The 117,008-nt window shown below is 37.3% G+C and overlaps 5 protein-coding genes across 13 annotated transcripts; 2 read left to right on the forward strand and 3 right to left on the reverse strand.

The window, feature by feature from the left end:
• The first annotated feature begins 6,963 nt into the window (after positions 1–6,963).
• On the forward strand, positions 6,964–17,206 carry LOC104593095 (dual specificity protein phosphatase 1-like). 7 transcript variants are annotated; one of them, XR_016084682.1, is made up of 7 exons: positions 6,964–7,316; positions 9,163–9,344; positions 9,646–9,790; positions 11,631–11,751; positions 14,189–14,273; positions 15,194–15,339; positions 16,832–17,206. XR_016084682.1 is itself a non-coding variant. In XM_088902255.1 (7 exons), exons 3-7 carry the CDS (start codon positions 9,237–9,239, stop codon positions 16,840–16,842), a joined length of 531 nt encoding a protein of 176 aa, XP_088758381.1. In that variant the 5' UTR covers positions 6,966–7,116; positions 7,231–7,316; positions 9,173–9,236; the 3' UTR covers positions 16,843–17,206. The 7 variants fall into 7 exon arrangements, 6 of the variants coding, with proteins under 6 accessions (XP_088758381.1, XP_088758380.1, XP_019052540.1 ...); XM_088902255.1 differs by lacking the exon at positions 14,189–14,273 and having other exon boundaries at positions 6,966–7,116; positions 7,231–7,316; positions 9,173–9,344; XM_088902254.1 differs by lacking the exon at positions 14,189–14,273 and having other exon boundaries at positions 6,966–7,116; positions 7,231–7,316; positions 9,176–9,344.
• A 7,463-nt stretch (positions 17,207–24,669) lies between these two features.
• LOC104593097 (DEAD-box ATP-dependent RNA helicase 20-like) lies at positions 24,670–29,447 on the reverse strand. 2 transcript variants are annotated; one of them, XR_734525.3, is made up of 10 exons: positions 29,244–29,447; positions 28,295–29,148; positions 27,990–28,169; positions 27,740–27,901; positions 27,489–27,643; positions 26,670–26,762; positions 26,489–26,574; positions 25,519–26,409; positions 25,126–25,359; positions 24,670–25,022 (listed from the first exon to the last, which is right to left on the reverse strand). XR_734525.3 is itself a non-coding variant. In XM_010252781.3 (10 exons), the coding sequence occupies exons 1-10, from the start codon at positions 29,300–29,302 to the stop codon at positions 24,913–24,915; spliced, it is 2,160 nt and encodes a 719-aa protein (XP_010251083.1). In that variant the 5' UTR covers positions 29,303–29,447; the 3' UTR covers positions 24,670–24,912. The 2 variants fall into 2 exon arrangements, 1 of the variants encoding a protein (XP_010251083.1); XM_010252781.3 differs by having other exon boundaries at positions 26,183–26,409.
• A 3,414-nt stretch (positions 29,448–32,861) lies between these two features.
• On the reverse strand, positions 32,862–60,846 carry ABCB26 (transporter associated with antigen processing protein 1). Of its 2 annotated transcripts, XR_734526.3 has the most exons (19): positions 59,833–60,844; positions 59,198–59,325; positions 57,251–57,293; positions 56,608–56,652; positions 56,365–56,487; positions 56,168–56,271; positions 55,413–55,467; positions 55,254–55,324; positions 55,012–55,114; positions 46,418–46,628; positions 44,901–44,974; positions 36,359–36,415; positions 36,207–36,281; positions 34,879–34,953; positions 34,512–34,793; positions 34,367–34,431; positions 34,233–34,293; positions 33,529–33,729; positions 32,862–33,000 (listed from the first exon to the last, which is right to left on the reverse strand). XR_734526.3 is itself a non-coding variant. In XM_010252783.3 (18 exons), the coding sequence occupies exons 1-18, from the start codon at positions 60,280–60,282 to the stop codon at positions 33,649–33,651; spliced, it is 2,103 nt and encodes a 700-aa protein (XP_010251085.1). In that variant the 5' UTR covers positions 60,283–60,846; the 3' UTR covers positions 33,295–33,648. The 2 variants fall into 2 exon arrangements, 1 of the variants encoding a protein (XP_010251085.1); XM_010252783.3 differs by lacking the exon at positions 32,862–33,000 and having other exon boundaries at positions 33,295–33,729; positions 59,833–60,846.
• Positions 60,847–74,102: 13,256 nt separating this feature from the next.
• Positions 74,103–74,843, forward strand: LOC104593099 (large ribosomal subunit protein uL15x). The gene has a single exon (XM_010252784.3). The coding sequence runs from the start codon at positions 74,146–74,148 to the stop codon at positions 74,584–74,586; it is 441 nt and encodes a 146-aa protein (XP_010251086.1). The 5' UTR covers positions 74,103–74,145; the 3' UTR covers positions 74,587–74,843.
• Positions 74,844–81,731: 6,888 nt separating this feature from the next.
• On the reverse strand, positions 81,732–93,203 carry LOC104593100 (protein DETOXIFICATION 29-like). Its single transcript, XM_010252785.3, has 10 exons — positions 93,051–93,203; positions 92,906–92,963; positions 85,736–86,224; positions 85,099–85,640; positions 84,147–84,233; positions 82,987–83,043; positions 82,648–82,886; positions 82,418–82,536; positions 82,237–82,323; positions 81,732–82,147 (listed from the first exon to the last, which is right to left on the reverse strand). The coding sequence occupies exons 3-10, from the start codon at positions 86,138–86,140 to the stop codon at positions 82,079–82,081; spliced, it is 1,605 nt and encodes a 534-aa protein (XP_010251087.1). The 5' UTR covers positions 86,141–86,224; positions 92,906–92,963; positions 93,051–93,203; the 3' UTR covers positions 81,732–82,078.
• Positions 93,204–117,008: the final 23,805 nt, after the last annotated feature.

A 117,008-nucleotide genomic window follows, 5' to 3' on the forward strand; every position in this document is an offset into this window, starting at 1 on the left:
AAAATTTCACTCTAAAGGCATGGTTCTCTCAAGTGAAAATTTTCTCACTTCTAAGAATCGCAATTCTAGCAATAAGGCTGCGTTTGGAAGCGATGTAAAATTTATATCAGTTTGATTTTATAGGTGTTTGGAAGGAGCGTATAATTATTATGGTCGATGTAAAACTCCACTCTATTTCAGTTTTGTGTGTGTTTGGATGGATTTGAAATTTTATGTCAATAATCAATGTAAAACCTCATCAAGCATAAAGTTTTGAATCAATAATCTATGTAAAAACTATATTGATTTCATCAATATAAAATTTTACATTCTTCCATCAAATGCGTTTTTCAAAAAGCAACAGTCACTTTCACGATTCAGTATAGTTTTACACCAATAACATTTTACACTGATTCTAAACGCAGCCTAAGCAATTTTTGCTATGTCCCATATCAAATAACTAATACATGTGCAATACTATCCATTAGCAAGTGTGGGTAGTTGTGTCATTTTACACCAAATATTGGTTCTGTTGGAAACCCTCTCCAAAATCTTTCTTCTCGGACTCCAACGGCTCCTTATGTGCACGGCTTGAGCTCTGCTAAGTTAATGGCTTCTTCTTCAACAAAACTTTTTCCTTACAAATAGACTAACATCTGTGAACTTCTCAACGCCTCAAGTTTGTTCTTCATTAACCTACGTGAAACTTTCATCGTCCCTCTCTTTAACTATTCACAGGTATGCAGCTATGTTTTGGTTTTTATATATAGGCTGTCTTTGGAAATAATGCAAATATGTAGAGCGTAAAATGTTCGTATGAATTGCAAAATTGAGTTAGCTTTGCACTGACAAAATTACCTTTTTACCAAATAGACTTTTAGCTGTAATGGATGCAAAGAATAATTTCAATAAAGCATATGATATTTTTTATCAAAAGCCCACTTAAATGCAAATTTACTTTTTCTTTTTTGATATACTTTACATATTATTATCAATATAAATATGCATTGGTCTTTCATTTGTCAATGCATAAATATAATGTTGCCAAACACAGGCAAAAGTGAATAAGAGTGCAAATTTACCCTGAACCGGAATTTATACTCCATTTACAACTTTTCCAAACGCAGCCATGATATTCTATGTGGAATCTGTTAGGACAAACTTCTAACGTCGTTCTCTTGGGAAGAAATCCCAGATGTAGAATCAGATCTGCAATAACGATTTTAGTTTTTATGCTATAATCAGTTTCTTTTAATTTTATGTTACAAGTCTGTTATTTTTTTCATTGTTTTTTCCTCCCGAACTATGTTTTATCATTCATATATATATGAGCTATATGTGGAAACGTGTATATATTAGGATTGAAGCTATGTTTCATCTAAACATCATTGTGAGACTATAAATAAATACATACACATGTAAACCATTAGAACGAGTGCATTAGTGAAATAGTTAAAGGTCCAAATCAATGGTTCAGGTCTACTTGGTGGGAACAGAAAAAGGGTTGGAATTTAATTAATAAATCGGAAATAACAAGTTAAAAATAACCTCCATGAATAGATGCTTGAGTTATGAAGAAGAAATGCAATGGATACCTTGGTAGAAGTTATTGGCATTTAGTGAGGGGTGTGTGTGTGTTTTTTTGGGTCCTTTCTGTTAACTTTATTTTATATAGATATTACGAAGTGGCAACTGAAATTCTGCTTCTTCATGAGACTAAACTATAAGTCTATAACTTTTTTATTAGAGGTATAAATCACAATTATAATATGAGGTACATTCTGCATTGTTTTTAATGTACTTGTCCCAACTGCTAATCCTTTGTGTTTTTAAGGTCTCGTTTGCTTTTTGGTAAGTTAGTTATCTGGGTAAATACAATTATTTTGGTAAGTTTTTATTGGGAAACACTTACCCGGGTAAATGCATTTACCCATGTTCTTTAATTTCTCATGTAAATAAGGCAATGACCATTTTAGCCATAAAAATCCATAATTAAAAATGGCATTTTTGTTCCATTCAAGTATTGGCAACTTTCCCCCTAGGTGGAAAAGTTATTTACCAGGTAAGTGATACCCAGGAAAATAAACTTTCCCTATTCCCCACATAAATATGAAAAAAGAACATAGAATTCTTGGTTAATGGGAACCAAAATCCCATTGACCAACTTTCCCCCCTCTCAAAATCCTAAAAAAGAACACCCCCTAAAATGGAACTATTGCCAGTGATGAGAAACCTTTTGGCAAGCTTTGTTCCTTTCTTTCAGACTTTGAAAGTATGCAACAGGCCAATCTTATCACCGTAAAAAGCCAAATTCCAATATTATGCATGAATTGATCTCCTTTTTGTATATGTATTTGAAAATGATTTAAACGCAATAGAATATAATATAACTCCATTTAAACTTATATGTATTAGAATTGATATGGTTTTGTCTATCAATCGGTTGGAGAATGTATTAAAAGAAATTGGTTGCTACCAAACGTAATTTTGTTTTCGAGAAACAGAAATCAAACGATTGTGCCAAACAAAATTAGTGGTTCTTATGATGAAAATTCTCATAATCCATTATTTTTTTAGATGATTCTAAGAATGAGAGCGCACATAATTGATGCCAAATGGGGCTTTAGTTGTCCACTTACACTTCAAATAAAGCATGGGTCATTCTCTAGTTTGCTTTTTATACATAAAAATAAAAGAAATGACTTAAATATTAATTAATTGTTAATCATTATAACAATTTTTAATATTATTTCTTTATTGAATTTCAAAAATGTAATAATTAATTATTATAGTAATTAGTATTAGTTATAAAATAACTTTTAATTAAATATAATTTATTAATTATTAGTTGTTAATTAATTACTAACTTATATTAATTAGTAGTAATTAATAAATAATAATAATAATTATTATTATTAATTATTAGTTAACAATAATCAATAATTATTATAATCGCTACTATTACATATTAAGTAATTATTAATCATTACAGTAGTTTTTAATATTATTTATTTAGTTAATTAGAAAATAAATAATAATTTTAATTAATTATTATAATAATTAGTGTTAGTTATAAATTAAATTTTAATTATTCATTATTAGTTGTTGATTAATTATTAACTATTATATGAATTAGTATTAATTAATAATTGATCATTATGAATTAATAATTATTAACAATTATTAATCCTTATAATAATTTTTTTTATTATTTGTTATTGCATTACATGGAGAAACAAAAATTCTCATACATGGGGTTAAAATGAACATTGACAATTTTCATAATTCATAATTCATAATTCAAAATTCATAACAGCATTCTCTACATTTATGCTATGTTTGGTTTGAAGGAAAAGGTAGGAAAATGAAAGGAAATGTAGGAAAACCTTTACAAACCTTGTATAGACTTCCCTACTTTTCCTTTCCTTTCCCTATATTTTCCTTCAAACCAAACATGGCCTTAGAGTTTAGAGGAAAGAAAATTTCACAACCTCTTAGTGTAATTATTGCACTTTTATATGTCACGTCAAAGCAAATGAATAGGCCCTTAATCATCTTGTTTATATCTGATTCAAACCAATTTAATTTGAATTGTGGTTGGATATCGAATGGCATTAAAAGAATTACCAAATAAATAAAGTAAAAAAAATTATCATAGTATATTATATATAATAAATATATTATATATTGAAAATAGTTGTGAGAAATTACTCATTGTTAAAAAATTGTCCTTCAAACCAACTTTAACAATACTAGTATATGTGTACATGTTTTGTATGTGACAAATTTTGTGACGATGATAGTATATAATATGCTTTTAAAATTTTCTACAATTTTTTAATATTTCTATGTCTATAAAAATTACTTTTATTGTCATGTTTGTTATGGTTATTTCTGTATAATTTATATTTTTTGCATCCTTTTATGTTTTTATGTTTTTATGTTTTAAAAATTTTATTATTTTATTATAAGTTAATGAGTTGACACATTTGGCTTGAAATGTTGAATTGGTCCACCACCAAATAGGAAAAAAATTCCACCTTTGGGTTAGTTTTAAATTTTGTATTTATATCATCGATAACAAATTAAATACAGTTTATGTTTATCTTGCTTAATTTTTAATAATGACTAATATAAAATGCTAAATCCCTGTCCACATGTTCTCTACAAAGTTTTCTATCATTTTCATATTTTTTTATTTTTTTATTTTTACTATTTGATTATAAAATCAATGGTTGACACATATGACCCAAAAAAAGGTTGAATTGTTGACCCACCACCAAGAAAACAATTTCAGTTTTGGGTTGATTTTAAATTTTATATCTTATTTCCAACATCAATAAAGAAACTATTATTTATCACACCTATTTTTCTTTGATATGATTAATATATAAAACATTAGAGATGTGTCCAGTTTTTTATATTTGTTATTTATCTATATTTAAAAAGTTTTTATTTAATTATGACATCATGGATTAACCCACTTGACTCAGATGGTTGAATTGCTTACTTTGTCACCGTGATGGAAAAATAGTTCCACCTTTTAGTAGATTTAAAAAAAAAAAACATATGTATTTTATATGTCAAAAGTATTTGATGTAGATCCAATTGATATAAATTATTTATTTATTTTCTTGTGAAAAAATAATATCTTAAATATAAGATTTAATAACATAATAGAAGCTAATACTCTAATATAAGACTTAATGAGAAGAAATTGAATGAGTAGAAATGTAATATTTCAAATTACATTTTGTGCCCCCACAATCAAAGAGGGACCAAATTCAAAAATAAGGGATATTCTAGCCAATAATAGGATTCGGTAGATGTTAATGGATGTTAATACTTTAAATATGGGACTTGATGAAAGGGATTTGAAGAAGGAGAAAAGTGGTCTTTCATACTTTTATGGATAATATAGATATATACAGTATAATTATTGTCTTCATTTTTTTTTTTTTATATTGAGTGTACAAGGAATGCCACTGTCACCTACCCTCCACTTCCTCCCTTCCCCCTTACTGTCTCCTTTAACTCTCTCTCATCCATCCCTTTCCCCACTAGTCATCCCATTAAGTCAAGTGGCAAGCCTCCCCTCTCCTCTCCTTTATTTAAGCCCCACCCGTTGATCATGACTCATATGGAAATCGGTCCAAAAAAAGAGTCCATATCTGCTCCTTACACCGTCCTCACACAGCTTAGGAGAGGAGTGCCACGCATCTTTGACTCGTGCCTAAAGAACACATGTGCAACCGGCAAATTCATCCCATTGGCACCTCAAAACCCCCAAATTCAACTTCCCGCCTGACCAAATTACAATTTCAAGATATATGCATCCCTTGCCTCGCTATTTTCGCGAATAAACCCTTTTTTTTTGCCTCAAATTACAATTTTTAACATTTTTATAAATAAAAAAATAAAACTGAATTGAAAAACATATATTAAATATAAAATAATACATATAACATATTTATACATTATTTATACACACATACATATATATATATATATACATATATGTATGTATATAAATATATATACTTAATACATATATTTGCTGATGTAGCATGATCTGAATCGTTTAACCTGGCCAGTTGAACTAGTGCCCTGCAACCTGGAGACAAATGCCTCACATGCACATCTCAACGTGCACTAGGAACATTTCTTGAAGCTGTCAATAAGATATGTTCCCAACACACGATTGAAATATGCTATGGGGCACCCTTTGTGGGGAGTAGATGTGAATTCAAATGTTTCCAATACAAGCTTTAGTGTCCTTTGGGTAGGGGTGGATTTGAGTCGAGCCAAATAGTACGCTTGCCAAGGTAGTACAAGGCTCGAACTCGAGCCCGGTTCGAGCTAGAACCTTGAGCTCGAGTTCAGCTTGAGTAAAATACTTGTAAGTTTGAGCTCGATTTGAGAAAAAATGTTTTATAAAAATAAAAAATTATATATAAAAATATTTTTTTATTTGATATTTAACAAATTAAGAATTATAATATTTTCATTACATATTATTTTTTCTCTCTCTCTCTGTATATATATATATATATATATAAATTTGGCTCGACTTATTTATTAATCGAACATGTAAATTTGGCTCAAACTCGGCTCAAAGCTTGGTTGAAACCGAGCTGAGCCGAGCTCAAGTAACTCATGAAGAGTTCGGCTCGTGGCCACCCCTACCTCTAGGTAGATCTTATAAGTAGGAGATCCAACTTGGATAAGATGAGACCGGATTTGCTCCTCACATAGGGCGCCTCACATCAACCTCACACACAGGGGTGGAGCCGGGGGGTGGCAAAGGGGTGCCATGGCCCCCTTATGCCTTGAAAATTCCTATAGTAGCCATTTAAATTTCACATATGTTTTGCCCCTCCTATCCATATTTCTTATCTTTTGACCCCCCTATCCATGTTTATTACACTTTAACCCCCACTAATTAAAAATCCTAACTTCGTCCCAGCTCACACACACATCCTACACCATGCATTGGAAACATGTTCCCAATGCACAGTGGATGTGCCTATGAGGTGCCCATGCGATAAGATATGGAATTTACAAAACCCACACCGTTGCGATGCCTATATGAGGAGGACTTTGATGACCATGTCCTCAAAGTGAGGCCGTTTATGGAATTCAGATGACACTTTGATGACCATGTCCTCCTATATAATAAAAATTATAGAGGAGGACTTCGATGACCATTGTTACAAAATCCTCATATTGAATCTCAAGTGAGGCCGTTTATTCCATATTTACAAAACCCACATTTGGTTGGGTTTTATTTTAAACATTTTTTACTTTTTATATCAGATTAATACTCATGCATTTGATTTCAATAAACACTAGGCATCGGGACTGAGGAGTTTGCCCCCGCAAGGAGGCGCCCCCACAACGCTTCACAGCACATCACAATCGTGTATTGAGAACATGAATATTTCATGACAAGTAAGAAAGATGATGGGAGATGTTTCCAATAGACGGTTGGGATGTGCTGTGAACTCCTACGTCAGAGGTTGGAAGGTTGTAGTTCTTCGGGTTTGACTTTGACCTGCGCCTCCAATTTTGGAGGGACACCGAATGATGACCATGTCAACTATGGGGTGATCGGCCGGGAGCTTCCTCGTCGAATTGGTTACCATTGCAACTTTAGCCTATGCTAATTGAGATTCGAGGCACTTCATACTATTTTGCATTTGAATTGTGAATAAAAATGCCTTGGCATCCTGATGCTTTACCGCTTTCCAGTTATCACGCAGAGGCCGACTGATTCTCACGAAACCAAGGGTCTGCCGATGATGAGATACCATCTTCCATGGGGACAAGCGAGTTAGGTCAGTTAAAACTATGAAGCGCTCCATCTATTTCTTGTTATTTTTTGACAAATATGTTATAATTATGGAAGCGTGTCTTCTTGTTCATCATTAATTGGCTCACCAGATCCTTTCCTGCATGAGTTGTTTTCTTTTTTCTTAGCTATTTCCCCCCTTTATGGCACATAGATTGCAAATTATTTTCCTACAGAGAAAAAAAGAAGTAGATAGGTGGGGATCATGCCGTTTTAGAACCAGTTAAGAACATCATTCCATTGATTTCAATTATCAAAGTTGCTGGCATGAACTCGACAAATGATTGATTTGAAAACAGGTCAGTGGCCCTTGATGGGGGTGTGCAAGAGACTCCATAAAGAAATAAGTGGTTCCATACCTGAGAGGCATGCATACTGACAAGATAAAAGAGGGTGATTAATCCCCCCTACTCTAAAGGCAAAGGATGTACATATGAGGGATGATGCCATGATTTCCACCTCCTTTGAACCATCTCCTGTATGATCATCTCTATTGCAGCCTCTCAACAATAAGCTTTAACTTTTGGAGGTGAAGACCAACTCGTATGGTGACAGACAAGAAATACTTGAGAGATGATGGATTCAACTAGTAAAATAATTTGAAAAAGAACTCATACGAGAAAAGACGCCTTGCATTCGGACTCTGAATTTTTCTCTCTCTCCATTAGAGCAAAAGAAAGTATCCCTTAGATCATTCAAAAGACTCGAAATATCATTCGACTAATTATTCCTCAATCCCTCTTTGACCCAAATCCTATGAAAGACCCCCAATTCTCAGGAAACCATGTGAGCAATATACTTATTTTCATCCTTAAAAGCACTTAATATTGATAAAAAAAAAGTTGGAGCTAAAAATTGAAGGGAATAGATAGTCTTGAAATTAAAATTGCCCACGAGATAATTATTACATTGAAGATCCTTTTACCCTGAGGATGTTAGTTCTCAGTATAGCAAGGAGATGTTGGTTAATGTAAATAAAGACAATACTTTCAAGGATAAATTGAGTAGCTGCACCTTCATTCAATTGTATTATACACTAAATCAATCGTATGACAAAGAAATTGCACCTTCATTCAATTGTGCATGATATAATACCTTTTTTACACAATTTGCTGTGTTTAATGTCCCCAAAAGTGCTGGCATTTTGTGTGTGTGTGTGTAATTCATCACTATGATCCACTGTAAGTATAAAAATGCTCCATTGGAATTTCAGTATAGAGCCATTAGAAATTGCAAGATCCTACTGATTACATATATGTATATCATATATTTCTATATATAGTAATATAGTTAGAGCATTGTCAGTTGTTTAAGGCTCCTTTCCTTTCTTGGTAGGCAATATATATAAGAAATAAGAACTAAGAAGATCAGAGCTGTTTATTTGACTCGAGTGAAGAGAAATAACAAGTATTCGAGTAATGCAAAAACATGCAGCTAGGATAACTAGACAATCTAACTCATTTATTTGAGTGCAAGTGGTTCCAGTTGTGAATTCAGCTAGTTATTTTGTATTAGACCAATGAATTTAGTACTTGATTTGCAATTTTCTAGTTCTACAAATAATCTCCAGTTTCAACTGTGGGTTATAGTTCTGGTTGTTAATACTACTTGTAAATTGTATTTCATCCTTTTTTGTCCCGTTGTTTCTTTTATCAGTTTCCAACAAACAGTCATTGGAACAAGCAAACCAAGTATTTTGACAAAGCTGCTGCACGTCATAAGAAAATGAAATTGAAAGTTAATATTACTTATCGTTCCTATAACATGTATTTGTATGTTGCAGTTTGGTTCTGTTTTATCATGCTAACTGATATTGACAAGTTCTAAGTTAGGTCATGGTAGCAGCATGCAATTCCTGAGGCCTTTGTGCGTACGTTAACGGAAGGAAGATTTTTTAATACTAGCAATGGATCATTTTGAACAAGTTTATAGAAATCAAATATCAGCACTTGCTCGATTAGTGTGTGCAGTAAAATGTGTAAAGGATGACACTGTTCCATGCAGAATTGAAGAGGTATGTAGTATGTTTTGATAGGTAACAGGTAATTGCAGTAATATACATATAATCTTTACAGTGACATGTATAAGATGAGTAGTGCTCATGTCACCATCTCTAAGTTAGAAATATTTCCATTTGGCTGCTATAACTGCTATAGATATCCCGTCTAGTCACTTCTGACTTAATTTAACTTGGATAGTATTGTTCATTTCTCAGTTCTTTGAATTCTCTGGTAACTGTTGCATTAGTCTTGTTCGGATTGGTTTTATTTATAATGAATGGTGAACCTCTTATTTTTTCTTTTGAATTATCTCAGGGCCTCTTCTTGGGATCTCTTGGAGCTGCATCTAACAAGAATGTGTTGAAAGGTTTGAATGTCACTCACATCTTAACTGTTGCCAACTTACCAGCGCAGAGCTCTCTATTACTTACAAGTGATTTCATGTGTAAGACGGTTGAAGGTAGGCAAGTTTCTTGAAATTTTGATCCCTCATATATATATATATATATATATATATATTTTGTTTATTTGGACCAGAATATTCTTGCTGATCAATTATGATTGATGTGAAAAAATAGGAACCTCTCATCTACTGGATTACCTCCATTATAAAACTCTAGAGACTTTATTCCTTTTGAGTTTGACCTATTATTCTTCAGATCTAGTTTCTATTCAATTGATACATTCCTTGGTTTTGAGCATTGATGCATGACAAAATAAACTAACACGAGTACAACCAAATGGGAAACAAAGAGAGAATTTTTCATTGATAATTCATATAATGCAATGCTAAAATAAAGAAGACAAAAACAAGAAGCAAAGAGATAACTAGGGAAACCACTTAACTGAGGGATGAGGACTCCCTCAGTTCAAATCTATGATCCCAGATATCTGTACAAGGGTGACATGTCATCCAGATACTTCAATTGTGTTTCCAATACCGTATCCAGCCATGTCCTTTCTGTATCCAGGTAACATGGATTCAAATATATATGGGGGCTCAATCAACCCATTGAGAAGACTAACTCAACTCTCAAGGAGACCAAAGCACTATTTTCCCTTCTTGCTACCAGGAGGTCACAAGTGCTTAATGAAGCTCAAACTCAAATCATAAATGCTTTGTTGCTCCATACTAGGAGTATTTATAATGTAGTGGTCAATGGAGGACCGATTCATTACCTAGAGGAGAAGGTCAAATTTCATTATTGTCCTCAAAAGAAAAATGTGATCTCATTCTTCTTAGCTAACCATTACTTTGTACACAATCATGGTTCCCTATTTCTCATTCTGTTATGATTCCATATGTTTAATATTTCAAGGTTTGCTTATTGACATGCATCAAGCATGTTGCTTGAAATACTATCAGTATCCATAATCCAGTGGCAATAAGCACAACTTTTTCTGAAAAAAAAGGGTTTTTGTGGTGGTGTCATTGTAGAAATAATTTGGGCCCCTTAAAACAAGAGGTAGGGTAGGGAAAGGGGTGCAACAAGATTATGGGGCAGTCAGTAGATGAGGAGAAGCTTTTGCTAAATAGTGTGGTGGCCTGGAGTTTTGGTCTTTCTACGATTGGTGGAGCTGCCTTTTGGTTGGGTAGTTCTTTGATCTTGTGAAAGAGATTTTGAAGGTGTTCTGGCTTTTTGAATAAAGGATCTTTCATGTAGGCGTACTTGACAGTTTGGCTCTTGGATTTATCTCATTCTTCTTTTTTGTGCTCTTCTTTTTAGCTTGTATACCTTCTGTATACAATTTTTCATTTAAATATTTTTCTATAAATCGAGGAAAAGAAAGCACAAAGATTCACAATGATGAAAAAATTTTAAATCCTGAATGATCATTTACCATATGGAAGACTCATAAAAAAGAATTTACCATATGGAAGGATCTGGCATGACATTAATCTATCTTTCATGTCCAAGTATTTTATCTTCTTCCCAATTTACTAAATTATATTAGCCTAGACATGCTGTTTAGAAGACTTACTTCAAATCCCTTTTTTGCACATTTTGTTATATTAGTATCCGGCATGCCATCCTCAGACCTTTTTTTTTAAAGAATGAAAAGTAAATTTTATTGAAATCATAAAAGCTTTAGATCCTCCACAGGAGATGAGGGTTCCCATGTTTTGCCAATGAGTGCATTACAATGAACTTATTTTGTCTTATTAGTTAAATTTTCTTTTGAGTTGGTTCCATTTTTCTTTTCAGGTGGATCGCTTATGTGCTTGTACTTTTTCTCTCATTATAAGTATGTGGTGGAACATTATAAAGTCTTAATTTGCTCTCTGTAATCTTTTGTAGTGGCTGATAAAGAAGATATGGATATAGTGCAACATTTTGATGAGTGTTTCAATTTCATTGATGAGGCAAAAAGGGTGGGTGGAGGTGTGCTCATTCATTGTTTTATGGGGAGATCTAGAAGGTGAATTATTATTTTTCTGTCTGCTTTATTTCCTTACAACAATGGTAATGAGAATGCCAGAATTTATCCCATACTGGATCAATTGTGATGCAACTCAGTTTGATAAGCCTTTTCACATGAAACAATTACCACTTACAACCACATGCATGTGTAGAAGGTGACTAAATTATCCATTCACTGCTAACACCATACAAGAAGAATGCTTTCAGACATTAGCAAAAACGAGGAAAAGGGGAGATAATAGAGGAAGATCATAACAAGTTAGTAGTGAACATATAAAGCAAGAGGAGTAAACTTTTTTATATAGATGACTAGCTATTCGACCCACTTTGTATCTGAGATTTCAAGACAAAAAGGTGGGAACGAATTCAGAAAACTGAATTTTCAATTTTATTCATGATTTTTCAATGTTACACCATTTTACAAATAGAAATCTCCCAATTATCTATCAAAATACCATTGCAACCTAGGACCAGAGGAATTTGCACTACTAGTCATATGGTTATCTATGCATGATATGGATGAAGGTTTACCAAAGAGAAAAACTTAACACTGGAAGTGCATGTATGCATTGTCAAGAAAGTGGTTTAGGTTGGGCACTTGGATATTATTTATTTGTACATTTACTTATTTTTTATGAGTAACAGTGGCATTTGGATATTATTTCTCTGGAATGATAAACCCTGAATCTTGTATATTCTTGGCACTTTGGGGCTTCTGAATGATGAGAAATTTTACAGCCCTAGTTTTGAATGGGATGATTTCATTTGGAGATCTTCTTTCAGATTCTCCTAAAATTCTTCAGTGTTAGATCGGCAGATCTCCTCATCACACTCAAGAGTCTCTCCAGATGGATTTATTATAAGTTTTTCTTTTGGATGTCAAACTTTCCTAAGCATATCCCAACTGGGGCCATAAAAAACTAAAAATATAAATAGTTTCAACTCACCAACTATTGTGGGACTAAAGATTTGAAGAAGGTTAAAATCCAAACGAGCAAATTTGTGCACTTGAAAGAGCAGTCTTGTAAATTCAACTGCTATACCTTGATATAAGCAAAAAGGAAACTAAGTTGAACCATTACTTGTCAAAGAAAGAAGAAACTACATCAAACTGACTCTATAACCTGAAGTAATATATATGAAAAATTTCCTATCTAAATTTCCTTTTTCTTTTATTTTGTATTGTGTATAAGATATTTTTAGTATTATATATATAATGTTCGTATTTAGTATATAATAAAAGTTGAACTTGTTTTGCGAATGGGCCATTTTTTAAATAACTTCCATTTACCCAAACAATAACCACTTGTGGGATTTCCTAAGCAGCAGCCAACAAAGTTCAGCTTCACATAACCTGGCCTAGTGAAACAGGATTCGTGTAGCCAACCCTGTTTAGTTGGTATAAGAATTAGAAGACGATAGTAATTTTTATTTTGATCAATAATGAACATATGGACAACTGAACATTAGCAGGCTAAAGGCTCATTCCATGACGATGTTTTCCATGCAACTATTGTTCTTAAAATTATCATGGCTCTACTTATTAGATCGATCAGCATACAACAAAAAGAAGTTTCAGAGAGCGCACCTTCTTCAGTTAAACTATACCAGGCTTGGGAAGACCTGAATTGCATCGAAGGCACCCAAATAGTGAGACTCATCATTATAACAAAACATAGTGTTAAAAGCAGGTGGAGGGGCATCTCTTCACCCACTCGAACTCCATCTTGGCTGGAAAGTTATTGGAAATGAGATGATTAATCATTAAGATCATATTTAATTAATCCTTTATAGGAATTAATCCTTTAATACCTACGTGAGGGAAAGCACACATCATTTTAACTAGAGGGTACCTCTTGTCTCTAGGGGTACTCATAAAAAACCGAACTGGAAAATGTGATTAACTGAAGTTCTGTACTTTTGAAAAATAGGACTGGTTCAGTTTTCGGTTAACCTAAAAAACCGGTGGTTAACGAAACTGACTGGTATATATTATATATTTGTAATATTTAAAATATAATATATTATAAATATACACATTACAATTCAATATATTTATAATTATATATATATATATTATAAACCAAAAAACCAAAGAACCAAACCAGTCAAAAACCAAAACTGGTCAACCGTTTGATTTGGTTCAGTTTTGGTTAAGGGACTTTCAAAAACCAGTAGTACTGGTTTGGTTTCAAAAAATAGCCCACAGTTCGGTTAATCAAACTGTGAACGCCCCTACTTGTCTCTATCATCCATGACTATTTTTCATTCTTTTAAATGGAGAAGATTTTGGAGTCTTTTATCACTTGTTAAATTCTTTAAACATGCAAACTCCATAGGAATTTGTAACTTACCATGAGGTTGATAGGTCCATATTTGTTTATTCTAATCCTCTGCTACATGCTACATTCCTCGATGTGCATGCTGATTTCCAGTCAACCAGGTTGTATTTCTTCTTGTTCTCCATACTGTACGAAAGGACTTAGCCTGTATCTTCTTCCATTTCAAAACAATTCTTCAGTTAAGTTGTTATTCATGAATATAAGTTAATTCTTTTATTTATGTATTCATTTATTTATTTGCATTGATTTACTAGATGTGTTATTTTTATGTTACTATTTTGTGGATATCATTAAATTTCTAATAGATATCATACATCTTATAGAATTAAAAAATTGAAGATGCTATTATAATGTTTAGAAGGGGCAAAAATGTATTTCATACAATCAATGCATGCAACATTTAAAGAATATATTTTTCAGCTATTATATTCAATAATACTTATAAATAATATTTATATTGGAAAGGCGTTGTAATTAAGTTGGCAACTTCTCATATCATTTTCTGTCTCTACCATAATGTTGAATATTTATTCCAAGTTCTTATATCTTGGCTATTCACTTTTGGACCTTTTAATTATATCTTGTGTATTAGTGACTTGTCAATAAACATGAGTGCTGTTCTTATAGGTAGCTGAAGATATGTATGCATTGCTTTTTTTTTAAAGTTATTTAAACATTGAAACATTTGCCCTAATGCATGTGTAAGTCTTCGTTTTTTCTTAAAATTTCTGTTTATTTCTTAAATTTTCTCTGTGATCAGTCATTTTCATGATTCCATCCACATCACAGGATAACTTCTTAACTTGGAACTTACAGATAACTTCCCTGGTTACTGAAAGTTCAATGGCAATCATGTTAAACTTATTTTCTGTCAATAAAATAAGTCCTAGCTTGATATAATCCTTGATATCCCTTATTTGAGTACAGATATTCAACATCTGAAATCAAGTAGAAAAGACTACAGATATGTATGTTATCTCACAAAAAAGACTAGAGTGAATTTTTAAAATTCTTTTCTGGTAACTGATAGTTTACATTACATGTTGTTGTAGGTTTTAACTTTAGTTAGATAATGATTTTCTTGTGTTTTTCTTGTAGTGTCACAGTTGTTGTAGCTTATTTGATGAAAAAGCATCACATGTGTCTATCCCAAGCTTTGGATTATGTTAAGAGTAAAAGGCCACAAGCAGCCCCTAATCCTGGTTTTATGCTGCAATTACTGAACTTTGAAAAATCTCTCAGAGGTATACTATTCTTAACAGCAGAGTTTAGTTTAAGTTTGATTTCTTCCAGCTGTTTTTACTTATTTAAAGTGTGTTTGATATCTCAAATTCATCAATGCCAAATTCAGATATGTATTTCATTCTTGCTTTGGAAAATCTCCAATGTCTGAAGTTCTTCAATCAATATTTTCTTCGTCATCTGATTCGATTTCTACTTTCATGTATAAGCTTTTATAGTTTAAAGCCCTATTTTGTTATTACAATCCTGCATGCTAGCTGTATCAATATAGAAAAGGACAAGGAATGTTCTACCAAAGTTATGGGCTTGTATACATTGCTTTAGTAATAACAATGCCCTTGTGGTCATTCAACTTAGATAAATGAAATTCATAAGAGAATAGAAAGGACATAGGGATTTTTTTTGGGGTGGGTGGGTTAAAATTGTTAGCATATATAATAACAAAGGAAGGGGGAGTTAACAATACAAGGCTGTCACTGTATACCGAACAAATATGATTTTCTTTTTAAGAACTCTATGACACTAAAATTCCTCCTCATGTTCACATGTTCAGTAATATTACCTTTGGGTAACACATTTCATTTGCCTTGATTTCAATTTGATATTTCCTGCATTTTTTTGTACTACTAAAAATATGTGTTGTAGGAATTTTTATTAAATTGTTATTTATGCATTTTCAAAAGAAAAAAAATGTTGTTTATATGAATGCCACTAAATTCTTAAAATCTGTATATATCCTTAAAGCATGTTTCTCTTCAAAGTGTAAGGGAAATATTCCTTAGGATTTCCAGTTGTGCTTAATCAGCCTAGTTGACTAGGAAAAGCTACATGATAATGAGGTTCCAATGTTAGTTCAATTGGGGCTGATTAAGCACAGTTGGAAACCCTAGGAAAAGTTAGGTTACTTTCTTTCCATTCATCCTTCTTGTACATGAGACACTTATTCGCCACATAGTCTTCTTCTACAAGATCCATTGCTAAATTTGTGCCAAGTGAAGCCAACCATCCCCCTATTACAGGAGGCAGCCCTAGGTCATGTTTCTCTTAGAATATTGAGAAAATTTGATTAGGATTTCTATTTGGTTTTATAGACTTGGTTTGGCTTTAAGCCAATACAAAGTTTTATTTTCTCATCTATTATACCTTATCAATATTTCTAGTTTTTTTTTTCATTTATTTAATGTGATTACTTATTGAGAGGAGCACCCTAAAGTTAGTGATGCTTTGTCAATTATTCTAAGGTTATTGAAATTGATATTAGAAGCTCTTTTAGTTTCTTAACTCACAATTATGCAAAACAATTAGAACATCAGGTTTTACAATATCAAATGCCACCAAATAAACACTTCTGCTTCAAGTGATCTTTTAATTTGGTTTCCTGTTTTCAGTAGATACAACTGCTGTGATTTTTTTTCCCTCTTAGACAGTTTGGTATTGGACTATAATTATGTATTGTATGCACTAAGAAGTTTGGATGATCTTGGTATCCTACAGGTGAGAGCTAAGGTGGTTGCACAGAGGGGGTTCAATATGTTTGCCTCCATAACTCCTTTTGTACAGAGTTCAGCACAATATGTCTCTCTCTCTCTCTCTCATTTGGAAAAAGATTTGGACCACTGTTTTTCAAAGATCGGACATGTAAGTAGAAGATCGGATGCGTCCAAAATGAATAGCATTGTGATTACTATGGTTATTTGGTTGCGAATTAGATTACCAGAGTTGTAATTCTGATATGACTTGTAAACCACCCAGCTTAAACGCAACAGATTTTCTCTTCAATTCATGTTGGATTCAGGTTTGGAATTGTATGACCAATACATTTTTTAATGATACCAAGCACCAACCCTATTGAAACCATTGTTTTTAAAATGGATGCGAAACCTGAATCGCTTTGTCCACTGGTTTGTTTGTCTTGGTCAAACGGTTTGACTGTATAGTCCAAATAGTCATCCATTGATGTATTTAAAACAAAAAAAAAAAACAACTAAAATAAAAAATGACCCAAAAACATTCTTTGGGTTGAACGGTTTAGCGGTTCACTGTCCGATTTAACAGTTTTTGGAAATTCCGGGCCAGATGCAAAGTGGAACCAAATAGATGGCTGACAGTTTGATTACCCGGGTCAAAAACGATTTTAAAACCATGGTTGAAACGTGAAACCATCCATTTTTTTTTTCAGGTATTGGGTTGGCCACTCCGGATCCCAACCAATTCGATTCCAGTTGAAATTAGCTTTGCCATTTCAAGAGCATGGCCTGAACCTGGATGCCTAAAAGCTTGCACCAATTGGGACAAGCTGATATAAAAACAATCTTGCCTGGTGATGTTGGTAATGACTAATGACTAAGGGAATGGGATGATGATTGATGACTAGTTGGATACCATGAATGAAAATGGAGAAGCATGAAAACACCTAGTAACATGGAGCTGAAGGAGCACCAATATAGTAGGTTTGCAGGAGAGAAAATATATATTTCACTTGTGCAAGTTCCCCAATTCTTCATTCCTATTTATAGCTGCATGAGGAATTTGTATGTTGGGAACATCTTTGAATAGATTTGGCCTGCCATTTATCCTCACTTTTAGTAGGTAATCACTTTTACTTCTAAACCTGCCATTTATCCTCACTTTTAGTTGGGCTCCAATCACGATGAAACTGGTGTCTCATAGAGTGGGGATTAAAGCCTTAATTTTCTTAACCACTCTTGCCAAATCCTCTACTCTTAACGTTCATAAACATTGAATAGATTTGGCCCAACAAATGTGTACATGTGAAAGTGTGTAAAAGACTTGTTTGGTAAAACATTTTATTTATATGAAAATAAAATATAATATAATAAAAAAGAAGTGATATTGTGTATCATATTATACAAAAAGTGTAAGCAATTAGTTCATTGATGTGTGGCTATATCCAGTGGCCACGGTTTGTCCAACACACCAAGGCTAGATCAACGAGGGCGATAGGCCACTCAATCCAACAAAGCAAAGAAATAATAATAATGATTTTTCATTTAGGTACATTTTAGTAGTTATTACCTTCATGAGTATTTTTCACTTTCTTTGTTGTTGTTATCCGATTGCCTGTAAATTGCCAAATTTAGGCGAACTTTCTTTTTGGCGAAGAACCAATTCTCTCACCGGGAAGAGAGACATTCTTAGGCAATGGGTGAGATTAATCAAATTACTAGGCAATGGGTGAACACAATATCTAATTGTAAATTGTCAAAATTTGCGCTCAGAAACTCCAATGAGATCGTCTTTCACGACTCGCGAAAGCGCAGCATAAGCATTTAATGGGGCAGTACTGGGAGTCCAAAAGTATAGCTCCCCAGAATATTCTCCCGCACTGTGGTCTGTGGTGTGTATATAAATACATGACGAAAATGTGGCTGAAGAGAGAACAGCCGATATCGTGAACGAAAACATGTCCCACCCACATAACTGTGGAGAGGAACAGGAGGAAGCAAATGAACGAGCATCTCAAGGTCTTACGTTCTTTGACCCCAAGGTAACATCTCTCTCTCTCTCATTGCTTTCTCTCAAGCTTTGATTTTTTTTTTTTTCCTTATTACGTCTATGAAGGGAGACCAATTAAGCATCCATTATAGGTAGAGTAATAGACTTTCATCAGGGAGTTGCACCAAGTTCTACAGTATTTGGAGTCAAAGAAACAAAGAAAGAGCCTCTAAGTCCCAGTCGTACCCCTAGCCCAAGGTCATTGCTATTCACTCCGCCACCTGACAGCCCTTCTGAGTTTGAAAATATAAAAGAGCTTGCAGCGTTTGTTGGCAAGAGATCTGAATTGGTTTTGTCATACTCAATATCTCCATTATAGGCCATTCTTTATAACTCTTAATAGCTTTTTTATGCACTTTTTGTAGAATATCATACTATGTATTGTGAAGAGAAATTAAAACGGAAACTATGAGAGAAAGAATACACAAATTAACATAGTTTGACGTATTAAGCCTGCATCCATGGAGGCTTTTGTGTTAATGAGACTTTTAGTTTGAATGCTTAATTTCTTTTATACTTGAAATTTTAATTAATAACATTAATATATCTAACCTTTTACTAATAAATGTTGAGCATATGTATCTTGTGATAATTAGTTTTAATTTGGAACCCTTTCTCCCTGTGGAACAGATTGGAGGACCTCGCTGTGGAGCAAAAACAAAAAACTTCATTAATTGGAACTTATCTTCAACTGTAACCAATAGTGTTAAGACTTAAGACAACTTTCTTATTTTCTCTCTGTTTGTAAATGTGAAGATGAATACACACTCCTTCGACCCTCGGCCCATCCTAATTCCTAAACCTGGTTAGAACAAATCAGTTGACATCTATTAATTATGACAACGGTTTCAGATCGAACAAATCAGTTGAAAATGGGTACAACCATAAATGTTTTCTCAGAAGAATGAACAAATGAGTTCTTTATTAATTAAGCTCTCGATATGCACAGGGATAGCTAGCTAGTATAGGTGTCCGTAATGTGCATGGGAAGGTGTCAATAGACCAAAATCAATTTGGAAGGATTGGACGGACCAATTCGATTCAAAATATTTATTGGATTGGATTGGATCTGGTTGGGTTAAACCAATATCTGGTCGGTGTCAATGGACGAGGTTTGGGTTGAAATCAATCTAAATTAAATTGAATTTGAACAAATTGAACAATCCAAACATTGAATTGGACTCGTCCAAATTATTCATCGGATTGGATTGGACCTGGTTAATTTTAATGGACCTACATTGGACTGAATCGGATTGGACCAAATCCAGTCCAATCGACAACCCCTATTCCCAAGTGTCTCCAGCCTGGAGTTGGTGATTACCATTTACCCATGCTCCGTGTCAGGCTTTAGTTATCCACACCGATCAGAGGCCATGCAAGGAGCTAGCTAGCCACCTCCTGATGGCTGATGCATGTGCAGGGCTCCATGTGGACTACCCAGAACAAGAGCTAACTGATGAGTGCTAATTTAATAAATAATGGGCGTCGTCGATCGGAACCCCGCTTTTATTCTTATACTATTTTAATTACATCGATATCGATCGGTTTTCGTTTTCTATTTTGCTAATTGCTCGGTCGATCATCGCTTGTGAGTTGTGAGTTGTGAGCGAGGCAGAGGGGCTCATCTGCTCATGGAAAGGAATGGAGAAGGCGCATTCGCTTCCGTTTCCGGGGACCAAGGATTTGGTAGCATGAGAAATAAACCGGAAAGCGTCGAGAGTAAGAGCGGGGAGCCAACCATGAACTATGCCTATATGGGTGGAGGTGGAGAAGAAGAAAAGGAGGAAGAGAGAGAGCCACAGAAGAAGATTAAGGAAGGTGATGGAATCAAACGACTGCCTCACCAACAAGTGCCTCAGCCTGGGGATTTCTCAACAGAGGAACTTGAGAAACTTTGAACTTTTTACCATGTTTCTTTCTCTTCTCTCACTAGCAGTAGATTTGTGTAATGTATAAATATATAATTGCATCTTTCTTTTGCCTTTGTATTTGTAGAACCAGCAGCATATATGGGATTCATGAGAACCCATTCAGCCGCTCAGCGTTTAAAAGCCAGTATTTAGGGTGTAAACTCATGGAATATATAATTCAAATGGGAGCACCACTGAATTCGACAAATTCATGTAAAAGTTAAGCACGGTCGATGCTAGTCGCGCCAATGACTCAGTTAATGTTCCATATGTGATTTGGCTAATTTTATCCCAATTTCAATTTTTTTTTCTTTTCTTTCTTTAATTTTCCTCAGGCTTGTTTCATCCAGTTTCACTTAGAACCTTGCATGGTGTTTGGTTCTGTTGTTTTTTATTTGAAAAATGGCGTCAGTTCATCATTTGTATAGCCATTTATTAAAAATGTTATTTGGTAAAATATTTATTAAATAAATTAGGCAACCTACAAATGCAATCGCTATAAGGCTGCAACTTGGGCCGGGTTGGCTTGAACCCAACCCAAAAAGGTTGGGTTGGGTCGGTTGATGTTCGGGTTAGGGTTGAAATTTATGAACCCGACTTTACTTCGAGTTGGGTTAGGGTTGACCCCTTACCTGACCCAACCCGAACTTGACTCTATAGTACATGTTATATATAAATATATGTTATATATATAATATATAGCATACATTGATTTGTTTAGATGCATGATATTTGTATAGCCCCCATCACATAGTATCATGTATTTCTTTTAAGATAATCACTTCACTTAATTCTAATCAGAAAGACTAAAACCTTAATAACATTATTTTGTGTTTTTTGAAAATTTTATTCTTCATCTCTTCTATGTTGTTTGCCGTCCAAGAAAGATCTATTGTAAGTCATAACTCATAATAAATTATAGTCATTTCTAACACTTGTTTTTCTAAATTTTGTACTAAAAAAATAACGTCAACAAACAAATACTAATGAAACATAGGATCAATATATGTATTGAAAATTGAGTTAAGATCTAAAACTAAGAAGGTTGGGTTGAAGGAATTTAGTTAGGGTTGGGTTGAAGGTCAGGTTGAGTTAGGGTTAGGGTTGGGGTTTAGAACTTAGGGTTGGGCTAAGGTTGGCCTAAATCCGACCTAACCCTGCCCGACTTGCAATCCTAAACCGCTGTGACCATTCGATTCGAGGAGAAAAAACGGAAAGGAAAGAGGAAAAGGAGGAAGGAGGGAAGAATAAGAAAAAGAGGGAAAGGAAAGAAAGGAGGAAGGAGGGAAGAAGAGGAGAAAGATCGACATTTACCGGCGAACCGCTTATTTGTGTGTGGTCTTAATGATCTGAGATTTAAGAACCGCTACATCACAATCTTTTCTTTTCTTTTATTTTTTTTGCTTCATGGGGTTACAAAACAGGGGGTAGCCCATCCCCTTTCCCTTAATCCCCAACCCCTGGTGGCAGCGGGATTTGATCCTAGGTCTCTACTCTGACGAGTTAGTGAACCTATCAACTGCATCACAATCTCTTCTACGTCTTTAATAAACCATTCGGGTCAGTGGTTTTCTAACTAAGTCAACAGTTTTTGGCCTAGGCGAAATGAATTTAGTTGCTTGGACGATTTTCAGGTTGAATCACTGGGTCAGTGGTTTTCTAATTAAATCAATCATTTTTGGCCTAGGACTGGGTTAAGGGTGAAACGGAATTAGTTATTTGAACAACTTTTAGGTTGAATAGTCCTATTGTCTTGATTGTTTGGGTTAATGATGGTTCAAAAACATTAAGATTAACATTTGTTTCAGTTTGTGTGAAAATTATGTTTGGGGAAGTTTTATTTTAATGTCGCCTCTATCTACTATTCTACTTAAGCATTTATTTACTATTCAACTTGTGTGGTGTTTAATGGGCACCTAAGTATTAAACAATAGCAAAAAATATTTATCAATTATTTTTCTTATTTTTCAAGATAAATTTCATACAAAACATTTTTTTTCAATAAATGGCAAGAGCTTCAAACATTGCTTTGGGTTCATAAAATAGTGTTGAGCTGTTGTTATTAACTCTATATATAAAGTAGATACTTGTCTTGAATAAGGTTCAAAATATCGATACGCTCGATACGTCGGTAGGGGCATATCGAGCAAATTGATACTGTTTTTTTTTTACTTTTTTTTTAATTTTTTTTTTCTGAAACCAGTTCAAGGGGCCGGTTTAGGGCTCCTCCACCTCCCTAAACCGGTAAGACCACCTATACACCCACTATAGGGGTGTATTGAAGGGGTCCCGGAATAATACGTATCAGCCAATACGCGTCAATACTTTGAACCTTGATCTTGAATTTGATAATTTTGGTTTATCGAATACATTTTTTTTTGTTTTATAAGATAAATTCCATATAAAACATTTCATTGCTTTGGGCTCATAAGATTGTATTGGATTGTTATTCACTTTGTATATAAAGTAGATACTTGCCTTGAATTTGATCATATATTCACTTTGTATATAAAGTAGATACTTGCCTTGAATTTGATCATATATTCACTTTGTATATAAAGTAGATACTTGCCTTGAATTTGATCTTCTATATATGAAGAAGATACTTGTCTTAATTTTGGTTTATCAAACACTTTTTTTTTTGTTTTATAAGATAAATCCCAGACAAAACATTTTTTCAATAAAAGGTCACGGTACCAAATATTACCTTTGTTTCACAAGCTTGTGTTGAGTTGTTATTTATTCTATATATAAAATAGATATTTGCCTGAATTTTGATTAACCAATATATGAAGCATATAGTTGCTTTAGTTTTGATGTAAGTTATAAAAGTTAAATTTAATTATATAATATTTATTTTTTTAAGGTATAAATATAGTGTTCTTTATCTTTTAGTTATTACACATGCCATTACACTAGTTTTTTCAATAAATTCAATTCTTAAATTAGACTATAATGGATGGTTATTGAGAAATTCAATAAATTCAATTCTGATTACTTATGTCTAGCCTGACCCAAGCCCAACTCAAATTATGTTAGGGTAAGGTCGAAAATGATAAGCTGTCTTAGTCTGACCCAAAGCCCAACTCAAATTATGTTAAGGTCGAAACTGGTAAGCTTGGTTTCTCTATTGGGAGTAGAACTGGTCCATCTGATTCCCCTAATTAGGATTATCAATGGGTCAGGTCTGGGTGGTTAATTAGGACAAAATATAGACCTAGTCCGTCGTGTAGAAGGTGCTAGGCTTGTAAAAGGCTGAACAACCTTTGTACTCCATTGTTTTGCTGTTACGGTGGATATCTGCTGCTACTCATGTGGATGAACAATACCGAACCACGTTAAATCTTTGTTTGCCCTTGCTTTTGCTTTTGTTTTCGTTTTTTCAATTTGCCAATTGTTTCGGATCTTGGTTTTGCCATAACAATCTTTAACAAATTCTAGCATCATGGAATGTGTCCATTGTAGCGTAAGGCCTTTGAAATACCAAAAAAAAAAAGGGTAACACCCCATAATTCCAATGTATTTTCCACAAACGCTCATTTACCTTTTATCCTCTTGTGATTTAGAGCTATATATACATGATGAACAGGATCAGTGACTCAGATGGAATGCTTGGCATGGGCCAAATTTTTTCCTTAAAATTTTGTTAGAATTTGCATTAAACATATCAAAAAGTAAAGCCTTGTCATCATCATGGGAGTGGACATGTCACATACCAGTCATACCTATAGCCAATGGAGTACCGGGAGGACAGAACGTCAGAACCCAGCTTAGCCCGAGGCTGACGTGGGGCCCCAAATGACCATTTTTACAGACGTTCTAATAAGGGGTATGAAATCTCATAAGAAAAGCACAACTGCAGTAGGAGGTTACAATGGTTGGTAAAGCTAAACATGCATAAGCCTATATCCACACCCTCATCGAGGAAATGAATTCATTGCTATTTTCATCGACATTTTACAGCAGCAGATTTACCATCTAAAAACAGGTATATTGTCACTGTTAATGTGATTCTTAAATGATTTCAAAGATTCAACACCACTAGTCAATACTGAGACCTACCAACATAACAAGCGTAAGAAATAGAACTCACACGAGCCTTTAGGCAACAATAAAAGAAAAATATGGGGCCATGCAGAAGAATAGGCGCTACCATGGCTTCCTTGTACCAAGTGGTATAGTGTTGGATCCAGAAATCAAAGCTCGATTGCTAAAACCACCACCTCCCCGTCCCCTTGAGCGGAAGTTTCCCCCTGGACCTGTCAAAGCACAGGAATAAATTATACATGAAAATCATTTCAATTCAACCAAATACCCACCCATCACTTAAACATGTAATGGAGAAAATGGTTAGAAACATACCTCCACCATGTGAACCACTTGACCGGGCCATTGCAGCCAATGCTGGATTAACGACCTGTCCACAATCTTGTAGGATCTTAATAAGATCTCTGGCAAACCTTGCATTTGCATGAGTAAAGAAAGTAAAAGCATTCCCTCTAGCACCTGCACGACCTGTTCGTCCGATCCTGTGAACATAATCTTCAAGGCTTGATGGGAAATCATAATTGATCACACATTTTATATCTTTTACATCTGCAGGGATTAGAAATAATGTTAGTTCACAAAGAGCAGCATATAACTGTAAAGCAAATTTCCCAAAAAAGGGCAAAATTGCTACTACCCCCTTATCCCTGCACCCCCTAGCTCCAGATCACATACGAGATTACACATTCAACAAGTAAATGTGCCCACCTTTGACCTGCAGGGATAAGGACCAGAACCACCATCCAGTTCCATTGAAAGAATAAGCTTGTCTGAGTCGACTGGGCTGCCACAACAACCAACTCCATAACCGTGGATAGGCGGTGATAACTTCCAACCATGTTACTTAGACACTTTAATTGTAAGTGCAATGCCTTTATTGGACACGTCCAGTAAATATGGATATGGATGAAAGATTTTCAATGTTTTCCCTGGGCATGCATAAGTAGAAATGTATGCTGACATCCCCATGAATGAGATACATACATGTGAAACCTGTACTTCCCAAAAATCTATAAACCATAATAGTCATATCAGTGAGCCTTAGCTCTGTGTCCATGTAACATGAGCTGCAACTATGAGGTACCCAAGCAGAGGCATTTTTATGGGACATTAATCTCTCTGAATCCAATAGGTAAAAAATCCCTTGGTGAAGCCAACTATGATGCTCCCAGATGGAAATTGTAAGAACATCTTTACAATCTTATAGAATGGCTGCACCTCCTCAACCCCGCCAAACCACGAATTATTCTTGGGAAGCTGGACAGCAGCCCGCCGACCCGCCAATATTTTTTTTTTGATAAATGCCGACCCGCCAATATTCAGCATAGAAGAAATAAATAGATATAAGACTCCTAACACACAGTGATCCTACCAAGACCACGTGCCGCAACATCAGTGGCAGTCATTATAGGACTTCTGCCACTTTTGAACTCAGCTAGAACCCAGTCCCTTTCAGCCTGGTTTTTATCACCATGGATGGATAGAGCCGGCCATCCATCCATCCTCAGCTGCCTTGTGACCTGGTCACATCCTTTTTTGGTCTCCAGGAATATTAGAACCCGACTTCCATCCATCATTTCTGTCAGCAGCTTGGTCAGCCTGAAAACACACAAAAGCATATCAAGATTAACAAAATTTAGGACACCATACTTTAATTTAGCTTAGTTGCAGAATGCACCTTTTATACTTTTCCAAATCTGTCATAACTTCAACAACCTGGTTTATAGATTGGTTGGCTTTCAAATCTGACGATCCAATGATCACCTATAAAAGACAATTAATTTTAGAACAATTAGGCATGGTAGTATACAAGGATGTGTATGCACACATTCACCAAAAATAGGGTGCATATAATGTACCTTGTAGGGATTATGTAAGAACTGTCTTGCCAAAGTCTCAACTTCTCTTGGCCATGTGGCACTCCAGTACAATGTCTGTCTATCGGGTCGAATCTACAAGTAAAGCAACTTTTTCCACTTAGGCCAATATTTAAAGAGATCCGAATACATAAATACTAGGGATCACATTAAAATAAAAAATATAGTAATGAGATGTAATATTAATATAATAAACATTAGAAGCTGGAGATCATGACATGCTACATTTACCATCGCTTAATTGTAGCATCAATAATTTCCTCTAGCCAGAAGAAGTAGAAACTAGAAAGCTCATGGTCAGACAAATGAAGAAATGTAAGTTGATCTTCCTATAGGTATCAATTACCCAGATAGACACTCTGTGGCTGAGCATGACCTTCATCAGCACTAAAAGAATGTATATTACCTCACTCTCAGCAAGCATATGCACCCAACTTGTTTGGAATGCCACCCAGAATACATTTCATGAAGAAAATTAACAAACAAATAACAGTCATGTTCCAATTTTTAATAATCTAAACAGCTCATGTCATATGGCTGACATTTACATACATCACTGTGCTGCATGTAAGTCAACATGAGTAAGTTCATTGAGAACCTTAAGAATAACAGATATAAGTTCTGGATATGCTGAAGAGACTATGAAGCAGGTGAAAAAACAAAAACAAAAATACAAATTTCTCTCAGATAATTTAGTAGATAGGGAAATTTTCTTTTTTGTTCTTTACTTTAGTTGGGAGTTGGGAGATATAGTAATGTAATGACATGAATAAAAATGCACAAAAAAATAATAATTCATACTTGGGAAACAATTTTCCTGATCTGTGGTTCAAATCCCATGTCTAACATACGATCAGCCTCATCCAACACAAGATATGTCACTCTCCGCAAGTTTGTATGGCAAGCTTCCAACATGTCAATCAATCTACCAGGTGTAGCAATGACTATCTCAACCCCTGGAATAAATGCAGCAATGAGATCTACCAATCAGAGCTTTCTAAAAGGTCTAAAGAGTGGAATTAAATATTTCAGTTGAGCAACCACAAAACGACCTCTTTTAAGATCACGAATCTGTGGTCCCTTGGGGGCACCACCGTAGATGCAAGTGCTTCTGATATTGGAACGTGATCCAAATTTCCCAGCTTCTTCCTGAATTTGAACAGCCAATTCCCTAGTAGGTGCTAGAACCAGTACAATTGGGCCCTCACCTTGAACTGAAAAATAAAGTGTTAAATAATAAATTCCAAGAGTGCGAGATAGATGGCAGTGTTGTATAAATTCCAAGGAGTATACGATGCTAACCCAATCGAGGTTGTGCACTAACATGTACCAAAGCGGGCAGCAGATACGCCAACGTTTTCCCAGAACCAGTCTCGGCAATACCAATCAAATCTCTGCCTTTTAAAGCCATTGGCCACCCTTGAGATTGAATTGGTGTTGGTTCCACAAAACCCAATTTAGCTATCGCATCCATACAGTAATCTGTTGAAGAAAATAAAAACAATAAGCTAACACAAACTCGTTTGCTTAGGAGAATCGAAGAAGAGAAATACGAAATGGAGGGAGTAGTATTTGTTTATGAAACTTAGTAATCCCACAAAAATTACCTGGAAAGTTGGCCTCCTGAAATAATCTGATGGGCTTCGGTATATCGTATCCCTCAACTGTAATCTCGCGCCTCTTGCGGTAAATAGCAGTTTCCTGTTCCGTCATTGCCTCCACAGAAGAGCTCTCTATGTAAAAGTTCTTCTCAAAAGGGACCAAGTTTCCAAAGTCCTGCTTAGGAAGAGCGATGCTGTCCAACTCCCCTCTAGACCTTCCAATGTCTTTACCTCCCCTACCACCTCCACCACGGCCTCCATCATAACTTCTTGGACCACCACCACGGCCTCCACCGGCTCTACCTCCCCTGCGACCCGCGTCAAACCCTCTAGCATCACCACGACCAACTTCACGACCCCTTCCACCACCACGTCCCCCTCCTATCCTACCGCCACGGTCACCATTGGGCATCCTACCGCCACGGTCACCATTGGGCATCCTACCGCCACGGTCACCATTGGGCATCCTACCGCCACGGTCTCCATTGGATGTCCTATCACCACGATCTCCTCCGAACCCCCGACCACCTCCACCTCTACCACCACCAGCAGTAGCGCCTCTACCGCCAGTGCCAACGCCAAAACTACTTCCTCGTCCTGCACTAAAGCCCCTTCCTCCACCACCACCTCGACCAATGTCAAACCCTCTCCCACCGGCTGGTTGAAAGGGAGCAATCCCATTAAAATTACCTGCTCCAGTTGGGGCTGGAGCACCGAAGCCTCCGGCTCCCCTTCCTCCAGCGAACGCTCCAGGAGGTCCTCCGAAAGCAACGGGTCCACCTCGGCCAAAGTGCGGGGCGGCGCCACCTGCTCCACTCATCAAAGACGGTGCTGCCGGTTGCTGTGGCGCCATAAAATCACTGCAATAGACGGAAAATTGAATTTTTAAGGCACGGAAGAACAAATACAAAGAAGCTGTGACGTGACATATTGAATGGAGGGTAGGAGCCCTTACCTTCTCCTTTCACGATAGGAGTTTGGATCAGAGTATCTGAGGTCTATCGAATGCATCATTGAAACTCTAAACGAAGCCCTGTACTCTCCCCCTGTGTATTCGTTTGGGTACTGGCGGAGATTTTTTGATTCTCAATCTCTCTTCTCCCCTGACAAAGAAAACAAGAAGCCCTAGATTTGGACTTTGTATAATAGCCGACGGACTCGACGGTGGGAGGTCCCTTTTGTTCCCTTCGGTCTTCGGTGAAGGTGAATATCTGCTGAATGGGTATGGGTACTGGGTACTTGGGTAGGTTTCCCAATAATAAGAGCCAAGACTCAAGAGGACTGAGGACATGTCGCTTATTATTTATCAGTACTTTTTCCTCTACTTTTCAAAATAAAATTATGTATTCCTCCCGGGGTATTGACGAAATAGTGAAATACTAATACCTGCTTAGGAATTTCGGATGAAATTACAGGTCCTCGTAGCCGTAGGGCTGTCAATGGGTCGATTATACCCGACTGCCCGAACCAAACCAATTGATTTCATAATTTTGTTCAGAATCAGATTAATAATGATTGGGTCGGTTCGAGTTCTTTGTCTGTTCCGATCTGAATATATTATTAAATATATATATATAAGGCTTTTTATTTTTATAATTTTTGTTGTATTTAATATTTGAAATGATAAATTTAATAGAGAATATTAGTTAAAAATGTCTGTCCAATTTATTATTACATAAATAATTTTAAGATTGTATTATCATTTTTATTAAGATTATATTATCAAACTTTAAATTTTAATACACGGACCTTTAACCAAAATGATATTAGGTGTCATAGCATCCTTTCTCTAAAACAGAATAGACATATAGGGGACCCAGATGCGACAACGGAGCAGGTCCATATCCACCACAGACTTCAATGAAATTCCCCCTTCAGGTGGGGTTTTTCTCTACATATGTTGGTCGGATCATGGAGTGGACTGCAAGAGGAATTAAGGCACAACATTTCATATAATTCACATCGTCTGTCCCTTGGTGTAGAAAAAATTATTTGGGAGAATGACACTTCAGCCCAGGTTAGAATTCTTAGGCCCAAAGTACAATTGGGCTCTGCTCAGAATTTTTATAAGTTTTTTCCGAAAAAAATCTGCAATGGAATTTAGCCTATTTTCTCATTTTTAAAATTAAAGTGATTTTTTTAAATGATATGGCAGATAAAGGTGTCAATGGACTCGTTGGATTGGATTTCATCCAGTCCAAAATCAATTTGGACGGACCAATAAGACATATTGGATTGGACTAATCCGGTCCAAAATATTTAATAGATTAGATTGGACCCGATCCATTTGTAATAAATTTATATTGAATTAAGCAAATATTTGGTCTATTGGTATAAGATAAGAATATAGGTGTCAATGGACCGGATTTGATTTAAAATCAATATAAATCAACCTGATCCCTTTATGATGGACTCACATTGAACTGAATATATTGGACCAAATCCAATCCAATTGAAACCCCTGGTGGCATATTGTTATTGATTAGAGACATAAAATTGAGTACCGACTAATAGAGCTGTCAATCGGTGGTATCCCAGTTCCCTCCGGATTATTAATCGGCACAAAATGATAGATCCAGAACACTGTCCAGTTTATTTATCGGGACAAATAAGTTCTGACCAAATGGACTCAATTATATTGAAATCTTATAATTAACAGCTTAGAAGTTCTGACCAAATGGACTCAATTATATTGAAATCTTATAATTAACAACTTAGAAGTTCTGACCAAATGGACTCAATTATATTGAAATCTTATAATTAATAACTTAAGAAATTTTGATATTTGATAATATAATCTTAATAAAAATGACATTAGTAACTTATTTATATGTTAAAAAATCAAATATTTTTAATTAAAACTATCCTATATATTATCTATCAAATTTATTCTTTTAGATATAAAATATAATAAAATATAGGATAAATTAATAGGGTATGTGATAAAGACTTTCATGTACTTTGTTTTGCGACAAAGATCCCCTTATACTATGACCATGAGACAAATACCCCCTTCGTTAATTCTTCGTTTAAATCTACCGTTTTAATCCCCATAATACCCTTATAATAAATATTCGAAGGGAGCAAAGTACTGTTTATCTTCTCCAACCTCGAACAGCAGCGGCGGCAAAGATGGGTCATCATCGTGGCAAATGGTTTGCCATCCGTCGTCGATGAGCACCAGCCCCGGCGGGCAACCGCCCTCCACCAGATCCTTCACCCCCTCCCACACTCCATCAGGATGTCCTTTAAGATAAAAGGCGTCCCAGGTGCACCAACCAAACTTGTCTACTATTCCTGGAAGAGTCTTCTCGTCCAGGAGTCTGAAGGTTCCTAGGTGAACCCTCACCACCTTCATTGCGTCTTTAACAAGACTATATGGATCATCTCCGACATGCATGTACAGTGAGCTCCTGAAGCTTGAGCTTGTCACTTGTGTCGACCCGCTCGCTACACAAATGTTCAAGTTGTCGTCGGCGCCTGGGTGGAGAGAAGCACGGAATGACCCTTCATTCCTTCAATGAGGGGAAGCAGCAGAACATAAGGACGGTCGAAGTCCGACTTGTCCAGAATCATGATCTGGGTCTCGTGTTCGACGTCGCTGCCTTTGTCTCCCACCCAATGCGTCGTCCACCAGACTTTGAATTTAAAGATGCTCATGAACTTAATTCCCCTGATCTTGCCTAGAGAGACGACGAGCCTATTCTTCGTTTCTTAGGCATCAAAACCCACATAACAACCGACCGTGTTTGTTGCCTTGTCCGTAGATGGAGTCGCTACAATATCCAAAGGGACACCGGTTAGGTAACCAACGATGACTCCACTAGGGGCCATGGGATGTGGAGATCCAAGTTAGTACAACACGCACCCAAAAAAGAATGAAGAGATGAAATAGGTGTATATAAACAGAAAACAAAGAGCCGAGTCCGATCAAGATCAACGCATGCAAGGAAAGACCCAGGAATACCGCCTTAAATAGACTAACCAAAAGGGGGAATCTGGATGAGATCACGGGGAAGATGAACAGTGCTTTATCTCCTCAGAGACTGTCAGTACCTAACCAAAAGGGGGAATCTGGATGCGACAAAGAAGGGGCATTGTATCTCGTAAATCTATGAGGAGATCACGGAGATTGCAACAAGTGGGTTTTGAGCAGTTGGTCAATACCTAGTTCTCATAAAATACAACAAGAACTTCAGTTTCCGCAGAGAAATAAAAAGCAGACGATGACTAGAGGGGGATTTAAGGAGACAATCTACAGTCTTTTTTGCAGGAATTCATGAATACTCTGCTTTTTCACAAACAAATTTGGATTCAAGAAAGGATATTGCAAGCAGAAAATTTTTGGAAAAAAAAATGGAATTTTATAGAAGAAAGCTGAGAGGTAAGCGTTTACAGAGAATGGTTAGGACTAAGGGCCAAGGGAAGAAGAGCCGATTGTCCAGAAATATATATACATGGAGGTCGAATTTTACAGAAAAATTAATATCCATTTTTTCTAAACATAAAAGAAAAATACAATCTACATCAGTCAGAACTCAAAAGAAGCCTGGAAGAAATTCCCGGATGTGGTGGTGGCCAAAGCCGACAATGCCCCTTCTTTGTCGCTGCTGCAATATCCTTTCTTGTCTTTGTCTAACGGAAGGAGTCTTTGTCTCACGGTCATAATACAGGAGGGTCTTTCTCACAGACCGAGGTCTTTATAATTTACCCTAAAATATATAAATAAATTGGAAAACCATTCTATAATTCGTTCTGGTCTGAATCAGTTCAAAACAGGCAAAAAACAAAACGGACACAATTATTAATTTGGACAAAATCACAGAACCCCTAGTGACAATTGACGGAATGAGTGAACTACGACAGTTTAATCAGTTATCTGACGACTGACGAATTCACGAATCACGATAACGTTTTCAGATATTAAAGCCATGGACTGCTTTGACAGGAAATAAAACCATTTATTAGCCTCAAAATGAGAAACAGAAGGGGCACTCGGATCCTTATTTGCAGCTGCACATAGTTTATAACTTTACTTTTACAGGTATATGGCCAGCAGCCTCCACCCCACTCACAGAAAAAATAAATAAATGAATAAAAAGTTTATAATTTTGAAAGCTGAAACATATTTCATATTTGGAAATTATTGCTAAAAATGTCGTTAATTGTGGGTGGATCCAACCTTAAAAGCTGACCCCATATAATTAATGATGATCTATCCTTAAAGCTGTGAAACGAACCTGCAATTCAGCATTCTACTGCACGATCATTTGAAGGCATCAACCTTTCCTTCGCTTACTCGAGTTTTGTCCTTAAAAACCGTAAAACAAAGTTGCAGTTACATCATCCTATTGCATGGATCATTCAAAGGCATCAACCTGTCTTTTTGTTAAACGTGCGTATAAGCCATCTTTGCGAAGAAGCTCCATGTGGTTGCCAATCTGCAGATGCACAGAAATTATTGTTGGACTCCAATACTTAAAACATGAATGAACATGTTGTCCCAACAAAGCTTTCAAATACGTTTTGAATATTCTATTCCTTCATTTTAATTTGTTACTACCATAAACTTTTGGAACATTAAAAGTTTCCTCTAGATCTTTTGAGAAAATTTCTAATCAGTAGAAGTATGGACTTATCATTCGTCCACAAAGTTTTCAATTATAACTGAACTTGATGGTGGAACCATGGTTTTACTTAAGTCAATTATAACAGCTAATGATGGCATTCCTATAAATGTAGGACCATCAACAATTATAGTGGTATGAAGTTTACTGAATAATTTGCTTAGTCAAATATAAAACATACCACCATTAATTAGTGTAAAAGGGATGGGGCAAAGTATCCATTGTTAAAGCCTAATATTTTAAATTGTTTGGATACCAACTTCATAAAATAATCACAAACCTAAATAAAATAACCCTACAAACTCTAAAAGTCTCACCTGAACAATTTTACCACCATCCATAACAATTATTCTATCAGCAGATTGTATTGTAGATAACCTGCAAGATGTGTTTAATCAAGTTAAGATTTTTGAAGACATAGGGAAGGAAGACATTGTGAGAAAAATCTTACCTATGTGCAATGATAATGACAGTCCTCTTTGCCTTGGAGTCATTTCTGACAGCATGAATAACTCCCTGAGGATAAAGAATGATGCAAATATCAAATCATCAAAAATGAACCAACAATTGGTATTTTACGATGATAATATATTTACCTTAACATAATGTTCACTCTCTGCATCTAATGCACTGGTAGCCTCATCAAGGATTAAAATGGCTGGATCTCTAAGAATGGCCCTTGCAATGGCAATCCGTTGCTTTTGTCCACCACTGAGTAGATCATCATCAATGAGGGTTTTGTAACCATTGGGAAGAGATAAGATGAAGTCATGGGCATATGCCTGCTTAGCAGCCCATTCAATATCTTCCTGACTAACGTTTCTGGTGCATCCGTATCTTATATTTGAATTGACATCCATTCGGAAAAGACGAGGTTCCTGTGTTTTAAAAAGAAATTTTACAATAATGTTTTCTTCTAAGTTAATTTCATTAAAAGTGAAATAATGATGTATCTCTAAGAACCTGTCCCACGTATCCAATTCTTTCTCTCAACCATTTGATGTCCAACTCTTTAAGACAAAAGCCATCAATTAGTATCTGCGTTTAAATGGAGAATTAAAAACATAAGATTGAACTACCAAACATTCTATGCCCCCAAAAAATACCAACATAAAATATTTATGATCTTGGAATGTAGTTCTTCATATGGATGCATGTGTGCACTTGGGAACCAAGTATGAAGCCCAATCCAGCAGGCCTACCATGCAAGAGTCTAAAGAGAGCATTCTAGAGTATTTTGTATTTTGTCTTTTTTTATTTTACTTACTGTCCAAACCGGGGTTTCCCTCAAGGGAATCCAAGCAAACTAATGTATAGTTAATGACAGATCTCAGATTTAGGTCTTCAAAGTGTTCTCATTTTGGATAGAGTTTTCCCTCGAATGGTGGTGAAACTCCATTATTTCCATTGGGTTAGACTCCAATGTCCAATCCCAAGGTTAGAACGGGATAATGAGACTTCACGCAATAACCGATCCTTATTTCTTTGCCTTCCTTCTTTCCTCTCTCCCCCTTTTCTTCTTTCTTCTTTGTTTACCACCTTGGAGACAGTCCTATATAAAATACTTTTGCTCTTGTGCTGACTGTGCTGCAATTGGCCTTTAGAACCTTGTAATTGCATCCAGTCTCTTGGGGGCCAAAGCCTTATTCCTTATCTTAAGGAAGTAGCTATTAATACCTTATTTATTTAAATAAGGTAATGATTTTAGGACAAACATGATTGGTCAATAAGAAGTGATACAAGATCATTATACATGAAGTTTAGATCTGCCATAAGGTAGAACAACATAAGGAGTCACAAAAAACGGTTCTAACCTTGTGCAATTTAATCATATGTCCAACTTACACTAATCACACTAAAAGGTTGAGTCTATAACTGGTAAGCATTATCTCATCTCCTCTTTGGAAGCATAAAGTTACAAACTATTTGATGGGTATCTGTGTCAAGAAGGGTGTACATCAAAAACATAAGAAGAACAACAGAATTCTTCAAAGCAGCTTGAAGTTCCTCTGTTCACATTTAATATTGGAGCATATATAGGGTCTGTGGTGCCAGATTAGTTGTTTATCTCATATATATAAGTATATATTATGCAGGTCATTTTTTGGGCCCTCTAGGAATCAAAACTCATTTATCTTCTCTCCCTTATGTAATAATTTGTTCATTATTATCACATTTTCTTATGTTATTGTTTAGTTAGTAGTTAAGTTCAAAAGCATCAGTTGTTTTAAAGTACTTAATTCATTAAATCAGTCGAATTTCACAAGTAACTAAATCTAAACGACACTTACCTGGCCATCTGTTGGTTCATACAGACGAAGCAGAAGATTAACAAATGTGCTTTTCCCACTACCACTAAGACCAACCTACCAAAATATTAGAAAGTGATTATATTCTTTGGAGAGAGAGAGAGAGAGAGAGAGAGAGAGAGAATTTCCCTTACAAGTGCAACTACTTCATTTGGGTGTACTGAAATGTTTACATGTTGTAAAACAGGTACCTGTTCAAAGGTAATATAATTAGTATAGATGATAAATTCTGTCAAAAGTAGCATCTAAGTGATCTATGGAAATATAAAATCACAATCAGCTTAGAATTAAGCAAAGCAAGCTAGAAAAAGAGAAAATACAATATCATTTGATTTCTTGCTCTTATCTCAACTTCAACAAGTTGTTGCAAAGGGAAGATTCTTTATGTTGAATCATAACCTTGTACTGTAGAGAAAAAAATGGAAGGAAAAAAAGAAGGATAATATCCCATTTCTTCAATAATCATGAAAACCACCATCCCCTAAAAAATTACCAAAATGATTTGTTAGGAAGTATTTCGAAAAGTTGGCTCTTTCACATTGTCTGAAAGGAACAAATATTTGTGGTATCATTGAAGATTTCCATTTGATTTTAAAATGATCATATAAAATTTATTTTCTATATTCTCCATGCATCCTATTCCACCACTAGTAATAACTGTCTCAACATATATTCCCATTCAGTAAGAGAGTAAGCCTTAAGACGAAATTAAACTTCAATTTACTAAATAGAAACTGGCATTTCATATTTTGGTCTGATAGCATTGCAACCACAAGTATCACAAGGCCATGTCTTCAGGTTGCCCAGCAAAATTGAATATTTACTTAGGTTTCTTGTGCTACACAATATTTTTTAATGTTTGACCATCTTAATTGTCAAAGTATCTGTTTGGCAAGCACATGCACCACCATTGCTTTGTCATTTGGCTCCTAATGCCTTTGTCAAGGCATTGAAATTTGAAAAGGGTCCAATACAATTCAGTTTGTCCTTTTGGCCACCGTTTTCCAGATAACTTGAGCATCTTTTGATTGATAGGCAGTCCCTTTTGAAGGAGTTTTATTCTAGTCAGGATATCCTATGAGAAGATTCAATTTGCATCTCTCCCTTTGTTGCACTATATTATCCAAAGTAGAAGATCAAAACTGTAATCAGTCTTGAATCCTAATAGGTTTTAGGTTTACAAAACAGAAGAAAAGTGAGAGAAAGGAGAGAGAATAGAAGAGAAACAGGAGAACACAAGTGGTTGAAAGGAGGGACAGATTCTAACAGATCTGCCGCCGCCACTCTCTTAATATTTATAGGTTATGTTTAGTACATAATGGAAAGGACACATCTGCCCTTAGTACTTACATAATAAATAAAGTAAATAAAAGCTGAAATAAATAACAACTGAATTAACAAACTGACTCAAACTGACACTACTATAACTGAAACAAATAACTACACTGCTGCCCTACGAACACAGTGGGGACCACTGCAGTGGGGACCACATCAGTGTTCTCTACACTCCCCCTCAAGTTGGGAGTAGATATCTATCATTCCCAACTTGGATAAGTCTGTCTCGAACTTCTTCCTTGGTACAGCCTTGGTGAGGATATCCGCGAGCTGCATATTAGATGTGATGTACGGAAGACACACTTCTTGTGATGTGACATTTTCTCGCACAAAATGTCGATCAACTTCGATATGTTTAGTTCTGTCATGCTGCACTGGGTTGTGGGCTATATTAATAGCTGCCTGATTATCACAATACAGCATTAAGGGCTTTTCATAGTCAATACCCAACTCTTCAAGTAGTGACCTCAACCATAAGATTTCAGCCACTCCATTAGCCATTGACCTGTATTCCGCTTCAGCACTGGAGCGGGAAACAACACTCTGCTTCTTACTCCTCCAAGAGACAAGGTTACCTCCCACAAGGGCACAATATCCAGAGGTAGACCTTCTGTCATCAACACTCCCAGCCCAATCGGCATCTGTATAGACTTCCACCCTCATGTGATTATTGTTCTTGAGCAATATACCTCTACCCGGGCATCTCTTCAAGTATGCTAATATTCTCTCTGCCACAAGAAGATGAGAAGTTCTAGGGGAGTGCATGTACTGGCTAACAACACTAACTGCATAGCTGATATCCGGCCGAGTGAGGCAGAGATATAGTAGCTTTCCAACCAACCGTTGGAACATAACTTTGTCTTCAAGAGGCTCCCCACCCTCTGCACTAATCTTGTGATTTTGTTCGATGGGTGTATCAGCCGGCTTAACACCCAACTTTCCAGTTTCCGCCAACAGATCTAGAACATATTTTCTCTGAGAGATAAAAATCCCCTGCTTGGATCTAGCAACCTCAATACCCAAAAAGTACCGTAGTGCACCAAGATCTTTCACCTCAAACTCTTGATGAAGGAGCTGTTTGAGGGACTCAATCTCATGACTGTCATTTCCTGTCACCACAATATCATCAACATATACTGCTAGTAGTGTTAGAGAGGACTCCACCCTCTTGATGAATAGTGTATGATCTGACTGGGCCTGTACATAACCAAACTTTCCAAGGGCTAATCTGAACCTATCAAACCAGGCTCTAGGTGACTGTTTCAAACCATACAATGCCTTGTTCAGTCGGCAAACCTTCTTACCTGTCTCTGTATCATAGAATCCAGGAGGCAACTGCATGTAAACCTCTTCCTGTAAGTCTCCATTCAGAAAGGCATTTTTAACATCCATCTGAAACAGGGGCCAAGAATGATTGGCTGCAAGGGATAACAGAACTCGGATGGTGGTCATCTTGGCTACTGGGGCAAAGGTCTCCAAGTAGTCTATACCATAAGTCTGAGTGAACCCCTTTGCAACCAGCCGGGCTTTGTACCTTTCAATAGAGCCATCAGCATTATGCTTCACAGTGAACACCCATCTGCATCCCACCGGTTTCTTTCCTTTTGGTGGGTCAACCAGTGCCCAAGTATTATTCTTCAACAGGGCATCCATTTCGACTTGCATTGCATCTTTCCATTCTGGAACTGATAAGGCTTCTTGCACTGTTCTTGGAATAGGGACATCGGCAATGGAAGTGAGATAGGACCGGTAAGATGGAGACAGACGATCATAGGATAAGAACTGTGAGATGCTGTGAGCTGTAGAAGTGGTGCAATGTCGTTTCCCTTTGCGAATGGCAATAGGGAGATCAAGGTCATCCACACGAGGGGAAGTGGCAACAGTGAGAGGTATCTCAGTAGGCTCTGGATCTGGAGCCGCAGAAGGAACTGGAGCTGGCCGGGACTGCCAAAGACTAGGATCAACCTACCTGCATCGCCTGTGATAGACTCTCAACTCCGGCTCCCTCTGACCACCCTCACCACTACAGCCTTCATTATCCAATGGAATAGGTAAAGGAACAGCCCCACTTCCACTCTCACTGCTCTCCCCCTGAGGAAAGAAACTCAAAACAGCCCCACTCTCACTACTCTCCCCCTGAGGAGAAACCCTAGGATAATAGGGTGTCTCCTCAAAGACGGTGACATCCATGGAGACAAACCGTTTCCCTGAAACCGGATCATAGCAGCAATAACCCTTTTGAGTTTGTGCATAACCAAGGAAAATGCATTTGGAGGCCTTAGGTTCAAACTTGGAATGATGAGGCCCGAGAAGCTGAACGAAACAGGTACAACCAAAGGTTTTAAGAGGAACAATGAACAACTCCTCGTCTGGGTATAGAAGGGAAAAGAGGGTTCTCATATCAAGAACCCAGGAAGGAACTCGATTAATGAGATAAACTGCCGTGAGGATAGCATCACCCCAGAAGCGAATAGGTACATTGGAGGTAAACATAATGCTTCTAGCCACCTCCAAGATATGCCTATTCTTCCTTTCGGCAACGCCGTTCTGCTGTGGTGTATAAGGGCAAGTGCTCTGGTGAATAACTCCATGGCTAAGAAGGTAGGAGGTCAATGGCTGAGCAAAGTATTCCTTTGCATTATCAGATCTAAGGACTTTGATTTTGGTCCCAAATTGAGTGAGAACCATTTGATGGAAGTTTTGGGTCAGAGCAAGAACCTCATCCCAAGAACGCATAAGATAGACCCAAGAAAAACGGGTATGGTCATCAACAAACAGTAGAAAATATCTGTACCCACCCATAGAAGAGATATGATATGGCCCCCAAACATCAGTATGCACAATATCAAAAGAGGAATTACTCCTTTGATTACTTAAAGAATAAGAGGTTCTACAATGTTTGGCAAAATCACAACTCACACATCTCAACTTTGATAACTCAACAGACTCAAATAAAGCAGGAAACAGACTCTTCAAAGACTTAAAAGACAAATGACCTAATCGGTTATGCCAAAGCATAACCGAACTCACAGACTGGGAAACAAAAGACTTCTTATCCACTGACTCCTCCCGACGAGAACTCTCTCCAAGCAGATAGATCCCGTTCGTCTCACGGCCAATCCCAATCACCTTCCTCGTCTCCAAATCCTGAAAAACACATCGGTCAGGGAAAAAGGTTACTGAACAGTTCATGTGTTTGGTAATACTACTAACTGAAAGCAGGTTAGTATCAAGCTTAGGAACATGCAAGACAGAAGATAAAGAGATAGTATCCGATAGCTTGATGTCCCCCTTGCCCGAAATGGGAACAAGAGAGCCATCAGCAATGGATACTCTATCTCGGCCAGAGGACAAGTGATAAGAAGTGAACAAAGATGGCAAGCTAGTCATATGGTCAGATGCACCTGAATCTATTACCCAGCAGTGGTCAGTATTACCTGGAGCTGAAGCATGGTAAGCTGTGGCAGGAGCTGATGGTGACTGAGATGGCTAAGCTGAACTCCCAACTTCCTTTTCCAACTGTATGAGGGCAGCCCGGACAGCAGCTAAAGTCTCTAGGGATGTGCCTGATGAGGATGTTGAATCAGTGTTCACTGCCATATGAGCATTACCCTTCTTATTTCTTAGTTTTGCTGGGACCAAGTGAGGATGTAGCTTCCAACAAGTATCTTTTGTGTGCTTGGGTTTCTTGCAATGTTCACATACCAGATCCCGTTTATCTTCCTTCTTCCGGTCCTTTCTGAGTCACCCCCTGGCTTAGGTTTAATAGCTGTCAAGGCTGGGAAAGAGGGTTGAGGCTGCATCATGACTTTCCTCCTGGTCTCTTCACTATGCACCAGGGAGTATGCTTGAGAAAGGGTCACACTATCTCTTGTCAATATCTGTTGTCGCACAATGTCATATTCTGAATTCAAACCAGCCAGAAACTCAAATACCCTATTCGTCTCGACTTGCTTTCTGTGAGTTTGTGCATCTTTGGGACTCTCCCACTCAAGGGTCTCTAGATGGTCAATCTCATGCCATAAGGATTTCAAAGTAGAGAAGTAGACAGAAACTGGCTTCTCTCCTTGTTTAAGGTTGTTCACCTCACACTTCAGTTCATAGGCTCTGGCAACATTAAGGGGTTGGGAATAGGTTTCTTTCACAACATCCCATATCTCTTTGGCTGTCTTTGCCCACAAGTAATTTCGGCTGATATGTGGCTGCATAGAATTACACAGCCATGCCATAACCAAATAGTTCTCTTGAACCCACTTGGTGTATGTTGGGTCCTCCTTGGAAGGTTCTTTCACCTCTCCCAAGAGGTAACCCAATTTTCCCCTTCCTCCAATAGCCATCATGGCTGATTGAGCCCACTCCAAATAATTTGACCCATCAAATCTCATAGTTGTAATCTGAAACCCGGTTTCAGATACACTACCATAACTGTGGTTTCCAAAACTACTTTCTCCCTGACCCTTAAACTCCATCTTTGATCAAGATTCAGTGGCTACAAACTGTTAGATCCACTATACCAGAAAACAGAGTCAAACAAGCAAGTCTGAAATCTGATCCGAAACCAACACAAATCTGATCTGATCTGATCCGAAATCTGATCTGAAACCAACCCAAATCTGATCTGAAATCAATTGCCTATCACAGTATATGCAAGAAATCAACTCAAATCTGATCTGAAATCAATCGACATGCACAGTACCAGGCAGCCTATCAATCTAAGATGCTACTTTCCGAAATCACTACTGTGGGGCCCACTACTGTGAGAGCAAAATTAGGGTTTCAACTGTGGGTCTGAAGTAAGTGCTCAGCTGCACTCTCCAAGCAGTCTGCACAAGTGGGACTTGTCGTAGGGCAATATGAAACGCTAAAAACTAATCACCTCTGAAGGGGGGGGGGGGGTCGGCCCAACAGTCAAACCCTAGAAACAAACTTAAACACAGTTTGGCAAGCCAAACCCTAGAAACAAACTTGAACACAGTTCGGCCCCTCTTTCTAGATAGGTCCAACCTATCTCGACTGATTGCAGTCTCTGAAACTCAATAAAAAAAACTTACTTATGTACTTCGGTTTACTGTCTTCTAGGGTTACCTGAACCCTAACCTTCGCTGCTTCTTCCTGATTACCAACTCTCTGCAATCCGCGGCAAGTCTTCAACTGCTGCGAACCTCTCCTGGTAATCTCCAAGATTCAGCCACCGAAAACTTCTTCAAAGCTTCCAGCCCTAGCTAGTCCTCATGTAGTCGGCTGGACTAGACACACACGAGAAGCCCTAGATAGGCTATGATACCAAGTAGAAGATCAAGACTGTAATCAGTCTTGAATCCTAATAGGTTTTAGGTTTACAAAACAGAAGAAAAGTGAGAGAAAGGAGAGAGAATAGAAGAGAAAACAGGAGAACACAAGTGGTTGAAAGGAGGGACAGATTCTAACAGATCTGCTGCCGCCACTCTCTTAATATTTATAGGTTATGTTTAGTACATAATGGAAAGGACACATCTGCCCTTAGTACTTACATAATAAATAAAGTAAATAAAAGCTGAAATAAATAACAACTGAATTAACAAACTGACACTACTATAACTGAAACAAATAACTGCACTGCTGTCCTACGAACACAGTGGGGACCACTGCAGTGGGGCCCACATCAGTGTTCTCTACATCCAAAAACAAAATAACACACCAAGTTCAAACAACTTATACCTGTGGGAGTGTATTTGGATGTCTATTGTATACAATGTGCATGCATAAACTCATATGTTCTTATCTTTATTGTCTGGGGATTGGGGAATGCTTTCCATCATTTACAGATCATGTTCTGTCCAAAGGGATTATTGCGGTAAAGAAGTTACAAGCTTTTCAAAGATTGTTTCATTCTAGCATTTTCCCTCTTTATTCCCCTTGGGATTTTCCATGGGTCACATGTAAGTGATCAATAGCATATTTAGACTACCAATTCTGCTTCAGTACTTGTGAGCATTTGGTCTTCCCTGGCTGCAAATATTATTTTTAATGGTTGTTTTGTTTGGGACTATTTGGTATCAGAACTTTCAACATTCAAGAACAATTACTTTGTGGTCTAAGGGGCAAGGAGATTCCACATGAGCAGAAATTCACCATTTTCACATCCTTAAGTTCCCCTTCTCTTAGTTTGGAGAGGGTTTTGATTGAAGGTAATCCATCTCTCATGATTGGATGGCATGGCAACTTGACCAAAGACCCCCAGAGGTCTACATAGTATATCAGAGGGGCTTGTGCCTTTGCTTCCAGTTTGAACACGACATCCCCATCAAACCTCAGGTACGATAGCTCATAACCAAATGATCTTCCCAAAAGCATTACTAGTTTCAACATGTACTTCTTCTGCTCCCTACTTTTCTTTTTTACTTAAATCAATGGCAAAGATCTAATAATAAGAAGAGATAAGTAAAAAAATTTTGAACCTAAATCCACAAAAATAGAGGAGGTCAGCCTAGAAATGTAAACACAAATAAATAATAAGAAAAGGCTAAAATAGCACAAGCAGGAATATTGGGACCCTGACAGAGAGTCATTCTGGAATCTCCCTCTCCTTAGCAAGATTATTGGCTAGAGATTTAGTGTAATTTGGAATCCACCAAAACCAGGAGCAAATGGATAAGAAAGCCATTGCCTCTATAATATGATGTCTCATGCTTCAAGGAACATTCTAATACTGGAACCAGTTGATATTCTGGAGATCCCCTTCCTCTCTGTTCTCTTAATACCAGGCAAGAACCTCAGAGTCCAGAGTAAACCATGATCATCACCTCAGCCCCATGATCCCATATTCCCATCCCTAATGACGCACCCTTGCCAACTAAAGGATGGTTCTTATTTTTCTTCTTTCAAAGATCATTCACTTTCTGTGCTTATTTTTAGCTTCAAGTGGTGATTTTTTAATGTCTCCTCTCCATTCTTCTAGTAAAATTGATCATTATTAGAAGATAATCAAGCATATCTTTGCAATTGCAATATATAGAAGACTAGCGCTATAGAAGAAGAATTTATCAGTTTTAATATGATAATGTTTCTTGACAAGCTACTTTGATTTGTAGATGGAATTTAACATCTGTAGCTCCAATACCTACATAAGAAAAATACTATGCATATCAGGTGCATTCATTATTTGGCATATTCTCACCTTAGTTATGCATATGAAAACTTCATGCAGTTAGAATTTATACAATAGATTACATGGACAAAAAAAAGTGCATCTCATGTTTCACATTAGCTGACCCCATATAGTTCAGATAAGGCTTGGATGATGATGATGATGACAATGTTTCACATTAAATAACATAAATGATAAATAAATAAGCCATATACCGTTATCCTTGAAGGATAATGAAATGATACATTCACAAACTTAATGTGCCCCATCAACCTTTGCAATTTCACTCCTGCAATATGGTAACAAGGCACCATTAGAAATGACTAATTAGATATTTAGTCCTTCCAGAAACAGAAAGGCTAGCAGGATATGGGTTGAAGTAATAAGAAATGATTTAAGTGCTAGTGATTTAACAATTGATATGACACTAAACAGAATGGAATGGCAAAACGGGATTATGTAGCTGACCCCATATAGTTGCAGTAAGGTTTAGATGATGATGATGGGAAACTGCAAGGCTAGCAAGTGAATATATATTCACAAAAAAAAAAAATGAATAATAAAAAAAAGTTAACCAAGTCTCTGAAGGCAACATATCTTTTTAGTCCGCTTGAAAAGAAATTTGGTTCTGTTCAGCAACCACTAATACAAGTATACAACTAAATGTATGTATGAAAATACAGAAAAAAAAACATATATCTTATTACAAAGGAACCAACTTATCTGATAAAGTACAATATGTAAAATAAAAACACAAAACATGGAATATAGAAGCACCATAACAAATAAATATAACCACACACAATTAGGTCAGCCAGAAAATCCTCTAGTTTCTACACCATGTTATCCTGAAGAGTAAATGAAAACAATCTAAGAAGGTCTCCTTATTTAACTAATAAAGAGTATCCAGCAGATGAAAGTTCAGTTGGCAAATATTGTTCAAATGAATGCCCTATCTACATTGAATAGTTAGTACCAATAAGGCATAATGCCCAATTGAATCTTTAAGAAATTTTACATATTTAACACGTTCTGCAATGGAACCAATTTGTTAACTTTAGCTAGAAGATCAGGTAAAAGATTGGAGCATTAACAATATCAGAAATTTAAAAGAAATAGAAAGATATTTTCACAAACACATGACATTTATACATATAAAAAAGGAAAGTAGACATCAAAAACATATGCAGCATTAAGACAAAATTACTAGCATATTTATTGCTTCCAATTCAAATGCATCAATATATGACATTTAATATGACAAACAACCAGACTATTATGAAGTTAAATATGTCAGGATGCAAGATAATGCACTGAATGTTAAATTTGATTAAATTGTCAAAAGTTTCGCTAACATTTCCGAAACATTCATCAACCCCTGATATAACGAAAAGGTCCCTCCATCAAGAATTTCTTTATTATTAATCATGAAGAATGAAATGGAATGCAAAGACAGATAAAGATTACCATTCAACATGTAATGCTTGTAAAAACAACAGCTATCACAAATCTGTCTCTTAGTTATCAAAGGAATTTTATGCAGATGTTCTTAACTCTTACTAACAACTTAAGAAGGGAAACAGTAGTGTATTTATCAGTTGCAAGGTCACTTTTCCCACCCACATATCAAACAAGAACTAACCACTGATAAATCTGAAAGAGTTAAACTAAAGAATAATTCTTAAAAAATAAAACCTAGCAGGAGCCTTCATTGAAAAGATTGAGTGCTTGCCTTCTGATACAAATTGGTTACTAGGCAATAGATCCATCATTTGAAAGACCTTTTCACTTGCCCCAACAGACTGCATTAAAGATGACAAATTGTCTCCCACCCACCATGTTGAATAGATCAACCATTCACAATACAATATAAACTTTGTAAGTTGCTCTGCAGTTATATGACCAGCCATAATTGACATTCCACCTACCACCACAGCTATTACCTATAAAAATTGAATTTGACAAATTAGTTTAAATAACTCAGAGATAAACATAGAAATTCACTTCTCATGTAAAACCATGTGCCAAGCATTTGGTTTTATCCAATGGAATTAATTGACAACTGAATTAAGCCTCAACATGTTCCAACGAATTATAAATTCATTTAAATCCAATTGAACTCCAACAGTATGCTATGTTTTAAAGAATGATTTTACACGGTTATAGATTTTTATAAGCATGCAACTATATGTGAATGTGCATCAGGAAACCAGTGATAGATTGTATTTTAAATCCAATCAAATGATTGATGTTTGACATGTATTAAAATGGGAAGACCTTCATCCATGAACTACAAAATAAAATACTTTCACAGGTTCCTAGAGGTGTAAAACGGGTCATGCCGCCCTCCCCAGGGATAATTTAGGGGGTCGGCCCAGCATGGCCCATGGCCCAAGCCCATGCGGGCCTGTGCCGTGCTACAGGCCTGGGCCGGGCAGGCTGCAGGCTGTAGGCTGTGCTGTGGACCTGGGCCACAGGCCGGGCCTTGGGCATGGACCCAACTGGGCCAGACTGGTTTTTTTTGGCATTTTTTATTTTTGGTTTCTTTTTTTTTATTAGCAAGAAATTTTTTAATTAATAACAGAGAAAAAGTTACAATCAGTTACAATTGTTATAGGTTGCAAAAAAGCATTAATCTAATCTGCAACCACATACAATCAACTACAATTCTGCCCAATACAAGGTAGATCTATTTGCCCCCTGTTTTGCTAGGGTATCCGCCATCCCATTTGCATTCCATTTGACCCAACCAAATTGAGAGTTGATCCTCCTTGCAAGTATGTTTTTCTCTGAAGATAAATTTGAGCTTCCAAGGTACTCATATGATCTTTTTATCCCAAGAAATGACCAGTAGTGAGTCTCCTTCTATTTCTAAGTTTGTTGTTCCTATCTGCTCAGCCATCTTTAGACCTTGAAGTAGGGCTAGAGATTCAGCCTGTATTGAGTCACCAATACCTATTGGTCCTGAAAAGAGTGCCACCACCACACCCAGATGATTTCTAATCACACCCCCTATGCCTGCCCTTCCTGGGTTACCAAAAGAACTGCCATCAAAATTTAGTTTTAATTTGTTCAATGTCGGTGGCTTCCATTCCACTCTCACAATTACTTTGGGTGCATCTGTTTGTACTACTTCAACCCAACTTCTTAGAATCTCATTCGTGGAGAAATTTTTGAATAGCTCCATGGTCTTCACCCAATGTGCAGTTCTGATTTTTATGGCTCCAATAACTTCCTCCTTTGATTTACTTTTTTCAGAGAAAATTCTTAGGTTTCTTTCCTCCCATATAGTCCATATTGTAGCTGCTCTTGCTACCTTCCATAAGCACTTTCCTCTTTTCTTTGTTAAGTAAAACTAAAATATTTAACTTTCCTTTGGGAACTATTTGAAAAAATAAGAAATCTAACAAAGAAATAAAAAAAAAAAACCCTTAACCAAATAAGAAGTCAAAGAGACAAAACCTCTAAGTGAATAACAAATTGAAAGAAAAATAGGAATTTTATTTCATTTAAATTTGAATGATACAAAGCATACAATGGTTGGATGAATGAAAATTGAAAAATGGAATAATTAATAAAATATAAAAATACAATATAGTTACAAATTGAAAATAAAAAAATACGTTATTAAAAAATATCAAATAAATTAAATAAAATTAAAACAAAATTTACAATAATTTGAAAAAATGCTATACAACTATTGAATATATAAAAAATATTGACTTCATCATTTCCTCCTATTGTTCTTGACTTTGATCATCTGCTTCAAGTGAAACATCAAGTGTAGTGTCATGCCCTCCTTTGTCTTGTAATCTATCTTCAGCATCTAACCAATCTTTAAAGCAGATGCACTTCTCTAGACTTTCATCATTCATACAACTTCTCTTGTCATCCAATACCTTAGTACTTGCACTAAAACAAGACTCCAATGGAACTGTAGACACCGGAGGGGTTAGTAGATCACATGCCATGGTGGCGAAAACTGGACAGTTTTTTGCATGTTCACTCCACCAGGCTAAAATATCAAAATTATTTGTTCCCTCCGAGGTGAAGGAAGAATCACCTAAAGTAGAAAAAATTGCTTGTAAATAAAAATTAAGTTCAATAAATGAACTTGTTGTCAAGGCAGTGGATTTCTGCCTCTTATTAAATAAAAAAAGTTTGTCTCTTCCACTACTGGACTCAAGTTCAGAAGTGGAAAATGCAGTTGTACAAGTTATAGAATTTTTATTATTCCCTATTACTTCAAAAAATAGGAGAAATGTTCTCCCAATATTTTTTAAATTTATTTTCCATTATTTCAACAATACTTTTAAATTGCGGATTCTTTCTATATTTTGCAAAACAATCACTAATCATCATTAATTGATAAGCTAAATTACAACTAGTTGGATAATAAATACCCGATAATTCATTAGTTGCATCATAAAAATGTTTTAAAAAATCTCTTATACAAATTGCCATTTCCCCGTCTTCCTCAAAAATATCAGTAGGCATTTTTAAATTATAAAAAACTAAGAATTTGTTTGTGAGAAATACAACTTTCTGACATAGCATAGGTAGAATTCCATCCATGTTTAACATCTGATATAAAATGTTTATATTTTAAACCATAATTTTGACATAAATATTTAAATTCTTGTTTTCTTGCTCCAGAACTTTTAATATATAATACAATTTCTAATTTTAGAAATATGAGTAGAATAATATTTAAAGCATCCTGAGTACATAAATTTAAGATGCGACATTCACATCTAATATGAAATAACTTACCATTTAAACATGGTTTCAAATGAGATTTTAAAATATTTATTTTTGAATCATTATTACTAGCATTATCAAAACTAATAGAAAATAATTTATTGTCAATTCCATAAGCATGTAGAGTATTTAAAATACTTACAGAAATAATTGGGCTAGTATGTGGCCATTCAAGCCTAGTAAAGCTTAAAATTCTTTTATTTAAAAGCCAATTTTCATCAATAAAATGACCGGTAACACAAATATAATGTATGTTAAATTTAGAAGTCCAAATATCAAAAGTAATTGCAACTTTAGAATTAAGATTTGATAACATACAAATTAAATTTTGTTTATATGAATAAAAAAATTTTAAATCATCTGATCTAATAGTATTCCTAGAAACTTTTTAAAATTGTGGATTTACAGAATTACGTAACCATTTTTCAAGTTTAGTATCTTCAGCTAACAAAAATGGTTATTCAGCATGTACATTTTGTTAATTCTTGCCTCATTTTTTCTTGAGAATATTTAAAAAGTACCAACCCCCCCCCCCCGCACCCAATTTGTGTTTGCGTTGTTTCTCTCCCTTCTTCTTTCTCATGGGTGAGCAAATGTCTGTCCAAATGGCTTATCACCCTTGCTACAATAGCTAAAGTTTTTCCTACATTTTTGGCAAACAACTCTTTTTCCCTTCCCCTAAACCTCCTTTACTTCAAATATTTTCCAAACCAGGCCAATAAACTTAGTGGCCTTCTTTTTCTTTCCCTAGTATCAGTACTAGGAATGGAAATTCCGTCAACATCCATAGCATCCATATTGGTGCTAACACTATCATGCTGCGACTGAATATCGTCGACACTGAACATGTTAGGGAATTGGTTTTGGGAGGAGCCAGCCATTTTTTTAGCTTCTAAAAAAATAAAAATTAATTTAATTGCACTTACCCGGATTGTTGGTTTGGAATCCCAACTTGATTTCAACAATTGAAGCATTTCAACTCCAATAGTCCAAGCCCCCCAAATTGCTAACTTGAGATACTTGAGTTGTTGAGCAAGCCTTCTTCGTGTTGAAACTTCAATAAAGTTGAGAATTGGAGAATCAAAAAATGTATGAGAGGTTGAGAGATTGAGACTTGAGAGAGTATGAGAACTAGAGAAGAGATTAAGAGAATTGTTGAATTGGTGTGATGAGAATGGTGGAGGATAGGGCTATTTATAGGAATTGAAAATAATTCAATTGCCCAAAATACCCTAAAAACTAGCTATTTTTTAGTTGTTGGGAGGGGTATTTTGGTCATTATAAAGTTATTTATCATTTTACCCAAAATGCCCCCCTAAACTAGCTATTATATAGCTGTTGGGGGGCATTTGTGCCATTCTTTCTCCCCCCCCCAAAACCAAAATACATAAATACCCCCCTATATAGCTGTTGGGGGGTATTTCTGTAAAAAAAAACCCAAAAAGCTGAAACTATGGCTAGTTCATCGGGCAGGCCGAGTGCGGCCCGCTATAGGCTCACGGGCCATGTCGTGCCGCTTGTCATGCTGCGGTCTGGGCCATGCCTGCGCGTGAGCCGCAGGCGGCATGGCACGCACAGTCATGTCATGCCATGTCGACCCGTGGACCTGGAACCCCAGGCCCAGCATAGCTCGGACCATCGTGCCAGGCCGGTCCAAATTCGGGTGAGGCCATGTCGGGCCATGGGCGGCACGGCCCGATTTACACCTCTACAGGTTCCAGTGTAATGAAAGCCACAAATAGAAAGTACATGACTCATTTCTCATCCTCAACCACTAGAAGGTCCAAAACAGCTTAAAGAAGAGATTTTCTTGCTTTAAGACATCATCCCATGGTTATTTAGCATAGATGCCCAAAAAACGTACTACCAAAGTTCAAGGATTGCAGTTTCTAATATATTGATATAAACTTAGGAATAATATGGGACTTCAAGTGAGTTGGAAATACACATGTGGGGTTGCAGCCTATGCAGGACATGCTTCAATTTACCTTTTACTATCCCCCCTTAATGCATGTTAAATGGATCACATTTCACAAAAAATAAAGAAAGAAAAGGGGGGAAGAAGAAAAATGCCAACATCTTAAATACATGCCACTGCCTTTTCTCTTTTCCTTGCACAGATATGGTAAGATTTATTTGTTAGAGCACCATGTCACCCTCCTCCCCTCCTTTACACATTTATTCTTCAAAACATCCTAGATCAGTCTCTCTCTCATCTAGGGATGGCAATTTTCCTCATCCCCACCAGGTACTTTGCCTCCCTAACCTAGCGGGGATGAGGATAGATATTGCTTTGGTGGGGATGGGGGCAGGGGTGGGAACTAATACAAATACCTGATCGGGGACGGGAAATGAAGTCCCAACCCCGCCTCAACCCCGATTATATATAAAATATATAATATTATTTATATTATGTATCAAATATATTTAAAATATTATTTATATTTTAAAATTTTCATTTATAATAAATATTTTTCCAAAAAGAAACTTTTAATTAAAAAATTTGGGGATTCAGGTCCCTGATGAGGAACCATCTCCGTTGGGGACTGGGGGTGGAGGCTAAATTTTTCCCCGACAGGGATTAATGTAAAACTTGGGTCCGGGGACGAGGAGTATGATCCCTGCCACAAACCTACCCTCTTGCCATTCCTACTCCCATCTACCCACCCCCTAGAAAAATACACACATACAAGAAAAAATAATAAAACTACAAAACAAACACCAAAAGTCTGGAGTGTGCAAATTTTAGCATTTCAATCAACAACTAGGCACTGTTTTCCACTCCACACTTTGGTGACTTAGGCCACTTACCTTTAATTTCCAAGCAGTCTTGTCTATCTTCATTGGTAACTTAAGGGACTTAAGGGAACTTCAGTAATGCAATGAAGTAGTCACAAAAGTGGGTGATGCAGGCATGGGAAGCGAGGAAAGAATCCATGGGAGAAAGAAATCAGATTTCTCCCAACTCCTCATTTGGAGTGCTTTGAATTTTAGTATGCTTGAGTCTTTTCAATTTTAGTTTATAGTTCTTTGGCATATTTGGAAAAAAGGGCTTTAAGTCTTCTAGAAATGTACTTGATAAAAATCAAAATTACTATTTATGGTAACTTTTGTGATTTGATATTTTCAGTAACTTTGGAATCTTAATTATAAGTCAATAAATTGTTAATAAAGATATTTGATTGTCCATATGGGTTACCTACTAGGTTGTCTTATTTGAAGTAGTCAGGAGTTTTTTAGGTTAGTTTCCTAGTTGAAATTGGAGTCTATGAATGAAGATTCGAGCCATTATGATTACTCTATAAGCAGAGAAGCCATAGTTGAATTTGAAGAGTGGAATTAATGGAATGAAAAGTTGTTTTAGGTCAGTTTCTTCTTTCATTTCTCTCTTTTCTCATAAAAGTATAATCTTTCTTTTCTTTCTTCTCTATTTCTGATCTGAATCCCTTTCTTTTATAATTCAGATCTTTAATTTCTTTCTTCCTACCATGTTCACCCTAATAGAACTTTCTCCTTCCATCCTACATCAGCAAGTCTTGAAGTCTAGCACAAAGATCTTAACCAATAATGAGAGTTCAGAGAAGAACTCTTACAAAGCAGAATTTGATAGTAGATAGTCTTGCTAATCCTAGGACAGGTAGGTTGTATAGTGAGTTGGAGACAGCTCTGTTCCATAGATAATATGTATATGTGTGTATGTGTTATAGTGGGTTGAGCTGCCCATCCATGTAATCTACTGTAAATGATATATAAATATACCCATTACCTTCTCCAGAAAGGAAGTCCTTTTTGTTTCTCTTATGTCAGATTATATGGTTCCAATTTACTCTTGAGGTTAAAATAGTACAAATTATACAAAAATAAGTTGATTTTAAAGTGAGACAAAAAATTCCCTATGTTTTGGAAAAACATATTCCAAGGTATGAAAGAAGAGCATCAACAAATTTGTTTAGCTTTAAATCAAGATAAGCGACCATCAAACTTTGTCTCTTTTATTTAAACGAGAGAAGTTTAGAATCAAGACCAAATACCTTTCAAAGGCATTTACCAACTTAGTGAAAGTGTAAAACAGGGTCCCTAAAAGAGATAATCTAGTGAATTTAAGAAATGTATTAGAAACATAGACATATCATCTATCTACGTTCTACAATGATGAGTTTAAGAAGTTTCAGATGCAATGCATGATTAGGGAGTCTTTTGTCTTTCTTAATAACAAGTTCAATGTAATATATGCACAAATTTTGAACTTGCAATGTTTTACATTGACTATATATGAGCAAACTATGCATTGGGAGAATACAATGGTGTATGTTGCTTGTTGATGCCATGCTTGATTGAAAAGACTATGAACAAAGTAAATGTCAGGTATAAACAATGGAAAAATGTTTTAGCATCAAAAGTCTTCATGACATGCCTGTTCAGCATTAGAAAGTAAGGAACGCAATCTTACTAACAATAGGAGAAATGAGAGAATAACCAAAAAGATAGACCTAATGGTGATGTTGCCTATAAACTAAAGCAAGGCAGACATAAATATGTGATTTTAAGTTTTAAGATGTTGAATGCTATGCAGAACAATCAAAGTGAAGAGAATGTTATAATACTTTATAGGATCAGCTATACCCACATGGAACAAAATATTGGGAAACCAAGCAGCATGCCCAAAGTGTGAGTGGAGATAGGTATATTGACATTGGAAAGGAAAGAACAGGCAAAAGCAAAATGAATGCATTAAAGGACATTTGGTAATGGATGAAGTTGTTAAAAGGAATGATTTATTGTTTTGTTATTCGGTGGACAAAATAGTCATAAGATAAATATCTGACAGCATAGTAATCATCCAAACATGTCATTCAGCCATTTATCCAATAAAAGGCAAAGCAATAAATCACTCGGTTCAACAATTCCAGCCATTATCAAACAACACCATCATAGGAACCTAGGGCCAGCTCCTATAGGAGATAAGAAGAGAGGAAGTAAATTAAAATGATGGCTTGTCTACAACAAAGACCAAGAGTCCTCAATTGCACAATTGAGGACTCTTGCACAATTGAGGACTCTTGGTGCTGGTTACTGCCATATATAAGTATAAAGTGGAGATAGGAAAAAAGGATATAGACAGAAGAATGAGCAAAGATGAGCCTAGGAACTTAACACATTAACAATAGCTTGATGATTAAAAGTCACATGACTATATGAAGCAACAAATCCTAAGTTCCATCACGAAGTTAAAATATTTCAGAGGTGCATCCACAAAGAGCAAGAAAGAAGTAAATATGAAGTTACAACAATAGAAAAAGCAGCAGAAAGAAATAAAAGTTGGCACATCCAGTAAGAAGAGGAAGTTGGAACAGTCAAAAGCCAATGGGCGTGGCCCTTTCATTAAGATTTATACTAATATAGGAAAATTACAGCTTAACCCCTAGTAGTAAAGAAGAAAAAGACAAGTTTTCCCTTAAAGTGGCGCCTCTATCTAAGAAAAATCAGTAGCAGAAAAACAGAATTCTTGAGAACTGAAAAAGAGAACTAAGTTTCGCCAATGGGGGAAATTAAAAGCACTCAGACCTGAGTTGAATGATAGAGGGAGTTGAAACTTAGATTCCAAATACCATATGCCACACTTTGTCGCAAGCTTATGTCAGCTAATTTATTCAGCCAATGCTTGTACCTGTCCACCACAGCAAAAGAGTTTGAATAGGTCTTTTGTGCTTATCAACAACTACTGGCATTATTATCTTTTTCAAATAGAGAAGACAAGCACAGGAGACTAGATAAATGATGAAAATATATTACTGTAGCATCATTGCCTTTTAAATTCTTGTTTCTCTGTTCCATAAACTCGGACAGTTCTCATCAAAGAAAATGTCTCTTGTGCAACCTGAATTGTGAAAAAGGAAACGTTAATGCTAAAGAAATCATTCAAGCTACAGAATTTACTTGAGCTGCCCAAAAGTGTCTGAATTTACTTCATTGGCACAAGCAGTGTATTCTTGGGTTAATTTTGCTGCCTTTTTCTGGTACCTATCCAAGAGAAGAAAGTTAAATTTATCTTTCATTTATACTCCAAAAGCAGTTGAAAGATGAATATAATAGGAATATATAAAGGATAAAAGTACATCCAAAATCAGCTGTGAGCATAGAATACTAATCTTACATGGTGATACCATAACACCATTTTTCTCTAGATTTAAGGTTGTCATTCTTCAAGATTTGATGCGATTAAATGCTTTTTTGGTAAATGCAGTAAAAGATCCTTTTCTATGTGAACCTCCTCAACACTACTGTTGTAAGAGGGTAATAGTTCCTTAACTTTGATATGGAGATTACCTACATCATATATATTGGAAACCTTTTAAGATACATTTTGGGACCCCCCCCCCCGGGGAAAAAAAAGGTGGAAATATACAAAATTTTGGGGAAATCGCATCTAATACATGTGGAAAATTGTGGGGCGATGGTTGAGTAAATATGGTCCTTGTTTTTCTAACTTGTTCACTTGCCCATTTTCAGAGATTCGAGATAAATTATCCAATTGTCTATCCCACTAAGTTTTTGTTTGCAGTTTGTAGTCCGAAAGCAGTATACATGTAACTGTGATCTGCCTATTCATACATCAATTAGTTTCGCCTTATTGAAAGAAAGTCAAGAGACTCTCAGGACAAAGTTTAAAAAGGCATGTTATCCATATAGGCGAATATCATAATGGCAAAATAACTCTTACTGGCCGTAGAGCAGCATGATTGTTCCTAGAACAGAGCAGATTGCCAATGTAGCTAATGCAAGTCGCCAAGATAAAGTCAGTAAAAAAATCAATGCACCTGTCCCCTGAAAAAAGATGATGTGATTGCAAATTATATCCCCAAGTTGTGTGTAGAACCGGGTAGATCACAAAAGAAGGGACTATGGCAAGGAAAAAACCTGCAGAACATTGCGTAGTATCAAATTAAGATCATTTCCAATAACACGAGATACTTGCTGACAATCTGCTCCAAGCCTACTTGTCAAATCACCAACTGTTTCTGTGTCGAAAAAGGAGATTTCCTATAATGGTATAACACCAAATCAAGGTATGTACACCAAGAAGCTAGCTAAATATTGTTTGTACTAGAAATTAAAATTGAGAAAATATATTAAACTACTAATTTTAAACGTATAACAGACCTGGAAGAGAAGAGATGCATACAGTTTCTCTCTCATGCGCTTAACCTGCAGAATGTTATAAACTCACTAGTTGCTATTATGTTCATATTTGCAAACTCCAGATAACAATTAGGATAAATTCAAAGTCCTGGAAAGTGTGCTGCAATAATAAAGGAATGAAATCTTTGAGACATTAAAACCATACAAAGAACAGGTTCAGTAATGCATCAATTACAGCCACTTCTTGGATGGTCAATAGCCTAGAAGCTGTAAATTTTAATCTATATATTCCTAACTTGTCAATGCCATGATATTTTTCTCCAAACAGTGAAACCAGATTTTGCTTTTAGCTGTCCCTGTTCTGAAGGTGCTTTGGGCACATCACATTTTAAGGCAGTAATTAAAAATGCATGTTTAAAAGAAAATTTGGACGTGTACCAATCAATTTCTTCTTTACTGTCTAATGGATGACCAAGTAGCAGTCAATGAAAATCTTGGACTAGATGGCTCAACATTTGGTGGTTAGCTCTTGCAAATTATGGAATAATGCATTGGGAGCCAGATATATGTCATGCAGCATAGAAGATTAAAGGGACAAGTTCTCAAAAGAAAGTCATCTTTCAACTTTCATAGACGGGAACTCATGAGCCAGTCAGGGACTCACCAGGATCATGTTTGCAATACCAAAACAGCAACCCCGTAGACCACTGAATTTCACAGAAAGAAAATATGCTATCAGTGCCTAATCATAGGCCATTCTTTGCTGTGAAACCATAACACTAACAGTTCATGTTTTATATCTACTCCATACATATAGAGGAGAAGTTTTATGTATGGGAAATCTCCTATGCCTGAAAATGGTATTACTAAATGGTAAACTTGGTGATCAATCTGATGTAAATATATTCATGAGGATGGAGAATTTCCAAGATTGAGACCATTAAAGATCATCCCTTCTGCAGATTTATTTGGAAATTAAATGCTACTGCACAGTGGTCTATTAGCATTATTACGAATTGTCTAGAAACCATCTCAAATGAGAGTACCTTGTAAACAAGTTTATTCCCAATCTTCATACTAAGTGGGAATGAGGAACATAAAAAAAATAGAAATATTCATCAAAGAGTAATAGTTAACAATAAAAGGGTAAAATACATCTCCAATTCAGTTACAACTTGCATGTAGTTAAGAACCAGAGGTATGACTTCGTCCCAAAACACATGATATTTTTGTTTTCCTTTCCTTTTTTATCAATAAAACACATAACCTTTTTGATAGATCACTGCCTTATTGTGATTGAAAATTATTAGATATGATGCTATTTCAGGACAGGAGGTGAAGTTCTGGAAAGACACTTGGTGAGAAAATTCTCCATTCTGTCAGTCCTTCCCCAGAATTTACAACCTATCGAGTTTCAAAAACAAAGCAATTTCTGAATTGGTAGTCTTGGATGGGAATGAGTTGGTGTGAGATTTGGGATTTGAGGAGATCTATGTGAGATCATGAAACTTGTGAGGTGATTCTGTTAATTGACATCCTTCAAGAGGTTAATCTTTCTCCTGCGGTTGGGGATGAGAGAGTGTGCGCTTCCACTGTGGAGGGTACCTTTACTTGTGCTTCCTTTTTTTAAAACCTTTTATCCAGTTTTAGAGGAACCCTCCTTCCCTGCTAGAGAGGCGTGGCAGGGGCCAATTCCCCCTAAAGTCAAGGTTTTCCGTTGGGAAGCTGCTAACCAAATCATTAACTCTGACAGACTCCAAAGGAGGTGAAAAAGTTTGCCTCTATCCACATTTGTGCATCCTATGCTTGAAGAATGGGGAGAGCACCAACCACCTGCTGGTCCATTGTTCCCATGCCTCTCGTCTGTGGCAACATTTTTACTCTTTGGTGGGAAGAGATTGAACTGGATTTGTTTAAAACAGAAGTGATGGGTGCTGTACTTGAAGGCATAAAATCAATGCAATAATTTTTTAGGAGAAATATAAGTAGGTGGAGGGAATGATAGAACTTACAATGATAAGTGTTGCATATTGGGCTTTGTCAATGAAGGAATTTAAAGGGGTGTGTCTAAATGATATGTTAAGGGAATGACAAACTGTGGCGAGTTTCCAAATGAGTAAACATAGAAGGTTGATGGAGTGGAGTCCCCCAGAAGTGCAAATAATGTTAGCAGATTTGTTGGCAAGAACCGGGGTGGTGGGGAGGGAAATTCTTGAATGGGGTTGCCCATGGGCCGGGCTGTAGTGTGTAAAAGTCTGTTTCTTTTGTTGTTTTGAGGATTTGCTTGTTATAAGAGCTGTTGTACTGGTTGGCTTATAAGTGAAACAATTCATTAATTGAGGAAGCCAGTGAAAAAGCTTTTTTTTTCCTCTTTTGGCTTGTATCCATACAATAAAAAAATTCAAAATGGAGCTCCCGTTTTTGGTAGGTAAGCTACAATGAGCAGAACAATATCACATGGTCTGCTAATGGCAACTGTGGATAAATGTTGTATTTTAATTCTGATACACCAATAATAATGAACAAAACCAATAAATTGCAAAATAAAAGAACTAATACATAATTTAGATAGAAAGGGAACTTTGTGGCTTTGTCCAAACAAGATTTTGACCTGAATATTCCTGAAGATAAACATAGTATAATCAAGAGTCGTGCATTTCTACGGAAAACCATGGTTTCACCGCTCTGTGCAGAGAAAATTGATGCTGTTAAGAAATGTGGTATTGAGATCTCCGAAAGCTGCAATAAATAAGCATAACTCAGTATCCATTCAAAACAAAAGTTGAAATAATACAATATTATAAATTTCAGATATGAGGAAAGGAAATTATCCATATTTGATGAAGTGCTGCTACACACTAATCTGTATGAGATAAAAGGAAATTTTCTTTTAGCTAGGAGGAGATCACATGTACAATTGGAATAGAGTGTCCTAGTAACTTGCACCAATGAATTGTCCACATACAAGTTTTACACCTATCGGTTTCAAACTGAACAATCAAACTACATTCGCAATACTCTGTGAATACACAAATGGCGATGATTCATTCATACATCACGGCCACGCGTAAACCATCAAATCCTAATAAGTTTTGTCATTTTGTGTATATAAGTGTCAGCTTTTACCTATATGAACGGATATTCATATGTTAGTTAATTCGCATTATGGAAACTATTTGGTAGTTATTTGACAACAATTAATGCAAAATGAGGTACAATTATGGAAGAGGGATATAGAACTCGCACCGCTGCAAGAATTAGAGCAGCGAATGCAGCGAATATAATCCATCTATCGTTGGCAACCAGCTCCCACATCCGACGAAGCGCAAATAATACAGTTACAGGCTTTGCTGTAGTAAATACTTCGACATCATCGGATAACCTCCACCAATTCCCTCCAGGCACGACCGATCGAAGAAACACAACCCATCTTCGCCAAGTCTCCAGAAATCCAACATTGTTCTCTCCATCGGTAACCTCTCCTGAGAATTTCGACACAGAGAATCCATCAATTGAGGCAGATTTAGGAGAAGAAATACGGTTGTCTCTGCTTTTAAGGCAGACGATAGGAGGAGAGAGCCGAAATCTAGCCTTCCTATTTAATAACCGAAGCCTGTTTTTTTGTGGGAATGACAGAGGTTGTCGAAGTGAGAAAGGAAGACTGCTGCAGGGTTTCAGGCCCAGTAACAGAACCATGGTTGCAGTCGAATTTGGACACGGAGTAAGTTGAGTAACTGCTGTAGTGTGGTACTGTGGTCCGGACTCCGGATAACGATAATCAGGAAGAGAGACGGAAAATTTGGGAGAATACAGCCTGTGCTGTGCACATGATTCAGGTCGGGAAATTTTTGGTCAAAATTCAAAAGGGCTCAGTATCAGTGGTAGATGCATTTTTGGGTAAATTGACGTGCCATGCAGTGAGAGGACGGCTGACAACCGAGGCTGTCGAATACAGAGAGGCAACGTTTTGGCGTACTCCCTTGAATCCTTTGTGTTTGTGGGTTATTGTGTTATGTCTTAACCCCTGATTCCCTGAAGCTCCATCAGAGAATCGCCGAATGCTACAGAATTGCCGGTCCGGTAAAACGTGAGATCCATCTACGGATGGTACACGTGGCAACGTAAGGTATTCTAAAAAATTTTAGGCAAATCACAAATGTAATTAGGATAGGGAGAGGGGAGGCGGTGAATCGTCCACAGCACATTCCGATTGTCACAGCACATTTCGACCTAGTATTCGAAACATCTCTCCATCTAAGAGAGATGAGACATCATCGTGAGATATTTTCAATACAAAATCGGAATGTGCTGTGGGGCGCCTCCCTGTGAGGCGCTGATACCAATTCCAACTTTGGCTGTTGGGGGCAGCATCTGGCCATCTGCTGTTGAGAACATTTTTGTGAGGCCACATTATCAGAAAGTGGGGTAAAATAGTAGAGCTGCAAACGGACCGAACCCGATAATAGGCATACCCAAATTTGATTTGATTACATTTGAATTCGAATCGGATCATATCTATCAGATATATAATGGATTTGAAACGGAATTCAGATTATAATCGGATATTAAATAACATAAATAAATTAGACTAAAATTGACCAAAATATTATATATTATTAATAAGATGGGCTAAAAATGACTTTAACATTATATTTTATGAACAAAATGAATTAAAAACTACTTATTTTAAAACTTTGAACATGTGACAATTTACTGAAAATATAATATTAAGACAAACTTCAATCACAGATATAATATATTTTTAACTATATCTGAGCATATATATTTAAATCGAATCAAATCAGATTATCATATTAGATAGGAGTATATCCATATTTGATCCAATTATAAATTGGTCAAATTTGGATTCAAAATCGGATAATCAGATCCCGTTTCTCAGCCCTATTCAGCAGCATAGGCTGTTGGCCCCAACAGCCAAAGTTAACTCAAAAAAAAATATACAAATTGGGAAAAAAATCCTTTATCGTGGGTGGAGTGTGACACCTTTTTTTCTTTTTGCTAAATGGCTGAAACCTCCCTAGATCTTTTAGCTTTTGCTGAAACCTCCTCTGAATCCTTTTAAAATGTCCAAAATACCCATTTGACCAAAATATTTATTTTCTAAGTTTGGTCTTCACATTAATCACCCTCTCAAACCTCTCCTATCTATTTTTCAACTTTGCTTTGTTTTCCAATTTTTCCCTTCATATCAATCTCTCAAAGGTAAAACAACAACTTCAAACTCTCTTTTTTTTGTTGTCCATAAAGCTTGTATTGTTTTTTTCTAATAGAAATAAGCTTCAATAGTAATCGTATGGATATTTTGGAATTTTTTTTTTGTGTTTTTTTATTAGAGGGCTTTAACATAAGGGATTTGATGAGGGCAAATTTGGCCCTCCACTAACATCATGACACATGGCATCTCGGAACAATTGAGTGACACTCATAACCACCTAGGCGACAATTTGCCATAGCCAAAATGATGGAGTCCTAGCTAGCGACCTGGCACTGTCGCCGACCTGGCGACCTGCCTCTAGCGCCGACCTGGCGACCTGCCTCCACCGCCGACTTGGTAGAAACCTAGCCAACGACCTCGTCCACGACTCAGGGCGGCTAGCAGCACCTCATCTAGGCCCGACCTATGGTACCTCGTCAGTATCGCCTGAAGCAACCTCGACGTGGGGAGCGACCTCCCTCGAGGGCTTGCCGACCTGATTGAGGTCCAGGTGGCGACCTACGAGACGTGCTCGCCATCGATTTCTGCATGCATCCCATCACTTCCGGGTCTCTTGGAAGTCAGCTCTCACACCAAATGTTTTGGGAGAAATCGAGTAAGGCACAAAGATTGGCCTACGTGCACGACTACCTCCGAAGACTTTGGAGCAGTTAGGCATGTCCTCTCAGAGATCCCGGACGTGTTTGCGTGATGCTCACGCCAAACAATGCCTATATAAAGGCCTTACCTCCAACTCCAGGGGGGAGATGCACAATTTTTAGTTCTCACAGCTCTCTCACATTTAGCTATCTTAAAATCTCTGATTCGCTAACTTAAGCATCGGAGTGCCCACCCCGGGTAAAGTAACCCGGGCACTCTGACACAATTTCCTTGCAGGCTGAATCAGAGCCACCTCTCCAGCTCATCGCCATTTAGCTAGGCATCAGAGCCACCTCTCCAGCTCGTCACCATTTAGCTAGGCATCAGAGCCACCTCTCCAGTTCGTCACTATTCAGCTAGACATTAGAGCCACTTTTCCAGCTCGTCACCACTCAGTTAGACATCAGAGCCACCTCTCTAGCTCGTCACCATTTAGCTATGCATCAGAGCCACCTCTCCAGCTTGTCACCACTTAGCTAGACATCAGAGCCACCTCTCCAGCTCGTCACCACTCAACTAGACATCATAGCCACCTCTCCAACTCGCCACCATTTAGCTAGGCATCAGAGCCACCTCTCCAACTCGTCACCATTCAGATAGGCATCAGAGCCACCTCTCCAGTTCGTCACCATTCAGCTAGGCATCCAAGCCACCTTCCAGGTAGGAACAATTCAGCTAGGCATCCATGCCACATTCCAGGTAGGGATTATTCAGTCAGGCACCCGAGTCACCTACTAGCCGGGAGATGCCGAAATGCGCATCATCAGGATTTAATTGCAATTATGTTAGAAAGTTCATAGGACGTGATTTCAACTACCAAATATTAGGGGAGATTTTAGCAATGGTCATAAACTTCAGGGGAAGTTTCATCAATTTATCCTTTTTTTTACATCACTAGAAAATTTTGCATGTGTATGGCAATTTTAAATCAAATGCAGATGATGATGGTAATGATATATATATTCATTTTTTCTTTAATTCTTTTTACATTTTTATATTTATATGTGTACAAAAATATATTAAAAATATTCTTATTTGTTACACTTATTTTTGTTTAATAAGATGAATATAGGATGTTAAAGATGTATATATATATATGTTCTTTTATAAAATTTTTGTATTTAATATTTTTTTCAGTTTTTACTATTTAATTATGACATCAAGGATTGCCGCATTTGACATGAATGATTGATCCATACCAACTATGAAAATAAATTAATTTTTGGGTCATTTTTAATTTTTGTATTTCTTTTTCATCATCAATAAAATAATTATATGAAAATAATTATTTTTCTTTAATATGATTAATATAAAACATTAGAGATGTTTTATACAATTTATTATTTACATAATTTCATGTATTTATTTTTATTAAAATTTTATTATTTAACTATAATATCATGGATTAACTCATTTGGCTTTGATGATTGAATTGCTTGCATGCCACCTAGACCAAATAACAATTTAATTTTTTGATTGGTTTTTAAAAAATATGGATTTTATATTGTTAAAAGTATTAGATATATATCTAATTAATAAAATTTAGTGATAAACAACACCTTAATGAGAGAGAATAAGAGATAATGCCTTAAATACTTGGTGAGAAATATTATATTTGATGTTATAAAAAGTAGTAGTTCAAATTATATTTTCTGCCTTCACAATTAGAGAGGGGCAAATTAAAAAATAGAGGTATTTAAGATTAGAAGAAAAAGTTTCACAATCTCATTTGTACTTCTAGTAGTAGTGCAGATATAGGTAGTGATGTATTTTGTTCTCGTTTTTTATGGTTTAGAACCCATAGATATAGAGGAATTTGGTACACCATGATATCATAGGTATCTATTTTTGTTTAATGAGGGGCTTTGATTAACTTATCTATCAAGCCCATATTTCATCAATATAGAAATTGTATACTTTTGAATCTATAACAAAGAAAGAATAAAAAATAAGGGGAAACTTTTGTACCTGTCAATTTGTTATGACAATTGATTTGTGTGCTCCATATATATATATGGGTTCGACTATGATATGGGAAAGATATCATATGTGAAATTTTTTACCAATCAATTGGTATCATAAAACGTGATAGTCAATTAGGTGTTATTTATCAAAATTCATGGGTGGGTTTTAATTGGTCAAAACTCTTCCCATACCATATCTTTTTCGTATCATAGATATTTTCCATATATATATATATATATATATATTGTTGATAAATAGGACTCTTTTTATTTAAAAGCAATTGTAATACAATAGCTCTCATTCAAATGCACCAAATCAATAATTTTACAATAGTGTTCTTGTCTTTCACTACCCTCGATTAGACTGAAGCAAAAAGCTTTCAGAAAAAAAGGCTGAACTTTTCCATTTGTCTCATGAAGAATCGTTGTTGAATGAATTTGTCATATGAAATGAGGGTGATAAAGAAAAATGTGAACCTATTTTGGGCTGGCATGTCATTTGCTAAGGCTGCATTTGGTAATGATGTAAAATGGAGTGTAATCCCAGTTCAGAGTAAATTTGCACTCTGGTTCACTTTTGCCTGTGTTTGGTAACATTACATTTAGGGATTGTAGCTGATAAGGGAAACTTTTGGGCCCTAATATCAATAAAAATAATTTCTAAAATAGGTTAACTTTTTTAAAAAATATATCAAATAAGAGAAAAATCACTGTTCATATTCTTCCTCCTCCAAACCACTTCCGCCCCAGCCCCGCGAACCTCAAAGACCACCATCCATCAGCACTGCCATTGCTGCCTTTGCCCACCTCCGGCAATGCTAATCTACCACCCACCTTTGCCTCTGCCTTCACCCACCAACACCAACGCCACCCACCTCCTTCTGCTTCGATGACCAAGAAGATGAAGATCTCCAGATCGACCACCGCCCCAGTCCCTCGACCTTCTTCTTCGTCAGACTGTTGAATGGGTGGAGGCGGCCCATTCAACAATAGCAGTCCCACACTGTCTACATGAGCATTTTCTCATAAAACAATATTTTACATGAGTAGCACCGTTTGATATTAGGGCCCAAAACAACATTTTACATGAATAGCAGCAGCCCCGTGACCTTCTTCTCCAAATCCACAGAAAAACAATATTTTACATGAGCATTGCTGGAGGTGGGCGGAGGCGGCAATGCTGATGGATGGTGGTCATTAAGGTTCGCGGAGCTGGGGCGGAAGTGGTTTGGAGGAGGAAGAAGATGAACATTGATTTTGCCCTTATTTGATATGTTTTTTTAAAAGGTTAACCTATTTTGGAAATTATATTAAAATGATTATTTTTATTGATATTAGGGCCCAAAAGTTGCCATTTTCAGCTATAATCCCTTACATTTATACATTGACAAATGATAGAAAACACATTTTCCAATGCATAGTTACATTGATAATAAGATGTAAAAATACATCAATAAAAAAGAAGTAAATTTGCATTGAAGTGGGCTTTTGATAAGAAAAAGGCATATGCTTTATTGGAATTCATGTTTGCATCTGTTACAGTTAAATGCTTGTTTGGTGAGAAGATAAACTTGTTAGTGTAAAACTAACCCAACTTTGCAATATATATTTGAAAGCCCTTAGGCACCTTCATTAAACTTTCAGATCTCAATTACATCCTTGTTCAATACATAAGAGATAAACTTAGGAGTAGAGGACCAGGTTTGAGGAAGTTGACAAGTAAGAGCAAACTTAGCTACTTGGTTACCAGATTTTGGAGTGAAAGTAATTAAGGAACCATCAAGGTGATTGAGAAGACTCCTGCAACTAAATAATAGAGTAAAAATACTCCAAGGAGGATGAGAGTTTTCCTCCAACAAGAGCTTAATAACTATTTCATTATCACCTTCAAAGATGGTATGGGTGAATCCCATGGAAATGCCAAATTTGATACTTTGCAATTTATATGGACCGTTTTACACTCTACATATTTGCATTCACACTTATTTGCATCATTTCCAAATGCAGCTTAAACAACAACTTTAAACTCTATCTAATTGGATTTGAACAAAAGAAATGGCCTTTTATTTTTGTAAGAAACATCAATCAGTTCCATATGTTCATGTTTCTTTATGTACAAGCAATAAAAAGCAAATCCATCGTTCATCTCACACCATACATTAAAAAGATATCACAATTTTTCTACAAATTAATTAACACATAGCTATAAACATAACTTTTCAATTAGGAACATGAATGGATAAAACACTAAGGTTGCATTTGTTTTAGGTGTAAATTCTGTTTTACACTGATGGGAAATGTGAACTGGTTTAGTTATCAATGAAAATTGGGACTAGTAGATTTTGAAAATTTACACTGACCATGTTTGGTTGTCAAGGTGTAAATTTTCGGTGAGATGATGCAGAGGAGGAGAAGAAGATCTACAGAGGAGGGAAGCAGGGGAAGAAGAAGAATAACAAGGAGGAGGAGAAGAGAGAGAGAGAGAGAGAAAACAAAAGAGAGACATATGGTATCTTGCCAGTGGAATTGTCAAGTTGGATGATCCCAACTCGGTTGGGGTACTGCTCGAGGAGGCTGGCGATGGCGAGTCGGTACTTCTTATCACAGTGAACGCTCCAGTTCATGGCGTAGATGTGCCAGGGGGCTGGCGATGGCAGTTGGGGTACTCGCAACAAAGCCAGCCGCAACCGGAGGGGCCAGTTGGACTAGCGCTTTTTTCTTCCTTCTAGGTCCTCTCTGGCTCTCCCTTCGGAAGAGAGTTCAGATCTGCTCCTACAACTGGTTGCAACGACAGTGACAGAAAGAGAAAAAAGGGTGGGGGGAAGAAGAAGAGAGAGAGAGTGAGAGAGAGATCACTCATAACGGAGCCAGAGGGGTCGACTGGACTAGTGCTTTTTTTTCTTTTGGGTCCTTTCCGGCTCTCCCTTCGGAGGTGGGTTCAGATCTTCCGCTGCAACTGATTGTAGCAGCGGTGACGGAAAGAGAAAAAAGGGGAAAGAAGAAGAAGAAGGAGAGAGAGAGAGAGGAAGAAGAAAAAGAAGGAAAAGAAAGGAGAAAAGAGAGAGAGAGACGTTAATTTTACATCGAATATCCATGTATATATTACATCTGGTGTAAAGAAAATTCAAAATGAAAATTTACACCCGCATGTCCACCCCAAACAAAAACGTAGCCTAAGGCAAAACGAATGCACTCATTTCATTACTGTTGAAACCGAATAACTGAATCGAAATTTTGATTGATGTTTTCGATTCGGTTATTTTGAGGGACCGGTTCACTTTCGATTTTTTAAGTCGGTTCTCTCAACTTCGATTTTTGGTTTCACGTATGGCATTTAGAGGTTCAGTTAACCCAAAAACCAAACTATTAGGGGTAAAATACTAAATATATTTAAAGTAGTGAAACTCAAACTCCCGAAGGCCAAAAACCTCAGGGCAGCGCCAGCACGGCTACTCTGTCTCTTCGATTCCACTTTTGAGTTTGGTCTTCTACTCTTCTTCGCTCTTCAACTCTTCAGTAAAGATTAAAACAAAACCCTGTCATCTATCCACTCCACCAGCACCAGGCACCGGCAACTGGCGAGCATTGATGCCGACGATCTTAGTTGCAGACTTGCAGCAGTGAACCTCACAGGACTCGCTAATTGCACTGCTCCAGCGACCTCAGTTGCAGACTTGCAGACTTGCACGATTGCACATCCACATCTAGTAAATCTATCCTGTCTGGCACCGGCAAGTGACAGTCCGGCGAGTGGCGAATTTGCAGTATACATATTACAAACAAGTAATTTTTTCTTTATTCTTCTTTTTTTCCTTTTCTATTCTTCAATTCTTCCCCTGTATTTCTTTCTTACCCATCGGATTATCTGAGTGAGAATGTGAGATAGTGAAAGTGTGAAACCGAATGGTGATTACTGATTTCCACTATGAATGGTGACTACCATTTACTTTAGGTATAAAGAGCCCTACGTATAGAGGAACATGCTAGATGCTTGCAAAAAAATATTGGAAGAGCAGCAAAAGGCTGGCAACACCTTAATCCCTGCTTGCGAACTGCTGTCATTCAACAACCAGCGACCAGATTCAGAGAGGCAGCCTGTGCCTCCATCTACCTATGCCTTATCCCAACGAGCTTAATCTAAAATTGACTCCCCAGACCCATCCCTTTCAACAAACCATAAAGCTACAGAAACGGCTTTGCCATGAAGCCGGTCCAGAAATTGCAGAAGCCAAACAAACTAGAAGTAACATCTGCATTTTTGCACAATGTTTTCCACTTAAGCTTTCAACTAAACAAACCGAATTAACTGGGAAAAAATCGGTTCGATTTGTTCGGTTCCGGTTCAATTTACCAAAATGACAAATCAGTTTTTAAAACTCTTGTTTTGAACCGAGCAAATTGAATGCTCACTCCTAATTGCAGCTGATGGACGATCCAGTTCGAGGCTTCGAGCCACTACTATCACGGGGCTAGTCGTTTGGGCCCCGTGTGGCACTCGATTGTGTTGAGTAAGCCTAAGCAACAAGCAGCAACACAAGAAAATGCAATAAGATGACACACAAATTAGTCAAAATGCACTTTGTATTGCATAAATTGGTGGCAAGCACAAGCACACAATTTAGTATCGAAGGGATCTCATGCTTAACTTTTACACGCTACTGATTCACTCTACTACCTACCTCCCCTCAAAGAGCACGTTAAGCTTTTGGTGGAGTGACAATAAGAAACATGAAAATGGTGAATAATCATACTACGGAATTACAAGATTGCCATTGGCATTCCCCCCATATACAAGATACATGTAATGTCCCACCCAAGACACACACTTGGACACTCGGATGGCATGTTGTGGGCGTGGTGATGGTGCTTGATAGCATGGCAAAGTGTTCACTTGTGACATTCTCCCCCACTCAATTAGTCTTTGTCCTCGAAGACCGGCTTTTGCTTGTGGCTCAAATTTGCTTATTGATGAAGGAAGGTTCTTCAGCTGCTCCACGAACTTGGTCTCTTCTAAGGCCCAGGCATAAGGTTGGGTGAAAGGCTTTAGGGTGTTCTTGATGGTAGGAAAACTTATGGCTAGTCCAAACGTTTAGTCCTTGCTTGCATGCTTCGAGGTAGGATTTTGGATGTCCGGTTTTGATGGAAGGTAAGGTTGTGGCCAAGGCTAGGTCAAAATCAAGGTTTGGATTTTTTGGGTATTGGTTCCCATGATGATTTTTCTCCCAAGGGTTACTCCTCACTAGGTTCCTATGAGAGTTGACTTGATCAATGTGGTGGCGGACAGGGTACCTAAGTGGATTTGGTGGTACTCGATCTTCCTGATGATGGTCATTGTGAAGGTGGGTGTGGCTGGAGAAGGCCTTGGGTCTTCCAGGAGTCTTGGGCCCATTAGTTGCGGGCGTATGCAGCTTCTGTTGATGTTGATGCTGGAGTTGGTGCAATTGTTGGTGCCGGTTCAGCTGCTGGTGCTGGTGCTGCTTGGGGGGAGACTTCTTCTTGGTGACTACTGTCCAACCCGCTTCGGTGTTGCTGTGAGATCTTGGAGTGGGGGTCTTCATTGTTGGCATGGCACTGGCTTCATGCTCGCTTGTCTCTTGGTACAGCTGTAAGGCTGAAAGCTGCTTCCCATGTACCTGGAGGGCTGATGTCACTAGGATCATGCATGGAGAATGCTCATCCAAAATGAGTAAATGGTCAAGGTGCGGCACGAGGGCTGTTTCTTCCTGTGTTAGGAACTCTACTCCAAGGACCACTTGAAAGTCATCCAAGGGAACCACAGATAAGTTGACATTGCCTTTCCATGGTCCCACTTGTAGGTTTACTCCACGAGCCATGCCTTCTATTGCTTTGGCCCCCGAGTTGACAACCTTGATCCACCCGGTTTGTTTGGTGGTGGTCAAGCCAAGTCGCTTTGCCTTTGCAAGCGAGATGAAGTTATGGATGGCCCCAGTGTCCACCAATGCTTGGGTCGGCCTCCCGTCGAGAGTGATGTCCACATACTTTAGTCCCTTGTGGGATTTGGTGGGCCGCTTGGATGTGGCCTCTTTCTTTACCCTGGCATTTATAAGTTGGAGGGCACATACTCTTGGTGCTGGTGCGGGCTTCTCTTCATCACTGAGTTTGGCGATGAGGGCATTGATCTTCTTTCGCATGGGACAATCGCTAGTCCAGTGCTTTTCATTGCAAATGTAGCAAGGTGAGGGAGGAATTTCAGGTCTCCTAGTGTACCGGTGGCTTTGATAGTTGTAGGTTCCTTGTGGCTTCCTTCCTTGTTGATAATTGTTTGGATTGTCACTGTGCATTGGTTTTTCTTGTGTGGAGGCCGATTGTTGATCTCCCCTACTCAAACTCATGGTACATAGGCTGGATGGCTTTTGGCCTTCTTCATCCAGTGTCCTTAGATTGACAAGTTGCTCAGCTACAGCCATGGCTGTGGCAAGGTCCTTCACACCACGCCGTTGAAGTTCAAGCTCAACCTAGGGCTTGAGACCGTCCATGAAATTGAACAAGAGGTCCTTGTTTGACATGTTGGAGATCTCAAGCGTCAAGGCCAAAAATTCTTTAATGTAGTCATGTAGCGATTCTTGCTATCTAAGGTTCTTCATTTTTCTGCGCGCCAGGTACTCCACATTCTCAGGGTAGAACTGACGCTTGATCTCATTCTTGAATGTAGCCCAGGTGTCAATGGTGCGGGTGTCGCGTTCAATGTCTTGACAATACCTACGCCACCACAACATTGCAACATCATTCAAATACATAGCAGTTGTACGTACCTGAGTTTGTTTATCAATAATGCCAACGATTGAGAAATATTGTTCTAGTTGCCACAAGAAATTGTCAAGCTCCCTAGCATCCCGAGTGCCTGAGTAGGGTGTTGGCTCACAGATCTTGATGTGCATGGGAGCTAGGGTGGCGGAAGTGATGGTAGAGTTGGCCACCACCCTCTTCAGAAGAGTCATCTCATCTCTCGTCTCGTCTAGTTGTGTTTGAAATCTGTCTAGCATGCCCTGTAAGCTATTGTGGGAAGGCCCCGCTCCCGAGCATTGTAAGGTGGCGTGCATCTCTCTGAAGGCGCAATTGAATTGCCCTTCTAGTTCAACCACTGCATTCTCAACAGTCTCCAGGTTATGGTGTAGTTCATCCACTTGATCTTTGGTTTCACCTACTATCGCCTTGCAATGTAGGATGCGCATGTCCATGCTAGCTAGTTGGTCGATCGATTTGTCACGCTTGCTAGATTTAGTTGTGCAGCCCTTCGGTGCTTCTGTCTTGGCAGGTTCGTTGAATGGAACCTCATTGGTGTCATGGGCTTGGTGCAGCCCGTGTAGTATGTCATCGGCAATGTCGCGGTTGCTCTTCATTGTGCTGAGTGAGGAGTAGTGGACAGGTCCAATGTGCATGTAGGAGCTCCTACTCTGATACCAATTGTCACGGGGCTAGTCGTTTGGGCCCCGTGTGGCACTCGATTGTGTTGAGTAAGCCTAAGCAACAAGCAACAACACAAGAAAAGGCAACAAGATGGCACACGAATTAGTCAAAAGACACTTTGTATTACATAAATTGGTGGCAAGCATAAGCACACAGTTTACTGTCGAGGGGATCTCATGCTTAACCTTTACACACTACTGATTCACTCGACTACCTACCTCCGCTCAAAGAGTATGTTAAGCTTTTGGGGGAGTGACAATAAGAAACATGAAAATGGTGAATAATCATACTATGGAATTACAAGATTGCCATTGGCATTCCCCCATACAAGATACATGTAATGTCCCACCCAAGACACACACTTGGACACTCGGATGGCATGTTGTGGGCGTGGTGATGGTGCTTGATGGCGTGGCAAAGTGTTCACTTGTGACAAGCAGGCAGTAGCAATAGGGGTGATCTTTAAGGTTCAGGGCCCTCATATTAGGTGTTTCTTATTGAGGGTATTCTAGGTATTTTAAATAGTCATTTCCCTTTATATTTTTATCAAATTAGGCTGTGTTTGTTTCAGGTGTAAATTCAGTTTTACACCGACGAAAAAGTTAGTGCTGGTTCAGTGGTCGATGGAAAATAGAACGAGGTGGATTTAAATTTTTATGCTGATGATGTTTGGCCATCATAGTGTAAAGTAAAAGGCTTCTACTCTGTTTATGCTCTGGAACTCTCCCTATCCCAGCAACACCATGCCAAAGATTAATGTGTCATTGCTAGATAATTTCTTCTTTGGAAATTATGAACCCGGGAACAACTCTCTCTCTCTCTCTCTTTATATTCTCTACCTTAGTCTACTTCACCGGTGTCCTCTTTCTCTGTGAGGTCCCATTGTCCTCTGGCTCTGCCCCAAGAGAAAGAAGATCATTATTTCAATATCTTCAAAGTCATCACCATCATTATAGTTGTTTATCTCTTGGCCTTCGACGTCACCAGAAACCATGGTCGTCTTGTTTTCGTCGCTTTTTCCTTCGTGCTTCTCATCCTGCTAATTGCATGCTTGGTTATCCCGTTGTACTTTGCATAATGGAACTGGAGATTGAAGTCGAGATCCAAAGATCTTGAACATCAAATCAAGGATCTGTTGTTGGTTCATGGAACCACACCAATGACATAGCAGCAAAAGCCGCATGTGAAGATGGGGGAAGTGGAGATGAGGTTGTTGCCCCCTGTGATAGGAGAAGAACACTTGATCCTATAAGTGATCGAGACCTTGGATTTATGGATATTGTTCATGCCGTTTCTTTGTAGTGTGGGTATAGGGTTGGCAGTAATGAACAACATAGGTCAAATGGATTGGTGCTTTGAATAATTTCCTCTTCGAATGATACCATTCTCCGGTGAAATGGTTGCCGAAAAAGATAATGACGGAGCAAAGGCTATTTGACCGTTGCAGAGTTTTACACCAAAGACGGTGGAGATTTTCATCGATTTTATTGATGGGAACTTTCCAACGATTCTCGATGTAAAGCCTACCCTAAGTGGAGTTTTACACTAATTTACAGTGTAAAACAACACCTAAAACAAATGTAGCAAAATTTGAACTAGGGTGTAAAGTTTACCCTACTTCTTATTTACATCAAAAACAAATGCGACCTTAAGCAAAATTTTTCCTTATGGATGACAATTAAGAGATCACATTAGCACCCCCGAACACATTATAGATCTACTACCCACAACTTATTCCCACATCTATACTCAAAGAACACCATCACCATGTATTGGGAACATCTCCCCATAAAATGACAAGGGAGATATTCTCGATGTGTAGATGTAATTAAAGTAGGGATGCTATAACAAGTAGTAGGTAACATATCCGAGCCCCATAAAACAATCCCCACAGGTAAATTTGGATCTGCTCCTCACATCGATCACACAGCATGTCATGGTCGCACAGCAGAAACATCTTCTGCACTTGTATTTATTATTCATTGGGAGATGCTCCCAACATATGACAAATTGTGTCTGTGAGGTTGATTTGAGGAGCGCTCTATGAATAGCACATCCCAATTCTCAACGGATGCCCTATAATACGTCCCAGTCGTAGTCGTGTATTGAGAGCATCTCGGGTGCACACTGAGATGTGCATGTGGGGTGCAAACGTGAACTCGACAATTAGGGCTTTTTCGTAGTTATGTAAAATAAGAAAGGAATTAAGGGCAAAATGGGTAAACAAACCAAACTATAAGATCATGTAAAACCCCAATTCTTCCCTGGCCGCCGCTCTGGAGCGAGAGAGAAATGACGACCCGCTTCAAGAAGAACAGGAAGAAGAGAGGGCACGTCAGCGCCGGGCACGGCCGAATCGGGAAGCACCGGAAGCACCCGGGAGGTCGTGGTAACGCCGGAGGCATGCATCACCACCGGATCCTCTTCGACAAATATCATCCTGGTTACTTCGGTAAAGTGGGTATGCGTTACTTCCATAAGCTTCGCAACAAGTTCTATTGCCCCATCGTCAACATCGACAAACTCTGGTCTATGATCCCTCAAGATGTCAAGGACAAGGCCTCCGCCGATAACGTCCCCCTCGTCGATGTTACCCAGTTCGGTTACTTCAAGGTGCTGGGCAAGGGTGTCCTACCTCCATCTCAGCCCATCGTCGTGAAGACGAAGCTCGTATCCAAGAATGCGGAGAAGAAGATAAAGGAGGCCGGTGGTGCCGTCGTACTCACCGCTTAGATTTAGTAATGTATGGTGACCGGAACCGCTACTCATATTTTTGCCTTTTTCTCCTTTTATTAGGGTTTAAATTTTGGATATTAAAATTTAAGTGAAATGACTCAGAGTATCAATTGAGTACTTGGTTGTCTTCATTAGTCTGTCTGGTGATATATACATGGGAACTTTTTCATGATTTTTGGTTGAGTCTTTATTTGATGTATGCTATGGTCTTACAGTGCTTATTATTTGTTGCTAGGCTAAATGGATTTTGTTCATATCAGTTGGTCTGAATTTTTTAATTTGTTTCCGACAACTTACTCGGTAATGATAAAGACGGTTAGGATTTGGGTGAATTAGGCTTGGATTTCGAAATGAAAACCTCTAAACGTTATCCCATTATGACGTGCTAACAAATGTTGACCTGAAATCAAAGTATGCAAGTGTTTGTATATCGTAAAGTTAAATGTGCTATACAAGCATATCTGCTGTTTCCGTTTTATAGAAAAACAGTATTTATAAGCTTGATTTTATTTCATTGATGAGTGCTGATTCATGTGTTAATATTCTCAATATTTGTTCTTAGTACTAGTTTCCTCTCTGAGTTGTTCTTGCTGTTTGCTTGGATACTATAGTGTAAGGGTTGTATAAGACCACTGGGCATGCCTTTCCCTTCTTGGTATAAGCTACACAGAAACTTAGAAAGCTTATTGTGTGTTTTGCTGGAAGTTTGCTTCTGCATTAATTTCACACCCAAAGAAAAAGCTTTGAAGGTTATAGCAATGGTGCCAAACAGTTTCTGTCCTACCTAATCAAATTCAAAAGCGCTTTCATGAGACTTGAACCAATGGTATTTTAGTAATGGTAACAACATTGAAACCAATTTCAATAAAAAGATGCAATATGTTGGATGTCATTATATCAGATTAGGTAGGACTGAATCCATGTTTCATATTTGATCCAATTATATAAGCAAATCAAATGCCTGTCTGTGAACGTGCCGGAAAACCGCCTGTCCGACCAAAAACTCTCCCTGAAGTACTTGGTGAAGTTGGCGTGGCAGTACTCTGGCGCCCCTACTGTTCTAAACTTGAGGCAGGTCGTCCATAGTTTCGAAACATCGTCTACCACTACAAGATCAGAATCCAAATATATAACCTGGCGAACGCAGGGCTCGAGAATGTCCGCGAGATAATTCCTAGCGTAATTCAAGGGCTGCTCCAGCTTGCCTCACCGAAGTGGAGATCAGGTTCCTAACAATCTCCGGATTGAAGAAATAAACTTTGAATTTCAACTACGAGAACGTAGAACGAACTAGGGTTTCGAGATTGGTCTCCGACTCCGACACGAGAAAATGGAAGAAAATGTTCTTGGGACAGAGGGAATGCTGCAGGATAGAGTGAACGGCGGCGATGGAGCCACGGAGGTACTCAATGTCGAGAGCCATGGCGATGTGGACGAGAGAGGGAAGTAGCACGATTATCGAAATAATACGGCAGTTCTACTGATATCCTCAAACTTTAGTCAAATAATACTTTTGGTGAGCCGATGAATTGAAATTCCGTCGAGAACTGAGCTTTGGGAAGTAGCACGATTATCAAAACAGAACTCAAAGTTTCAAGATCACAAAATCTTTTTTTTTTTTGCAGCATATAAGATGATCTGAAGCCTTCTGAACTTCAGGTTGATGATCATGTAAATTGCTGAAATCCTTCCACCCGTGATGATTGTTTGTCGTTGGGGTGGTGATTTTACTGTCGCCACCGGGTGGATGGGGAGAGAGCGTGAGATTTGTCACAGGAGAGGAGAGGTGAGAAGGAGCAAAACTCGTGTTTTACTTAACTTCTTACATGATTTGGCCCTTTGCACGATTCGGAGACATGTGGCGCGTCCTTCGATTGCCTGAACACAGCGCGCCTGGACTGAAGCGGAACTCCCAAAATTTATGTTGGATTTTGCTTCCACAAAAAAAGATATGCAGTATGCGATGCCTCTGTACCTCTATGAGTTGGTTTCTTACACTTCAGCTCTAAGAGTTTTCTGTTTGGTTTAGGAGAGAGCAAATCAGCCCCCCACAACGTTCTACAGCACATTAAGATGTTGTGGGGGGCTGATTTGAATTCGGTTTAGGAGTAGAATCATTGTAAGGATGGAACGTTTTGACCCTCGACTAAGGCATTGTAGGGATGGATTGTTTGCCTTGTCATGCGAGGAATTTGTGCAAGGCCCGAGTACAGCTTCAGTGGATTGCCTGCCGAAATCCTGTGTGGGCTTGGTTATAACTTTTGGCATGTGTACCGTTAGATACTTTATATTTTTAAGAAATGTATCGGAATATTTCGTAGGTAGAAATGCATGCTAAATGTTTTTTTTGGAGCCTAAAGGTCATATAATCTGAAAGGGCACTGGATAATCGGGAATCGGCCAAATGGTCTGGCCATGAGGTTGATCTATTGGTCGATGTGTTTATCTATATGAATGGTATGATATTCTTATAAGGGAAAATCTATGACCAATCAAAGCATTCCGAATATCACCTGATTTCTCAATGCTCCTCTTCTCGTCTTGGCCATCATCGTCTCCTCTCCATTGTTTAATCATTATTTTTGCTCGAAGACCTATTCCTATTTTTTGTGTATTACTAAGATCTCTCTATTTTGTAATCTCTTTGCTTATTGCTCGTTCTTTTAGATAGAAGTGTAAAATGACATTTTGGCCCTCATTTCCGTTTGATCAAAATAGCATAAAAAAAAACAGTAACAACAAATGACAAATAGTAAATTAAAACTGAAAATAAAAATAAAATATGCAATAAGAATATTTTTTTCTATTATTATCTATTTTATTTTTATTTTTGTTATTTTCCTTTTTTTTCTTTAATTGTGGTTTTTTTTATGTTCAACATTACCTTTGGCTTTATTTTCAAAATAAAATAATATCAGCATGGGAGGATTTTATATTTAAAAGTGTTACAAGAAACTCTTAATGATATTTTAGAAATAACAAATAAACATTGCCGACAAAAGATATACAAAAGATTCACAATAGAAGAAGGATGTTGTTTATCGGGGGGCTACTAGTAAACTAGGAGGGAGCTGTAATTCAGATTTCTAAGGTAGATTGCAGTTCATTTATCCTTTTAAGTAAAAAGGGAAAATTTTTTGTTAATACCTTGTAAAGGCATTTGTGTCTTTTCAAATGCCACTTGATGGTTGATTGACGACTGATTAAGGGCAGGTATTGGATTGGTATGCTAAAAAATGGCATAGGTACCTAAATGGCACTAAGCCCAAATTACAATTACTAATATCGGCAAAGAGTTGTCTTGAGAGTTGAGAATACACAAGGAACAAACTATATAGGTAGGTCTGTCTTTATTGGAAACAATAGAGAAAACCCCTATTTTTTCTAATAAAAGACCTGTTTGGTTATTTTCTGAATAGTGAAAAAACCGCGTTTTAGGAGAAATGACTATATTGGCATTGGTGCCACTTTTTAGACAAACACCATCAAATACTAACGCCTACCCAATAGTGAAAACTGATAGGAGTTGGAGGCTCCTCCAACCGAGTTCAGCTGGGTTATACATCTACATGTTACAATGTGGGCTGCAATTCCATCCGCGTTGTAATACATAGATGGTTTAAGTGGCGTACAAAAAAAGTAGAAGACAAGGAGTGTTAACTTTTGTTACTTATTTTTTCTATATTTTTGAACTCAATTGGACTTTGCCCCCTCTTTGAAACCTAAAAAATAAAAGAAAAGCTTTAAGTTATTCATCGTTTTTGAACCGTTGTTAATTTAGATGATTAGACCATTCAGCTCGAGAACCGTGCAGAGCGATTTCGTTTTACCTCAAACTTAGTTTCTGGTCAAAAACCTTTGAATCAGTCAATGACCTATTGACTTGGGCAATCAAATCGTTAACCCGTTCAACGATTTTTGGCTATTTTTATTTTATTATTTATTTAAAAAAATTTTAAAATTTATGTTAAAATGGGCCATTCATTTGAATTGGACGGTCGAACCGCCATTTCGAAAATCAGTGGCTAGAATGGTTTTGTTTTTGGGTCATTTTTTAATTGTCAACCCTTTCTCATTTTCATCTAAGGGAATAGCCATTTCCCTCCTCCCTTGGGAATGAAATCCCATCCTAGTTGATTCCAATTCCTATCTAAACCTAACAAACCATAGGATTAGACCATTCTGAAACCAATTCAATCTATGAACCAAATGGACCCTAAGCTTCTTCATTTGAATACACTTGAGCCCACTTATATTTCTACTTGTCTAAGCCTAAAATTATGGATGAATTATAAGGTTACATAGAATCATGCTTTTCAAAATTGGATCGGATCGGGTAGTCAAATTGGAAAATTGGGAACCGGTTCTGTTTTATCCCAGAACCGTTATTTTGTCAAAAACCATTAACCTGGGCATTCAAACCGTTCAAATTGATTTTGACTGTTTTTTATTTTTTATCAGAATGGGCCGTCCATTCAATTTGAATGATTAGACCATTCAACCCAAGAACCGAACCCCTGACCAATTCGTTGTTTGGTTAAGTTTAAAACCTTGCATAGAATTGGTATGATAACTTTTTTTAACTTGGCTTTACATTGAGTAATATGTTCTGATTAATACAGTATGAATTTGTATTTCTTTTGTCAAAGTTGGCTTTACATTGACTAATGTAATCTGTTTAATACTGTATAAGTTTCTTTATTAGGATACATAATAATCCACTTGTACTTTTGTCAAGTTGGAACAACTCGTCAACGACAAGCTTAACGGATAAGTTTAAAGTTTTTCTTTCATTCTTTTGATTGAAAAAATGTTAAGAAAATAAGTTAGCGGGAGTTGCATTACTTTTTGATACGTCACTTGAAACCATCTGCGTGTTACAACTCCAATGGAAGTGCAGCCTGCGTTATATAACATATGGATTGTAGCTCATCAGGTCTCATTTTGGACGGGAGAGTCCACTTGATGTAAAACATGAGGAAAATATCACGATGACGGTATCATCTCAGATAAAATACACGATTGGGATATGATGTGGGCGCACTCGTAATTTCAGAAGCACAATTTTTTTTCATCAGTACAGGGTTTATCCAAAAAAGAAAAATAGAGGTAGGCGCACTCGCACTCGCGTGGCTCGCGATGGGTGACTCTGGTTTTGGTGTGTTGATGACCGTTGATCACCGTTGATGAGATCAACGGTCACGATTTGATCGGGTGTAATCAAGAGGCACAATTCAAAGTTAACAGTCACCAACAGTTAACTACTTTTTAAACAGTCACAATGTTTAAAATTGTGACTGTTCAAGGTGCCTTTTCTAAACCAGCACCTACATTTTCTTCATACCTCTTCACAAATTATTTAAGGAGCATGAAGCAGACTCCAAAACACACAATTTCGAAATTCACTATCTCTCTCTTTCTCTCAGTCCGGTCTGCTACAGTCTCATAGAAGGTTTCTTTGGAGACTCTTCAACTTTGCTGGTTGTAGATTCTCGCCCAAGGTATCCTGTGAACGAATTTGCCTATAACCTAGCAGCAAACTCTGTACAACTGAATGGGGGCAAATAATGTTCTAAAGACAGTGTCTTCAGACGCGCCTCAAAACTTTTCCTCCAAAGTTACAGTGACCCCATTCTTCTCCAACAATTTTAGAACGCTATACTGCAATGGAGGCGGAAGCAAGCATGACTTCGATCAAGATGATGAACCATCAGTATTGAGTTTAATGGGTAACAACAAGTTACAGCAATGTGACTGTTAGCACTGACATTGAGAAATTTCCCATCACAACATAAACAGTGCTGTCCGTTATGATGAGAGGTTGAGATAAACTCTTAATGAAGTTCTGAAATGTGTCAAATAACGGAGCACATAGTGGAACTTCACCTATGTGAACATCGAAGTGGTGCCGCTTCTCATGAGGGTTTGGGTTTGCTCTCGGGATTGTTCATGAAACCAGGAAAGAAGCACATGGCCATAACAGTGCTGAGCAAAACTTGAAACTCTTGCAGAGATTGAACATTTTTGTGTGTACAGGTGTCTCCGGTAACTATACTAACAAGAGGTTTAAGTTGATAAACACCTTTTGTATGCATAATTGTGTTATAATAGTTTGGATTGAGAGAGAACTATGTAATTGATCAAACAATGTGGGGGATTGTTGGATTTTAATCTCATGAGAGATTAAATCCAATGGATTTGATTGATCAATTACATGAGAAATTGCACCTGTACACTTGATTGAAAAAATCAGTTTTTCTCTTATAAAACCCAATTTTGAACTTGTCCCACATTGGAAAATTATAAGTTTTGTTTTCAGTATTTCAATAGGAGCTGATTTACACTCTTTATAATTAGTAGAGAGTATGGGGATTCGATATAGCGCAACGTGCGCGTGTGTGTGCGGCGCAATGGGGCGCTTTAGAGGCGCACTTTGCTCGCACCCGCGTGGCTCGCGATGGGCGGCTCTGGTTTTGGTGCGTTAATGACCGTTGATCACCGTTGATGAGATCAACGGTCACGATTCGATCGGATGTAATCAAGAGGCACAATTCAAAGTTAACAGTCACCAACTGTTAACTACTTTTTAAACAGTCACAATATTTGAAATTGTGACTGTTCAAGGTGCCTTCTCTAAACCAGTACCTACCTTTTCTTCATACCTCTTCACAAATTATTTAAGGAGCATGAATCAGACTCCAAAACACACAATTTCGAAATTCACTATCTCTCTCTCTCTCTCAGTCTGGTCTGCTACAGTCTCATAGAAGGTTTCTTTGGAGACTCTTCAACTTTGCTGGTTGCAGATTCTCGCCCAAGGCTCTGTTGTATCCTGTGAACGAATTTGCCTGTAACCCAGCAGCAAACTCAGTACAACTGAGTGGGGGCAAATAACATTCTAAAGACAATGTCTTTAGACGTGTCTTAGAGCTTCTCCTCCAAAGTTACAATGACCCCATTTCCCCAACAGGAATCATGAGACCAGTAATAAAATACATGGGATCCGCACCTAAGTTGATGCGATCACCCGAGTTGGTTATCATCATCGTCATCACAATTTTTTATTCAATAGGTTGCTTCAAAAAACGATCTCGTTGCATGCCTTGCGTGCATTTAATTTTGATGATTATGCGTACTAGAACTTTGAATAAAAATAAATATTAATACTTGAAATATTAAATAATCTTCTCCGGATAGGTGGCCGTTCTTGCTACCTTGCGTGCATTCATCAGCACTTTTTCTGTGATTGTGAAGCATGCCTCCTGAACCAGGACTGCATCACTCTGTAGAATAAACCTTGATGATAATACAGTGGAGATGTTGTTTACACTTTACTTTACAGAATACTCGATTTTTCCATATCGATTTGGTGTTCAACGTTTTGAATTTCGAAAAACCCGCTCTCTTTTCGCAGAAACAATTTCATCCCAAAATAAAGAGAGGACGTAGGAATTTGATACTTCCACACTCCCCGATTTATTATTATTTCTCAATGCTCCTCGTCTTTGTCACCATCGTCTCCTCCCCATTGTTTAATCCTGTCCCCGGCAATGGAAGCCTTCAAAACAGCATACCAATCACTCAAAGATCAGACCCATTTTATAAAACCTATTTGCCATTGAAGTAGTCGTCTGGTCGGTTAGTTACCTCTTTATTCCAGTTAGTTCTGTAAGTCATCCAGAAGAGGACGGCGGTTTGCAAGATGGTCCCAGATAGCATTCCATACCAAATCCCCTGAGAAATCAGAAAAAAGGGAGTTAATTATCAGAGAGATTCATCCAAACACATGCCATGCTGTGTAGTTGATAGTGTTTGATTAGTTATTTACCGTGACGCCCATGTCGAGCTTATAACCCAGTATGAGCCCCAAAGGAATCCCAAATAAATAGTAGCAGCTTATGTTGACATAAGCTACAAGAGCTTGCCATCCGGCTCCAATGGCCACCCCTGCAAAATAGCTTCGGATCAGAGGAACCGAATGAAAATAACAAATAAAAGAAAGGGTAGATCATGAATTCTCCTAGACTGAGAATTGGGAAGAGTTGGGTGGATGCGTACCGGAGAGGACTGGTTGGACATTGTTGATGATGATGGAGATGGCAAGCAATGGGGTGAGCTCAGAAACAAGCTTTCTCACATCCAAACTGCTTGAAAATATTACTGGGAATTGCTTTCGAGTAGAGATTAGAATGATAGAGAGTAGGAGGCCGATCAAACATGAAGTGATCACAACCACGACGACTGAAAACTTCGCAATCCTTGGGTGCCCAGCTCCCAGTTCATTCGAGATTCTCACACTGTATTTTTGTAAGATGCACAAAGTAATCAGGGATAATTACCGTTCAATTTGTATATAGAGATGAACAGATCGAGAGCTACTCTGCTTCTGTTACGAACCTTATGGCTGCATTGCATCCAAGAGCCACCATAACTGCCCATCCCAATATGTTCATGCTGCAAATTCAATCAAATAATTCAATACAGCATAAACCAGCAACTGATCCAAATTCCAAGCTACTATATGTTTATGCTATCAACTACCAATCTGGGTCCTTTAACCTATCCCTCTACAGTCTACTCTAGATTAAAATGATCAGGACCCACTAATACCTCCACAGATCCTACTTTGAAAGAACAGAGAGTAGATTTTGTTTTTCTTGGCAAGCCATTTTCTGGCTAGAAATTGTTCTTCTGGGTTCCCACCTGGCAAACCTTGTACATTTTTCAATTATTCAGGTTTCTTTTTTCAAAAAGGAAACCATCAGCTCCCTTGTTTTTTCTGCAACAGAAAACAACTATCATTTTCATCTGTAACCTATAATAAATCCACCGTTGAGGGGGTACTGCAGGCTCTGCAGATGTGAGTTTATTTGCCGACAGTCTCTTTTCAAACCCAAGACTGGATTTCTACCCAAAATGTATAATATAGTTTGGAGTTTAATACTTATGTGTTCCGCTCTGTTTCCTTTTGGTTGTTACTCTGATATTCAAGAAAATATGTATCTACATTGCAAATCTCTTATTATATATAATTCATTTGGGCTCAGTTTGGAAGGAGTACAAATACAAATAAAAATACAAAACCTTGTATTTTGTAATTGGTACTATTTTGTATGCATTGTATTTTTTTTTGTATATTTGTATTTATACTCTTTCCAATCTGAGCCTGAAAATGAAGATGAAAACATCTGTGAAAGTGAAATCGCTCGGAGACAGAGACAAAATCCTAAGTCAGTTTCGGTTTTTCTAGATGGCAGGTCTTGTGTAGTCCAGAGGTGATTATTTCTAGGCCGGTCCGATTCTCATTATTTTGCTATATTACCAGTCCAGCTCTTCTAAGCCCTGTTTCCCTGGCTAGCACTGGCCGGTGGAAATCAGGTCATGTTATCACGTGAAGTCTAAGATTCTTTTTCAATGTCTTATCCACCGTTTGGCTTTTCCTGTACACTGGCAGGCTCCCTGACGCGACGAGGCAATCAAGTGTATAAAACAAATAAGATGAGCTACCATTGCTTTTGATTTGATAAAAGGCCAGGTGGCAAACTTAGAGAACTTACCATATTGACAAGGCATCCACCGAAACTTCAGCGTCCTTCAGATATCCAGCAAAAAGAATTAGAGCCATAAAATACCACACCTCCAAGCTGCGCACATCGTATATCATAGTAAGATTGAAATGAGAAGAGTTACATCATAACACCAACTAAATAATTAAGTTTCTGACAATTTCGAATGGGCTCTCTTAAAGCTTCGAGTAGAGATTAGAATGATGGATCATCAGAGTCCAACACTTACACTTAGGACCCATTTGATAATAGCTGAATTTGCTGAACTGAAGTAGCATTTATTGCTTTATCTTTTAATTAATAAAATAATTAAATATTAATATTTTTAAGGATACAGTGATTCAACTAACTTAACAAAGGAGTTAGGAGTGCACAACTTGCTTAAAAGACAAAGCAATAAGCATTTCAGTTCAACATTTTCAACTGTTATTTAGATAAAGAGAAGAGATCGTGGAGGAGATAAAATCATAAAACAGGCCCGACCCCATTGTTTTATTATTATTTTTTATAGGCAAAAGGCCAAAAACTTCATTAATGCGTTGATTTACAGTTCTCTCAAAAGAGGGAATATCGATATTTTGAAAAAAAAAATCATTTCCTAAGGCTTAGTTTGGAAGGGGAACAAATTTGTAAAGTAGAAAACCTCTTTCCAAACTGAGCATAAATGGATCATAATTGAAGGTACATCAAGTTAAATTATTTAGGTGAAACAATAGGCTGTGTGTCATTTAGTCAGAGACCGAAACAAAGATTCTTAGGCTGACTAGCATGAGTCAGGACCATGATGGATCATCAGTCATTAATTATTATTTATTTTTTTAAAGCCTAGCATGAGTCAGCGACTGAGAGTCGTAACACGTGAATCAAGGAAACAATGGTTAGGTGGAGGCGGTAGTGACTAGTGAGGAGTGAGGAGTGAGAATGAGTAATTAGAAAAAGTTACCAGAGCATCACCGCCGATGCCAGAGATAACCTAACGAATCCCCATAGGTTCTGAAAGGCCTTCATTGAGAACCCAGACCAAGCTCGGCCGCATGTGCCGCTAAATATGTAAACCAGCTGAGCCACCACGATGAAAATCCACGACGCGTTGAGAACCACAGCCGCCCCCACCAGACCCCATCCAAGCCTCAACATCAATAGCCAGCTGAAGAAAGTATGCAGGATTAATGCCACCGCCGATATCACTGCCATTACCATCATCTTGCTCTGAGCCTGCAAGAACTTGGCAATCGGAAAGTTCATAGCATAGGCAAAGAGCTGTGGAATCATCCATACGGAGAAACTCCCTGCCGCCTCAGCGATCTGATGCTGCTCACCGATTAGTTTCAAAAATGGACCGGCGAATATGTAAAGAAAGCATAATACGATGGCCGTCGTATTAAGTATGACCCACGATCTCTGCATGTAGATCCCCAGCATATCGAGCTGTCCTGCTCCGAACGCCTGCCCGCACAGAGTCTCGAGCGCGCTCCCCATGCCCAACTGTTCCAACACATGTATAAGTAAATTGTATATATTAACGCAAGAAGGCGTTAGTCTGAGATTCAGATCATAAGCACGGAAGTGATGTACAGTACCATAACACCGAAGGAGAATCCGGCAATAACGGAATTCTCGACGGAGACGGCTGCGAGGTCGAGAGTTCCCACTTGACCGGCGAAGACCTGTGTTATAGCGCCGAGGGAGTACTGACAAATAGATGTGAAGATGGCTGGGCCTGCCAGAAACCAGAGCTTCCTCGATTCGATCCCGAACTCTCTAAAGAAGTCTCCAGCATTGATTATAGGATCGATATCGCCCGCTTCCGCTGTGAACGAGGAACCGAAGGAGCTATTTCTCCTCTGCTTGGCTAGTTCATATGGCGCTTCATCCCGGTTCGACAGGAGTGGCTGACGATTATCCTCCATGACTCCTCGGGTGGACTCCAAAGACGCGCAGAGAGACTGGGGTACCCGGCCGGATAGGGAGGGAGCTTTGCTCATTTATTAAGCTGGAAGCTGAAGCTACTAGCGTTGGATGTGGACAACGACTCAGGATCTCCTGTACTCTTCACTCTGCACATCTTACTGCATTTCCAATGAAAAGAGGCCACGTAACCTTTATATGTAACAATGTTGTTAATCGTTTCAAGATAAACAGAAACGATTCATGGTAATATTTTAGTTATAAAAATGAAATTGATTAAAAGTGAATTGGTTTTTATTTAAATCTAAAATGCATTCATTTATATGGTTGCATTTGGTTTGACTTATATTTACAAGCCCTAGACATGGATTCTACCTATGGACCCCTCAAAATTGAATCTAGATTTGTTAAGGTAGCAATGCCTAATGGGACTTGGATTTTGTTAGATGTCAAAACTCCTTCATGATATTTGTGATTATTTTAAACTTTTTTTTTTTATTTTTCTATTTTTTTGGAAAATAAAAAAAAAAAATCAAATATGAGAGTATCTAAACTTGCCCATTATCGACCACTTGTATGAAGTTCAAATTTTCTCACACTCTTAGAGAAGGGAATAGATGTGCAAGACTACATGAATCTTCCTTGTCTTGTATATAATCTTAGTCTGACCTTTCATTTTTTGAGATATCTGTTCCTTGTTTTCTTGTTTTTTGTGAGGGTGGAGAGAGAAAAGATGTGTGTTTCATTGTCCGGAATAGGGTTAGACACTTAGACGGACTAAGTCTTCCCTTTATTAAACAATGGTTGATCAATAAAATTTTAAGATGACCTTTTCTCCTTATAATAAAATTATGGAATCCTAAATGGAAAAAATAAAAACTTGTTCCACAATCAATTTCAGTGTCATTTAACATTTTTTAATTAGGAAACCAAATCTAATCAGTAATCACATGCATTATTTTAAAACCAACTAGGGCAGCCGTGTAGGATTACTCTAGTTTCATTTCAAAACCACTTTATTAAAAAAAAGACATCTATCTTATAAATCAATATTTTTTTCTATTAATTCTCTCTGAATTCTTGTTTGACTAACAGCCCTCTTAACTCTCTCCATCTCTAATTTTTGAGGTGGGGATTGACGGTTATCGTCTAAAATGGAAAGGATGCTTGCTAGAGTCCACTGGTCACCAGAGCTTGTTTTAATTTGACTGGTAAGTATATAATCTAGAACAGTAATGGCTAGGAACTATACAATCCATCTCTCTGCAGACCACACACTGATTAAAGCTTATCAAACATCTCAAAAAGGCAAATATTCAAGTACCGATCAATGGAGAAGGCGTGTCAGACAATAACGAACAATTATAATGACGAAGGCAGTGACGGCACAATAACATATGCTGTGTTTGTTTATTAAAAAAACTCTGCAACATCGTATCAGATAAATTCTTGTTTTTCCCAATTGACATGGCTTTGTTTATCTAAACTTTATCAAATCAGATTTGGGCATTTCATTATAATTATTGGATTGGATTGGGTTAATTCAAAATAAATTGGTCTATATTCTTATTGGTTTGAATTGAACCTAAACCAAATATTCAATAATCTCATCATGAGGCCAAAACCCTTGCCCAATTTGAAATCAATCAAAACTGATGCCAATATAAAATCACTTTTATGAAAGTAATTTTATAAAAGCACTTTTACAGAAATAATTTTATAAAAGTTCTTTTATGAAAGCATTTTTATAAAAGTTCTTTTATAGGAAAACACTTTTACAAAAAAAACTTTTATGGAAGTACCTTTATAAAAGTACTTTACAAAAGCACTTCTATAGAATTACTTTTATAAAAACACTTTTACGAAAGCACTTTTATGGAAGCATTTTTACAAAAGTACTTTTATGAAAACACTTTTATAAAAACACTTTTACGAAAATAATGCTTTATAAAAGTCTATGGAAGTACTTTTCTAAAAGTGCGTTTACAAAAGCACTTCTACAAAAGTGCATTTATATAATTTTTGATATTTTATTTGGTTTGGATTGGATCCATTTACATTTTAATGGATTAGATTCGATTTGGTTTGTATTAGATTTGGACTGAATTGGGTCCAATCCATTTCTAAGTGGACTCACATTGGACTGGATCGGTTTGGACCAAATCCAATCCAATTGACACCTCTACCCCCAATGCCCCGACGTTTATTGAAACCAAATGTTGATCTGACACACTTTAATGGGTATTCATCTGAGGTAGGGAATAAAAAATATTTAAAGTGAAGCCCAACCAAACAACAAAAACAGGAAACATTTACAGTTAAAAAGTATAAATAAATGTTTAAAGTGAAAAAGGACAGATAAACGACATATCGATAAATGCCCACAGAGCCACATGCATAGATTGCTATTGTTTGTTCAAGAAGGGCCAAGAACCATGGGCGATGGGTTATGGTCCTCATTAGACCTGTTCATGGGCCGGGCCGGACTTTTACTCTGGATTAACAGAATTTTCTAAGGCCCGAGCTTGAGCCCGGCCCAACCATCGGCCTACAACTTGGGCCCGAGCCCGACCCTCATAAAAAGCCCGAAGCCCGGGCTTGGGCCCAAGCCTAAAACTTAGCCCATTCTGTTAGCGGTTGAAGAGAGAGAGAGAGAGAGAGAGAGAGAGAGAGAGATTATAAAGAAAATAATAAAAAATGTATATATTAAATTATAAATATATATTTTAATAAATATTATATTATTTATATATTTTATATAATATATAAAATACATATTATATATTTTATAAAATATATAATACTGAATCAAGCCGGATTTTTTTGACAAATCTCGAGCCCGACCCAAAACACAATCAGACTTACTGTGTTAGGCCCGAGGTCAGGCCCACAGGCCTACTTACATGACCAAGTCCGACCGTGGTGCGGGCTGGGTCGGGCTACCCGGCCCATGAACAGGTCTATTGCTCATCATGAACATCCACGTGATTGTGTGAGTACGATGATAATGTTGTACGGCTGTTTTACACTTCTGTGTGTAAAGTGTAATGAAGACCGTAGGGATTTGCGACCAACAGAAAGCTCCCAACACTATCCCATTAGGCCACTGCAGCTACATAATGGGAACATCTTCCTTGTCATTCATGAGAGATATTCCCAATGTGCGACTGTAATGATAGGTTGGAACAGTATTAGTAGCATTTGTAAATCTGAACTCATAGAAACTGATTAATGACTTGACAGGTGGACATGAAAGGGTGTGTTAAAGTGGAGTATGGATTCAGTCCTCACAGAACCGTCCTTACAGCCTTTTGGAGCCGTTCATCAATAAATCTTTTTATTTGTATTTTTTTCGTGGGAGATATTTCCAACGTACAACTGCAACTGGCTGTGAACAAGGTCGAGGACTGAATCCGAATTATGTTGAGTGTTGTTCCGTTCTGAGCATGCGACATAGCAATTATTGTGGCACGTTGGAAAATGAATAAAGTGGAAAACTTTTCTGCACAAAATTTTGAATGCCTGGTCATCAGAAAAACATGGCTCATCTCCTCCGGGTTCGCATCTGCCCCCAACAGATTTGCCACTCAAAAACGTCCCACAAAATCTATGCGCGACACGTGTTGTGACATACGTGCACTAAGCGCAACGCGTGTGGACTCCATTTCATGCCATTTCCAGCACCTCCGTTAATTCCTCTCTCGCTCAAAAATGTTTCTTCTCCCATTCTACTTCGAACTGAAATCCTTAGCGCCTAAAAGGATTTCCAGCACCTCTGTTTTCAGTACCTCCGGTCGAGTTCCGCTTGCCGACGCCGACGACCATACCGGCAGGAGGCAAGTAGATATATGCTGTTTAAGAAGTAAAATAAAAGAAAACCGGTTTCGATTAATAAGTGTTCGAGTTTCTAACTACTTCCCACTAAAACTTCGACGACGTAACCTTGTTATGCAATTAATGTTGTTTAAGAAGTAAAATAATATATATACATATATATATATATATATATATATATATATATATATATATATATATTAAGCCCAGGCGGTGATTTTTTTTTTGGGGGGGAAAATGCCCACACTAATTCATTCAACAATCAAAGTTGATTGTAAGATCTTAATTGGAACAAAAGTAACTGAGAAGGAATTGGGGTGATGCGACAAAATACACCTGCAACTAGAAATGAGCTTAAGATTAATGCTCCAAGGAGAGTGAGAAGAATCCCCCAACAAGAGTTTTACGATAATTTCTGCATCATCTTCAAACGTAGCATTGGAGAGACCAAGAGAAATTGCAAACTGGATAGCTTCAGACAAGCTAAGGTGAGTGAGAAGAATCCCCCAACAAGTGGTGCTTTCAAAGTGAATTTTAATGGAGCCTGTAAGAGGTCTCGTCCAGTGTGTAGGTAAAGCATGAACCGAAGGGGCAAGAGGTAGTGATGTAGAGGTAATACGATCAACTCGGACGCCAAGCAAATCGATTAGGTCTGAGCTAATCGACCGGAGGTGCTGGAAACCCTTTTGGGTGCGAAGGGTTTCAGTTCGACGTAGAATGAGAGAAGAATTAACGGAGGTGCTGGAAACGGCGTGAAATATAAACCGCACGTGTCGCGCATAGGTTTTGTGGGATGTTTTTGGGGGCAAGTCTGTGGGGGGCAGATCCATATTCATTATGAGTGTGAAAGCACCAACCCCCCCCCCATGCAACTGCTTATTAATAAATGCATCCTAATAAGTGATTATGAGTGTGAAAGAAGTGTTTCTTTCAAAAATGCTCAAAAAAAGCCTAAATTTTTACCTTATCAAAAACAGCTCCATTTCCTGAGAAAGCACTTATTCATATGTTCCAAACATCTAAGTGCCTATCGGTGTGATCTTGATCTAAAATAAGTGCTCTTTTTAATGAATGCGTGAAAATAAGCACTCCCAAATTCCGGGGGATTATGAAATGCTATTGCTACTTTTTTTTTTTTTTTTTTATTATTATTATTATTATTATTATTATTATTATTATTATTATTATTATTGTGGTTTTACTATAATGTGGTAAATTTTATGATAAAGAAAAAAAACCTTAGCCGCTTAATTCATAAGAATTGAGGTCACATGTCAACAAGTGGACAGTTTACCAACTCACAGGATGTATGGTTTATAAAAGGGGAAAACAAGACCATACACATTGGCCAATACTCCCTGATGGTTTAAAAATATAAAACTTTATCGTGCACATATTATATGATTTTATGGAGCATGATATTAAATAATCAGGAAATATATATATATATATATTCTTTAAACCAGAAATTCAAGAACATATATTATATGATTTGTGGAACATGATATTATATAATCAGAAAATATATATTCTTTAAACAAGAAATTCAAGAACAGATATCATATGATTTATGGAACATGATATTAAATAATCAGGAAATATATATTCTTTAAACCAGAAATTCCAGAACAGATATTATATAATTTATGGAACATGATATTAAATAATCAGGAAATATATTCTTTAAACCATAAATATTCAAGAACACATATTATATGATTTATACAACATGATATTAAATAAACAGGAAATATATTCTTTAAACCAAAAATTCAAGAACATGTCTTTGCTTTTGATTTTGGAAACAAGAAACAAATATAAGAGTTAATTTGTTTTAAAACCGATGATTTTAATATATTTTTGGAAGTCATCACAACAATAAAAAAAAAAAAACAATTTACATTGGAAATCACCACCGAAATTTTACATATTATTATAAGCATGTTTTAATTTGTTTTCAGTGAAGCAAAGCTTTAAATAAAATTTTCCTACAATAGGAGAGACAATAAAGATCAATGAGGACAGCAAGCCGTGGTTTGTCACTTTTTAAGATTGATGATCGTTGAACCACTAGTCAACCAATTCATCCCCAATTATTTTCAGGAATAGTAGATGAATGATGTAACAAAACAAAAGAAAAAGGAAATAAACCCAACCCACCTATGTTACATAAGAAGAATTCTAACCAAAAAAAAGAGAATGAATTAGCTTTCTTTTTCTTTTTCTTTTGATGGCTATGGGACCAACGATAATACCTTATTCCATCCATAAAACACAAATAACTAGCAACCTCTCACTCTCGCTTAGCATTTATGACTAGCATGGGACATAATGATTCGTCCCACAGCTATTATTATTATTCCAAAAAACAGAATGAATAACAATCTAGTTGGACAATGGGGTCAGAATCATATTTAAAACGGTACTAAACATCTTGTTAAAGCATGAACTGGCCAAGATATTAAACATCTTAGTTTTGTTTTGGTAAATTTAAGTAATTTTGTTTAATTAGGTAATTAGTCAACATAGTTTAATTACTTAATTTTATTTGTTTCGTAACTTTAGGTGTCTTACATAATCATATGCTTGATTAAAGGACACTGTAAGAAGAAGAGATTGAAGGCAACACGTAGCACATGTTATTAAACGTGGTTTAGTTTTGAGAAAGGGGTATAAAATGGTTTTGAAAAATTGAAGCAGAAAAAAAAAGAGTTTTGAAAAAGGGTCATTTCATACTCATCGGTTTTGAAAAGAGGGTCACCTCAAACGTAGTATTACCCATTTTCATCATCTTCTTCACCCGTAATGTTAATATGGATTTTCAAAAAAAAAACCCTGGATTTCTCACAACGTATTAAAACTGTACATTTAAGTCGGCTTTTGACCATTGCTGAAACATATCTAGGGTGCTAACCAGCATTTGATTGTTTAGAATTGATAAATCTAGTCTTATATTTGAATATTTTGTAACAAAAACACGTAAGTGAAAGTATAAATCAAGAATCTACCTTTGCATTGCATTGCAGAAGCTGCTGTCTTCTATACAGATTCAATCTCAAAAATTATCTGCACTTAGAACATGTTAAAACAAGTAACAAAAGAAAGATTCAGAGAAAGTAAAAAAGAAAAGAAAGGAAATATTGTTGTTCTTACAGATAAAACTTTTTAGGCTAACAAGAATATAGGAAGTTCCTCTCCGGTCAATTGTACTATGCTTCACCACCATTGAAGCTGTCGTCGCTATCTCCTCGTTGGCTTCCTTCTTGGTTTTACGCCTCTAACCCACCCCCAAAGACATAAAGGATAGAAGGAGAGAAGTTTAATCCAGTATATACTGATTTGTATTCTAACATATTCTAACCTCGTACAAAAATAGAAACCTAGTATCAATAATTTACGTGGGCCAATGTTTTTGCCAATTTCCCGGTCAATTATGTTCCTAAATGGCTGGGAACTCTATTTTAGAAACGTGTAGGGGATGGTAAGGAGGGAGAGGATGATGGTGTGTAGGGCTCTCAATGATGCGCGAAAATTCGAGATCCAATCTGACAATCTGAATTCTAGAGATGATCTCGGATTCATATATGTAATTGGATTGCATTCGAATGCTACAATTTACATATGATTAATAATTGGATTGGATTTGGATTTGACCTCATCCCATTCAATTCAAATTTGAATCCGATTATGATATAACATTTATTAATTTTAATATATAAGTTTTATACCATTATATTTAAAATTATAAAAATATATTCTATATAATATATTATATGTGAACTTATGTATATAATAAATTTAGTGTGTTATATTTATATTAATTTATTATATATAAAAGTTAAAAAATAAATAAAACTTTCAATACAAATATATTAATATAAAAGATTTGATGCAGAATCCGATTAAATTTGAATCCGATCCGAATCTATTAAGATTCGAAATTGAATCCAAATCTTTAAATCTAATTGAATTTTAGATCGAATTCTGATGTATACTATCAGTAATCGAATCAGGTGAAAATTTTACTGCATCCGATCCGATTACAACCCTTCTCACGATAGAACTGGAAAGGGGTAGCCGAGAAAAGAGAGAGAGAGAGAGAGTTTGAGGTTAAATCAGAGGAATGGAAGAAGGGAAAGGAATGATGACATGGACAACTTCCCAACTAGTAAAAGAATAACTATAACAAACTAATTATAGTTACTAGCTCTATCCACCATTGTTATGGAAGAAAGGAAAAGAATAACTATATATAACACACTAATTATCAATTATTATAGTTATTTCTATTCATTTAATTAATTGATAATTAGTTTGTTAAAATTCAAATAAGCTTTCTCATATCTATGTTTAAAATATTCCATAGCCATTTTTCATAACTCACCATTTATATAATTAGATTAGAGAGGAACATAGCTACCAAAAAAAAAAAAATTAGAGAGGAATATAATCCAGAGAAGTACGGATAGGTCCACTGTAGAATTCTGATTTTCACTGCACATCTACAATATTTTAAAATATCAATTATCCCCATCCTATGCATTAATCGTGAATTGACATCAATTCTGAACTAGCACCTATCCAACTTACTTTGTGCCTACGAATTCTGACCCTGGGCTGTCATTCTCCCAACAGAATCTGACTTTAGCCTCACAATAAGTACAATTACTGTTAGAGTTTTAAGAGTGATTTCAGATTTGACAAAAAAGGGAGAATGACCAATCAGCCCAAGGTCAGAATTTGTAGGCTCAAAGTACTATTGGGGTGATTGTCAGATTGGAATTGATGCCAATTCACTGACAGGTGTTGATGCATAAAGTGTGGGTTGTGATCATTTTGAATGATCAGAAATCTGCATTGAACAAGTATATCTCCGGACAAAAAATCCCTCTCAGCATCGTCGTACCAGCTGGCGTGCTCATTGAACAGATATCCGCCAGTCTCACTCATCTGCCCCTCCCCTCTGCCAGTCTACGTTGAATATAATGCTAATAAGGCCGGTGGTTGTGTAGTGTAATGCGTAAGGAATGAAGAGTGACCGGAGATATCAATTGCTCGATGAACAGATAAGCCGTTCTCAAGCCACCCTGAAAGTGAAAACAACAGAATCGGTTGATATGAGCGGCCAGCAGCAAACGACGATCCATACATACTTTCAGTGTAGTGGCTTAGTTTGGAATACAACCGCACGTATGGGTAACGCTATTATTGAAAAACACTTGTCCCAACCTCCTTTATCAGGTACAAATTGAGAAGATCGATCTGTCAATGCTTTTCAGCATGATGTGTGGTGTGGCAATATATGCAGCCTTGTGGGTACATGTCACAACCGGTCGGTTTTGGGTCGGAACCAGGTAAAATAGGTCCCGGAACTGATAGATAACTCGCGGACCTGGAATCGATCCAGACCTTAAAGGGTCTGTAATTCTGGACCCAGGACCGAATCGATCGGTTCTTGGAACATTGGGGTCCAACCTGATGGACCCGATTTTGATATGTATGCTAATAATACTTCTGCTAAAAAATAATAAAAAACATGCTAAAAAGGAAACTGATAAAAAGATTAATAACTATATATATATATATACAGGACAAGTTCTAGAACCAGAACCACCCCAATTGGTCCGGTTGCATCGGGTCTGATCCGACCCCTTGACAGCCCTACGTCTCATGGGAAGATGTTCCATATCCAATTCCGATATACTTTCTTTTTGTGATATTTTATTTTTGGCAATTACTATTTGAAATTTGAAGAAATGTTCCATTGAATAGGGTGGCAATTTTCTCCATTCCTGTTGGTTACTTGGTGGAGATGGGGCTGGGATGGGGAGTGAATTCCCCCTCGCCTCGACCCTGATTATATTAAATATATACATATATAATATTATTTAAATTAAAATCTACTTCAAATATTTTTATATTTAAAAATTTTCCCTTATTTTAAGTAAATACATTTAAAAATTTTGGAGATTCAGATCCTCAATGGGGAACCCATCTCCATCAAGGATAAGGGATGGATGGGTCATTTTTATCCCTGACAAAAATTTGGGTTGGGGATGGGAATTTGTTTCGAAGTTAGGGTTGGGAATAGGAAATATGATCTCTGCCCTATTGCCATTCTTACTAGTGAACAATCCAAATGAGAAGTTCAACTCAAGGATCAGAGATTCAGCCCTTGATGGGAAACCCATCTCCATCAAAAATTGAGGATGGAAGGTCATTTTTATCCCTAATGGAAATCAAGGTCGGGGATGGAGAAGACAAGAATATGATCCCTACCCCAACCATTCCTACCGGTGATAACAACCCAAAATGAGAAGTACAGTTCAATATCTCTTGCACTTTTCTTATATACTATGTCCATTCAGTATGTGACATATGTCACACTACATATGCATTTTCATATACTAGTGTAGCAGACCATATATAGTATATGATATTTGGATTTAATTTTTATGACCTACACGAAACCAAAGCATTCAGCTTTCAATATGCATACAGGCATAGCAGAGGGGTGGATTCGAGCCGAGCTAAGCTGAGCTGAATAGTACCAGGCTTGAGTCGAGCCAGAACCTTGAGCTTGAGCTCAAGCTCGGTTCGAGCTAGAACCTTGAGCTCGAGCTCGATTTTGAGAAAAAATATTTTATAAAAATAAAAAATTATATATAAAAATATTTTTATTTGATATTTAAAAAAGTAAGAATTATAATATTTTTATTATATATTATTTTTTATTTGATATTTAAAAAATTAAGAATTATAATAATTAATAATTATAATATTTTTATTATATATATTATTTTCTATAATTTTATTTTATTTTATATATATATATATATATAAGCTTGGCTCATTGCCACCCCTAATGAGGCATAGTTTAAAACATAAGAAGTGTAAGTTCCTGAACACCCTCCTTAAGAGGAGGGGGATGAGTAGGGATGACAATTTTCCTCGATCTTAAGCGGGGACGGGGTAGGGACAAGGAAAGTATTTATTTCCCAAATTAGGGATGGGGTTTGCATATAATTCTCCAAACTTGATGGTAAATTAATAAAATGTCCCTAGATTTAATATTGAATTTTAAAATATATCTCTAAGTTTTCCCCAAATTCTTAAAATTTTTTATATTAAGAAGAATGAAAATGAATAAACTAGGGGGGGCTTGTGAAATGGCCATTCCATCCCCCTCTCTTTGGAATGAAAACCCATTTCAGCTTATTTCCATTCCGATTCTAATTCGAGTTGCTATTTGAATTAAATAGGCGGGGAGTAGACCATTCCAGGGATTTCAAAACTGATTTCAACCATGAACCAAACAAATAATAAATATAAATACAAATTACAAAGTTTTTTCATAACAACTATGGTTCAAATAATAAATCAAAATATAATAGTGTGGGGGTAGGTTTGACAATTAAAAAGTCTTTAGTGAGCAGTTGTACGCTGTTGTCACTATCAACATCATATATCCAGACAAAAGGGGAATAGATAGATAAAAGTGCAATGATTGCAACATGTAAATAAGAACCTAAAGGGGCTAAAGTACTGTCTGGGTAAGTGCTAGATTGGAATTGATGTCAATTCATGAAGGGCATTAATGCATAGAATATGGATTGTTGACATTTTGAATGTGTATAGCTCTCATACTTTTCTGAAATATAATTGAAAGAATAAATATGGGGTAGGTTTGACAAATGAGAAGTCTCGAGTGAACAGTTTACACATAACTAAATTATTCATAGACCTCTACACTAACAGTACAATGATGGTTATGAGCTTTTGAAAATATTCAATACATTATCTGGTATTATCCATGTAACAACCACTTTAAGCTACATTTGGCATTCCTTATCTTAAGGATTTATCTCCTTTTTTCAATTCAAAACTCAGTATTTATAGGGACATTTTAACTACAAAAAAGAGATAAATCCTTCAAATAAGGAATGCCAAATGCAACCTTAATATAGAGAAATCAATATCATGAAAAGCAAGTATGGAGTATTGAAGATAACTCATTACAAAGCACCCAGACCATGCAAGAGTGAGTAGTGAAGAGGCAGTATGGCAATGCTTGAATTCTTTACATCTAGCAGAATGTTGAAAGAATTAAGCAATACCTAGATTGTCTTATCCCCAAAACCAAAAGACTTGAGAAATATCTGAATAGAGGCCAATCAATTTTTGCAATATTTCATATAAAATAATTGCCCAAGTGCCTATATAATGGAAATACAAATATAAAAAAATATCATGAATGCAAATGAAAATTTTCATCTGATTAACAAATCTAAGCAGTACAAATGCAAATATGTATAACATAAATATATACAAAAAATTCAAAATATAAGGTTTTGCACTTTACATATACTTCTTCCAAACTCAGCCAAACGGAAAAAAAAAAGCATTACAACTAAGTTATACATAATAAAACTGTATAAACGAATTAAATAGTCATTTATCAGTAAGGTCTTGAAGAATGGGGTTTGGGTCAACTTGAAGAGGCTGGACTCATTAATGTGTTTCCACTACCTCTTATAAGATCCTAGTTAACTTACTCATTATGATTTTTAAAATCACTATTAGTAATACTTGGCAAATAAGGGTTGGGTCACTCTTAATGGATGTCTTATCAATTTCTCGTCTATTCTTTTCAAATAATGGTTATATTTTCTCTAAAATTAAACTGGTTTGATTGGATGGGAAGAAATTTTCAAAATGCTTTAAATCGAAAGTGTGCTTTAAGCTGTGTTTACTTGCAGAGCAAATCTGAATCAGATATAAATTTTGCACCCAGTTCAGTTTTGCATTTATTTATTGTTTGTAACTATGGTTTGCATCTTACATAATACAAAACTTGTATTTAGCCTCATTTGTATTCATTGACATTGTAAATTTTGCATCTCAAAAAATTTGTACCACCCTCTTATCTCAATTATCTTTTATATAAAGAGGAGACCTGATCACCTGCCAACTATCTACCAACATAATCTTACATCACACATCTCATACATGGCAGGTCCCACTTTTATGGTCAATCCCAGTGAGACGTGCAGTGTTAAATCAAATTGGTGAAAGGTTGGAATATATTTTGTTGGAAGAATATCTCAACTCATATAAAGTGGGGGACATGTCATGCATCTTGCTTCCTCTCTCACTCCAAAATAAATAAGCAGCCTCATTTCCAACACTCCTTATAAAATCCAAAGGATCATAGCTAGAGTAATGTGGTAGTTGAGCACTGGGCCCTTCACTGTGGTAGGTCGGTCAAAAGGGAAAAACCTTTAAATAAGGCTGTGTTTGGTTTGAAAGAAAAGGTAGGAAAATGATCAAAAGAAGGGAAAGGTAAGGAAACCTACAATCTTGTATAGATTTTCCTAACTTTTCCTTCCTTTTTCTACCTTTTCTTTCAAACCAAATACAATCTAATTAAATAGTCGAAAGTTTTTAATGGAGCACAGTGATGAAGGAGAAATTCTTGCCACCTTAAGGGAAGAAAATCTTTATCAAGTTGATAGAATTAGCGCTCTTTGTATATTTTAATTCTTTATCATGCTTTCTTATCCCTCAAAAAAATTATTATCAAATCTTATATACCCAAAGAAATTTATGGGGTTGCCATTCTCTTTGGAAGGAGAATAGATTGGTTGAAATAGTTCCTTCTTTGTAAAAATAAAGAAATTAAAGTGAGTTAGGTTTCAAACATTCAAGATGCTTATTTTTAAGGAATTTCCTTCTTTCTTTACATTTTTGTTTTCCAATGGACCCTTTATTTATATCAAGGGTTTTTAACCGTTGTTGACCCAGACAGTCGGACCGTTTGTCTTAAGAACTGCCCAGGCAATTGGTTCCGTTTTACCCAAAACCCAGTTTAGTAAAAAATGATTTAAAAAGTCAATAAGCAGTTGACTCGGACAGTCGAACCGTCGATCCATTCAATGGTTTTGACCATTTTTTATTTTTTAATTTATTTGTCAGAACGGATCATCCATTCAAATCGAACAGTCAAATCGTCAACCCAAAATGATTTCATTTGCAGATCATTTTTTAAAACATTGATTCATATAATAGTGCAAGCAGATAGCTTATTAATATCATTGTATTTGTAAGTTTGCATAGTTAGAAAGACAGCTCCCAATGAGGGCTTACAAGTGGTAGTAGCAGCAGTGTCCACCAGGGTTTGCTTCTATCATGTGGTGATCGGTAATTCCTGTCTAAGGGGCCTATGGATGGTAAATGGGCATTGGGCGGGTTGGGTTCGGGTTGAAATTCAACCCAAGATTAAAATTTCTATATGATACATCCGAAATGCCAACCATTGATCATTATAAAATGGGCATTGGGCGGGTTGGGTTTGGATACATCTATGTACAATTTTTGAAACATTTAAAACATCCCAATCCTTTGATCATTATAAAATAAAAATAAAAAAGTGAATAATGACCATCCATGCAATCTGCAAATACCATTTAAATAGAAGCTTGTTGTAATTGCACATTTCTATGGTATTGCTTATATATAAACAACCAGTAGGGCATCTCCCTGTGCAGTCTCCAGATAAGCCAACCATTGCACGCCAAAATCGTATTTTACATATCTCTGCCGTTTGGAGAGATTATGTGGCCAATCCAAACAACCCATCAGACCAGACTCCTTTTGGATTGGCTTTCAGCTCAACTCCAGACCTCACAAGTTGCTTGAAGCTGAAAGCATTGTCTAGACCTCACAAGCTGATGGGCCTCAGAATGAGACATGAGAGATCCTCAAAACCTAACAAAATGGCCAAGGCAGGACCAACTGGGGAGTCCACTCTTCAAATTTTACTATGGTACGTGCAGGCAGCAGATTCTGGGCATTTCTGAATTAGAAACTAAAAGAACAAACTTCAATATCACAATCTCTTGAACAAAGCCCAAATGAATAGCAGGATATAAGAGGCTAATAAGCGCTGCTCTGGACAGGACCGGATCCGGTAAGCACAATATAGGAAATACATTGAGTGAGTATTTTATAAATATTTTGATAATTATTAAAAATTATCTTTTTAATCTTTTTCAAGGATAGGTTGGGGTTATTTCAAAGGACAGGTATCAAAAAATTTTGAAAGTATTCATTTAACGTGATTACAATGATGTGCCTACCTCACGGTCAGGACTCGCTCTGGACGGGAAAATGAACAGTGGCCTGTCCAGTGGAACCCGTATGTGATCAATAGTTTAAGATTGGCTACATCATCTTCCCAAATGCCAGGAATTAGGTTAGTTAGGTCGTCTAGAGAAGAAGCCTAGGTGAACCGTTCAGAAATTTTTCTTAAGGTTTTTCTTTCTTTGCGTCACTTACTTTCGTGTGGCATGTTTCAGCCAAAATCAGGATTTTCATGCCAAACGAAAAAAAAAAGAGAAGATCGATCCTTCCTTATTTATTTATTTGAAATTTTATGAAAAAAAATTAGGCCAATCGTAAGAATTTTTTAAGAAAATTTAGGGCAATACAAATAGGAGATTGAAAAGAATCCATTTATGATGTCATAAAAGCATATTACGCAAGGATTAAAGTATGTGGTCACACCGGCCGAAACATGAAATAATAGGAGTTTGGAAGTTTTGAATGTTTCAGATAGGGTCTTTAGACTGTGTGCTATAAGTATATAAGAATCGATATGCATGACACCAATTTTTTTTGGTATGATGCTTATCAATATTTTGAATCTTAAGGCTCAGTTTGGAAGCAGTACAAATGTAAATATATACAGTGTAAATACATGCAAAAGTATAATTTTGTCTGAAACCATTGATGTTTTTTTTTCTTTTTTAATTTTTTCGATTCCAATAATTCAAGGATAGAAATTTATATTTAAAAGTATGTGTTCAGATCGTCTAAGGCATAATCTTAGCCCAACAACAAATTAGATTGGATATTATTCAACCCCATCCCTGACCTGACCTTCAATCCAATCCAACATTTCTAGGATTGGGCTTGGGCTAACCTGGCCCAAGTTACACCCTAAACAAACAATCATGTATCTCACATAGAGACCGATCAACTTTCATTAATAATCCCGTTACCCTAACAGTTGATGAACCTCTAAAGCCAATTATTATAGTTGCTAATAATCAGGAAATTGCTGCAACCGTAGTAGTTGTAGAAGTTTAGGGTCAATTTGGTTTGGAATTGCAATGGTCCATTCAGATTTGAATTGTTTAGTTGGACAGAATTAAAATCTCATTTTTATTCCTGGTGGAATGGCATTCTCCCATAGGTTATGTTTGGTTTGAAGAAAAAAGCAGGGAAAGGAAGGGAAAGGTAGGAAAACTTATACAAGGTTTGTAAAGTTTTTCCTACTTTTTCCTTCAAACCAAACACAGCCATAGAGAATAGTGATTCCCTTTCCCTCTCCGGAAATGAGAATCCATTCCAACCAATTCTGATTCTGATTTTTTATTCCAGTCTAAACCAAACAAGTGAAGAGAATAGATCATTCCAATTCCAATTCCGACTCTGAACCAAATGGACCAGTTGCTACCACCCACATACATGTGTCGTGTTAAGATGCTAGCTAATTCTACAACCACTATCCAGTTGCAGGTTTAACGTGCCCTTTGCATGTTTAATATCCAATTAATTGCAACCACGTGTACAATATGGAACCAATACATGGTATCTCAGGGCAATAAATCTATTTGGATCCAAGGAATACATCGCTACAATTCTTAAGGCTATGTTTGGACGGAGTATAAATTCAAATATGTAGAGTGCAAAACTATGTATTTTATATATATATATATATATATATTTATCTTATACATATTTGTGTTTATATTCCTTCGAAACTGAGTCTAAGTTTGAAAAGAGTACAAATGAAAATATAAAGAGTGCAAATACATAAAGAAAAGGTATGGACAATCCATGTCGTATGTATATCCATGCAACAGTTCACTTCGGATACGTCTGTATATCGAGATGGGTATCTTATTTGAAGAATTTGCATTGCACTGGACCAAGGTTTTATATTAGGAGTGAGTACATACATCAAAAGAAAGAGGGGAGAATCAATTCTAAATGCCAAAAAATGGATAGCACAATTAACTCCCTGCCGTGTATATATGAAACACTAGATGAGATGGAAGGCGAGTGAAATCAGTAATGATGGTATGAATGTACCAAGGAGAAACAAGAGAAACAAGAAAGCGAAACTGAGAGACAAAAAAGGGACTATAAGCCCAATCTGGATCTCATACCCACATTACACTACAGTTGTACATTAATTAGGAACATCTCCCATGAATAATAATATGTAAATATGGAAGATGTTCATGATGATGTGCGATCTGGAAGTTTCTAGCTGGAAGGTTGTCTAGATGTGTTCACGTGACAAGTTGGATCAAACTGCAAAACAGGGATCAGAGAGACCGGGGTGGATGACCTGACGAAGTCACTCTGATACTTAAGTTAGTATTCTTGTTGTAGTTGTGAGATAAAGTTTTGAGTGCTAGAGAGCTTGAATATAAGTAATCGCGCGTATTGGGTCTTGAAGGGGTTGATGCCCTTATATAGTGGAGCTACCGTGGGTCTCACGAAACAGTTCCGGGATATTCGACCTGAGTAGATGAGATTCATTTCCGCTTTAGCCAGGGAGTAACGTATCAGTCAATGAAGTTTATCGTTACCGCTCGATCCGGGCGAGGAGAGGATAAGGCATGTCGTTACGTGGTGTGATCCCGTGAGGTTCGGAGTTCACTGGGAAGCTTTTATAAGTTGATTACGTGTCACTTCGGTTTCGGGGTCCCGAACTGGCTTAGGTGCTGAGGTAGCTATGTACCGAGGTGACCGAACACCTGAGCTCAGGAAACTACTGACTAGGCTTCTCTTGCTAAGTTGTCAATCCTATTGGCAGATCATGTCCACTCGACCTTTACTTACTACGTCGTGCCAAATTACCCCTCATCAATTGCCCCCCACTCCTCGTGATAGGGGTCCTGACCTGACGCAGGGAGTTCATGACGAGCCCAGGTGGATTTGGCACGAAGTCTAGGTGATATAGAGGGCGGACTGTTGGTGAGACCTGTTCGACCGTTTGGCTCAACCAGGAAGTGACCCAGATCGCGTTCCAGGTACGCGCGGACGTCAAGCCGATTATAAACTCTACGGATGTCAAAACGCGCGCTAAACTGATTTCAACCTCGGGAAGCATGCAGCCGGTTTTCATGGGAGTCGTTGGATCACGCAGATCTCAGCCGTTGATCCTTGGATGTGCTAGTTATAAATAAGGACCAAAGGGCCCATTTTCTTTGCCACAAAACCGCGAATCCAAAGTCCTTGAGGTCACATTGAAGTATCCCATCTCGGTGTCAGCTATTCCTGGGTCCGAGGTCGTCCTGTTTTCTTCGGTCTTCTTTTGGTGAGTTCGTCTCCCCTTGCTTTCGATTCCGTTGTCCTTTCCGTTAGAATGTCTAGCCTTAGCTTAGATAGCCTTCTAGATGGGAGCGGCGAGTCCGCTGGGGCCGAGGTGGGGACCTCGACACAGACCGCGAAGCCTCATCCTGCCGAGGTGGGCACTTCGACACAGGATGTGGACTCCAATCTGTCCGAGGCGGACTCACCTCGGCAAAAGCAAGAAGCCTCCGGCAAATCGGCCTCCACCTCACAGCGAGGTCGCCTGCCAGATAGCTTTGGTCCGTCTTCGATGATAGCGGACAGGCTCCAATCTTTAGTAGCTCAGTACAGACTTCCCAATGACTTTGTATACAGTATTCCGTTAGACAAATTTCCTTGGGATCACGATCATGACGAGATTGTGGTCTTCGAGGAGCAGCTCGTTGCCGAGCTACGCCTTCCACTCCATCCTTTCATAATCGAATTCATTAAGTTTTTTTACATTGCCATAGACCAACTACATCCGAACTCCATCTATAACATTGTAGGTACCATTGCCCTTTTCCACGATTACAAACGACCTCTAGACCTTAACATTTTCTCTTCAATCCTTTCCATAAAAATGAACTTGTCATGTGTTCTACCCGAGCACATGCGAAGTTACTATATATCTCCTTGCCCCGAGTACAAGCTGTTGCACGAGCTCCCTAACAAGGTCCCAGCCTGGAAGAGTCGCTACTTCGTGGTTCCTAACACCGAGGGGTGGCCTTTCCCGACTCAATGGAGGACAGCCATTCAGGACTCCAGCGTCAGATTGGACCCAAAGACAAGGGAGGAGGTCCAATCTTGGGTGAAGCTCGGCCTGAAGTTCGAAAACTTCGTGACCGAGGATAAGCTCGTGCAAGCCGATCTAAGCCCTCCTGGTTGGTCGCTAACTGTTGTACATTTTTCCAATTTGTTTAACTTCGGTGTTGTATCTGACTTAGTTCATCACTTGTTGCAGTTGCCATGGACGATATCCCCGCTGACGAGCTCTTCGGAAGCATGCAAAAGGGAAAGAAGAAGAAGAGGACCTACAAGAAGGCTCGCCTCCATGCCGAGACTACCACCTCAGACGTTGGCACCCTTGTCCTCAAGAAGCTACCAGTTGCCGAACAACCCCCTGTGATCAACTTGGTTGAGGAGGACCCGAGCAAGGCCACTCCAAGCCACGTGCCCGAGGAGACCACGTCTTCAGAGCCTCAGCTTGCACCAACAACCGCCACTTCTTCGGGCAGCAATACTTTAGTCTAGAGCATTTTGACTCTGAAGTTTGGACTTCTCAAGAGCAAGGATGCGGTGTTTGCTGAGGAGGTCGCTCGTTGGGCTGACTTGTTGGTTGTTCAGCTCGAGGCCCAAATGCAATGTATGGTGGTACGTACTTAGCCTTCAGGTTGCTTTCTTCTTTTGGCAGGTGAACTCCTCTATCCACGCCTTGGCCTACCAGTTCGAGGTGAACTTAGAGCGAGCTCTCGAAGCTGAGGAGTCCTCCCGAAGCGCCCACTCCGAGCTCAACTTAGCTTGCATCGAGATCATCCAGTTGAAAAACGACGCACGAGCTAAGAGGGAGCTATTGACTTTGCTGATGGCAAAGAAGAAGGAGCTCGAGGAGCGCAAGGTGGCATTGAAGAGAGAGAATGAGAACCTCGAGGCTCTTGTGAAGGAGCGTACCAAAACTGCTGGTGAGACCGACGTCGGTTCACTATATAACCAAGGAACTTATCCGACGTGACGCCGAAGACACACTTATTTGGGTTTAACTTGCCCGCGGGGAGGAGACTGGCGAACGTTCTGGTGAGACCGGTGTTGATTCTGGTTCTGGGTTTGTCCTTGATGATGATTTGCTGGCTGGTTTGGTTGCAGTGGTGGAAATTGTTGCTGATATTGTTGATAGAAGTAGTATTGTTGAAACTGCTGGAACTGATGGATCTACTGCATTTGGATCTGCATCATTTGGATGCTCTGGACGAGGTCGTTGAACTGGGAGTGCCCGATCCCAGGGGAATCACAGAGGGCTTTGAGAATGTGGCGTTCACTTAGGGGAGCGGGACACTCACCTGTTAGGTAGTGTGCGACACGGACAGTGATGGGACCCTCGAGACAGTTAGGGGAATGGCGAACTAGCCGATTATCATCGAGGAACCTTGGGAAGTGATCGTTTGCTGCTCTTGCCCCCCAATGATGTTCATGTTACTCTTTCCGTTGTGGCTGGATGATGTCATTAAAGCTGAGATTGAGACTGAAACTGTAACTAGTATTACGCTTTCATTCGATTCCCACAGAAGACGCCAATTGATGATGCACGATCTAGAAGCTCCTAGCTGGAGGGTTGCCTGGACGTGCTCTCGTGGCGAGCTGGATCAAACTACAAAATATTGATCAGAAAGACTGGGGTGGATGACCTGGCGAGGTAACTCCGGTGCTTAAGTTAGTATTCTTGTTGTGGTTGTGAGTTAAAGTTTTGAGTGCTAAAGAGCTTGAATGTAAGTAATCGTGCATACCTGGGTCCTAGAGGGGTTGATGCCCTTATATAGTTGAGCTGTCATGGGTCTCACGAAACGGTTCCGGGATCTTCGACCTGAGTAGATGAGATCCATTTTCACTTTAGTTGGGGAGTAACGTATCCGTCAATGAAGTTTATCGTTACCGCCCGATCCGGGCGAGGAGAGGATAAGGCTTTGCCGTTATGCGGCGTGATCCCGTAAGGTTCAAAGTCCGCTGGGAAACTTCCGGAGTCGATTATATGTCACTTCGGTTCTGGGGCCCCGAACTGGCTTAGGTGCCGTGGGGCCTGTATGCCGAAGTAGCTATGTACCGAGGTGACCGAACACCCGAGCTCAGGAAACTGCTGACTAGGCTTCTCTTGTCGAGTCGTCGTCCTATTGGCAAATCGCGTCTACGCGACCTTTACTTACTAGGTCGTGCCAAATTGCCCCTCATCAGTTCCACAATTATAGTGTCTTGTGAGTAAGAGAACCGGGCAAACTCGGGAGGACAAAATTATATTCCTACTCTGCTAATTGATTGATTTTGCAGAAAGTGTAACAGCCAAACTAGAGACTCCATTTGAGTCCATATCACCTACCAACAAAGTAGGTCCCAATGCCCTACCAACATCATCCAACACCGCACATCTGATGCATGATAGGTCCCCCAATTTCATAGTGAGATGTGTGGTTTTAGATCTGAAAAGTTTTGGCTGTTGGGGGCGTACATAGCCTATGCTGTTGAGAGTTTTTTTTGGAAATGCCACCTTTATCATTAGAGTGGGTAAATTAGTAATTAACCCTTAATTTATTTTGACCAAAATAAAGACATGGGCATAGATAAACATGCCCAGTCCAAAAACTCTCTCAATAGCATAGCTGTTAGCCCCAACTGCCAAAATTATTCCTGTCAGATGAAGTTGGTAGGGTGTTGCGTATTTTATTGGCAGGATAACCCGATGGTTGGGCTGAATCTTCAGTAAATAAGAGAGACATGGCGGTTGAGAGGCCACCTCAGAATATTTGGTGATGATGACAGCATGCCCACTGGATTACTCTTCCAATCAACTAATTTCGAAACAAATGTTTATTAGTTGAAGATTTTGTCATGTGGCGTGTGATCGTTCCATTTACGCCACGTAATTTTCAAATAAAAATAATGTTGAAATGTATTTCTCTTTGAATGATTATTGGTGGAGAACTGGAGCTTACTGTCATGTTTTATTAAAACTCTTTAATTTTATTTGGTAATTAAGAAAGAAATTTGGTGATATTTTAGCATTAAATTACATTTTAGGTGTATGTTATTTAATTTTATTTAACTCAATAATCAAGTACATTTCAATTTTAAAAAATATCGTGTTTTTTTACTTTCTTTTTTTTTTGCTATTATACTTTTTTATTTTTGCAATTTAATAAACTAATTACGTGAAACATGTGCTGCACCAATTTGACGTGAATGATAGGGGTGTTCAATAGAAACCAAGACCTGGTCACCAATTACACACTAAATGTATTGTATTTGCGAATTTCTGGAGCCCATTAATATTTTCTTTTTTGCCTCAAATCTCAATTTTTATTTTTTTTATAAATAAAAAATACAAATTAGACATAAAATAATATATTTGTACATTACATTCAGTTTTAAAACACTGATTTATATTCTATATTATTTATAATATATATTATAAATATTAAAAACTCAAAAATCACAAAAACCAAACTAATTAACCAATTAATGGACTGATTCAATTTGCTTTTGGTTTGGCATTTTATAAAAATAAAAAATGTGCATGTACCCACAGTTTGATAAACTGAACTGTGAATACCCTCACCGAAAAGTAGGGATGTCAACGGGTCGGACCTGACCCGATGGACTCAAACCAATTAATTGGATCAGTTTTGGTTTTAGGAACCAATAGATCGGTTATGGGTCCTGATATAGGATCCCAATTACTATCGATTCAGAACCGGTTCCACCTAGTGTCAAACCGATTCAGACTTGACCCTATTTATATATAAAATATTTAATATATATTAAACATAAATATTTATTTTTTATTTATTATAGTGGGGTCAAACCCGATTGCTCCAAAAACTGATGGGTTCAGTTTTGAGTCTAAAAATTACATACCCTATTGGGTCCAAGTCCTCAACATTTCCGATCCTGCCCAGACACAACCTCTTGGCAGCCCTAACGAAAATGTGGTGAAATGTATACCTATCCGAACTTGAGGCTTAAGCCTCGATTGGTCCATACAGGCAGATGGGCTAGGCATTTTACCCGTGTCTTGCCTATTTTCATGCACCATACCACCTTTTTAAAAACCTATTCAAAATAACGTGGAAAATACTCAAATAGTACTAGTATGGTAATATAATCGAGTCCATATTCTGTGCACCCGCCAATCACGTTCGGCCATGTCGAACTCGGTGTTAAATGTGTAACGGTCGAGTTTGGAGGTCCATCAACTGATTCCATCTGATTCAACCGGACATAAAAAGACAAAACCCATTCATCTGTCTTCACGAGTTCGAACTCCCCCTCCCTCTTTTCATTTCGAAACCCTTGCACCTCCAAGCTCACCGGCGCCTTCACTCCAACTGGTGCCACCGTGAATGATGAAGCCACCGGCGGCGAGGGACAAATCATCTGAACAGGTGTCCATACGTCTTCTTCCTCTCCCTCTTCTTCTTCTTTTTCTTCTTCTTCTTCATTTTCATATGCTCTGCATGCCCGGACCTGATACAACATATTTGCATATGAACCCCCTCTTTCTTCACTTTATCGTTTTCTGCTGCAGAAGAATCAATTAAATAAATTAAAGTAAGATCTAATGAGTTGATGCTCTTCTCCTCTTGCTGTCCTCTTCATACTTGCCAGCAAAAGAATCGAACAACAAGCCCGCACTGACCCTGATGGAAGTCAATCGTGTAGTGACCCCTGGTCCCTAACAATCTCACCACTTGTAACACGTTCAAGGCGTCAAACAACCAACCCAACTCCCGCCACTGCATTCTTCGCATATGGTGCGAAGCAATCACAATCCAGCTACGTGCCTACGTGACCGGAGAAGAGTAAGAAAAATGAGACGTTTCCTACCGAAAGATCCACCACTGAACCCAAGAATCCTTGTGGCAGTGGCAGTCGGGAAATCCACCCATGAACCCAAGAATACGTTTCCGTCGTCTTGCTTTCTTCGTTACTGTGACTCCGGTGGTCGCCAACGCTGAAGCTGTTAACATCGTTGACAGCTTTCCTATCTCTACTCCTGAGCATGGTGTGGGTTCGGCAGCGGCTTACTCCTGAATCCATAGCCGTTGGCCCTTTGCCGGACACAGGGAATCACCGTTGAGATGGGAGAGAGCGGTTTTAATCATGTGGACTTAGTGGTGAAGAAACCAATTACAGGGATACCAGCGGAGCTGCTTGTCTGCAACTAGGAGTTCATAAGTCACTCTTTTTCACTGAGTTTGCAGGGAAGAAGGAGGAGGAAGAGCAGCAGATTACCGTTGATCCTTGGTCGCCGGCGTTGGTTGGTGTTGGCTGTCGATGATTTGGTAACAGGGCTAGGTTCGGAAGACAGAGGGGGTTTGGGTCGAGTTCTAACATGAGAAGGAAGGCCAAGCCATGTTTTGTGGCCGATTCAACCAGCCGAACCATTGATAACGGAGAAAGTCTACTGATGAGATGACGTGTTCGCCTCTCATTGGTGGGTGCACTCGACCAAGTGCACAGAACGCGGATTCAACAAAACCATTCCAAGAAGAAGAGGAAAAGATGGATGGGAGCCTTTTTTTTTTTTTCTGCTCATTATCCCTCCCATTCTTATTACCCCACATCATCAAACCTCTCTTTGCTCCTATTAATCCCCACTTCTCAATTACATAAAAAATTTCTTAATAAGTATTTCTTAAAGATTTTATAAATCTTCCTATAATCTTTCTCTCTCCTAAAAACTCTCATAATTTTTCCCAAATTACACCCCTAACTCCAAATCAATGCAAAACCCAAAAAAAAAAATCCCACCTTCTTCTATACACCACGGAAATTATAATATTATTATAAAAAATAAAAAATGCATGTGTAATGTTGGACAAAATTACGGAAAAGAAAAATTTTAAACAGAGCAAATTATATAATTCTTAAATTGGTTAACTTCAAATATAAATAAGTTTTAACTTAATTTATTTCATTGACTTACTTAAAGTCATTACCTTAATTAATTAGTTATTAGTTAAATTTGTGTATGCCTAACCTGTACATGGTTATTTAATCAATTACTTTATTTAATTAACTTATTTTTACTAATTAATTAACTTAACAAATTTTGTTAAATTATAAAATAAATATATAACTAAAAATATTATTTAAATAATAAGATAATTATATAATTCGTCAACTAATTATAACTTATTCACTAAAACTTATTTAATTAGTTAACTAATTAATTAATAACACAATAAATTAGTTAACTAATTAATTAATGACCCAATAAATTAGTTAATTAATTAAGTTAATGATGTAATAAAAATTATAGATAGAAATATAAATTAACAAAGATTATTTTAATAATTTTTATTAATACAATTTTTACTTAAAAATAAATTTAATGCAAATTAATACATGTTTAGTGATAAGAATAATAATAAATTAAGAAAATTTTAGTTCTAAAGTATTTATATTTTGATATTCATTTAAATTCAATTTAAAAAATAAAATTATAATACAAATTTGTTGATAAAAAAAAACAAAATGATTAGTTTTAAACTTAATTATTATAAATTTAAAATCCCCTAATCCATTGAAAATTAACAAAAAATAATACTAAATAAAAATTTAGTTAAAGTTAAAACAATTTAACAAAAAATAAAAACTAATACAATTAGGAATGCCACAATGCTCCTTCTAGGGGTGCAATATGGGGGAGGGAGGGTTGGGTTGAGGGTTAACCCAGGCTCAGGTTGGACCCATCCAAATTGCTCCCCTAGCTCATTTTGCCTCAAATTATTTTAATAAAGACTGTACATCACATGGGTCCACACTAATACGATTAGATGACAATTGCAAAATTGAGATATGATTAATCGAGTCAAGATATCCTGCCAACAAAATATGTTCCAAGACCCCACCAATATGATCTGACACTACACATCTTGCCATGAGATTGGGATCCACCATAAAAGTGTGACCCGTATTATGTATGAAATGTGTGTTGTTAGACCATATTGGATAAAGTATTGGAATATGTTTTGTTGGCAGGAGATCCCAAATCTAATTAACCATGAGAAACATAAAACAGAAATCTCTTTTGAGCCGAATCTTTTGAAAGCAAAAAAAAAAAAAAAAAAAAAAACTTGCAAAAAGTATCAAATTCATCAGAAAAAAAATTCTCCTGTGCTTTATGTTAACTTATTAACAGCATGTCTGCTAGATGAATTTTTTAGCAAAGAAAGCTTAATAGTAAAGGAGTTAACGCATGGCAAATTGATACGGGGCGTAGAATGGCCACAGCCACATATACTCTTCTAACTATTGTCTATTTTGTGCTAAATTGAACCCCAAAACTCTTGTACGTGGTAAGTATAATTAAATCAAATCCTTCTCTCAACAAATTAAATATTAAAATAGGATTCCACTATATTACCGTAAAGACATGAGCCAATCAACCTGTATCATAAAAAAGACGATTAATTTAATCAGGTGAAATTCATCAAAATTTAAGGGATGTTTTGATTAGCCAAATCTCTTTTCCTAACATGTCTTTCTGGTGCCATAGATTTTCCCATTCAAATATTAAAGCTTCTTTAGCTAATAGGTCTGACGTAGGTTATTGGAATATTATTGAATAGGTGGGCACTTGATTATTCGGATTGCCCAGTCATACCCCCACATTGTATACAAGAAAATGACGAGTCATGTAGGAAAGCTCTATACTTGACACAACTAAGTAACCTTTTTTCTACTATTGATGATGCAGGTACACCCTATTACACCATTAATTAGGTGGTGGCCTAATTATCACGAAGTGATACCCAAATATGTGGGTTATATGGATTGTTGATAAGATTAATTAAGAATAGTCTTTATTGTATTTTTATAAAATTATTTTTTGAGGATGTGTCATGTGTTGGCCCACCATTAATCCCATAATCTTGCCAAATATGAAAAAAAAAACAAAAAAGGCCAAATCAGTTGGATGTAACCTGTACGTATAACGATAGGCCCGTCGTCCATCAGATAATTTGCCTTGTCCGGACAACAAATGCAAATAAGATCAGACAAGTGAATGTCATTATTTTAGAATTCAAAAGTGAACTTGCATATATTCCGATTATAACCCTTAATTTGGACCCCTATCTACTCATCTATATATTTATATCTATCTCTTTCTATATATTCTAAAATAATAATAATAAGATAAATAAAAAAGACCTTAGATCTTAGGGAAGATGGTAGGTAGGGAAAATAAAGTTGCTTTTACAAAAGGCAAAGGAAAGCGTCTCCATCCAGCGGATGCCAATTAGCTTGATTCCACCAACAAGAACAGCAGAGGAAGAGAGGAATAAGAAGCACCTTTCAATTTTCATTTCAATTTATATAATAATATTACTTTTATTATACTTAATTATAATAAATGACAAAGACATCTGAATTTTATATATTAATGAAGGAAGGACCTTATTTGTGAAATGTGATGAATTAAGGTTCTGTTTGGTATCATTGTAATTTCAGGTTCTAATATTTAGAGAAACGATCAACTATTTCATTAACACCCTTGGTTTATGCTTTTAATTAGTATAAACATTTTAAATTTTTTTTGGTAATATAAACACTTTATAATTGTTTTAAGGGAAAAATCATGATTAATATCATGTACTTTGGGCTTAGTGCCACTTTGGTTCCTTAACTACAAAATGCGATAGTTTAATATCCAAACTTTTAAAATATGACAATCCAGTACTTGCTGTTAACCAGCCGTTAAGTAGCATTTGAAAAAGATACAAATGCCCTTTGAATGTCATCTAATTTTCTTTATCAATCATCCAAATATTGACAAAAAATTAATAGTTTCCGATCCTTGCCTCTTCTATTCAAAAACGTTGGGGTTACCAGAATGCCCACTCAAATGTGACCCCAACTTTCTTGAATGAAAAAAGGCAAGGATTTGAAACTATTAATTTTTTGTCAATATTTAAATGGTTCATAAAGAAAATTAAGTAACACTTGAAAGGCATTTGTGTTTTTTTCAAATGCCATTTAACGGCTGGTTAGCAGCTAGTTAATGGCAAGTACAGGATTAATTGACATGTTTTAAAAGTTTGGATACTGAATCGTCGCATTTTAAAGTTGGGAGACCAAAATTGCACTAGGCCCAAAATACAGGATACTAATCAAGAATTTTCCCTTATTTTAATTCAAATTTCAAAATAATATCATCCAAACAGAAAGTTGATGTTTGAAATCTAAACACCTAAATGGCACTGACGTGGCAACGTTTAAAGTGGAAACAAAACAATAGCCGTTACCAAACATCGCCTAAATTAAAGGCCATTCTGACAAAGCAGTTACTAAACCATCAACCAGTTTCATTTCATGTGTTGATTTATTTTGAATTCCACAGTAAACTGGATTCATTCCCACACCAGATGGTCAAGCCATGACTTGGCGCTCTGCTGCAGACATCCCTTACAGATAGAAGAAGACTTGTGTTTCAGGACCATCAACTTGTACTGTTGGACACATGTGGGTGCTGAGTCATCTATGATGCATTTAAGTTAATTTTATTATTTTAAGAAAAGCAAAGTACATAGAAAAGAATAGTTTGATTGCACCCATCCAGCAAGGCAGGTCCTATTTTGCATGATATGAACTCAAATAATATGCTGTAGGAAGCACATAAGTATAGAGAAAACGTTTCGTACGACTGCATGTGACCCCAATGAAATGCCAACACATCAGAGTTATCAGCTCACCTAATGCCTTGAATTTATCGCAAACGCCAGGATGTTCGCATTTTATTGAGGACTGTTGGATTGTCCTGCAACCATGGTAACAGGAAAGATGATCTTATGAAGAGATGGCTGATCTATGATGTAATGAAGTACATGCCACTATCTCAAGCAAATTATTGAGATGTCACAGCTCAGGTGGGTCATATGCAGATGTAACCCCATTGAATCTGACTAAGATACTAGTTTGATTAAATGTATATAATATCTGTAAATAATATTATAAATACATATATTTATGTATATATATAATTAATAAATCCATTATTTCTAGTTTTCTATTTTTTTTTTATTTTAGATTCCATCCAAATTTGGATTTTTAGAAGGTGTTCGACAACATGGTTCCTTTTGTTTTTGAAAACAAAAACAATCATGTTTTCGAAACCCTCCAAATGATCAGATCTGATGTGTAGTTGGATCTAATCCAAATGCCAAATCTGACCCAATTGCAATCCTAATCAATATAATCGATGAAAACTCAACCATGAAGAGGCCATAACAACAGATTAAGCTTTTTTTTTTTTTTTTTTTGAGAATCTATGATAAAGACACGGTACTGGAAGAGTTTTAACAAATCAAAACACCCTGTGAATTTTGATGAATGCCATCGGATTGGTCAGTTTTTTTATGATAGCAGTTGACCGGTTGGAACTTTTTTTAATATCATAGCCTAATCCTTTTTTACAAGTAATAACAACAGATTTAAGCTCAATGGCCTAAAATGCGCCAGTGTGATAAATTCTTAGGCTGTGTTTGGCAAGAGTGTAAATGCAAATTTATACAATAAAAATTAAATAGAGGTTAAACGTATTGAGATTTTTTTTTTAAATGCGTTTGCATTCCGCAAAACACAGCCTTAGCGACAGATTAACTTTGTATGAATATCTCCTCATCAAAATATTAGAAGAATTTCTGCCTCCAAAATTATTTTTTATATACATATCAAACCTTATACTAATTCTTAATCTTACAAAGATTGAAATTTTGATTAAGGTTCTAAATACAGATACAGGCTGATTGGCCAGTTGGGGTGTATCGGCCTGTATTGAGCTGCACTTTTTATTTTTCTGTTTTTTTTTTTTCAAACTGATTCATGGGAGTTGGTTTGAGAACCATCTATTTCCTGAACCAAGTCAGATCTCGAAATACCTACTGTAAAGGTGTATCGGGGGATCACCAATACAATACGTAACAACCAAGTCAGATCTTGAACCTTTATTCCGGTGCATGTTTTTGGCCTCTCCCTTTGGTAGTGAGAATCTCATTCAAACCTACCAAAAAAGAATAAGCAACTTAAAACCCCCTAAAGCCTAGTTCTCTTTACTTGATACTAACTCTCCTTGAGAATCATGTATACTTCAATTCCTATCTAAATCAAATAGAGGGAGAAATCGGTGATTCTGATTTTAATTATGATATAACGTGATTTGGTTGCTTTCTGCTGGAGAATGATCTGGCTTTCAATCGGACGGTGAGTTAGGTAAATCTGAAAAATAAGATTAGAAAACCCGAGGTGGCTAGCCCGGCGAGGTCGTTCTGATGCTTAAGTTAGTAAGCTGTTGAGAGCTGAAGTTTTATTGTATTCCCATCTCGGCACACCAATTCTGAAACTTGATGTCCTCGAATTGCTTCCCGTTGTCGGAGATGAGTACCCGAGATAGCCCGAAGCGATATACTATGTTCCTCCAAAAGAAGATTTGTATGTTGCAGGTCATGGTCGTCGTTAGGTGTTCCGCTTCCACCCACTTCGTAAAATAGTCCACTGCTACGCCCAGAAACCTCATCTGTCCTATCGCAGGCGGGAATGGGCCAAATATGTCGATTCCCCACTATGCGAAGGGCCATGGGCTTGTGAGGTATTTGAGATCGGTAGTAGGTCGGTGGTGGATGTTGGCGTGCCTCTGACACTTGTCGCACTTCTTGATGAGCTTGAGTGCGTCTGCCTTCATCGTGGGCCAGTAATAACCTTGTCGTAGTGCCTTCTGGGCGAGAGCCCTGTCCCCCAAGTGTCTGTTGCACAATCCTTCGTGGGTGTCGCGGAGAACAAGCTCGGCCTCTGAGGGTTGCAAGCAACGCAAGTAGGGGAGCATGAAAGATCTCCTGTACAACTGTCCATCTATAATGACGTACTTAGCCGACAAGCGCTCTACCATTCGGGCTGCATTGCGTTCTGCAGGGAGGGTCCCGTGAAGCAGATAACTCA

This window comes from Nelumbo nucifera, chromosome 3, assembly GCF_055504915.1.
Source record: "Nelumbo nucifera cultivar China Antique chromosome 3, China Antique-T2T, whole genome shotgun sequence".
In the NCBI taxonomy this organism is placed as follows: domain Eukaryota; kingdom Viridiplantae; phylum Streptophyta; class Magnoliopsida; order Proteales; family Nelumbonaceae; genus Nelumbo; species Nelumbo nucifera.

What these genes read in the sequence shown, in the direction of transcription:
- LOC104593095 (XM_088902255.1), top strand. Translation starts at nt 9,237, where the DNA reads ATGGATCATTTTGAACAAGTTTATAGAAATCAAATATCAGCACTTGCT. An exon ending in TTCCATGCAGAATTGAAGAG is followed by an intron (nt 9,345 to 9,645) that starts GTATGTAGTATG and finishes GAATTATCTCAG; the next exon opens with GGCCTCTTCTTGGGATCTCT. An exon ending in TTTATGGGGAGATCTAGAAG is followed by an intron (nt 11,752 to 15,193) that starts GTGAATTATTAT and finishes TTTTTCTTGTAG; the next exon opens with TGTCACAGTTGTTGTAGCTT.
- LOC104593097 (XM_010252781.3), bottom strand. Translation starts at nt 29,302, where the DNA reads ATGATGCATTCGATAGACCTCAGATACTCTGATCCAAACTCCTATCGT. An exon ending in TCCTATCGTGAAAGGAGAAG is followed by an intron (nt 29,149 to 29,243) that starts GTAAGGGCTCCT and finishes CGTCTATTGCAG; the next exon opens with TGATTTTATGGCGCCACAGC. An exon ending in TGTTGCGGCACGTGGTCTTG is followed by an intron (nt 25,360 to 26,182) that starts GTAGGATCACTG and finishes TAATCCCTGCAG; the next exon opens with ATGTAAAAGATATAAAATGT.
- ABCB26 (XM_010252783.3), bottom strand. Translation starts at nt 60,282, where the DNA reads ATGGTTCTGTTACTGGGCCTGAAACCCTGCAGCAGTCTTCCTTTCTCA. An exon ending in TACTACGCAATGTTCTGCAG is followed by an intron (nt 56,272 to 56,364) that starts GTTTTTTCCTTG and finishes ATCTTTTTTCAG; the next exon opens with GGGACAGGTGCATTGATTTT. An exon ending in GAATTGGATACGTGGGACAG is followed by an intron (nt 34,794 to 34,878) that starts GTTCTTAGAGAT and finishes TTTAAAACACAG; the next exon opens with GAACCTCGTCTTTTCCGAAT.
- LOC104593099 (XM_010252784.3), top strand. Translation starts at nt 74,146, where the DNA reads ATGACGACCCGCTTCAAGAAGAACAGGAAGAAGAGAGGGCACGTCAGC.
- LOC104593100 (XM_010252785.3), bottom strand. Translation starts at nt 86,140, where the DNA reads ATGAGCAAAGCTCCCTCCCTATCCGGCCGGGTACCCCAGTCTCTCTGC. An exon ending in GGATGCAATGCAGCCATAAG is followed by an intron (nt 82,887 to 82,986) that starts GTTCGTAACAGA and finishes ACAAAAATACAG; the next exon opens with TGTGAGAATCTCGAATGAAC. An exon ending in GAACTAACTGGAATAAAGAG is followed by an intron (nt 82,148 to 82,236) that starts GTAACTAACCGA and finishes GCTGTTTTGAAG; the next exon opens with GCTTCCATTGCCGGGGACAG.